A 144179-nucleotide genomic window follows, 5' to 3' on the forward strand; every position below is an offset into this window, starting at 1 on the left:
CCTGGAGATCTGGGGGTGGAGCTTGGGGAGGACAGGAACCTCTGTGGGGCCATAGAGTCCACTTTCCAAAGCATCCATTTTCTCCAGGGGGACTGATCTCTGTACTCTGGAGATGAGCTGCAATTAGGGTTGCCAACCTCCAGGAACTAGCTGGAGATCTCCAGTTATTACCACTGACCCAGCTGATAGAGAGCAGTTCACCTGGAGAAAAGGGCCGTGTTGGCCGTTGGACTCTATGGCATTGAAGTCCCTCCCCAGACCCAGCCCTCCTCAGGCTCCACCCAAAAAACCTCCTGCCGGTGGCAAAGAGAGACCTGGCAACCCTAGCTGTAATTCCAGGGCATCCCTATGTCCCACCTGGAGGCTGGCATCCCTATCTCCAGACAATAGAGATCCAGGTATTCTCCAGGTATTTCCCTGGAGAAAATGGCTGCTTTGGAGGGTAGACTCCATAGCACTGTACCCTGCTGAGGCCCCTCCCCTCCCCAAACCCCACCCTCTCCAGGCCCAACCCCCCAAATCTCCAGATATTTCCAAACCCAGAGCATACAACCCTAGCAGTTAGGGTTGCCAGGACTCCCATGGCTACTGACAGGGGATGGGAGTTCCGGTTGCCATATCCAGGTTGGGAAACTCCTGGAGATTTGGGGGTGGCATCTGGGGAGGACAGGGACCTCAATGGGGTACAATGCCATAGAGTCCACCCTCCAAAGCATCCATTTTCTCCAGGGGGAACTGATCTCTGTACTCTGGAGATGAACTGTAATACCAGGGGATCCCCAGATCCTGCCTGGAGGCTGGCATCCCTACTGAAGACATGTGTTCTGACTCATGAATGCTGGAATAAATGTTGTCAGTCTGTAAGGTGTCACGGGACTTCTGTTTCATTCTGCATCTCAGTTATGCCCGCGAGCCTGACCGGATGTGCCCTTCACTGCCGCCAAGCATATTTTTTGTCAGTATTAGCAGCTAACAATTTATGTATGGGGTCTTGCCCTCTCTGCTGGAGGTGTTTATGGAGCAGGCAGCTAGTGAAATTGTGCCGTATCTCTTCCTCCTTTTCAGTTTTCAGATGATAAACGAACTTGACCATTAAGGTAATTCACAGTGGGTAGCCATGTTAGTCTGTCTGCAGTAGTAGAAAAGGGCAAGAGTCCAGTAGCACCTTAAAGACTAACAAAAATATTTTCTGGCAGGGTAGGAGCTTTCGTGAGCCACAGCTCACTTCTTCAGAGCATTGAGTCTGTAATGATTAATCCTGAGCCACAGGGGGTGCCAGTGAGCCAGCTTTCAGATGCATTTCGCTTTTGCAGGCCGGTCTGAAGTTTAGGAAGGTCCCATCACGCTGGTTAACACAGTCCTGTTTTGACTAAAGCAAAAACATAACCGTGCTCGTTAATGTTCAATTTGCTTTTTATTTTTCCTTAATTTTTTTTTTCCTGGCACATCGCAAGCTGAGTCTCTGAGGGCCCTGGAAAGCTTCTTATGCAATCTGCGAACAAGCTCTGCTTTTTCATTTGCGCTTATTTATGACAATTGCATCCCATGAAAACACATTTATAATCGCAGAGGGGCTATGAAGATGCAAGCCATTTGGCTTTCCCACCGACAGAGGAATCGGCCACTTTCTAGACTGGCCGTTTTCCATCTCGTTTTGGTCTTTTTTTACGACTTGAATTTGGGTTTCTTTTCCTTTGTCGGACTCTGCGGCGCTATCCCAGAGTTGCAGGGGAGGGGAATTTGGCATTTATTTTCATCTGCAGAGAAAGGGTGACTGTCGAGGTATGGGCTGCTCTTTGTTGTGTTGAGTAACATGTTGCTCATAAATTCAGAACTGTAAAACACAACATAAGGCCTTTAAAACAAAGACGGCCCTGATTTTAATAATAGCATTTATAGATAGGGCTTCTCTTCCAAGCATCTCATGTATGTTATCTCAGCCATCTTTGCAACAAAAAGAAAAGAAAAGAAAAAAGCCATGTACCAGGATTACCGTCTCCTGATTGCAGATTACTTGCAGGGTGTGTGCTCATGTGTGTTTATATGTTACTGAGGGATCGCGGAGAGAATGGTTTGCTTTAGGCCACCCTGCAAGCTCAGAGCTAGGGATCAAACCAGATGCTGCAACAGACTGACTGGATCGTACCAGCAATCGCATTTAGATTGCTTCCTCGGGAGGTGGTGAGCTCTCCTTCCCTGGAGGTTTTTAAGCCGAGGCTAGATGGCCATCTGTCAGCAATGCTGATTCTATGACCTTAGACAGATCCTGAGAGGGAGGGCGTCTTGGCCATCTTCTGGGCATGGAGTAGGGGGTCGCTGGAGGTGTGTGGGGGTGGTAGTTGTGAAATTCCTGCATTGTGCAGGGGTTGGACTAGATGACCCTGGTGGTCAGTAGGGTATAATGCCATAGAGTCCACCCTCCAAAACTATGGAGGAAGCCAGCCTCCAGGTGGGACCTGGGGATTCCCCAGAATTACAGCTGATCTCTGTCGCCTGGAGATCAATTGTAATCCCAGGAATTCTCCAGGCACCTCCTGCCCATTTGTTGTTTTAGTTATATATACTAAAGCCAGTTTCCAGTCTGTCTCTTTGTCACACTCTAGAAGACCAAGAAATAAGTACACCAGAAGAGCCCTACTGGATCAGACCAGCAGTCCATCTAGTCCAGCATCCAGCCAGCATGGTGTAGTGGTTAAGAGCAGTGGTTTGGAGCACTGGACTCTAATCTGGAGAACCGGCTTTGATTCCCCACTCCTCCACATGAGCAGCAGACTCTAATCTGGTGAACTGGATTGGTTTCCCCACTCCTCCACATGAAGCCTGCTGGGTGACCTTGGGCTAGTCACAGTTCTCTTAAAGCTCTCTCAACCCCACCTACCTCACAGGGTGTTTGTGGTGGGAAGGTGATTGTAAACCAGCTTGATTCTTCCTTAAGTGGCAGAGAAAGTAGGCATATAAAAACCAACTCTTCTTCTACTACTACTACTGCTACAACTACTACTACTACTACTACACAGGGGCCAACCAGGTACTCTGGAGGACCAATAGGACAACGACGACGACAACGACGATGACGAAGAAGAAGAAGAAGAAGAAGAAGAAGAAGAGGAAGAGGAAGAAGAAGAAGAGTTGGTTTTTATATGCCGACTTTCTCTGCCACTTAAGGAAGAATCAAACTGGCTTACAATCACTTCCCCTTCCCCTCCCTACAACAGACACCCTGTGAGGTAGGGGGGGCTGAGAGAGCTCTAAGAGAACTGTGACTTGTCCAAGGTCACCCAGCTGGCTTCATGTGTAGGAGTGGGGAAACAAACCCAGTTCACCAGATTAGCCTCCGCTGCTCATGTGGAGGAGTGGGGAATCAAACCCGGTTGTCCAGATCAGACTCCACTGCTCCGAACCACCGTTCTTAACCACTACACCACACTGGCTCTCAGAGGCCAAGGCCTTCCCTTGATGTTGCCTTCCAGCACTGGTATTCAGAAGTTTGCGTTCTCTGAATTTGAAGGTTCCCTTTACTCACCATGGCCAGTAGCCATTGCTGGACCTCTCCTCCATGTATCTGTCTAATCCCCTTTTAAAGCTGTGTATGTTTGTGGCCATCACTAACTCCATTGGCAGCGAATTCCACATTCTAATCATTCAGTGCGTAAGGAAGTATTTCCTTTTGTTCGTCCTGAATCGACTGCCCATCGGTTTCATTGGCTTGCCCTCAAGTTCTAGTATTTCAGGAGAGGGGGAAGAAGTTATCTCTGTCCACTCTCTCCCCCCACTCCCCATGCATCATTTTATAAATCTCCATCTTGTCCCCCCTTAGTCAGGGCACTACGGACCAGTGTAGTGTTGATTTTCAACAGCTCCAACTACAGAACAAAGAAAACAGGCTACATTTGGCAAGTGAAAAGGCATGAAGCAATCAGACTTCATGGTGAGGTTGATCCGCAGAATTGGGGCAGGAACTTGGACGAGGGTCTAGTTTTTCAGGGCAGGCTGATATTTTTCCAGGCCTTCACTGACCAGTTCTTGGCAACCTTTGCATTGGTATGCTAATTTAATTTTTTTTCTGATTAGCAAATCACATGCTTACTCAAAAGCCAATACAAAATGCTACTCATTCACACAGTAAATATTATACCTGGATTTGTTCAAAAAACCCTGCTCTTTTGTTCAGTATTTTCAACCTTTATCTATTTTCTCTTTCAAACTAACAAAAAAAATATGGCAACCAAACACAGTAATATTTATTGGTTTTCTATGCAAGTTGTTCCAACTGTTTATTTGAGAAGATCTGGAGACAGATAAGGATCTAGGGCTGTGTGGGAGATGACTTCGCAATAATAGAGTTTGTATCTTGGCTAGTGATCTATTCTCTACTGTTGGTTTCTGTATTTGCTTTAAAACTGAATAAAACATTAATAGACAACGAATGACTAGATTCTAAGTAATAGGACTGTTTGCCTGCTCGACTGCAAATGTCTTGCCCGAGGAGCTGAACCATTAAAAATCTGGGTTCAATTCTTGTTCAGGTTCAGTAGCATTTTGTAACTCTCTGGTTCAATTGCAGTTCAGACGTTAATTTTACTTCCACCCTAGTTATAATGCTATAACAATATGTCAATTACTGGGTTTTTTTTTAAAGCCCCATGCTGGTGAGGACAACGGCCACTGGGTTGGGACCAGGTAAGGCAAATGTAGGAAAACTCAACATGTAGCTACTCCATTGCCTAGGGTTGCCAGCTCCACGTTACAAAATCACACAAGGTTGGAAGAGACCACAAGGGCCATCCAGTCCAACCCCCTGCCATGCAGGATCCCGCAATCAAAGCGCTCCCGACAGATGGCCATCCAACCTCTGCTTAAAGACCTCCAAAGATGGGGACCCCACCACCCTCCGAGGCAGCTCATTCCACCGTCGAACAGCCCTCACCGTCAGAAAGTTCTTCCTAATGTTTAGGTGGAATCACTTTTCTCTTAGTTTAAATCCATTACTCAGTGTCCTAGTCTCTGACACAACTGAGAACAAGCTTGTCCTCTCATTAACATGGTTGGGAAATACCTGGAGATTTTGGGGGTGGAGTCTGAGGAGGGAGGGGTTTGGAAAGGGGAGGGACTTCAATGCCATGGAGTCCAATGGCCAAAGCGGCCATTTTCTCCAGGGAACTGATTTCTATCCCCTGGAGATCAGTTGTAATAGCGGGAGATCGCCAGCCAAGACCTGGAGGTTGGCAACCCTACCGTTGCCACTGCAAATGCCTCTTACGGAAGCAGCAACCCAAGTTTTAAAAGTGGTTCAATAACTAATACAGACACACTGAACCATTTCTGACCAGTTCACATATGTTTCATGAAGAATAACATCACAGTTTGCTTGCAGTGCAACTCTGTAAAAAGGGCAGGGAATAGGATTTCCAGCTCTGGGCTGGGAAATACCTGGAGATTTTGGGGATGGAGCCTGGGGAGGGCAGGGTTTGAGGACGGGAGGGTCTTCAGCAGGGAACAATGTCATAGAGTTCAATAACTATCTTATGCTACAGGAAAAGGCAAGAAAAGTTTACCCAAAAAAATCTACCAAGAAACATGCAGTCATTCTAAAGCAGCCACTTTCTCCAGGGGAAGTGATCTTGGTCATCTGGAGATCAACTGTAATAGGAGATCTCCAGGTACTACCTGGATGCTGGCAACCCTAGCAGGGAAAGGAGCTAAGGTCGAATGCTCATGTTTGGCAGTTTTAACCAGATTACTTTATTAATAACTTTGGAACTTTGCTCAAGGCCTCTCTGGGAGGCTGGGTCTATATTTCCCCCCTGTGGCCATTGTAAGAGGAGACTTTTCCTCCCAGAATAGAATCACTGCTTATTGCTTGCTAGATTTTTTGGTAAACTTTGCTTGCAATTTCCTGTAGCATAAGCTAGTTATTGAACTGTATGTCATATCAACATAATGCCATAGCTCCTTTTAGGCTTTGGTTTTGATTAACATTACTTTGCTTCCTTTGCCAACTCCAGCTTGGGGATTCCTGAGGATTTGGGGGTAGGGGGTTCCTGGGGAGGGGTGAGTTTGGGGGTGGGAGACAACTCAGCAAAGGTTGTGATGCCATAGAACATTTCCTCCAGGGCAACCGTTCTGTGCAGTCTGAAGATCCGTCGTAATTGCAGGAGAACTCCAGGCCAAGGGTTGCCAGGTCCCTCTTCGCCACTGGTGGGAGGTTTTTGGGGCGGAGCCTGAGGAGGGGGTCTTTAGAGTGTCAAATCGAGGTCTTGCACATCACCGCCTACCTGATCCTTTAAACAGGAGATGCTGGGGAATGAATCTGGGTTCTTTTGCTTGGCAAAGCAGCCGCAGCCCCCACCCCCAATATTTGCAAATAAAGACTACCAAAAACTGCCTTGGGTGCTTTATCCTGTAAAAGGAGCCAGCCCAAAAAGCTGTTACCCCTGGAACTTCTCTCCCTTTGGAGAAGTGATGTATAAATTCAAGGATCAGAGTGACCTACCCTGACCTGCATGGCTTGGACTAGCCTGCTCTCATTGGATTGCAGAAGCTGTGCAAGGTTGGCCCCGGTTAGTATTTGGATGGGAGCCCACCAAGGAAGGGATGCAGAGGTAGGCAATGGCAAACCATGCTCCTTGCCTTGAAAACCCTTCTGCAGTTTGACAACACTTTCCATTTTAAAGGGGACAAAACCATCAATACACAGAGCTTTCCCCCCCCCCCCCATGGACTCTTTCTGCTCTCTTGTGAGCTAGGACAGGGTCCCAAGCCAACAATAGGGATGCCAACCTCCAGGTGGTAGCTGGAGAGCTCCCATGATTACAACTGATCTCCAGGTGACAGTGGTCAGCTCACCTGGAGAAAATGGCCGCTTTGGAAGGTGGACTCTATGGCACTATACCCCACTGACGTCCCTCCCCTCCCCAAACCCCACTTTCATAAGAACATAAGAAAGGCCATGCTGGATTAGACCAAGGCCCATCAAGTAAAGCATTCTGTTCACACAGTGGCCAACCAGGTGCCTCTAGGAAGCCCCCAAACAATGACTGCAGCAGCATTATCCTGCCTGTGTTCCACAGCACCTAATATAATAGGCATGCTCCTCTGACCCTGCAGAGAATAGGTGTGCATCACGACTAGTAGACATTTTGACTAGTAGCCATGAATACCCCTCTCCTCCATGAATGTGTCCACTCCCCTCTTCAAGCCTTCCAAGTTGGCAGCCATCACCCCATCCTGGGGCAGCGAGTTCCACAATTTAACTATGCGTGGTGTTAAGAACTACTGCCTTTTATCTGTTTTGAATCTGTCACCCTCCAGCTTCAGCAGATGACCCCACATTTTAGTATTATGAGAGAGGGAGAAAAGCTTCTCCAAGCTTCTCCCTGTCCACTCTCTCCATGCCATGCATAATTTTATACACCTCTAACATGTCTCCCCTTAACCGCCTTCTTTCCATGCTAAAAAGCCCTAACTGCTCTTCATAGGGAAGTTGCTCCAGCCCTAGTTGCCAGGTCCCTCTTCACCACTGGCAGGAGATTTTTGGGGTGGAGCCTGAAGAGGGTGAGGTTTGGGGAGGGACTTCAATGCCATTGAGTCCAATTGCCAAAGCTGCCATTTTCTCCAGGTGAACTGATCTCTGTTGCCTGGAGATCAATTGTAATAGCAAGAGATCTCCAGCTAGTACCTGGAGGCTGGCAACCATACCCAGCCCCCTGATCATTTTGGTGCTCTTTTCTGCACCTTGTCAAGCTCTGCAATATCCTTTTTTAGGTGTGGTGACCAGAACTGTACACAGTACAGTTCTTCAGCCTCCACCCCCAAAATCTCCAGGTATTTCCCAACCCTGAGCTGGCAACCCTAACCAACAACCACAAGGTGGGTCTCCAAGGTGAGGATTTGGGGAACGGGGCAAAATCAGGTTGAGCATTTCAAGGGGGCAAGCGCAGTATAAATACCAAGGCAACGGTCTGCATAATTAGTTAAAATGGATGCTGCTAGTCATGATGCATGCCTATTCTCTCCAGGATCAGAGGAGCATGCCGAATATATTAGGTGCTGTGAAACACAGGCAGGATGCTGCTGCTGTTGCGGTCGTCTTGTTTGTGGGCTTCCTAGAGGCACCTGGTTGGCCACTGTGAGAACAGACTGCTGGACTTGATGGGCCTTGGTCTGATCCAGCAGGGCCTTTCTTATGTTCTTATCTTAGTTGTGAGAAGCTCCATTGAACTCAGCCGGGGTTTCATAATAACGTTAAGGCCGGGCCGCCTGCCTCATTATTGCAAGCCCACCTATGTGTGTGCGCACTCTCCCAGATGCATTGGCCACCGAGACGCATTTTGCACACGCCGATCGAGGAGCCCGGCCAAGAGGGATTTATTTAATGGAAAAATTATTGTTGGATGCCAGTTGGGGGAGGGGGGAGGAAGGGCTGGGGGCCAAGTCCTGGCACGTGTGGCTGTGTTGGGAAGGCTCCTTCACCCTCAGGGTCTAATTGGGGGGGGACCCAATGACAAAGCCCTGCAAGGTTTTGGATCACGAAGCGGAGTCCAAGGGTTTCAGCGCTGGAATGTTTGCTCCGGGTTGCCCCCGCACTCCCCTTAATGGCTTTTTGAAAGGAAAAGAAAACAGTTTAAAGATGAACTTCGGGAGGGGAGGCCTCACCAAGCTCCCACTCCATTATCGCCTGCCGCAAAAACCCGCCAGAGGAAAACATTTGGGGTGGGAGGGAGGCGCTGGCGAGGCTTTTAAGCGGATCCAATTTCGAGGGTCTGTTTGTAAAAATAGAGGCGGCTTCTCAGTTTGCAGCTTGCGTTGCTTTTCTTTGGTCGCTGTTCTTTGATAACACTTCTTAGATGTGTCTTTCAAAAAACAACAATATGTCCCCATCCCTTCGCTTGTGTACCTCAGTTCTTTTTCTTCTTTGGGACAATGTACCAGGAACAGCGTCCACCACGTTCAGACTGATGCCAAAGCTCTGAACTTTGGAGCACTTGGTCAAAATAATGAGGACAGAACCTCTCAGCAGCTACTGAGTGATTCCCCCCCTTTCCCCCTGAAGTAATCAGAACCATAAAGGATTAGGGGGAAAGATAGGGTTGCCAACCTCCAGGTACTAGCTGGCGATCTCCTGCTATTACAACTGATCTCCAACCGATAGAGATCCGTTCACCTGGAGAAAATGACTGCTTTGGCCATTGGACTCTACAACATTGAAGTCCCTCCCCTCCCCAAACCCCACCATCCTCAGGCTCCACCCCTAAAATCTCCTGCCGGTGGTGAAGAGGGACCTGGCAACCCTAGGGAAAGACATTCAGGTCAGAAAATGAGACTACCAGACTGGCAATTCCTGCACACACATGTATCCCACCTTTTATTTTGAATGATAGCAGTCGCTGGATAAGCCAAGCTGAATTAGAAGAGCCCAGGAGGCATCATCTTCGAGTCCGCACTGCAGAGGGTTGTCAGTCTCCAAGTGGTAGCTGGAGATCTCCTCCTATTACAACCGATCTCCAGGTGACAGAGGTCAGTTCCCCTGGAGAAAATGGCCGCTTTGGCAGTTGGACTCTATGGCATTGAAGTCCCTCCCCTCCCCAAACCCCGCTCTCCTCAGGCTCCACCCAAAAAATCTCCAAGTATTTCCAAACCTGGAGCTGGCAACCCTACCTCCAAAGAAATGCCTGTTGTTTACCATCAACTACCAGCTATCCATGAACTCTGAAAGCAAACACTCCTTTTTTAAACTGGCACAACAGGATAATATGACTGATAACAGCTTAGAATCGCAATGCTAAAACCTGGTTCGACTGAGTTAATAATCAATGGTTCCACCATCCTGGACTTGCCAGCCTCCAGGTGGTGGCTGGAGATCTCCCGCTATTACAACTGATCTCCAGGCAACAGAGATCAGTTCCCCCGGGGGGAAATGGCCGCTTTGGCAATTGGACTCTATGACATTGAAGTCCCTCCCCTCTCCAAACCCCGCCCTCCTCATGCTTTGCCCCCAAAATCTCCAGGTAATTCCTAACCCAGAGCTAACAACACTAGCTCTGTAGGAGTGTCCATTTGGAAACAGTGGCGTCCCTCATAGACGGATAGGGGTGCCAGCACCGGGTTGGAAAATACCTGAAGATTTTCTCCAAAGTGGCCATTTTCTCCAGGGGAATTTATCTCTATCAGCTGGAGATCTGTTGCAATAGTGTGAGATCTCCAGCCACCACCTGGAGGTTGAGCAAACCGTAGCACTGTGGCTAAATAAGAGAATGGTACAATATTACAATAGATATAAATACACATCAAAGAATCAACACTAGTGAATTTTCAAAAGCAATATATTGTTGCAAAAAGTCCTTTAGGTTGCTAACTTATGCAACCACTGCAGAACCCTTAAGTTGCCAAAACATAACTTCCAATATATGCATGCCAGAAAAATCCAGTTTACATACAGTCGGAAATAAGAGTCCCAATACAAAAACTGCAACACAGCACTAGATCTTCAATGAAGATGAAATTGACAAGAGTGAGGTGTGTTACCACAGATACTGCAAACCCAGCACAAATCACAGATAAGTATTGCAACTGGTGAGACAGGCAAGCAGCTAATGGCCCATTTCACTCGAAGGTTTCTTCAGTCGCTGATCAACTTGCATATGACATAAATCTGTGTTCAGCACTGGAGCACGTATAATATTATAACCCGATGTGTAATGTCTTAAGATCTCCCACTATTACAAATCACAAAATCACACAAGGTTGGAAGAGACCACAAGGGCCATCGAGTCCAACCCCCCGCCATGCAGGATCCCACAATCAAAGCGCTCCCAACAGATGGCCATCCAACCTCTGCTTAAAGACCTTCAAAGACGGGGACTCCACCACCCTCCGAGGCAGCTCATTCCACCACCAAACAGCCCTCACCGTCAGAAAGTTCTTCCTAATGTTTAGGTGGAATCGCTTTTCTCCTCATTTAAATCCATTACTCTGTGTCCTAGTCTCTGAAGCAACAGAGAACAAGCTTGTTCCCTCATTAACATGGCATCCCTTCAAATATTTAAACATGGCTATCATGTCACCCCTCAACCTTCTCTTCTCCAGACTATACAAACCCAGCTCCTTAAGTCTCTCCTCATAGGGCATGGATTCCAGACCTTTGACCATTCTGGTCGCCCTCCTCTGGACACGCTCCAACTTGTCAACATCCTTCTTGAATTGTGGAGCCCAAAACTGAACACAGTATTCCAAGTGAGGTCTGACCAATGCAGAATACAGTGGTATTATTACTTCCCTTGATCTAGACACAATACTCCTATTGATGCAGCCCAGAATTGCATTGGCCTTCTTTGCCTCCAAATCTCACTGTTGACTCATGTTCAGTTTGTGGTCCGCTAAGACTCCCAGATCTCTTTCACATGTACTGTTGTCAAGTCAACTATCTCCCATCTTGTACCTGTTCCTTATGTTATTTCTGCCTAGGTGAATTACCTTACACTTCTCCCTATTGAAATCCATTTTATTGCTTATGGCCCAGCTCTCCAGTCTACCAAGGTCATTCTGAACTCTGACCCTGTCTTCTGGGGTATTAATTACCCCTCCTAACTTGGTGTCATCTGCAAATTTGATTAGCATGTCCTCTATCCATCATCCAAGTCATTTATAAAAATATTAAATAGTACCGGTCCCAGGACAGACCCCTGTGGCACCCCACTGGTCACTCCTCTCCAGGATGAAGTTGTGCCATTAATAAGCACCCTTTGGGTTCGGTTGGTCAACCAATTACCAATCCACCTAACAGTAGCAGTGTCTAACCCACATTTTACTAGCTTTGTCTCAAGAAGATCATGGAGGACTATCAAAGGCTTTATTGAAATCAAAGTACACTACATCTACAGCATTCCCTTCATCTACCATACCTGTCACTCTTTCAAAAAAAGATATGAGATTAGTTTGGCATGACCTTGTCTTGAGAAACCCATGTTGACTGTCAGTGATCTAGCCGATAGAGATCAGTTCACCTGGAAAAAATGGCTGCTTTGGCAGTTGGACTCTATGGCATTAAAGTCCCTCCCCTCCCCAAATCCCGCCCTCCTCAGGCTCCACCCCAAACACCTCCCGCCAGTGTCGAAGAGGGACCTGGCACCCTAGTGGCAATCCTAAACCCAACACATATTTCCCCTTTCCAACCCCTGCCAGAATTGTTCCAAACCCTGGTTTAGAAGGAAAGCCTCATTTTGCAGTCAAAAGTAATGTATGTAAATCTGTGCCCGTTATTCTGCTCACGGTGACCTTTATCCCCCCCCCACTGCACACACACGCAAGTCCTTGATATGGCGCTTTTGAAATATTACAAAAGGCTCTCTCTAAGCTTTGCTTTGGCTTTCTGCTTTCTTTAATATTCTGCTAACGCACAACTACCCAAAACTTTACTGCTGGCCAAAATGCTTTGCAAAAGGATTTGGTGGGGGGGGGGGGGGAGAAAGAGAGGCAGAGATATAATTCTATTCCGTCTAGCTTTGCTCAAATTGTTTACAGGATCTAGGGTCACGGCGTGTTCCCCTCCTGTCTCCAAAAAATGTATTTGGGAAGGAACAGGCTGTTAATACCGAACAGCAAAGGCTGAAGCTTCACACACGGTGTTGAGCGCCATGGGAGCTGAAGTTTGTTTTGGAAGAACGCAAGGCCCAGTGGGGAAAAGGAGCCATAATGCCTGGGGTAGTATTTTGGGTATTGTCCCTGACTCAGCTGCAGAAGCATGGAGTGCATACACAAGGAAATCTGGACCCCGGTTCTGTACAATTAACTAATGAGATTAAACTAAGCAAAGCCCACATAAACATGTGTTGTAAGAGCGGGAGGGAAGGAAAACTCTACCATTTAACCACTCTTTAACAACCCTGTGAAGGCAAAAGTGTTTGCTAAAAGATGCTGAGTAATTAATCCTCCTTTAACTTTGCATTCATGCCTTCCATTTAAAAACAGCAGTAGTTTTACCGATTAGCATCAGCCGTAAATTGGTCCTGAAATTTGTCTCCTTTTCTCCAAGGCCGGAGAAAAGGGAGTACTTCTTCACTCTGTGGGTAAATTTACCGAATTTGCTACCATGCAAGAGATGTGGGGGTGACCTGCAGTTTAAAAAATCTTTGACAAATTCATGATAGCAAAATGGAACCTCCTTGTCAAAGAGCATTATACCTCCGGCTACAAAGAGCCAGTAACAAACACCAGGGGGCAGTCAAGATCTTCAGGCTCTATTTGTGAAAGCCCAGATGTCTGGTTGGCCACTGGAGGAAACAGATGGCACTTGATGTGATCCAGCCATGCCACTGTTGTTTTTTGTGGTCCCTGTGTTTATAAGAGTTAGGATGTTTCTCTCAGATCTTCACTCATCACACAGTTTCTCTGTTTGTTTGTTTATTTGTTTGTTTAAGATATTTATCCCCTGCTTTTCTCCCCAGTGGGGACCCAAAGTGATTTACAACGCTCCTTTCCCCTCCTCCATTTTATCCTCACAATAACCTCAGTTTGACTGAGGCTGTTAATACCGAACAGCAAACGCTGAAGCTTCACGCCCGGTGTTGGGCGCCCTGGGAGCTGCAGTTTGTTTTGGAAGAACGCAAAGCCCAGTGGGGAAAAGGAGCCATAATGCCTGGGGTAGTATTTTGGGTATTGTCCCCGACTCAGCTGCAGAAGCATGGAGTGCAGACACAAGGAAATCTGGACCCCGGTTCTGTACAATTGACTAATGAGGCTGAGAGAGTGACTGGAGGAAGGTCACACAGTGAGTGCCCATGGCAGAATAGGGATTCGAACCCGGTTCTCAGAAATTCTAGTCTGACCATGCTGGCACCACACTAATCTGGCTGAACTGAGGCTAATCTGGTGAACTGGATTTGTTTCCCCACTCCTCCACATGAAGCTAGCTGGGTGACCTTGGGCTAGTCACAGCTCTCTCATCCCCACCTATCTCACAGGGTGTCTGTTGTGGGGAGGGGGGAAAGGGAAGGTAATTGTAAACTGGTTTGAGTCTTCCTTAAGTGGTAGAGAAAGTCAGCATATAAAAACCAACTCTTCTTCTCCTCCTCCTTCTCCTCCTCCTCCTCCTCTTTTGTATCCACACAATAACCCTATGAGGTAGGTTAGGTTGAAAGTATGTGACTGGCCCAAAATCACTCTGCAAGCTTCCACAGTAGGGTTGCCAACCTCCAGGTACTAGCTGGAGATTTCCTGCTATTACAACTGATCTCCAGACGATGGAGATCAGTTCCCCTGGAGAAAATGGCCGCTTTGGCAATTGGACTCTATGGCATTGACGTCCCTCCCCTCCCCAAACCCTGCCTTCCTCAGGCTCTGCCCCAAAAACCTCCCTCCGGTGGTGAAGAGTTACCTGGCAACCCTATTCCACAGCAAGATGGAGATTCAAATCCAGGTCTCCCAGATACTAGTCTGACACTCTTAACCACTCTATCACACTGGTATGGTGTACTGCATCTAGGGTTGCCAACTGCCAGGTAGTAGCAGGAGATGTCCTGCTAATTCAACTGATCTCCAGCCAATAGAGATCAGATCACCTGGAGAAAAATGGCCACTTTGGCAATTGAACTTTGGCAATTGAACACTTTGGCATTGAAGTCCCTCCCCTCCCAAACCCTACCCTCTTCAGGCTCCACCCCCAAAATCTCATGCAGGTTGAGAAGAGGGACCTGGCAACCCTAACTGCATCTCCTGTTGGATTTCTGGTTGTTATGTTCAAGGTTGCACAGCTTCTGGCAGTAGAAGTGATGACAACCCATGTTCAGAAGAAACATAAGGACAACTCTGTATTTTATTTAATCATTGCAAAAAAAAGCAAATTTACTCTTAACACAATTAAATATGAATGCCAAGTGTACACCAAATTATTCTTAAACCAGAAGAATAAGTGCCAAGTACCCACCAGGCTGTTGATTCACCAGGCACACAGGGAAAGGTAATGAGGCATGTTTGTGGTTTTCTAGGTAGAAAGCTCCAGGATTTTATTTGTCCGTAAGTTAAACATTGAGGGGAGGTGCCGGGGACATCTCTTGAACCCCCCCCCCAAGGTCCCCTGTAACTACAGCCCTGCAAACGGCCCCACGGAATGGCATCGTTGCTGTTTTTGAATTAAAGATGTGTGTGCCAAAGAGGAATGTGTTTCTCCTGGCTCCTGCTCACGGATTGAAGGACAACATGGAAGGAATTTAGGGCCAGATATAGACCCAAGTTGAAACGAGGAGGCTATCCTAGAACCAGAAACACTCAACATTCAAAACAAAAGAACTGAATCATTGCCTCACTGGATTAGACCGAGCCCTTGTCTAATCCGGCATAAAAAGCCTCTGGTATGCACAAACAGGACATGACTTACACCGGAGATCCCTAATGTGATGTTTGTGGCCATGGCCCTTGCCAGTATGTTTTCTGACGCTCACTTGCTTCTTCCTCAAGGCAAAGAGCCAACCCTAGTTTCCCTTCAACACAATGGACCCATTTGGAAAAAGCTGTTTCCATCATAGGAGGATGCTTGGCTTGGAACCTCCTAATCTTCTGATACTGACCCCAGCCCTCATGGCAGCCACTTTGTGGGGACGGCAACTACCTGCTCTCAATATTCCCAAAGTGCCCACAGGTCCAACAAGGTTGGGATCTCTGGCAGACACTATCTCACGTTTGTCGTTCCTGCCCTTATCCTGTTGGTTAAATCATTCGGTTCAACCAGGCTTCCCCAATCTCACGTTGTCCCTCAAGCTAACAGAGGAAAGGAAACTGATATCCTTTAATAATAGAGGGCATTTTGACCCGTCCAGTTTTCCTTGTCTTTGATAGTGCAAAGATAGAACAAGCTGCAATGCAGATCCGTTTTGGGGTCTACTTTCCCAAGAAACGGCACATTCTTGGACGGCTGATCCCTGCAGTTTCTGCTTGCTGTCATTCCTGACATTCGGCTCTATATTCTCAATTGGCAGGTGGGCATGCCAGGACAGTGACTTCGTCTCTCTGCTTGCACAAATCCCCTCACCCAGAATTCACCTGAAGATCATTCTAACAAAATAAAGGTCTGTGTAAACCATTTCAAATTCCTAACATCTGCCGGAAATATCCAGTTACTAATGCTTTGCTTATTGCTAATAGCTGTGCTGTTAATTCTCCTTTTTGGTTGGTCAGAGGTTTTTGTTCTGCAAGGATTCAAGATTATCTTGTTATTATTATTGACTCCCCTCTCTCCCTCCCCTTTTTCATATTTCCTTTCTGGATTTTATCCACTTGAAATTAAAATACCAGAGACATGAGTTGGCAAGAATTTGTCAGGCTGGCTTTTTGTATTCCTGGCACCCTTCTTCTCTGTTGGTTTTAACTGTTTCCTTTCTCCTTCCAAACCATAGCGACAACAAAATTTCTTCCAGCCAGGTTAAGTGGGTTCATCAAAATCTCCTCCCACCTACTTTTCCGTTTAACATCACATTGTTTTCAAAATCTGTTTTCCATGAGCGCATGAAGATTCCCCATTCAATGGCACATTTAGGTAGATACCTGAAGACAATACCTGAAGAATTCCTGAATTTCATGTATCTGTTAAAGCAGTGGTTCCCAACCTTTTTTTGACCAGGGACCACTAGGACTTTTTTGTTGGGTGCAGGGACCCCAAGGTTCAAAATAAAAATTCAGAGAATTTGAAACTAAACTTTAATCATAACTGTTAGTTAAACATTAAGCTTAGAATAATATTTGAATATATATTTTTATAATAGAGAACTTTTAATTGAAAATATTAATTTATTAAGGTTTATAACTTTGTTTCACGGACTTTAATTTAGTTCTCGCGGACCCCTGGGGGTCCACGGACCCCTGGTTGGGTACCAGTGTGTTAAAGGCATCACAACATGTATGTATTTGTTCGCTCTTAGGTCTCATTCTCCCTTCCTGTATTTTAGGTCAAGGCTTCATTTCTTGAATGCTGTTCTGTGTAAGAGAAATTCCCATCGAGACAAGCACTTTCCTTCCTGGCATCTAGTTTTCTAAATGAGGGTTTTTGAATGTGTGGGTGTATGCTTTTTACATATGAAGGAACATATAATGATAGGAGCTAGAGTTACCAGCTCTGCATTGGGAGGTGGAGTCTGGGGGAGGTTGGGGAGGTTGGTGCCACCTGGAGGTTGGCAACCCTAATAGGAACAACCCTAATAGGAGACAGGCAATGGTGAACCACCTCTGAACGTCTCTTGCCTTGAACACCCTATGGGGTCGCCATAAATTGTGACTTGACGGCAAAAATACACACCAATCCACCCAGTAGGGTTCCCAGGTCCCTCTTCGCCACCGGTGGGAGGTTTATGGGGTGGAGCCTGAGGAGGGCGGGGTATGGGGAGGTTAGTGACTTCAATGCCATAAAGTCCAATTGCCAAAGCAGCCATTTTCTCCAAGGGAACTGAACTCTATCGGCTGGAGATCAATTGTAATAGCAGGAGATCTCCAGATAGTATCTGGAGGTTGGCAACCCTACCACCCAGGGAGCACTTCTGTTGTGGCAGAAATTGTCATTTATTGCTACAAAAGACAGGTATAGCCAAGTGGCTGGTAAGGTGTGGTTCTCACTCTGGAGACAGCACCACAATGGTGGATATTTTAAAATAAGGGCAGTAGCTACATTAGGTAATGATTGGAAGGTGTTCACCACTGCCAAGGTAATAAAAAAACTCCCCCCTTTCCTACTGAACCCCTTTTAAATTGTGAGTTGTTTTCCCACTTTAAAAAAAAAACAGCAGAGTTTGAACAGCAACCTATCTTAGCATTTCTATCTCAGGGCAGCAAGACCTGCCTAATGCCTTTCCATTGAGTGGACACAGGGCTAATGCAATAAAATTAAAATTAAAACCCCCTCCCTTTTGTGTTGTCCTTCATTTGTCTAAACGAATGGCAGCTGCATTTTAGGACAATGGATTACTTGGCAGGACAGACCTTCCTATAGAGTCTCTACAATTTGAGGTCACGGCAGGCAGAGCCTAGTATCTCAGTCACAACAATAAATGTTAACATTTTAGCATTATCAGTTACACGGACCTTTGAATAAAGCAAATGTTTTAACTCCTCCAAGTACGCAAATTAGGCGATATTGTCCTCTTTGCCTGTACTACCATTTTGTGCCACTAGTTGGCTGGAATATATATTTTCCCAAAGCTTCATGGCAGGCTTTAAGGGGCCACAAGATTCCTCTGCAGCAACAAACTAAAATATTATTATTAATTATCATTATTTTATTCTTATTAATCCACCTTGCTCATTGGAACATCGTGTATCCTGTGCTGTAATTTCATATCTCATGGCCTTAAACTTTGCCTTAGTTGATTTTTAAAGATGGTTTTAAAGCAGAATAGATACAGGTAAAGTATGGGTCAGGAGGCAATTTATGGGATAGTGGAGTGAATGCTATGGGAAAGGAAGGGGGAGGGCCAAGGATTCTTAATTCTTTTTCCTAATTCTTTCTCCCCCATGCTGAATTCTTCAGCTACTGTCAGTAATTCAAAAAATTCAAAAAGTGAAGGAAAGGCAACACAGCCAATCAAAACAACCAGTCTAAGGCAATGGGGGCGTTAAATTGCCCCATCGCTCCAGCGCAACAGTGCAAATGCAATACAACAAGCCAACCTCCCCCAAAGTCTGCGAATGAAAGTGCGACACACACACGGGGATAGGGTTGCCAACCTCCAGGTACTAGCTGGAGATCTCCAGCTATTACAACTGATCTCCAGCCGATAGAGATCAGTTCCCCTGGAGAAAATGGCCGCTTCGGCAATTGGACTCTATGGCATTGAAGTCCCTCCCCTCTCCAAACCCCACCCTCTTCAGGCTCCACCCCCAAATGTCCACGTATTTTCCAACCCGGAGCTGGCAACCCTACACGGGGAAGTTCCACATAAAAGCAGGCAATGTGGAATGATCGTCCCAATCGCTCTATCTAAGGTTGCCAGCTCTGGGTTGGGAAATACCTGGAGATTTTGGGGACGGAGCCTGACGAGGGCAGGTTTTGGAGAGGGGGGGGACTTCAATGCCTGGTGGTGGCTGGAGATCTCCTGCTATTACAACTGATCTCCAGCCTATAGAGATCCGTTCACCTGGAGAAAATAGCCACTTTGGCAATTGGGCTTTAAGGCATTGGAGTCCCTATCCTCCGCAAACCCCGCCCACTCTTCAGGCTCCGCCCCATAAACCTCTTGCTGGTGGCGAAGAGGGACCTAGCAACCCTGCTGGTTGGATTGGTGTGTATTTTTGTCATCAAGTCACAATTGAGTTATGGCGACCCCGTAGGGTCTTCAAGGCAAGAGACGTTCAGAGGTGGTTTGCCATTGTCTGCCTCCACGTCACGCCCCTGGTATTCCTTGGAGGTCTCCCATCCAAATACTTGCCAGGGTCGGGGCTAAGAGCGTGTGACTGGCCCGAGGTCACCCAGCAAGTTTCCATGGCAGAGTGGGGATTCGAACCTGCGTTTCCCAGATCCTAGTCCGACACCTTAACAACTACACCATGCTGGCTCTCTAGATGGTGCTGTAGTGACATGCAAAGATGCCCCCTTGTGTGATGACCAACCACAGCACCGAGGATGGCCTGCTAATATTACTATGAATGCATAAAGCACTCGAGGAAGGCTTTTGGTCTGAGCCTCTTGAACTATGTAGGGGAAAGGGGACCTTTCTTGTTTGCCTTGGATCTGTTCCTTTTCTCATCAAGCTTTAATCCTCCTCTTTTGCTACTGTTGGCTTGGCCCCCCTCGCCCATTACCGGCCCGAGGCCCCACATTGCTCCCTGCGTTTCTCCTTGTGTTTTCTTTGTAATATCTGATGCAGGGGAAATTTCTGAGCATGTCTGACGCCAGCCATTGTGAAAACACCAGCCCTTGTTCCCTGCTGAAACTCTTATTTTGCTTAACGAGTCAGAAATGCTAAATGCGTTGCCCCCGATGAGCTTGGCACAGAGGTGGGAGTCTCGCTGCATGTTAAGCGCTGTTGGGAAAGGGGGGGAGAGACATCTTAGGCGGAAGCCCTGCGGTGTCTCCAACTGTGCCCATTTGTGTATAAATTTAGACTTTTCATAGAATCCCCAGCCTATACAAGGATGGTGGTGGAGTAGGGCTGCCAACCTCCAGGCAGTAGCTGGAGTAGTAGCTGGAGATCTCCTGTTATTACAATGGATCTCCAGCCGATAGAGATCAGTTCACCTGGAGAATATGGCCGCTTTGGCCATTAGACTCGATGGCATTGGAGTCCCTCCCCTCCCTAGACCCTGCCCTCCTCAGGCTCTGCCCCAAAAACCTACCAGCGGTGGGACCTGGCAACCCTATGCTGGGGCCAGGTGATACCTTGACTAGTTAACGGCTAGTCCACATTTTTTGGCACTGAGGTGGGAAATATATGGTACTTCCCGCCCCCACACCATCTAGCAATAAAAATAATTTAATTGTATTAGACATCTTCCAGCCTGTTAAAGGCAACCAACATCTGTCTCATGAGGCAGCTATTTCATTATAGCCTACGGTAAGGACCTTTGGTTCTGTGGGGGTTACCGCACTTTGTATTCCCAGCGATGTATTAAGAGTTTGAAAATGTTGTAAAAAACATCGCTTTAAAAGGGTTTTTGGATACCACGGCTTATAAATGGTTGGAAGACGTCTTCACAGCTAAAGGGGCCAAACAAAGTGCGAACAGTATTTTTTATAACGTTTTCAGACTCTTAATACATCGCTGGGAATACATAGAAAGTGTGGACTGTATTTTTTATAACGTTTTCAAACTCTTAATACATTGCTGGGAATACAAGTGCGGTAACGTCTTGTGTCTGCCTTATAGCTAGTTGATTCAATTTGCATCCCAAAAGCTCTGTAAAGTTACTTTTAAGCAAAAGAACAGTAAAGCAGTTAAGTAGGAGGGCTTTCAGTAATGAAGTCATAAATTATATGATTTGTGTATAATGTCAAGGGAAGCCCTCTTTGTTTGCAGTCAGATCTGACAAACAGGCACTAATCTGTATTTTGAATAGGTTTGCAAACTCCTGCTTGGGAAATACTTTTAAAGGTCTGAGAATTTTTGTTTCCCTCCAAATTTTTATTATTAGACTTTAAATACTTTAAATACTTACAGAAAACCAAGAAAAACAACAAATTAACTTCCTTTATAATTACAAACCCTTGTATGTCTAAACATCTTCGACAATTGTACCAGACCTCAGAATGTTAAGTCCTCAAAATCAGAATCAGGCTAACCGTTGTGCATTGGAAACAGCAAAACGGTAAGTCTGATTAAGAAATGTACATCCTTAGCCTTATTGAGCGAATCCTCTTTCTTCGGAGAGTCTTCCTGTTTCCATATCGTAGCAAAAATCAATCTAGCAGCAGGCAAAAGATTTAAAAGACTGGGAATCTGGATGCTGAAAAACTGTTTTCTTTTGAGATGTTAGGTAGCTCCTGCAATAGAGGTGCTTTTTTCCGGATTCCTTAAAAAGTTAAAAGCCTGTCCTTCTTTGGATATAATAAATGGGCAAGCTGACATAGACCAAGGGTATGATTTTAAAAAATGGGGTGGGGGGAGAGACAGAACTTGGGTCCCAAAACGTGCAAACCTGACCATGGTGTAAACAGCAACATATTTTTTTTTTCTTATGGACTCCTAAAAATCTAAAACTTCCAAAAGGTTTGCTAAAATTATTTTGACAAATTGCAGGTTTTTATGATTTTTAGATTCTTGAGTATTGAAGAATCAGTAAAACCTTGACACAGATTCTAAAGCTTGAAGGAATTCTATAGCCTGGAAGGAAAACTGATCTTTGACTTCATTTCAGTTGCAATGGCCTGCCTCTAAAGCAGTGGTTCCCAACGTGGGGCACACGCCCCACAGGGGGGCAATTTGATTTTTAAGGTGGGCAATTCGAGAATGAGTTCTTAACAGTGACTTTTTTTGCATTTCTTATGGTTCTAGGGGCCTCATATACAGTATATAAATATATATATTGTGACATACACATTTTTAAAATTAAAATCAGAATGTACACAGCGATCAGCTGGTGACAATGTCACAGGGAGGGCATCAGGATTTTGGAGATGCTTAGGTGGGGCATGGCCAGAAAAAGCTTGGGAACCACTGCTCTAAAGGGTAGGCTGTCTCAACTTAGAATAACCAGTTAAAGTAATCCTCCCCAACTTCATCCTTTTCTCTTTCAGTGACACCAATGTGATGTCGTTTTGGGGCTTCCTTTTCTTGCACTAATTCAGTAGTTGCCAACCTCCAGGTACTAGCTGGAGATCTCCTGCTATTACAACTGATCTCCAGCCGATAGAGATCAGTTCACCTGGAGAAAATGGCTGCATTGGCAATTGTTACTCTGTGGCATTGAAGTCCCCTCCCCTCCCCAAACCCCGCCCTCCTCAGGCTCCGCCCCAAAAACCTTCCTCCCAAAGCGAAGAAGGACCTGGCAATCTTACTACTTCAGGTATACTAGTCCAGTAAAATAGGGCACATTCTGCTTCTCTAGCTCTCAGATTGTTAAGCATGGGATCCTGAGGGGGGGGACATCCATAGGAGCCAGCATGACCCCTACGTGAGCATCCGTGCCATTTGCGCCGTGCAAACTGGCATGGACACCGGAGTAGGGCAACTTACATGGTTTTTCTGGACTGTGGCGGTAGAGTGGCTCTCAGATGCGGGCACGGCTGCCCACCAGCATATCCCTGGGGTATCTCCCTGTGCCGGCATCCTGGGAGGTGTTCATGGGGCTTTACTGGGGGATGGGGGGCAGCTGCCTTTAGGCAGCTTCCTAACTTCTTTCGCCCTGGGAACAACCCATCATGCTGCGCCATTGCTGCACCAGCTATTTTGCTGGCATAGCCTCACTAAAAGCAACGGGACTATTTTTCACTTTTTAATTTTTAACGAGCATTTTCCCCCTTTATTCTAGCAGGGAAGCCTCTGCAGAGGTGGTGTGGCTGCGCTTCTCTCAGCCACTGCATAACTGCCCCCCTTCAGGAATGGGCTGCATGGCGCATGCCCTGTGTTTGAGGTATTTGATGCACTTACATGCCCCTCCAACACAAAAAAATAAAAGCCCATTTTAAGATTGTTACCTTGCTATCTGAAGTTATTATAAAAAGATGTCTGCACTCTCCTGCTACTTATTATAGGCAGGACTGTATGGGAACTGTGGTTTTGTGGGAGCACTGAGATATTAGTTGAGGGTGCCCGAGGTCAGCATTATGAGAATCTCAAGTTTTCATATTTGTTTTCTTTAAAGAAGAGGAAGGGTTTTTTTGAGCTTATTGCGTTTAAAAGCATTTGATCAATGCCTAGTGAAATCTCATGAGTGAGAAAGGTGGTCATATGTGGCTCCATCTGGGTTTCTTGGGAACTTTGTAGCACACGTCTAATGGGAGTTGTGTATCTTCCAGACCAGCTTCCCAGATGAGCTTTCGTCTGTTTCTAACCACAGCATGCTCTTTTTGCATCTGCTATTGGATCCGTTGTAAAAACCATGTCACTAACATGTAGCCATGTTTACCTGTAGCTCTGGCTCACAACAGAGCCAATAATGGCTCCATAGGGCAATGGGACAGGGTGATAAATCTGCTTCTCCCTATTTGCTGTGGTCGCAAGTAGAAAAGAACTAGTGTGTGCATCTGGGAGGCACAAAACTGCGATTGTGTGATATGAAGTGCTTTGTAACAAGTAGTTGGAGCCAAAAACACAACTAGTCCCACCAGTATCATTCTTCCTCTGCAGTCAAAGTCCTCGTGTTGTTCCTCAACAAAGACAGGGATTTTGTAACGTGTAGATGGAGCTCTGAGTTGTCAAACAAGTATCATTCTTCCTCTGCGATCAAAGCCCCCAAGTTGTTCCTCAACAAACACTGGGACTTTGTAACGTAGATGGAGCTCTGAGACAGTTGTCCCACCAGTACACATAAACACATGAAGCTGCCTTATACTGAATCCATTGAAGTCAGTATTGTCTACTCAGTCCATTGAAATCAGTATTGTCTACTCAGACCAGCAGCGGCTCTCCAGGGTCTCAGGCAGGGGTCTTTCACATCACCTACCTGCCTAGTCCCTTTAACTGGAGATGCCAGGGGTTGAACCTGGGACCTTCTGCATGCCAAGCAGATGCTCTACCATTGAGCCACAGCCCCTCCCCATACCATTCTTCCTCTGCGATCAAAGCCCTCATGTTGTTCCTCAACAAACACGGGGACTTTGCAACATGTAGATGGAGCTCTGAGACTGCTGTCCCACAAGTACCATTCTTCCTCTGCACTGTATATCTACGGCAGAGTGTTGGGTGAATTTTAAGGCAAATGACCCCGTTTGGCCAGTGCCTTTGCTGAACTGAATATGTGCTGGCCTAAGTTACTCCCCAGGTCCTTGTATAAAGTTCGGGAGGTTATTGGCAGATGAATCACTATGGAAAGAGCTCCATGAGAGTAGAAAGTCTGAGAATCTTTGGCCTCGTCAGAGCAGCAGTGGCTGACAAAGGGTTCAAGCAGAGATCTTTTCTGGCCCTGGTGCTTCAAATGGGGCTTCCTAAATGTAAAACATCTGCTCTACTGTTCCTAATAACAACAGTATAAATCAGATTGTAATGGATGGGATCAAACTGAAGCGGGGAAGTTGTCAGATATTTTCCCATTCCACTCCACAGTGAGTCCCGTTCTCATGACATGGGGCGTGGGTGGCTGTTTAAGGCCCTTGTAGCCACATGGAATAACGGCCTGGCTGGGGCCACAGACAGGGTCACTCCTTGGCATCCTCTTCCATTCTTTGTGTGGTGTAGTGGTTAAGAGCGGTGGTTTGGAGCGGTGGACTCTGATCTGGGGAACCGGGTTCGATTCCCCACTCCTCCGCATGAGCGGCGGAGGCTAATCTGGTGAGCTGGATTTGTTTCCCCGCTCCTACACACAACGCCAGCTGGGTGACCTTGAGCAAGTCACATTCTCTCGGCCCCACCTACCTCGCAGGGTGTCTGTTGTGGGGAGGGGAAGGGTGTTGGAAAATCTGCCCTTCTTAACGGTGTAACTTGCCTCCACATTCAGAGGGGGGGAATTGACCAGAGAGTCCCATGGAGGGGGTAGTCTCCTGTTACACACCTCACCCTCATTTCCTGTCCCCTTTGATGTTTAGAGATATATTGTCAGGGAAATTTCCCCTCGCTCTCTCTTCCCTTTTGCCCTCATCCAAGCAAGCTGCTAGAGCCGAGCGCTCCTGCGCTCAGGCCTTCTCACCCCAAGATGGAGTGGAAGGCAGATTACCTCTTATATCTAGGGAACTAGCAAGGTAGATTCGGATAGGGGACCCTGTTTGTCCTTTCCTATCCAAAGTGTATTTCTACAATAAATGTACTTTAGTTTGATTAGAGCAAACGACTGATGCTCTCATTTATTTTTCACGCACGCATGCATGAGTAAGCTTCTGCTGTTTGCTAAGCTTAATGCACTCTGCTAAATACTCGGAATATCAGTACGATAGATATTCCAACAAAGGGAAGGTGCTTGTAAGCCAGTTTGAGTCTCCCTTAAGTGGTAGAGAAAGTCGGCATATAAAAACCAACTCTTCTTCTTCTTTGGAGTGCCACTGACTGCACGTTATAGAGGTAGAGTATCCCTTATCCGGTCATCCCATATCTGGACTGATCCGAGAACTGGACCCTTCGAGCCGACATGTGGGCAGATCCATGCTGCCTGCTTTCAATGTTTCCTCTCACCTACAAAAATAAAATGCAGTCCCCACTGCATCGTAGGTGGAAACTGAAAGCCTGCTGTTGTTAGGTTCTTTGTTGTTGCTCTTCTTTAACAGCTGATACAGGTATTCTGGTGAGGTAGTTACACCTTTGCTTTCTGATGGTTCAGGGTACACAAAATTATTAAAATATTGTTTAAAATTGCATTCAGGCTATGTGTATAAAGTGTATATTAAAACATAAATGAATTTGGGTTCCATCCCCAAGATATCTCATTATGTTGATTCTATGACTTTAGGCAGATCATAAGAGGGAGGGCTAGGCTTGCCAGGCCCCATAACTCCACCGGCAGGAGCTTTCTGGGGCCGTGGCTGCAGTGCTCGATGTGCGCACGGGCCTGGCGAGACACACCTATGTCATGTCCGGGTTTACCCAGAAGCGACACAGACACTCTAGCGATCTCGGCTCTAGCGATCTCAGCCAAAACTCTATGGTTTCCACGCACTCTATGTGTGCATGTGTGTGCACGTGCAAGCCCGCAGTGCCCGGTGGTCATCAGCTGGCCGGCAGGCAGCCCAGTGGATTGGCGGGCTTTTACCCACCACCACTTGGCAACCCTAGGGAGGGTACCTTGGCCATCTTCTGGGCATGGAGTAGGGGTCACTAGGGGTGTGGGGGGGGAGGTAGTTGTGAATTCCCTGCATTGTGCAGGGGGTTGGGATAGATGACCCTGATGGTCCCTTCCAGCTCTATGATTCTATGATTCTATGTATATGCAAACATTCCAAAATATTCCAACTTACGGAAAGATCTGAAATACGGACGACTTCGGATCCCAAGCAGTCTGGATAAGGGATACTCAGCCTGTATGAGGAAGCAAGGGGGACGGACGGACACATGAAGCAGATTGGGAGGTGACTGTTGGCAGAAGACTTGGGATGAATCTGACAGAGCGAGTTGTAGGACCCATTTGCAGGCCTATGAGGTGGCGGCGATGGCTGCAAAGGTTTATTTTCCTGCACCGCCATTGCGCCAGCTGAATCTCGTCTAGCTTGGTCGTTTGAAGTAGCTGCATAAATAACTGCTGCTTCTGAAGACTTTGGTGGATGGGAGAAAGAGTATAATATGGACTTTATCCTGTTGGAAGTACTTCAAAAACACCATACTGGTTTTACTTGCAAAGAAATGTGTTTGCTTTAAAGTGGTTTGCGGCTTGATAACACCTAAGTCTGAGTTGGCCCTGGGCTGTTTGAGCAAGGCCCTTTTGCTGATAATAGTCCTCTCATCTACTCTGACTTAGAGGCCCAGATGAGAGCAGATTTATTTATTTATTTACTTTGTTTCAAGAAGAAGAAGAAGAAGAAGAAGAAGAAGAAGAAGAAGAAGAAGAAGAAGAAGAAGAAGAAGAAGAAGAAGAAGAGTTGGTTTTTATATGCCAACTTTCTCTACCACTTAAGGAAGACTCAAACCAGTTTACAATCCCCTTCCCTTCACCTCCCCACAACAGACACCCTGTGGGGTAGGTGGGGCTGAGAGAACTGTGACTAGCCCAAGGTCACCCAGCTGGCTTCATGTGGAAGAGTGGGAAAACAAATCCAGTTCACCAGATTAGCCTCCGCCGCTCATGTGGAGGAGCTGGGAATCAAACCCGGTTCTCCAGAGCAGAGTCCACCACTCCAAACCACTGCTCTTAACCACTACACCACTCTGGCTCTCTACTTCGCCTTTCTCACTAAAGGGGACCAAAAGCAGTTGATATCAGTCTCCTCTCCTCCATTTTAGCCTCACAACAACCCTGTGAGGTAAGTGAGGCTGTGGGTGTCTGACTGGCCCAAGGGTTAAAGTTGCCAGCCCCAGGATGGGAAATACCTGGAGATTTTGGGGGTGGAGTCTGAGGAGGGCAGGGTTTGGAGAAGGGAGGGACTGCAATGCCATAGAGTCCAATTGCCAAGTTGCCATTTTCTCCAGGGGAACTGATCTCTATCGCCTGGAGATCAGTTGTAAGAGCAGGAGATCTCCAGCCACCACCTGGAGGTTGGCAACCCCACCAAAGGCGCCCAGCAAGCTTTCATGGCAGAGAGGGGGAATTCGAATTTGGGTCTCTTAGATCCTAGCCTGCCACTCTAACCATTATGAAAAGCAGCTGCTCGTTCAGGCTGGCCTAGTGGAGAGATGCTCACAGGATCATTTCCTCTACCCTACAGGGAACCTCTGAATTTCGATTGACTTGACTAGCCTGTTTAGGCAGAAGGACCAGATTCTACCCATGGGGGGGTTATATCTATAACTTATAGGCTAAAGGAAATATACAACAACTGAATAAATTAAGGTAGAGGAACTGATGAAGAACACAAACGGCCGTCTTCCTCGCCTGTCTGACATCTGATGAACCTTTATCCTGCTATGAAAGAAAGAAACATTATTAGACATATATATATATTAGAATTAGACATTTGTATACTTACTTGTATTCTCACTCTTGTGGGTTTTGATGTGTAACCATCTTGTTTGTATATTTCTATATGTTGCTCGACTATGTTTGTTGTACTTACTACTAGGTTGTAGATTCAAATATTGGAATATAATTGTGATTTCGTAGATAATATGGTTTCTGTGTGAATTTGGGTTGAACCTCCAGGTGGTGGCTGGAGATCTCCTGGGATTACAACTGATCTCCAGGTGACAGAGGTCAGTTCACCTGGAGAAAATGGCTGCTTTGGAAGGTGGACTTTATCACATTATACCCCATTTAAGACCCGACCCTCCCCAATCCCCACCCTCCTCAGGCTCCACCCCCAAAATCTCCAGGTATTTCCTGGAGCTGGCAACCATATGTGGAGGTACTCTTCTTAGCTGTGCTATTCAGTATTTCTTCCTCAGTATTTCTTCCATTACACAAAGTGGGAGCCCCTGCAGAGAAGGAACGAGCTCTAGTAGATGCCAAATGAGCCAGCTTAAGCAGGGAATCAATTAGAACGTGGCAACCAGAAGACTGGGGTCCATGTGGGGAGGCCCGGTCTTTAGATATGTGGGTCCTAGACCATGAAGAGCTTTAAAGTCATAACCAGCACCTTGAATTGAACTCAGAAACTAACTGGTGTCCAATGGAGCTTTTTTAACAGGCAATCTATGTTGCCTTTGGCTAGCCCTGAACAGCGCATGCATTCACCATTGGCATACATAAACGTGAACATTGGTTCACATAAACATGAACCCGCAAGATCCAGTAGTCAGTTCAGAGGTACTGAAATATGTGCACTGCCCCTGTTCACCGAAAATGTTGACCTTGCACATTGGGAGTGTTATGGTTAGTATGTGCCTCTGTTATTAGGGTTGCCAACTCTGGGTTGGGAAATTCCTGGAGATTTTAGGGGTGGAGCCTGAGGAGGGTGGGGTTTAGGAGAGGAGGGACCTCATGTGTAATGCCACAGAGTCTATCCTCCAAAGCAGCTATTTTCTCCAGAGGTTCTGATCTTGGTCGTCTGGAGATAAATGGTTATAGTCTCTCTCCTCCCTCCCCAGGCTCCACCACCAAAATCTCCATGCTCACGGTACATGTTATTGCGACATCTAAAAAGGACAGACACATTTGTACACCCACACACACACTATTCCACTACTTCTGAAAGAGATCTGTTTGCAAGGGGGACAGCTGCATGCTTTCACAACCTCTCTTTCTGCCCCTGCCTCTGTAGCTCTATGATCTCACCGTCTCCTCTCCTCTTGGTCCTTCTCTTTTCGGGAAAACTGATATGCCCAAGGAGGCAGGACAGCCTGCCAGAGGTGAAGGGAGAAAAGCTAGCCAGCTGCTGGCTTTGGTTCAGCATCCATGCTGATGGGGCCCTTGGCCAGATGCCTGCGCCGTCCACAGCTTTTGCTGTGCTTTTATCGGCCGAGTCCTACCAGAAAGGTGGGGCGGGATGGTGGTGGAACAAACCGCCCGAGAGCCCTTGGCTGACTTGCCAAGAAAACGAGGGAGCAGCTGGAGAGGACATTTATCTTATCAGCACGTCATTCCCAAATGGAGGAGTCGTTAAAATGAAGGATTCCAGTATGAAGGCCTCCATAATCTTCATTATTAATTGGGAGCAAATATAGGGGGGAGAGACATAAATTTTGTGTGTGTGCGTGCGTGTATGCACCTCCACTATTGCTGTAACTTTGATACAAGTTCAGCAAAAGTCTATTTTTTTTCTCAATCATACAAACAACAAAAACTAACTAAACCCATCCAGAATTCCCTTTGTCAGATTTGGGGTGTGGAATGGAGGCTGAGGGTTACCAACTCTGACATGGGAAATTCCTGGAGATTTGGGGGTGGATCCTGGGGAGGGCAGGGTTTGTGTAGGGGACAGACCTCAGCGGAGTATAATTATTTTTTTTATTATCTAATTCATTTGTACCCTGCCTTTCTCCTCAGAGTGGCTTAAGTTATTCTCCTCTCCTCCATCTCTATCCTCACAAACAGCCATGTGAGGTAGGTTAAGCGAAGTGTGGGTGACTGGCCCAAGGTCACCCAGCAAGCTTCTGTGGCATTTGTGGGGATTTGAACCTGGGTCTCCCAGTCACTAATCCAGCACTCTTAACTGCTACTGGCTCTCTATGCCATAGAGTCCACCCTCCAAAGCAGTCATTTTCTACAGGGGAACTGACCCCTGCAGTCTGGAGATCAGTTGTAGTCCTGGGGGATCTCCAGGCCTCACCTGGAGGTTGGCAACCCTAGGGCACTCCATTGAAAAGTAGCCTACCTTGTACTACTTAGATGATTTTTAAAAGAACACAGTTCTCTCTGTGGCTTTGATCTGTAATGGCTCAGTTAAACATGCCAGCCACCACTTATCAATGCAGCATGCATGTTCAAAGCATGTGACTGTATGTTGTATGAACTGGCCTTTAACTAAGCCTCTCAGGGCTGCAAGGAAGCGAAAACATTCAGAATGCAAAAGTAATCAGTTAATTTAGAATACGGGTTCTGCATTTCAAGAATAACTTCAAACACTTGAGGACTTAGTGTGAGCAAGCTATGTGCATAGTACTTGGATTTGGGAAATCCAAATCCCAGATTTGAATTCCATTTCAGTTCCAAGAAGGATGCGGAAACAGAGGCGATAGGGTTGCCAGCTTCAGGTTGGGAAATACCTGGAGATTTTGGGGGTGGAGCCTGACAAGGGTCTTCAGTGGGGTATAACGCCATACAGTCCACCTTCCATAGCGGTCATTTTCTCCAGGTGAACTGATCTCTGTCGCCTGGAGATCAGTTGTAATAGCGGGATAACTTCAGTAATTCATCTCCTTCTGGAGGATGGCTACCGTAGGAGGTAGCACTGTTCTAACCCAGCATGGAAAGGGTTACAAAGCACAGAACTATCTTAAAATTAGGGGATGTGTGATGCTAGGTGGCTGTCAGCACAGCCTCTTTAAACATACAGATCTTGTGAGTGTGACAGAATTTGCCGGGTGATAACAGAATTTACTGCAGTGATAGGGAATGTGTTGGCTATTGAATTTCTGCCTGTCATGTAGCTATTAAAGGCTCAGAGAAGCATGGTTAAAATCCCAGAGGGTATACATCTGCAACTTGCAATAGATTTGGCCTTAAATATTTGCTGTTGCTGCTTTCATCAACATGAAAGACTGACATGTCTTGGTTTTGCTTTTTGAGTGCATAGAAAACAGAGGTCCATTATTATATTTCCTGTCCTCCAAGGAGCTCAAGGCAACATATGTGGGATTCTCGCATTTTATTCTTGTGGCCACCCTGTGAGAACAATTAGGCAGACAGACGGTGGCTGACTCAGTGTCACTTAAGGATCTTTATGGCCCAGCCTAAGTCTCTCTAGTCCAGGGGTCCCCAACCTTTTTGAGCCTGTGAGCACATCTGGAATTCTGACACAGCATGGTGAGCACAGCAACAAAATGGTTGCTGCAGGAGGCAGAGCCACAAAATGTTTGCCACAGCTTCTCAGTAACACAGTGCAGATTCTTGTGCTATGGTGCTATGGTGGCAGCTGCTGCCAAAGCAACATTTTAAAGCACAGCCAATCAAATCTCCAGTAGTCAGAATCCCTGCTGGGCAAAATCCCTACCTGGCCCTACCCGCTTCCCAAAAACGCTTGGCAGGAGGCAAAAAAAAAAGGTTTTAATGGGTGCCATGGCTAAAATGACTAAATTGAGGCTGTCATACTTTGGTCACATTATGAGAAGACAAGAGTCACTGGAAAAGACAATCATGCTAGGAAAAGTTGGAGGCAGCAGGAAAAGAGGAAGACCCAACAAGAGATGGGTTGACTCTATAAAGGAAGAGATGGGTTGACTCTATAAAGGAAGAGATGGGTTGACTCTATAAACGGCCCTCAGTCTGCAAGACCTGAGCAAGGCTGTTACGGATAGGATGTTTTGGAGGACATTGATTCATAAGGTCGCCATGAGGGGACACATCGGGACCTCTGAAGCTAGGACTATAGCTTTGTTTTAATAGGGACACCTTTTATGCAGAAAGTCCCAGGTTCATTGTTTTGTTACATTTACAGAGTCATTGTAAGACCGAAGCACTCTCTTTGCCAGAGGAAATTCCTCCGGAAAGGAAGCTCTGAGCTTCCTGCTCTTTGGCGAAGAGTATATTGCAAGCTCCTCATTTCCACAAGTGGTGAGGAGTTCCAGGGGCAGAGCCACCAGGTTTTCGTTTCCCTTGGATGAAAGAAGACCGGAGACTTCGGGGTGTCTTTTTGTCATAATTGCTTTATTTACAAATATACAAGTGGAACATACGTGGAGGCAAATAAGCACTTGCTTTCGCAGGCAGAACAGCCTCCAGTTTGAGTTCAGTTCAGCTAGAAATTCTCTCTGCCAGTTCCAAAATCAAAAGCTGCTGTTTCTCTCTCTCACACACCCCACCCCTGTTATTCCTGTTCAGGAAACATCCATGGCTGTTTAAAGAAACATTGAGATACCTTCGTTAAATCCCCGACACACACCAGACTTCTTTTTATGCAAAAAAAACCAGTGATACATTCATTCACATTAACTGACAGGGCAAAATTCATGTAACCTGGTTACTTTACCACCCTGGGAAACCCTTTCTTTGTGATAATTCTCCTTATCTCACTATAAAATCTAATGCAGCTCACTATGCAGATCATCCCGAGGTGCGTGGAGCAGGACTTTCCTGAAGGCACAGGTGTGGAAAGTGGACATTTTTAAAAAGTCATTTATTTGTAGTCTTTATAAATAGCTTTCCCCAGAACTGCTCAATGTACAACAATAATAACTTTACAAATTTTAAAAAAATGATTAAGAGCTGTAAAATTCACAGCAATTTAAAAAAATTAACGTATTAAGCAGAAATTTGCTGCATTGATTGCGCACAAAAAGCCTCATAACCATTGCAAGACCAGGAGAGTCACCACACAGAAGCGGTTTGCCGCAGGTATGATATACTACGTGGATCTGCCCTCCTTTTGAATCTCATGAGAGGAGAGACCATCAAAGAATGACTGCACACACGTGTAAAAAGGAGACGTGTGGCTGTAGCTGACCCTTATCTCCCCAGTAATGTGTAGTGAAACAAAACAAAACACCAGTGCCTGGTATTGTGTCAGAATTTTGCTTGCTGAGTATGTGAGGAAGGAGCAGTTTGAAGGGAGAGGCTGTAGATCAGTGGTACAGTGTCTTTTTGGCATGCAGAAAGTCCCAGGATCAATCCCCAGCATCTCCAGTTAAAGAAGAAGAGTTGGTTTTTATATGCCGACTTTCTCTACCACTTAAGGAAGAATCAAACCGGCTTCCAATCACCTTCCCTTCCCCTCCCCACAACAGACACCCTGTGAGGTAGGTGAGGCTGAGAGAGCTGTGACAAGCCCAAGGCCACCCAGCTGGCTTCATGCGTGGGAGTTGGGAAACCACAACCCAGTTCACCAGATTAGCCTCCGCCGCTCATGTGGAGGAGTGGGGAATCGAACCCGGTCCTCCAGATTAGAGTCCACTGTTCCAAACCACCGCTCTTAACCAGCACACCACGCTGGCTCTTAAAAGGATCCGGTAGTAGGTGATGTGAAAGACCTTTACCTAGAAGCCTGGAGAACCACTGCCAGTTGGAGTAAACAACAGTGACTCTGACGGACCAATGGTCTGGTTCAGCATAAGGAAGCCTCATGTGAAGGTGGTACCATCACATGGCATGTCTTCATTTGCTAAGATGGAGGGGAAGGGCTGTGGCTCAGTGGTTGAGCCTCTGCTTGGCCTGCAGAAGGTCCCAGGTTCAATCCCCGGCATCTCCAGTTAAAGAGACCAGGCAAGTAGGTGATGTGAAAGACCCCTGCCTGAGACCCTGGAGAGCCGCTGCCGGTCTGAGTAGTCAACACTGACTTTGATGGACCAAGGGTCTGATTCAGTATAAGGCAGCTTCATGTGTTCAAGATGGTAGCAGAGGAATGTGGGTCAACGGCTACCATGCGTCATGCGTAGGCCTCAATCGCTTCATTTCTAAATACAGGCTGTCGAATGGAATGCTGGGAACTTGAGAACTTGCTGTTTTGTGATGTTGTAGCTGGTCCCAAGGAAATGCCAGCGTTGATAGACAGAAGGGAATATTGAGCCAATGACTGTTTTGGTGGAAACCATCTCATTATAACCAGGTTTAGGTGTGTGTTTCTTGGAGGGTGCAGCATGCCAATACTACCTTGATTATGGGAAAACAAAATTTCACATTTGTTCCAAATAGGTTTTCAAGTGTTATTCACAAAACTGTTTAATGCTCTTTGCATTTCCTCTTACGGCTAGGTTTCAGCACATCAAAAACACACGGCAACGTCTGCATTTTAGAACCTTGCTGCCTCATCAGAATGAATGTGCCCCCAAATGCATTTTATTCTTAGCCTGATAGTCCTGTAAGCTCCAATCCAGCACTAGTAGCATGATAATGAGCCTCCATGTAACGGGCAGAAGGACAGCAGGGAGCATTGGAAAAAGATTTAATAATGGCCGGGGGACAGGAATTTAGCTGATCTTCACGCTTAGAAACCAAGCCTGCATGTGCTGCGGTGCTGAAATTATACAGCAGGGAACACACAGCCATCGAGCACATAATCGAAACTCACAATGCAGCAAAGCATATGTTGTATTTCACAAACTTCATTGCAAGAAATAAGCAAGATCTGCTTGGTTGTAGTTGTAATACCATACACTGCATGGAAATCATATGCCATAGCAATGATTGTGCCTGGGGAAAATGTATTCCTCCCCCCCAATGTAGTGCCACAACTCCTGCTGGCACTGCCCCATCCCCCACTGATGTTTACTGTAGCAGAGGGGGAAGGGGAAATGGTGGGGATTGGCATTGCTCAATACAGTAATGTCACTTTCAGGTCAACAGCAATGTGTCCAGTGACGCTCTAGGATTCCCCTGAAACTCTGTGGTTTTCACCACAGAGTTTCAGGGGAATTCTAGAGTGCCATGCAACGAAGTGACATCACCACCCAGAAGTGACATCATCCCATTGAGCCACACCTATTTTGGCAATCTCTGCTCCCCACCCGTCTCTCGCCAATGGCCAGCTTGGGGCTGGCAGTGGCAACCCTAGATATCACTTTAAAATCTTGACTATATACTGTAAGTGCTGTGCATATATTGTCATGGTTACTGTGTGTTGTGGCCTGATGCTAAGTCTTGCTGCGCCGGTAACTAAGTGTTGAGGATGGGCTGAGCCAGCCGCTGCATTAGTGCAAAATGTCACCAGCCCCTTAATGTTGCTGGCAATATAGTCAAGAGATTGTACATGTGTGGAGACAGTCACGATTGCATGCTGTGATCTGCCAGTCAGCAATTTTGGAACACTTGGATTTCAGATGATCGAGAACTTTATTAAGAACTGTGCACACCCTTGTTGGACTGTATCACTCTAGAATGGAGGGTGAGGGGATTGCATATTTGAATGTTCTCCCATGTAAAAACTAAGAAAACTCTCTGAGTTAGGAAGCAGAGCGTTTGGTCAGCGTTCTGCCTAACGTGCTATTTTTTCCCTACATACGGAGAGTTTATAGATATGACAGAATTCAAACATGCAATTGCTTACCCTGCCGTCTGAAGTGGTTTAATCCAGCAAGGGCAGCACCACATTACTTTTCTGATCGGGCAATGAAGACTCTGCTCCCAGGGAATGCCTTGGTTAAGAGAACGATATGCGGTTGCCAGAGCTCTCACTTTGATATCTTTTTCTGGACAGTTTTTAAGAAGGAATTCTGGACAAGCCATAACTGACCCAGTCACCCAGTGAGCTGAATAGTGATTTGAATCCATGGTCTTCCCAGTCATGCTTTGAGCTTCTACCCAATACAACAAGCTCGCAAATGTATTTAATTCCAGCTGTGCTGGAGGCTGGAAGCTGGAAGCCAAACCAGCCTAGGGTGCTCTGAGCATTTCAGTTAGGGTTGCCAGTTATGGGTTGGGAAATACCTGGAGATTTTGGGGGCAGAGCCTGAGGAGGGCGGGGTTTTGGGAGGGGAGCGACTTTAATGCCATGGAGTCCAATTGACAAAGAGGCCATTTTCTCCAGGTGAACTGATCTCTATCGGCTGGAGATCAGTTGTAATAGCAGGAGAGTGCCCTGGATGGGGTGGGAGGAAGGGGAAGGAGGTGGATCATCAGCTGTTTGGCCTTCTTAGATTTGGGGAGGGGTCAGTAGAGAAGGTTCCCGCCATCGTTCCTCTTTTCCATTTCTCAGCAGAAATCCTTGAAGGAGAAATTAGTCTCTAGTGGTTTGTGCTAAAAGCGAAAAACTGGTCTACCTGGGGGTAGGCTTGCCAGGTCCCTCTTGGCCACTTGTGGGAAGTTTTTGGGGTGGAGACTGAGAAGGGCAGGATTTGGGGAAGGGTGACTTCAATACCATAGAGTCCAATTGCCAAAGCAGCCATTTTCTCCAGATCTCTATCGGCTGGAGATCAGTTGTAATAGCAGGAGATTTCCAGGTTGTACCTGGAGGTTGGCAACCCTACCTGGGGGGACTTGATCAAAAGACCCCCCCCCCCAAGAATTTAAGATTAAAACTTTTAGGGCTTTTGTCAGCAGCGGTGGCTGAAACGAAAAGTAATTTCCAAAATTCATGAAGAAAAACCTCTGGCTTTAGGTTGCTACCCAATTAAATGCCCAAGGATGTGGGTTGGCCGGCATGAGTGGATTAATGCAGTTACCGAGAGGGTAGGCGTTGTTGTCATTTACTGTTTCCTCCTCCCACAGAAAATACCCCCCAGTGTGGTAATAATGTCCCAGCTGGCATTTCATCTGTTCTTCCAACAGCACCATTTTGCTTTCCTTGGCAGCTCACCAAGGAACAGCCAATGTCTACTTCTGATCAGTCAAGTCACGCCTGGGCTCCCTCTGTAGGCTGGTGGCAGTCCAGGTCTCCCTTGAGCTCCAGGCTTCCTGGCAGCTTGGTCCCGGTTTTCCGATCCACACACCAACATTTGCCTCGTTGCCCATCCAACGCCGGGCGACACTGGAGAAGAAAGGGAGGGAGACTTTCATTGCTGGCGCATAGCACACGCGATTATTCATCTGTTCACTCATACTTGCACGTGTTGGATAGCCTGAAGTATATTCTGCTCGTTTGTTATTTGTTTGCAAAAAATATAATCTGTGTATTTCCCCCTTCTTCAGCATTCTAAGATACACATAGCACATGGCACATAGCACACATAGCACATGGCACACAGCATACACATTTATTCATCTGTTCACTCAGACCTGCACGTGTTGGATAGCTTCAAGCATATTCGGCTCGTTTGTTATTTGTTTGCAAAAAAATATAATCTGTGTATTTTCCCCTTCTTCAGCATTCGAAAATACACATAGCACATGGCACACAGCACACGGCACATAGCATACACATTTATTCATCTGTTCACTCAGACCTGCACGTGTTGGATAGCCTCAAGCATATTCGGCTCGTTTGTTATTTGTTTGCAAAAAAATATAATCTGTGTATTTTCCCCTTCTCCAGCATTCTAAGATACACACAGCACATAGCATAGATACACGTAGCACATGGCACATAGCATACGCGCTTATTCATCTGTTCACTCAGACTTGCATGTGTTGGATAGCCTCAAACATATTCTGCTCATTTTGTTATTTGTTTGCAAAAAATATATTCTGTGCATTTCCCCCTTCTCCGACATTCTAAGATACACATAGCACATGGCACATAGCACAGATACACATATCACATGCCACACAGCATACGCGCTTATTCATCTGTTCACTCAGACTTGCACGTGTTGGATAGCCTCAAACATATTCTGCTCGTTTGCTATTTGTTTGCAAAAAAATATAATCTGTGTATTTCCCCCTTCTCCGACATTCTAAGATACACATAGCTCATGGCACGTAGCATAGATACACGTAGCACATGGCACATAGCATACGCGCTTATTCATCTGTTCACTCAGACTTGCACTTGTTGGATAGCCTCAAACATATTCTGCTCGTTCGTTATTTATTTGCAAAAAAATATAATCTGTGTATTTTTCCCCTCTCCGACATTCTAAGATAGCAGTGCTGCTGGGTGGCAGGGGGTGCGAGGGATTTCTACAGTTGTCAGCTTGATGTTTAACATTCTTGCCTCAGAATCCACCTGCAGAACTTGGGATTTAAGATTTGTTTGTTTTTAAATATTCCTTCAAGTTGAATTTCATCCACAGAATTTGGAAATGCCAAAAATTTAAACTTCCACAAATCCAAATTTAGATTCTAAATTTCTAACCAATTCCACATTGTATGTGTGCGTGCTCTTTTCTTTAAACTCAAACTGCGGATTTGGATTATCTTTCCTTTATCCCTTAGAAGTTCCTTGATCCATTGATCATGAGCAGCGTAAATCTAATGTTTGAGGGATGTAAGGACTGAAATAAATCTTGCCACTGACAATGTAGCCTTGAGATCCCTGTCGCTTAATAAAAAAGGCATTATGTCAAACACAGAGGCATTAGATTTTTATGTTAAAAAGGGAGAGAGATAACATGATTGAAGTTCCTCATAAAAGCGGCATTCCAAGAGGACATGAGCTAATGAATCAATAGAGCAAGGACAGGTCCTGTCTGGGTATGGGGATTTGGATTACAGTGTACCAAGAAACTCCCTTTTTAAACCTCCCATGAAGAGTTTCAGGTGGTGGTCTATAGTAGTAGAGCAGGATTCGAGTCCAGCAGCACCTTAAAGACCAAGAAGATGTCCAGGGTATAAACTTTTTAGAGTCAAAGCCTGCTTTCTCAGAGACAAGTCCTGTATTTGAAGAAGGGAGCTTTGACACTTGAAGGCTTACACCCTGAAAATGTTGTTTGTTTCAAAGGTGCTACTGGACTCCAATCTTGCCATTTTAAACCTGTTAACTAACAAATATAAGAGCCCCGTGGTGCAGAGTGGTAAGGTGTAGTACTGCAGTCCAAGCTCTGCTCACGACCTGAGTTCGATCCCGATGGGAGTCGGTTTCAGGTAGCCGGCTCAAGGTTGACTCAGCCTTCCATCCTTCCGGGGTCAGTACCTGGAGGTTGGCAACCCTATATATAAATGACTGTTGATTCTCCTGGGTCTCTAGGGTTGCCTACCTCCAGCTACTAGCTGGAGATCTCATAAGAACATAAGAAAGGCCCTAATGGATCAGACCAAGGCCCATCAAGTCCAGCAGTCTGTTTAAACAGTGGCAAACCAGGTGCCTCTAGGAAGCCCACAAACAAGACGACTGCAGCAGCACCATCCTGCCTGTGTTCCACAGCACCCAATATAATAGGCATGCTCCTCTGCTACTAGAGAGAATAGGGATGCAGCATGACTAGTATCCATTTTAACTAATAGCCATGAATACCCCTTTCCTCCATGAATATGTCTACTCCCCTCTTAAAGCCTTCCAAGTTGGCAGCCATCACCACATCCTGGGGCAGGGGGTTCCACAATTTAACTATGCATTGTGTGAAAAAATACTTCCTTTTATGTGTTTTGAATCTGTCACCCTCCAGCTTCAACAGATGACCTCGCGTTCTAGTATTATGGGAGAGGGAGAAAAACTTCTCCCTGTCCATTCTCTCCAAACCATGCATAATTTTATAGACCTCTATCATGTCACCCCTTAGCTGCCTTCTTTCCAAGCTAAACAGCCCTAAGTGTCTTAACCGCTCCCCATAGGACAGTTGCTCTAGTCCCTTAATCATTTTGGTTGCTCTTTTCTGCACCTTCTCAAGCTCTGTAATATCCTTTTTTAGGTGTGGTGACCAGAACTGTACACAGAATTCCAAGTGCGGTCTCATCATAGATTTGTACAAGGGCAGTATGATATCAGCAGTTTTATTCTCTATTCCTCGTCTAATTATGGCCAGCATGGACTCTGCCTTTTTTACAGCAGCCGCACACTGGGCTGACATCTTCATTGAGCTATACTCTACCACCCCAAGATCCCTTTCTCGATCTGTCGCTGCCAGCACAGATCCCATCAGTGTATATGTGAAGTTGGGATTTTTTGCCCCAATATGCATCACTTTACACTTGCTCACACTGAATCTCATTTGCCATTTTAATGCCCATTCTTCCAGTATGTAGAGGTCCTTCTGGAGCTCTTCACAGTCCGGTTTTGTTTTAACCGCCCTAAATAATTTGGTGTCATCTGCAAACTTGGCTACTTCACTGTTTAGCCCCAACTCCAGGTCAAGCTTAATCTCAACAAAATGGAAGTGCTACTGGTGGGTGGGAAGTATCACCCGGGATTTAAAGTGTCGCGAGTTCTGGATGGATTTGCACTCCCCTTGGAGGAACAGGTCCGTATTCTGGGGGTGCTCTTGGATCCAGGAGTACTGCTGGATAAACAGGTGGCAGCTGTGACCAGGAGTGCCTTCTGCCAGCTTTGACTGTAAACCAGCTGCAGCCTTTCCTGGGCAGAAAAGATCTGGGCACTGTAGTGCATGCCCTGGTTACATCTAGATTAGATTACATTCTACATGGGGCTGCCCTTGAAAAGTGTTTAGAAACTTCAGTTGGTACCGAACTCTGCAGCCAGCATGTTAATTGGCCATTGAGTGAACAGACTGCTGGACTTGATGGGCCTTGGTCTGATCCAGCATGGATTATGTTCTAATTGGAGTGGGTCATAGAGACCATATCACTCCAGTCTTGGCCCATGTACACTGGCTTCCAATTTGTTTTTGGTCTCCAAGGTGCTGGTCTTGACCTTCAAAACCCTATATGGTTTAGGACCAACATACTTGAAGGACTGCCTAATCTCTTAGGGACCTGCCTGACCAATATGGTAATCTTTGGAGGCCCTGCTTTGGGTGGCCTGCCCCAGGTGGGTGGCAATCTGGGAGAGGGCTTTCTTGGTTGTGGCACCAAAGCTCTGGACCTCTTTCCCCAGGGAGATGTCTGTCCCCTTCTGTTGCCATCTTCCGCCAGCGGGGTGAAGAGTTCTTTGTTTCGTTTGGAATCCCCTCAATAATCCCTCCTTCCTAACCAATGTTTTTAAGTTTTGTATGTATTTTAAGTCTGATTTTTAAACTCTTTTAAAAATTGTTTTAATGATGTATGTTTCAGAAAGGGGGTTGATATGAATAGCTTTATAATGTAATTTTATCATATATGTTTTAAATTGTTAGCCGCCTTGGTGGCCCTTGTAAAGGCAAAAAGGTGGGGTACAGGAGCCCCGTGGTGCAGAGTGGTAAGATGCAGTACTGCAGTCCAAACACTGCTCATGACCTGAGTTCGATCCCAACGGAAGTTGGTTTCAGGTAGCCGGCTCAAGGTTGACTCAGCCTTCCATCCTTCCGAGGTCGGTAAAATGAGTACCCAGCTTGCTGGGGGTAAAGGGAAGATGACAGGGAAAGGCATTGGCAAACTACCCCCTAAACAAAAGTCTGCTTAGTAAATGTCAGGATGTGATGTCACCCCATGGGTCAGGAATGACCCGGTGCTTGCACAGGGGACCTTTACCTTTTTAAAATTTTTGTCAATACATAATAAATGAAACAAATAATATTTTGCTTCATAAAGCCTTTGTTTGCTTGCTGCTGCTGAAATGCTTCCTCAGCTCTTGCATGTACCTAGCAAAGAGCGACTTGGGACCTGTCCTATAATTTTCATAAATCAAGCAATCCAATGACGTTTCAACTCTTCAGTGGTAAGGGTTGCCAGGTCCCCCCTGATTGGTGGGAGGTTTTAGTGGGCGGGGTTGGGGCGGCTGCGCGCACACAATGATGTCACTTCCAGGCTTACTTCCAGAAGCGCCGCATCGCTGCGGCCGCTTTAGCACTCAAACCCCCAAATTTTGAGTACTAAACCCCCACATTTGGGGGGTTTGATGCTAAAGCAGGCTTGGCGATGCAGTGCTTCTGGGGGTAAACCTGGAAGTGATGTCATTGCATGCACATGGCTGCACGCACACATGATTGCCACTCAGGAGCAGCTGGATGGATTGGCGGACAATTGCCCGCCGAAACCACCCACCTGGCAATCCTATCAGTGGTGGAACCAAACCTCAAATGTATGAATAACTCCCACAGAAAGGAAAATTTAAAACCAATTTCATATGTGCCACTTAAAGTGCTTTTCAGCCTCAGTGTATATGAGTGGAAATCAGAAAAGCAGTTCTAAATGCACGAGTATCAGATTTCTGATGTGTGGAAAAACAGGCTATTTGAAATGTGCCGATGTTGGCTTTCTTGATTTATAGAAGGCCAAGCAAGAGAGGCTGATTTACAGTCACATTTCAACCTTCCTGGACTTTAAAGAACACAAATGATTTCAGTCTTATATTTGGAATAATGATGATCAAATTCTAGCCTTGCCTTTTGACAGGGGAATACATTGTACTTTGGCAAAAAAGAAAGAAAGAAAGAAATGTGGAAAAGATGCCAGGAGGGGAGCCCAGGTCAGGGTTAGGGCCAAATCAAACCTTTCCAGAGTTAATAACAACAGGGGCAAGGGTTCGATCCATGAAAACCACATGGGAAGGGGAAAAGGTTAAACAGTTGGTCCTCTTGCACTACGGCCCCAATCCGAACTGGACCCACTTACAACTCGGTTTCCCTTTTAAAATGCTGAAAATGTCACAACCCCCGCCCCCACCCCCAGATCTTCCATTGTCTTTATTTGGTTTGGCTTTTGTATTTAGAAGATCCCAGGTTTGATACCACTAGAAATAACTTCAGATAGTTATGGCTGGGGAAAGCCTGATTCCATGCAAAGCCATGGTCGGTGGCGGATGGTGGGGAAATGGGTCGACTCAACGTCAATGGGAACCCAAAGCAGTTTACAACATCATTTTCCCCGGCGCTGTTTTCATATATTCCAAAATATCATATATTCACCCAGTTCCGCAAACAAGTGATATGCAATTTCCAGTGGACTATCTACTGCCTGTTTCTTCGACTTGCATGAAACATGCGGAACTAGGTGGGCATTAGCCTGGTCTACGAGGCAAGAGTTGCATACTCATAGATATGTTGTCTTTAAGCAAGAGTTGCATACTCATAGATATGAATATATGAACTCACGAAGCTGCCTGATACTGAATCAGACCCTTGGTCAATCAAGGTCAGTATTGTCTACTCTGACTGGCTCTCCAGGGACATAGTTGAGGTCTTTCACATCACCTTCTCCTTTAACTGGAGATGCCAGGGATTGAACCTGGGACCTTCTTCATGCCAAGCAGATGCTCTACCTGTCTGCTTGGGTCCTAGTAAGAGATCCTAATAATGTGCTCTGCCTTTGAACATTTATAACATGTTGATGGTTGATGGTTTATGGATGTTTTAATTTTTAAAGTTGATTATGTATGACTGAAGCAGCCCTTTTGGGCTGCCAACTCTATGTTGGGAAATTACTGGAGATTTGGAGGTAGAGCCTGGGGAGGGCAGAGTTTGGGAAGGGGGGGACCTCAGCAGGTATAATGCCATAGAGCTCTCCCTCCAAAGCAGCCATTTTCTCCAGAAGAACTGATCTCTGTAATTCTGGGAGATGTACAGACCCCACCTGGAGGTTGGCAACCCTACCACCCTTTCTGTGGGGGAGCCAAATGCTCCACTGTTACCTGTTTGGGGTGGAAGTTCCCATTGCGGTCACAGTTTGGGATGATGTTGAGATCCTCATGGGTCCTGGGTGGGGAAGCTGCTAGCCTCTCCAGTGCTCTCTGAAGTTCACTCTGACATGCGCCTGGGACCTAAGACCGAAAGAAGAAGGAAGCATCATGTCACACATTCGCTGTTCCCTGTTGGTCTGCTTGAGCAGCCAGGATGTTTATTTCAGTGCTTTTTGACATGTTGTAGTATGGTTAAGATATCTATGGATCTCTGCCTCTCCGGTCATTTATGCATGGGTACTTTAACTTATGTTCGCCCCCAATCTGTCTCGGTTGTTCCTTGGAGTTATGCATGAGTTTTCCCTTCATTAGAGGTGACCTTGCTGCCAGCCCTCACAAATCCCGGGGCTTACCATTCCTCTGTTAACCCGATTCTTCTCTCTTCCCTGAGCTCACCCCACTTGAAATCCTCATGCATAAGGCAAAGAATGGGACACGCAAGCTGGGTTTCTCTCACAGCCAGTTACAAAGCAGCGTGTAAAGAGGCGGGGATTCAAATGCTTCCTACTTCCTGGGAGCTCTTTCTGAGCAGAAGAAAGGCTTTTTAAAACCAAGGCTTGGATTTCTCCCCCCCTCCCTTTCAGGTAGCTCCATTTTTTGTTTTTTTTCTTAAAATGCTGTCTTAAAATGCTGTTTTATGCAGCAATTGGGTTTGGGGGGGGAGAGGAATTTTCTCTCACAGTAAGCTCTACAAAGTAAGCCAATTACAAAGCAGCATTTAAAGAGGCAGGGACTTGATTTGAGCTTGGAGACTGCTGGTGCATAGATTCCCAACAGGAAAGGGTATTCCTGGCTACTAGTCAAAATGGATACTAGTCATGATGCATACCTATTCTTTCCAGGGTCAGAGGAGCATGCCTATTATATTAGTTGCTTGGGAGCACAGGCAGGATGGTGCTTCTGCAGTCGTCTTGTTTGTGGGCTTCCTAGAGGCCCCTGGTTGGCCACTGTGTGAACAGACTGATGGACTTGATGGCCCTTGGTCTGATCCAGCAGGGCTTTTCTTATGTTCTTATGACTTCTGGCAGAATCCACTAGACAATGCTCCCCACACACGCACCTCACCTGCTGCCAACCTACATGACCCTGCAGACTTGCAACCACTCTACTGCCTCTGCTTCTGGCTAACCCTAGCCATTATACCACATGGCCCCCTCTTAATTAAGCTAATCACATTAAAATAAACTTCACAATTGTCTTGTCATTTGTTTAAGGACACAGAATTCCATGATGACGAATGGGTGGAGAATCCAGTCAGGATGAAACATATGAGGCATCCCCTGGTACTTTTAATTTTTTTTAGTAAAAATGCAAGTTTGCGATAGAAACCGTACATTTGATTACAGAATAGTTGGGCAAGGGGTGGTAAACTCTTTTTCCAAAGACTGCCTACCAGGCATGGATTGTAACCAACCCAGGGCTAAATAAATCTCATCTTGCTCTGCCATCTTAGAACAGGGGAAGGGCAAAGGGGAACTCTGAAGAACATGGTAGGCCATGATATTGCTTGTGGGGAGGGTTGTCAGGTCATGCCTGGCAACCAGAGGGAGGTTCAGGGGCAGGATCATGTAACCATGATATTGCATCTGGTGAAAACCTGGAAGTGACAAAGGGAATCTCTAGGATTCGCTGGAAACTCTTTGGTTTTACCATAAACTATCTAGTGATTCTTTAAATTTCCCTGCATCACTTCTAGTTTTTCACCGGAAGTGAAGCAGTGGAGCACACAACAATGCTGTTTTCTAAATTTGAGGGTGGGGGATCCATGACCCCACCAGCAGAATGGTAACCCTACTTGTAGGCTCTGTTGTGTTTGGCAGATCACCAGCTGGGTTGGCCAGATCTGCGGCTAAAAGTTGAAGAGCTAAGGTCTACCACAGGGGTGGGGAACCTTTTTTCTGCCAAGGGCCTTTTGGATATTTATAACATCATTCGTGGGCCATACAAAATTATCAACTTAAAAATTAGCCTGCTATATTTGGTCAAACATTTAACCAAGAGGCACGACCGGAGAGGGCTCCCAGTGTCTGCCATGTAGTTTCTCCGCGGCCCGGGTGGGAAAGGATTAACACAGTTTCTTGGGCGGTCCTAGCAGCTCCATAGCTAACGACTCTTCTGCAAGGGTGAAAAAGGTTCCTTTTCTCAGCAAAACAAACTCACATCCACCTTGAATAGAGGCTATTCCTGTCTGTGGGAGGGGGCGGATCACCAGTCTTAGATCCTTCTGAGCTAGAGATCTGCCAGGATCCACGAAGGGCCAGACCAAATGATTTTGCGGGCCTTATATGGCCCCCGGGTCTGACGTTCCCCACCCCTGGTCTACAATAAGGAACATAAAACAGCTACTGTAGACCTCTTCGACTCCTGGTTGTTTGTCTGAAGGGTTGTGCAGATACAAATAGCAGGTGGGTTGTTCTGGTTAAAGAACGGTTTTATTTAGCAGCTTCTTGCACATTTTTTCAGAACCTCCAAGCCAGCATTTAAATGCTGAACTGGAGCCCGCTGTTGCCTCACTCAAAGTACCTTGGAGTTAAATAGCTAGTAACTGAAGTGGGTCAGATGATTCCATTTCCGGCCAGGTGGAAACACTGCGTTTACTTAGCTCTGCAGTAGGAAATAGGTTCAGGGATCAGCAAACAGGGTCATCTGCCCAGATGTGACTTATGGCTCCACCTCCCCTGAAGGAGAAAAAAAAAGCAGAACGCCTCACCACTGGCCGGGTATCCTCCCGGGCAGGTAGGACCCCAGTGTTCCTCATCTTAACCCCCATGTTCATCCTTTCGCGCAGTTTGGCTTGCTGCTTCTGGAGGCATTTTTTGTCGTGGCTGCTGCAGGGGTTCAAGATGTTGGTGGGGAGTTCAACCTCCTCCTGTTCTAAAGGGGAACAAAGCCACAGGAGGATGAAAAAGGTCAACAGAAGGGTTTTATTTTATGGGGGGGTGAGGGGACAAGGAGCAGTCCCCAACATGTTTTTAAGAACACATGTGTATCTCAATGTGTTTCGTGATAGTGGCTTTTTACGATAAAGCTATTCAACAGCTTCCTTCCAGGATTGCTAGCTACCCACCTGTAACTGGTAAACTCCTGCCCTCAGCCCCAATCCCCTGCCCTTGAGAAATTAAGAAGCAGGAGAAAAAAGTGGCCTCCATACTGACGCTCTAGGAATTCCCAGCCATGTCTCTATGTTCTGTACCATAGAGTTTAGGAGAAAGTCCTAGAGCATCACAGGAAATGACGTCATATCCTCCACAAGCTCCACCCTCCCCAGGAACCACCCACAAATTCTCCCTGCGTTGGCATTAGGAAAATCTCCTGATGGATTGTATTCCCTGTAGGGCTGCCACCCTTAATTTGCCAGTTTGCAGCCCAGTTCTTTTGAAACCACTGATGAAGCAACTAAGGTTTTTCCATCCTCTGCTTTTCCTTATCCTCTTCTCCATCCCATTCCTGCACCTCGCATTTGCTGGCGCAAACCGAGGTTCAAGTGTCCTAGACTGCGCATTGAGAAAATGGCAGAGGAGAAAAGGACCGAGGGTGCCTGAAGAGCAACGGGTGTGAGATGTTATGTGGTTTCCTGCTAATCATTAGTTAGAAAGGGAGAGGACAGGTTTCCAGGTTACAGCCCAACAACACCATTAATAACAAACACCCCCTGTCTGTGGCACCCGCTGAATAAGAGCCTGGTGTTTGCTTGGTGCTTTGCAAACCAGTCACTTGAAAAGCCCCCAAGGGAACAGATCCATGACAAGTCTTGGCCCTCATTTCAAAACGAAATGGCCCGTTTATTTTCAGTGCATGGCTAAGCCTTCAACTACAATGTTCCTGTTTGTGTGTAATTCACAGTGGGTAGCCGTGTTAGTCTCTCTGCAGCAGTAGAAAAGGGCAAGAGTCCAGTAGCACCTTAAAGACTAACAAAAATATTTTCTGGTAGGGTATGAGCTTTCGTGAGCCACAGCTCACTTCTGCAGATACCTGAGGAAGGTGGGGTTTGGGGAGGGGAGGGACTTCAATGCCATAGAGCGGCCATTTTCTCCAGGTGAACTGATCTCTATCGGCTGGAGATCAGTTGTAACAGCCGGAGATCTCCAGCTACTACCTGGAGGTTGGCAACTTTACACCATAGGGAGAAATGGGGCTAGTCCTTACCTCTCACAGAGAGATGTGTGGTGCTCAAACCCACATGGAATTTGTACCCTGTGTTAACTTTGACCTGTTAAAATCTCATCATTGCATGGGAGTGTTGTTATGCAGCTGTGAAGGAGAGGGTCCCTGTCTTTCTTAGGGTTACCAGCTCTGGCTTTGGAAATTCCTGGAGATTTGGGGGCGGAGCCTGGGGAAGGCAAAATTTTGGGGTAGGAAGGAACTCATTGGTGGTATGGCTCCATACAATGTGCTCTCCAAACGGACGTTTCCTCCTGGGGAGCCGATCACTGTTGCCTGGAGATCAGTTGTAATTCTCCAGCTGCCTCCTGGAGGTTGGCACCCCTCCCCCTTCTTCATTACCACACATTTTCAGACACAACAAAAATAGGCTGCAGAGCCTGTGGATACGCTGCTCCTGTTTAAGCCCTGCTTTGGCAGAAGACCGAAGGCATTCTACACACGCTCAGAGAGGCTTTTCCATCTCATGTCCCAGCACCTAGGGTTGCCAGGTCCCTCTTCACCACCAGCAGGAGGTTTCTGGGGCGGAGCCTGAGGAGGGCAGGCCATTTTCTCCAGGTGAACTGATCTCTGATGGCTGGAGATCAGTTGTAATAGCAGGCGATCTCCAGACGCCACCTGGAGGTTGACAACCCTACCAGAACCAGCAACCAAAACAGGAGCAATGATTGCATCCTGGGGTGAATTAAGCTTTGGCGAGGGTGCGTGGCCAGGAAACTGGGCCACGGAAGTTCTCTTTTGGCAACCTCTCTGAGCTAGCCCACACACAGCCCTTTTGTGGTTAGCGTCAAGTGCCCCCCCCCCATTTCTAAAGCTTGCCCAGTTGGCTCCCTCTGGGGCTCTAAAGCATGGCTGTTCTCTCCTCTGTTCCCCATTTCCAAATGAGCAGGATCCAAGTTTCCATGAGTGTGCACACAACTTTGGATCAACTTCCCGAAAGCTCACTTAGAAACGTTAAATTGCTTGACTGCCGAGGCAGAGATGAGTTTTTTATTTTTAAGGGATGAGCCAAAATGGCCATCTCCTTAAAAAAAAAATTTTTTTTTTAAATTTCGGCATGAGGAAACAGAAACCGGCGTAAAAATACTCATGTGCTCCTTTCTTGCAAGATAGAAAAACAAAATAAAAATGAGATATCCGTGATGACCCTGACTGTTTTCAAAATCTGGTCTTGTCCCTTATGGGGAAGACCTTCCGCTCAAGCTAGGGTTGCCAATCTCCAGGTGGAGCCTGGGGAGCTCCCAGAATTACAATTGATCTTCTGATAGGGTTGCCAGGTCCCTCTTTGCCACCGGCGGGAGGTTTTGGGGGCGGAGCCTGAGGAGGGTGGCGTTTGGGGAGGGGAGGGACTAGAATTAGAGCTGGCAATCCTATGTACAGCGTACCTTTGCATCCTTTACAAACATTCTTTACGTCCCACTAGGATAAAAGAACTTGGATCTACATTTCTACTCAACTATGCCTGACGAAGGGAGCTTGGACTCAAAGGTTTATACCCTGAAACTCTTGTTGGTCTCTAAAGTACTAAAAAGCACCGGGTCATTACTGACCCATGGGGTGACGTCACATCTTGACATTTACTAGGCAGACTATGGCCATTTATGCATGGGAGGTTTTGCCTTGGATTTGCCGCTCTCTAGATGCACATTTTTCCAATCCAAATTCGCGGAACTCTGCACAGGGGCTTATTTTTGAATTCTGAGAATTCGGATGGGGAAAATGGGCTTCTAGAAAGCGGCAAATGCAAGGCAAAACCTCCCATGCGTAAATGGCCTGTGTTTACAGGGTGGTTTGCCATTGCCTTCCCCGGTCATCTACACTTTACCCCCAGCAAGCTGGGTACTAATTTCACCGACCTCGGAAGGATGGAAGGCTGAGTCGACCTTGAGCCGGCTACCTGAAACCGACTCCTGTCGGGATCGAACTCAGGTCGTGAGCAGAGCTTTTGACTACAGTACTGCAGCTTACCACTTTGCGCCACGGAGCTCTCTCTAAGGTACTACTGGACTCAGATTTAACTGCCAGGACAGGTTCTGTCTTCCTCAGACTGCAAGAAAAAGAGCTTCCACTCAGCTCAAGGCTGTTCCCCAATAATGTACTGATGACTCTGTTGTGTATCTATTTACTCAGATCCTCTTGTGGTTTTCTATTAGTTTGAGATGTTTTCCCTTCATTACCAATAAACCTGTGGCTGAAAAGAAGGATCAGCTTTTTTTAATACCCTGCTGAGGTCCCTTCCCTCCATCCTCCCAGTCTCCACCCCCAAAACCTCCAGATTTCCCAACCCAGAGCTAACTACCCTCTTTGCAAGTCAGCAGGTTCCATCTTCTGAGCCCCGATAAATCATTTGCCAGTGAAAGCCTATTTTTGAGTCCTTCTTTTATTTATTTACAATGTTTCTAATACTTTCCATATAAATATCCATGAGGCAGCTTACCCACCCATGATAAAAATGCTAAGCATTGCAGTAGACTAACACAGTGACAAAAACAGCATCAGGGTAAAAACTGGGGTAAAGCTCTAAAACACGTCATATAAACAATAAGCTCTTAAAACAGAGATGAGATTTAAAAAATGGGGCAACTAATAAAATCTCAAAAGGGAAAAGAAGGTCTCTGAATCAATATAATGCAAGCAAAGAGTTAATAAAGCCACATCAGTAAGCGGAACATTTCTAGAGCGTCTGGGAGAATAAAATCATCTTTGCCTTGAGCTTAAAAGATTGCAAAGTTGTTGGCAGGTAAGCTTATGTGAGGATGGAGTCCCACTGTTTAGGAGCCACTACGTAAAAGGCCTCATCCCTAGGGTTTTCCCTCCTAGCCTCTGGTAGTGGTGACACACAGCCAGGGCCTCGGAAGAACCCAACTGGTGAGCAGGTTCACAGAGGAGAAAGCAGTCCTTTAGGCACCCTGATGAAAGACCCTGCAGCTACCACCCGCTAGTATCCTGGCTTCTGCATCTTGAACCAGTTGAAGCTTCTGAACAACCTTCACAGGCAGCCCCACGTAGAGTTCACTGCAGTAGTCCAGCCTGACTGTGATCAGAGCATAGATCACTGTAGCCAAATCATTAATCTCAAAAAGGAGCTGCGATTTGAAAACCATGTGAATAAGTTTGGTTGGGTATGTTCTGCAAAACAGTTACGTTTGCCTCAGATGCCAAACCTTGGATGGGTTCAACCATCCCCAGAGTCCTGTTCTAGAGTAGGAAAGGAAATGACCCTGCACTCCTTTGTTAACAAATGTTATGTCAATGAACCTGCATTGTTCTTCTTCTTCCATCCCAGTGGGAAATGTTTTGTAGAATATCCCATGGAGATGAGAACATGATTTGTTTTCTAGATGAGCAGATGCCACTCACTGAGTTGCAGAAGCAGGTAGCTAGGTAGTACTTAGGCAGTTAGTATGAAAAGCAAAACCCCATAAGTTCAGTATTGCAGGATATGAAACTGGCACCCAACAGATCCCCCAAGCTTTAAAACTCTCCTTGTGGGAGCATACACTGCAAGCCGAAAATTATTTCCCCGAGGTTGCAAGTGTACAGGACCCAGGGTGGATCCCAGACAAAGAGCAGTTTAATCTCCTATTATTGTCCAGTGGAATCAGACAATAGAAAGGGAGGGGAGGGGTATGGCTCAGTGGCAGAGTATCTGCTTGGCATGCAGAAGGTCCCAGGTTCAATCCCCCGGCATCTCCAGTTAAAGGGATTAGGCAAGTAGATGATGTGAAAGACCTCAGCCTGAGACCCTGGAAAGCTGCTGCTGGTCTGAGTAGACAATACTGACTTTGGTGGACCAAGGGTTCATTTCAGTATAAGGCAGCTTCATGTGTTCATGTGTTCAAAGCCTGAAAAGGATAGGCACTTTGCATAATAGGACTGTAGGGTTCACAGCACCATTCTTACAGTATTCCACATTCATTTGGAAGGTTTCTGTATCTGAAATTTCCCTTTTAAGGCACGTGAAGGGAAGGGGTTCTCTGAGGGAGGCAGGAAAAGCAATACATTGGGGATCTTTTACTGTTGGGTAAAATAAAACCAAGCAGCATGTTTGTATAAAAAACTGTTTAGTTTACTTTTTTTTGGGGGGGGGCTTTTTTATTTTCAACATTCTTTAAAATCATTACAGGCCAATGAAAAAAGGAGTAAATAAATAAGTAAAAAGTATGCCTTGACAGATAACTGGTTATGCAAACCAGAACAAAGTGCAAGTAAGTGAACCATAATAAATAAAAGTCCAAACTGTGGATAACAAGCAATATAATACTTACCAAATTAACTAAAACAGGTTATCTAACAGAAAAAACAACAACAGGAGTAAGCCAATGAACACCTCAGCAAAGACATATGTTAGGTTGGGTTGCCAGCTCCAGGCTGGGAAATACCTGGAGATTTTGTGGGTGGAGCCTGAAGAAGGTGGAATTTGGGGAGGGGAGGGACTTCGGTGGGGTTTAATGCCATAGAGTTCACGTTCCAAAGCGGCCATTTTCTCAAGAGGAACTGATCTCTGTCGGCTGGAGATCAGTTGTAATCCCAGGGGATCTCCAGTTACTACCTGGAGGTTGGCAACCGTAATGTTGGGCAATAACAGTGGTGCTTAAGGGAGCGGGGAAAATACATGTGTGTTTCTCCGGAGTTGTATATTACTTTCCTGGGCTTCCAGTTATGTCAGAAATGGAAATGACAATTCAAAAATGGAATCTGAGTTTCCTTGTCCCCTATTTGCTCAAATCTGACAATTTAACGATCTTGAGACTCACCTGGCACACAGAAGAAGAGTTGTTTTTTATACCCTGATTTTCTCCACCTTTAAGGAGACTCAAACCGGCTTACAATTGCCTTCCTTCCCTCTCCCCACAACAGACACCTTGGTGTTTTATGCACGGTCGCTTAACCCTCCTTTATTCCCTGTTTCAGCCAGGATCAAATTTTTGGGAATGCACCCAATTTTTGGGAATGCACCTCATTCCTTGGAAGCTCAATGCTGCTTCAACGCAAAATGAACACGGCTTTTCCCCATTCCTCTTCTGGACCGAGTCAAACCGTTCTTCCTGGCTCATTCCAGAGCCACAGAGCGAGCGTACACCTTTCTTGGGTAGAGCATCGCCCCACCCTTTTCCAAATATTTTTTTCAAGGCAGCCAAACAGGGGAAGCACAGAAGATTGGCTTCTCTCACAGCCAATCACGAAGCAGTGTGTAAAGAGGTGGGGATTCAAGTGCTTCCTGCTACCTCGGAGCTCTTTCTGAGCAAAAGAAAGGCTTTTTCAAAATGAGGCTTGGATTTCTCCCTCCCTTCTTTCAGCTTGCTCCGTTTTTGTTCTTAAAATGCTTTTTTATGCTGCAGTTGGGTCTGGGGGGGAAGGAAATCTTCTCTCAGGGTGAGTAATGCAAAGTCAGCCAATTACAGAGCAGCATTTAAAGGGGTGGGACTTGATTTGAACTTGGGAGACTGCTTTTCTGTATTCATGCCTCCATGAGCACACAGTTTCGTCCCTGATCATTCCAGCCAATGCATAGTTTCCCCCAACCCGGGTTACGTTGATCCTGGCTGAAACGGGAGAATAAAGGAGGTTAAAGCGACCATGCATAAATGCTGAGAGTTCGGAGAGAGCTGTGACTGGCCCAAGGTCCCCCAGCTGGCTTCATGTGTAGGAGTGGGGAAACCTACCTGGTTCACCAGATTAGAGTCTGCCGCTCATGTGGAGGAGTGGGGAATCCAACCCGGTTCTACAAATTAGAGTCCACCACTCTTAACCACTATACCATGCTGGCTCTCACACTTTACTGGCTCTCACACTTTCCTTTTGTTTATGTGCCAAGCCAAAACCTTTTATACCAAGTAAGGGGTTCCACATTAACTGTTTTATGTTCCACTCCTAACCTCCGGAGTGTTTTATCAATATCATTTTAGACTGCTCCCTTTTATGTGATTTGGTACCTTGGCTTGTTTTTACTTTTTTTTATTAGCATTTTTATTGGTGAATTATTGTATAGATGTTTTTATTGGTATGATTTGTTTTATAGTCCTCATGGTGTGGTTTTATTGTGAGCTGCATTGAGCAGGCTTGGAGAAGGAGCATATTTATTATTATCAAAACAAATAAATAAACCATGGGTAATTTAAGCGTTTGCATGAAAAGTCAAGCTTATGGGTCTCCTGAAAGAAGAGTTTTCCAAGTTTTGGTTCTGCTTAGGCTTAACTGGAGAAAAGAGCCACTTAACAGTAAATGTCATGTTAGGCAATCCCATCACGAGGGTTCACTATAAAAGATTTATAATCCCCTTCAGTATGAGCAGTATATTGTATTTTTTAGTCTGTAATAATAAAAGGATATCTGTCTGTCCATCTGTTTGTGGTAGGTGTAACTCCTCCAAAAAGGAAGCTAGGAGCTTCAAAATTGGCCACCAAATGCAGGATGGCAGAAGGAGTTGCAGTACCTAAAATTACAAGGATTGGAACATCCTGGCCCAGGTTATCTCCAGGACCACTTCCCCGTTCTCTTTGTAGTGAAAGCTAAGGCTGTCTGTCTGTGGCAGGCATAACTCATCAGAAAATAAAGTTAGGAGTCTCAAGTTCGGCCACCAGCTTCAGAATGATGATGGCACTTGCAGTGCCAAAAAGGAAGATAATGGGAACATCCTGGCACAGATTAGAACCAGAACGCACCCACCCACCCATGCTGTTTACAATGGAAGCTAAGATTGCCTGATGGTAGCTGGCATCATAATATAAAGCTAGGGGCCTCAAAAATAGCCACCAGTTTTGGGGTGACAGTGGCAGTTACAGTGCCAACAATAGAGTTGCCAGGTCCCTCTTCGCCACCAGCGGGAGGTTTTGGGGGCGGGGTTTGGCGAGGGGAAGGACTCTAATGCCATAGAGTCCAATTGCCAAAGCGGCCACTTTCTCCATGTGAACGCCCCATACCTATCAGCTGGAGATCAGTTGTACTAGCAGGAGATCTCCAGCTAGTACCTGGAGGTTGGCAACCCTATCCAACAATGAAGGGAATCAGAACATCTTGGCCCAGATTACCTCTAGGACCCCAACGTGGGCACCATGGCGCCTGCTGACACCTTTTTCTGGCACCCACCAAGTGCTTTTAGAAAGTGGGTGGGGCCAGATGGGGCTTTTGCCCAGCAAGGCTTCTAACTGGCCATTGTAGCTTTCATTGGCTGTACAGTTTTTAAAAAATGTTACTTTGGCAGCAGCTGCGACCACTGCACAAGGATCTTCACCGTGTGAATGAAGATAAACCATTTTATGGCTGGCTCCATTTTGTGGCTGCGCCCACCATGCAGTGACAGGATTCGAAAGGTGACCACAGGATCAAAAAGGTTGGGGACCTCTGAATCGTAACTCTGCGAAAAACTTACATATGCATGCATTTTGAAAATGAACAACTAAGTTCCAGGAAACAGCAAGTTAATCTAATACGTTACAAGAGGAAATCAGCTATTCATAGGTGCTGTAATAGAAACATTCTTTGTGTGCATGTGTAAAGTGCCGTCAAGTCGCAGCCGACTTATGGCAACCCCTTTTTGGGGTTTTCATGGCAAGAGACTAACAGAGGTGGTTTGCCAGTGCCTTCCTCTGCACAGCAACCCTGGTCTTCCTTGGTGGTCTCCCATCCAAATACTAACCAGGGCTGACCCTGCTTAGCTTCGGAGATCTGATGAGATCAGGCTAGCCTGGGCCATCCAGGTCAGGGCAGAAACATTCTTTAGCCAGAGGTAACCCATTGTTCACTCACGAAAACAATGTGGCAAAGGAAGGCTGTAATTATATCAGGTCTTTGGCCACAGCATCCGGGCAGTTCTCTAATGGAAATCCACAGGGTATAGTTTGAAGCATTGCCTTCTCTCATCTGTTCCAGTCCCAGAAAGAAGCTGCCACGCTTCTTTCACATTACATCATCTAATGGTTCCTTAGAACCAGACAGCAGCCCCTCTCAAAAAATGTTTCTTGCATCCGTCACAGGATATAGTTAGGCCATATTTAGATTTAGATCCTGGAGGGGAGGGGAGGGACTTCAATGCCATAGAGTCCGATTGCCAAAGGTGGCCATTTTCTCCAGGTGAGCTGATCTCTATCGGCGGGAGATCAGTTGTAATAGCAGGAGATCTCCAGCTAGTACCTGGAGGTTGGCAGCCCTAAATACTGAGCTAGATGGACCGATGCTCGGACTCACTTTGTAGTATATGGCAGCTTCATGAGTTCATACTTGCTCGGCCTCCGCAGGTGGTTTCAGGAAATGAAACCAGTACACCCAGCTTGGCCGAATCTTCAGCGCTTTCCTCCTTTGCTTTCACCACGAGGAAATGTGGCCAAAGTACATTTTAGCAGCAAGCCTCTTTGGAGCATTGGCCTTTTACACTGGCGCCAGGCCAAGGATCTCAGCGGCTACCAGGAAAGCTTAGTAACCATTACAAAGGCCGTTCCCTATACCCCTTCCCCCACACTGCCCCACTTCTATTTATATGCTTTAAACTGAGCAAGCAAAAGGCACCATGCCAGGGAATCAGCTGCTCTGGAGTTTAAAGGAGACTGCGGTCTTCCTGACCCTGAGGTTGTGGTATGATACGTGGTGTGAGGGCACAGTGGCTAGTCATCAGTATAAAAGGTTTGGTCTAAGGTTGCTAACCTCCAGGCAGTGGCTGGAGATCTCCCGCTATTACAACTGATCTCCAGCCGATAGAGATCAGTTCACCTGGAGAAAATGGCTGCTTTGGCAATTGGACTCTATGGCATTGAAGTCCCTCCCCTTTCCAAACCCTGCCCTCCTCAGGCTCCACCCCCAAAATCTCTAGGTATTTCCCAGCCCATAGCTGGCAACCCTAGTTTGGTCCCTGCTGTGCTTCAGACTCCCAATGTGAATGCGACCTAATCGTTTAGCCTCCTAGTAGCTTGCTTTCCTCTTTTTATGAAACGAAAATAAGTTTAGTTCACTGGTCTTCAAATTGTGTTCCAGGGAACCCTGGAGCTCCTTGGAAACATATCATGAGTAAATCACTAATGATGGAAAAGTTTCCTTCCCAAAAAAGACAAGCTTGGACTACAACAAATGATCTACTGAGGGATGCTGCTATAAGAGACTGTTGAGCATATTCTTCTTCAGCTGTCTTCAACCTTTCCAGACCTGGGACCATTGAGCATGGGACCAAATGACATCAGAGTTGCATAACAGGAAGAGGACAGGCCAGTTTAGGGTTGCCATGTCCCTCTTCACCACCAGCAGGAGGTTTTGGGGTGGAGCCTGAGGAGGGCGGGGTTTGGGGAGGGGAGGGACTTCAATGTCACAGAGTCCAATTGCCAAAGCTGCCATTTTCTGCAGGTGAACTGATCTCTATCGCCTGGAGATCAGTTGTCACAGCAGGATATCTCCAGTTAGTACCTAGAAAATGGAAGCTTTGGTCATTGGACTCTATGGCATTAAAGTTCCTCCCCTCGCCAGACCCCGCCCTCCTCAGGCTCCGCCCCCAAAACCTCCCGCCAGTGGCGAAGAGGGACCTGGCAACCCTATTCCCCAGTCCTCCACATGAAGTCAGCTGGCTGACCTTGGACTAGTCATGGTTCTCTCAGCCCCACCTACCTACCAGGGTGTCTGTTGTGGGGAGGGGGAAGGGATGGTGATTTTAAGCCAGTTTGATTCTTCCTTAAGTGGTAGAGAAAGTCGGCATATAAAAACCAACTCTTCTTCTCCTCTCTTAAGACAGTGGAGCTGCCTGGCATGGGGCAGAAGGAGACACTCAACTTGCTTTGTCATCTGGTCAGACAAGGGCGAAGGAGTCCTGCCCTCAGGTCTGGAGAGCTGCACATTGTGGCTTTGTCAAACAACATGAAAGGAGGGAGCAAAAAAGAATAAACATCATGGCAAAAAGTGAATTTCGACTAGAGAGAGTCTTGGCAACGGCTTTCTGGGTTAAATGCGATTCCAGCGGTGGGATAACCAGATGTTGGCAGCTGGGACGGCGAGTGTCAAGAGAGCACATCTGGTTAGCTTGACGTTTCTTGCAAATGCAGGATGCCGAGAACCCGGGGCACTGAAAGCTTCATATTTTTGGTAGAATAAACATGATTTCTCCCCAACGCGAGAGAGGGTGTGTTGTGAGCGTGTTCTCCCTTTTTCTTCTCGCTGAACTCAGTCGCAGCTGCAAGGTCGAGATGTCACACCGTTAAGCACACACTCCCACGCCCGCCATGGTCTGTATCGAATTATCGATCTCTGCAAACGGAAAAGAGCTCTGTGGCGCTTTCGCTTTGAGGATGAGCAGAGCTGGCGGACTGAAACAAAACCGTCTGCCAGAACCTCGGGCCTCTTGCCAGCTCCTTTGAATGAAACTGAACAGGGTCCCCTCTGTGCAAGCCTATGGATGCTGTGAGAAGTCTTTTAGGAGGGTCCAGTTGGGCTAGGTCGGGCTTATACAAGGAACAAGGGCCCGGCGAAGTGGTTCTGCCAGTCCCGAGAAGGAAAATACAGCTGACAACCCTTGATGATCCCGAGACGAGTATCCCATTTAATCTTTTTTTAATATATAATTTTTATTTTTTATATAAAGGGATACAGAAAAAAGAAAGGGGGGGAGGTATAAGGGGGAAAACAAGAATGTCCACATGTCTGAGCCCAAGCCACCATATCATAATACATTCTTATCCCCATCACCAACTTTAGACATAGATTAATAATCTCTGACCTTTATCAATAACGTGTTCTATTTCTAACATAGACGTTTGATATAATATAATATAGAAGGATGGAAAACCATTACTTAATTACAAGTTACGGGGTACTCACTATTATAATAAAGTTTATATCATAAACTATGCAAATATCTTCTGTACTAATGATACTAGTACTGCCAGCTTCAGGTATTAGATAGTGATTCTGCACTTTATCTCACTACATAATATGAAACCTGGCATTTTAGGCACGTATGTATTTCTCATAGAGTGGTTGCCACTTCAGCTTAAATTTGTCTATTGAGTTCCTTTTCACCAGGTACGTTAGTTTTGACATTAAAGCAAAATCAAATAGTTTACTAATCCATTCAGTTGTTTCTGGAATTGTAGTTGCTTTCCAGAGCATTGCATATAGAGTTCTGGCTGCTGTTGTCACATACTGAAAAAGTTCTCTGAGGACTGATTTTATTTGAGACGGTATTATGCCCAGCAGCATGAATTTAATCTTGAATATTTCAAAATGGGCAAATGAGTGCCGGGAGAAAACAAAAGCTGTACTAGGAACTGAGTTATTGGCATCATCCTGGGATACTGAGAGACCCTCAGGCGATTGAGTGGTGATTGCATATTGCATTGATAATAATTAATAGCAAACGTATCACATTATAGCTCTAACGTAGCTAACGTATCCCATTATAGAGTCCAGCGTGGTGTAGTGGTTAAGAACGGTGGTTTGGAGCGGTGGAGTCTGATCTGGAGAACCGGGTTTGATTCCCCACTCCCCCCCATGAGCGGCAGAGGCTAATCTGGTGAACTGGATTTGTTTCCCCACTCCTCCACATGAAGCCAGCTGGGTGACCTTGGGCTAGTCACATTCTCTCAGCCTCACCTACCTCACAGGGTGTCATCTGTTGTGGGGAGGGGAAGGGAAGGGGATTGGAAGCAGGTTTGATTCTCCCTTAAGTGGCAGAGAAAGTCGGCATATAAAAACTAACTCTCCTTCTTGTTGTTATTACAAAGTAATGCGCACGACAGTGTTTGCTCTTGGGAAAGTCAGGCTGAGCCTTACCCATGAAGTTTAATTACTTCGTGAGTTTTCAATCCCACCCTTCCCCCAGGCAGCTCAGCAACTCCCCTCTATTTTATCCTTACAGCAACCCAGCGAGGTGTGGTAGGCTGAGAAAGAACGACTGGCCCAGATACCCTGTACGTTCTATGGCAAGTGAGGATTTGAACCTGGGCCTCCCAGATCCTAAACCAGTGCTCTAACCACAGTATCACACTCCCCGAAAAGCTGAAAAAATAAAATAAAAGGCCTGTGGCACTGTAGAGACTAGCAACATTTCTTTCAGTATGAGCTTCCATGAGCCACAGAACACTTCTTCAGGTATGTACGGAAATCAACCTTCGAAGAAGAGTTGGTTTTTATACCCCGCTTTTCTCTACCTTTAAGGAGTCTCAAAGCGGCTTACAATCACCTTTTCCTTCCCCTCCCCACCACAGACACGTTGTGAGGTAGGTGGGGCTGAGAGAGTTCTGAGAGAACTGTGACTGGCCCAAGGTCACCCAGCAGGCTTCATGCGGAGGAGTGGAGAAACGAACCCGGTTCACCAGATTAGAGGGCACCACTCTTAACCACCACACCACGCTGGCTAACAGATTAAAAACGAGGCAGCTAACAGATCAAAGACACACCTAATAAAAACACAACTCAAAAACCATTAAAACCAAACAAAAACACATCATTCAAACAATTAAAATCAAATTACACGTACAATACAATACACATACAACACATTTATAAAAACAACGATGAGAAACAGTGAGATCCAAACACTTGCTCATAGAAGAAGAAGAGTTGGCTTTTATATGCCGACTTTCTCTACCTTTTAAAAGGAGAACCAAACCAGTTTACAATCTCCTTCCTGTCTTCTCCCCACAACAGATACCTGTGAGGCAGGTAGGGCTGAGAGAGTTCTGAGAGAACTGTGACTGGCCCAAGGTCACCCAGCAGGCTGCACCTGGAGGAGTGGGGAATCGAACCCGGATCTCCAGATTAGAGTCTGCCACTCTTAACCACTACACCACACTGGCTCTTGCATCCTTCTTATGGAGCAGGTTACAAGGGGAGAGGAGGTAAGGCAGAGGGTTAATTCTGTCTTAAGAGTTTCAAGTGTAGATTCAGTATGTGGGGGGAAAGGAGGTAGAGAAGTGTGAATCTAGGATTGCCAACTCTGGGTTGGGAAATGCTTGGGAGATTTTGGGGGTGGAGCCTGGGGAGGGCAGGGTTTGGGAAGGGGGAACTCAGCAGGGGATTATGCCACAACATCCACCCTCCAAAGCAGCCATTTTCTCCAGGTGAACTGATCTTGGTCGTCTGGAGATCAATGGTAATAGCGGGCGATTACCAGGTGCCACCAGGAGGTTGGCAACCCTATGTGAATCCCATCATAAAGCTTCGAAGTGTGACTTCTCTGTATGTCTGTGAAAGTTAATTGGCAATTGCAAATACTTGACCGCTATGATCATCTTCGGAGGGTCTATTCTGAGATTAGGCGAGTGGCAACATAAGTAAGGGCCTTCTCAGCTGTGGCACCAAAACTCTGGACTCCTCTGCCCGTTAGATACATCGGTTCCCTTCTGTCGCTATCTTCTGCCAGTGGATGAACACTGTTTTGTTTCATTTGGCATTCCCTCAGTGGTCCCTCTTTCCTGCCCAATGTTTGTTAATGGTTTTGTATATATTTTTGCTCTGGTTTGAATTGCTCTGATGTTTTTTTTGTTGTTGTTGCATTTGATGTTTTTTTTAAAATGTTACTTTACTGTGTATGTTTTAATTTGTTCGCTTTGTATGCAAAACAGAATGGCCCACGCGTTGAATAATGCTTCAAGTGAAATATACACTTTAGAAACAAGCACCAGCGATTAACAATATACAATGACCGTCATTAAAACACAGCTCATAGTCTTAAAGCTGACCGCACCCAATTATAATTTTTCTTCCTGCACATTCATCTGTAAAAAATAATTATTTTGCATCAACAATTTCTAATTTCTACTAAATTGGTGAACAGGGTCAACTTGTTGAATGAGCCAGAGAGTTGCTATTTCGTTGTTAATTTGTTATCTGCCTTGAGGCCCTTAGGAAGCCACAAAGGGGGTTATCAGTTTCGTTAAATAAATAAATGATCCACATTGGTTCTTGTAGGTTATCCGGACTATGTGACCGTGGTCTTGGTATTTTCTTTCCTGGCGTTTTGCCAGCAGCTGTGGCAGGCATCTTCAGCACTGTCCTTCAGTGTTACTACTCTGAAGATGCCTGCCACAGCTGCTGGCGAAACGTCAGGAAAGAAAATACCAAGACCACGGTCACCCAGCCCGGATAACCTACAAGAACCAATGAACTCTGACCGTGAAAGCCTTCAACAAATGATCCACAATTTAAATAGAATAATACTGGACTGAGAAACCTAGATGGACGGGGAAGCAGATCACTAAATTCATGAAATCAAGTTCATGAAATGAAGTTTATGCAGTCATGCATGAACACATGCAGCGCATGCAGTGAAACACCTGGCATGCATCCCTGTACTGGACAGGTGTGTTAGTATATCCCGTTCGTCTCAAAAGTCTGATTCAAACATACACCTGTGATGTCTATACCACTAGACGAGGGTTTTTCCTTCAGTGTATAGAAAATTCGCATAGTGCAATCCAAAGGACACTTTCCTGGGAGCAAGCCCCATTAAACAGACCTGAGTCAGATTCTGAGTAGACCTGCCTAAGAGTGCTCTCACAATGTCTTCTGATGTGCGAGCATCTCTTAATGGAGGGCCATGTTCTACTTCATGCCTAAAGAGCTAGGTCCAGACTATTTTCCCATACACGCCTGGTTTCTCTTTCAAGCTGTGGCTTTCCTTAATATTTTGCACAGGACAGCAGCTGTAACAGGACAGCTGTGCAAAAGAAAACCAGCCCAACTGTGAAATGTAGGGCATGTCTCTCCCTCGTATTGTCTCCCTCTTCTGAGGAATGTTGGCAGAGATCATTCTCCCCCCCTTTACCTACAAGGTTAAAGTCTGAAGCCACTAGTTGGCAAATTGTTCCTTTCTGTTTTCTTTCTTCCCCCTCCTCTAATTCACTGCATTGTTTGTTTTCAGTTTAATCTGTAATTTGCTTCTAAGAAAATTCCCCAAAGCAAAGGTTGCCATCCACAACTTCAGCCAAAGGGGTTTGTCAAAGTGCGTCTACACGGCTGACGTCAAGTGGTTTAACAGTTACTTCCTCTCTTCGAGGAACCCTGGGGACTGTAGTACTAGTCTATGAAGCAGGTTAGGGACCACTAACAGAGAATTCCCAGCACCCGCACCAACCCGCAACTGCCAGGATTAACTGCGGGAATCCATGGCATTTAAACTGGCACAGAAGCTTGTTTGGTGAGAGGTATAATGCCAGCGCTCCAGCTGTCGTGTAAGGTGAAGATGTTCCCAGGTTTCAACTGAGCCCTCAGAAGCCATTAGGGTTGCCAGCCTCCAGGTACTAGCTGGAGATCTCCTGCTATTACAACTGATCTCCAGCCAATAATCAGTTCCCTGGAGAAAATGGCCGCTTTGGCAATTGGACTCTATGGCATTGAAGTCCCCCCCCTCCCCAAACCCCGCCCTCCTCATGCTCTGCCCCAAAAACCTCCCGCGGGTGGCAAAGAGGGACCTGGCAACTCTAGAAACCAAACAGGATGCCAGGTATAGCAAAAGAAGTGGGATATAGTAAAAAAAAAAAGTGTATCTTTGAGCATGTGCAGAATGCAAAGTGCCCATTTAACCACACCCAGTCTCATCAATTCTGGGATTAAGCAGAAGGACATTCATGGCAGAGCATGTGATTTGCTGGAAAACTCCAATTCAGAGCCTTTCTTAATATTTACTTTTATTGGCCATGACCCTGTTCTTGGACTAACATCCTTGTGAAGCTTTTTCTGGCACAGAGAGACGGTAATTGGAAAAGTTTCACCTGCTTCGTTTTTGTGCATCAGTCCACTGGATTTCCAACCTCCAAGGAGGGCCTGGAATCCTCGGTCTTCTACACAGGGCTGTTTCACTTGCCGTCACCCCTCTGGCGACTTTGGGTCTTTGTGTTGATTATGCATATGCCGTCTCCAACCGTCACAGGTCACCTTGCTCTCCCCCCCTGCGTTTCCCGGCATTTTCAAATTCGAGATAAAACAGGTCTCTGAAAACGTGGGGAAAGGCAGGGGGAGATCGAGGCAACCTCTGACGGAAACGGCATGCATAATCCAAACAAAGACCCAAAGTTGTTGGAGGTAGGGTTGTCAACCTCCAGGTAATAGCTGGAGATCTCCTGCTATTACGACTGATCTCCAGCCGATAGAGATCAGTTCCTCTGGAGGAAATGGCTGCTTTGGCAATTGGACTCTATGGCATTGAAGTCCCTCCCCTCCCCAAACTCCGCCCTCCTCAGGCTCCGCCCCAAAAACCTCCCACCAGTGGCGAAGAGGGTCCTGGCAACCCTAGTTGGAGGGGCGAAAGCAAGTGAAACAGACAGGCATAAAAGACCGTCCTGGAATTACAGCAGTGCTGGAGGGAAAAGAAAGCAAGCCCCCGTGAGTCCTTTAATTTTAAGGGAGGTGTAATGTCTTACAAATATTTTCAACCCAAAGAATTCCAGTTGGGGCCTCAGCCCAGGGAAGGGTTGCCAGCCTCCAGGTGGTGGCTAGAGATCTCCTGCTATTACAATTTATCTGCAGGCAATAGATATCAGTTCACCTGGAGAAAATTGCCACTTTGGAAGGTGGACTTTATGACATTATACCCCATTGAAGTCCATCCCCTCCTCAAGCTCCACCCCCAGGAATTTCCCAACCCGAAGCTGGCAACCCTAACCTGGGGACAGAGGGTAAGTCTTCCTCCCCGCCCATACACATAGGGTTGCCAACCTCCAGGTACTAGCTGGAGATCTCCTATTACAACTGATCTCCAGCCGATAAGAGATCAGTTCACCTGGAGATTGTCCCTCCCCTCCCCAAACCCCACCCTCCTCAGCTCCACCCCAAAAATCTCCCACCGGTGGGGAAGAGGGACCTGGCAACCCTACATACACACCATCTCCCTGGTCTTAAATGGCCTCCCAGTATGTAGAATGGTATGGTATAGCCCGGTCTTGTCAGATCTTGGAAGCTAAGCAGGGTTGGTTCTTGGATGGGGACCACCAAGGAAGACTGCAGAGGAAGGCAAGAGCAAACCACCTCTGCTTCTCACTTGCCTTGAAGGCCCCTTGCTGGGGTCACCATACATTGCTTGTAAGTTGATGGGCACATTCATATAAATGGCCTCACCAAGCTTCTACTGGTGACTTTTATACAACAAGTGGGTTTGGGGGGGGGGGGAGGAATTTTCTCTCACAGTAAGCCCTACAAAGTAAGCCAATTACAAAGCAGCATTTAAAGAGGCAGGGACTTGATTTGAACTTGGAGACTGCTGGTGCATAGCTTCCCAACAGGAAAGTGTGGGTCCAGCGAGCAACAAACCTCAGGTAAAACTCCCATGCATGAACAACCTTTGTCAGCTATGCAAATATTCAAATGAAAGAAGGGAGAGGAATATGGTGTACAATTCTGCCCCTAGAAGTAACTAAACGCCATCTCAGAATTCACAGTTTGTTTGAAAGCACTGCCATATTCAGTTCCACGTACATGTCGAAAGGAAATGTCTTATTTACTTTGAACATGCCATTACATATGTAGTTCAACAAATCCAGATATTAGACCTGAACTAGTCTGATTTTATGATTTGAGCTATTAAAATATATCAGCAGGTAGGAGCCCCGTGGCGCAGAGTGGTAAGCTGCAGTACTGCAGTCAAAAGCTCTGCTCACGGCCTGAGTTCGATCCCGATGGAAGTCGGTTTCAGGTAGCTGGCTCAAGGTTGACTCAGCCTTCCATCCTTGCGAGGTCGGTAAAATGAGGACCCAGCTTGCTGGGGGTAAAGGGAAGATGACTGGGGAAGGCACTGGCAAACCACCCCGTAAACAAAGTCTGCCTAGTAAATGTCGGGATGTGACGTCACCCCATGGGTCAGGAATGACCCGGTGCTTGCACGGGGGACCTTTACCTTTAGGATATTTTAGGGTCCGAGTGAGCACTTCATTTATTAAATATTTTATCATTCATATGATTCTCTGAGCAGCTAACAAAATATGAAATTGTGTGAAATGTTCAAATGCTGTCAAATGGATACAGAAAAAGAAGGCAACAGAATATATAAAATCAACAACTTCCAAGCCTGGCAAACATTTGGCAAAATAAAAACTTTTTCTTGTTTAAAAAAAATCTAATAACAACCTCAATTTCTGGGAATGAACATATATATTCTTATGATAACCTTAGCCTAAGCCATTTACACTATACACATTGGCATCTACACTATAACTGTTAAACCAATTTCAAACCATTTGACGAGAGCTCCCAACTTAAGACTCAAACAGCGAAGAAGATAATGCTTTTCTGTCTGTCCATAAAATACAAATTGTAGACAAAGTGGCTTTTCTTTTCGCTGACCGGTACTCTTGTACCACAGAGAAGGTAGCAAAGTTTCTTTTACTGCAGCTGCCACGAGAATTCGAGAAACTAAGCAGAACCTACCTGATAGCTACCATGAATGAATTTTATTAGTTGTATTTTTATATACTAGATATGCTAGATATTGAAATTGTTGAAGACTTTCTATTCCTTGGCTCCACCATCAACCAAAAGGGAGACAGCAGCCAAGAAATCAGAAGGAGATTGAGACTGGGAAGGGCAGCTATGAAGGAACTAGAAAAGATTTTGAAGTGTAAGGATGTGTCACTGGCCACCAAGACTAGATTAATTCATGCCATCGTATTCCCTATTACTATGTATGGGTGTGAGAGCTGGCCAATGAAGAAAGCTGATAGGAAGAAAGTAGATTCCTTTGAAATGTGGTGTTGGAGGAGACTGTTACAGATACTGTGGACTGCCCAAAAAAAAAACCCAAATCAGTGGGTTATAGATCAAATCAAGCCTGAACTGACCCTAGCAGCTAAAATTACTAAACTGAGGCTATCGTGTTTTGGTCACATTATGAGAACATAAGAGTCACTGGAAAAGATAGTCATGCTAGGAAAAGTTGAGGGCAGCAGGAAAAGAGGAAGACATAACAAAAGATGGATGGGACTCAATAAAGGAAGCCACCGCCTTCAATTTGCAAGATCTGAGCAAGGCTGTCAAAGATAGGACATTTTGGAGGACATTGATTCATAGGGTCGCCATGAGTCGGAAGCGACTTGACAGCACTTAACACACACACATGCTAGATATCCATTTTATATGATTGTCATTGTAACCAATATGCCAATAAAGGAATTGATTGATACAAATTGAGGACCCAGCTTGCTGGGGGTAAAGGGAAGACGACTGGGGAAGGCACTGGAAAACCACCCCGAAAACAAAGTCTGCCGAGAAAATGTCGGGATGTGACGTCACCCCATGGGTCAAGAATGACCCGGTGCTTGCACAGGGGACCTTTACCTTTACTGCCTCACGAAGGAATTAAGAAGGGTTTTGTTTTTTTACTTTACTTGGTTTCGCTGTTCAAAACTACAGCAAGCCACCCTAGTTCTTGGAGGTTTTTTCTCCTTGAAAGTGCTAATAGCAGAACGAGGGAACTAGCTCTGAACCAAGGGAAACGAGGCTGAAGAATTAAATCTGTCCTCCTTTCCCCTGCACGGCCCTGAGGCAAATTGAGGATACAGGAGCCCTGGTCTTGGTCTCATCTGTTTGGTCCCTCAGATACCCTGGAAAGAAGGGCTGACCCCTGACATCCCAGATGCAGGTACGGTGATGGCAGAAGGCCGGTGTCTTAGCACAAGGTTTTATTTTTCGGTCCTTCTTATAGCCCCTGCTCTACATTCTGCTGCATCTTTTTTTCCTCCTGCTGCTCTGTCCTTTCAGTGTTGGGGGGGGTGTCTAGTCTGCCCAGCAACAGGCTACTGTCTCTCTCTAATGCACTGGTTCCCAACCAGGGGTCCGTGGACCCCCAGGGGTCCGTGAGAACTAAATTAAGGTCCGCAAAACAAAGTTATAAACCCATAATAAATTAATATTTTCAATTAAAAATTCTCTATTATAAAAATATATATTCAAATATTATTCTAAGTTTAATGTTTAACTAACAGTTATGATTAAAGTTTATTTTCAAATTCTCCGAATTTTTATTTTGAACCTTGGGGTCCCTGCACCGAACAAAAAAGTCCTAGTGGTCCCTGGTCAAAAAAAGGTTGGGAACCACTGCTCTAATGGGTAGGGTTGCCAACCTCCCGGTGGTGGCTGGAGATCTCCTGCTATTACAACTGATCTCCAGCCGATAGAGATCGGTTGACCTGGAGAAAACGGCTGCTGTGGCAATTGGACTCTATGGCATTGAAGTCCCTCCCCTCCCCAAACCCCGCCCTCCTCAGCCTCCGCCCCAAAAACCTCCCGCTGGTGGCAAAGAGGAACCTGGCAACCCTACTAATGGGACAACTTCTAAACAGCAACAAGGAAACAAACTACAGTTAATGAAAACATGCCGGGCAGGCAAAGTTGTTTCAATCACCTGCTACCACGGGAATCGCAACAGCCATGACTTCTCTTCCTGTTTCTTCCCCAGTCCTACTGTCTCGGAGCATCTGATCGGCCTTGCGGATCACTGGATGCTGCACCCACCCCCCTGGCTACTGCTGGTTGGCTACTGGTGGGAGATGGGCAGGGTAGTGTTGCCAGATCCAGGTTGGGAAACTCCTGGAGATTTGGGGATGGAGCCTGGGGAGGACAGGAACCTCAGTGGGGTACAATTCCATAGAGTCCACCCTCCAAAGCATCCCTTTTCTCTAGGGGAAACTGGTCTCTGTAGTCTGGAGATGAGCTGTAATTTTGAGGGTTCCCCAGACCCCACCTGGAGGCTGGCATCCCTAGCACCGGATGGGCCTTGCATCTGATCCAGTGGGGTTTTTCTGATACCTATCTCCTCCCTCACCTGCTTGGCAAGCAGGTCTCCAGGTGTGCCATCCAATGCGTGAAGGAGAGAGGTGGAATCACGGGGTTGAGAACCGCAGTGCAGCAGTGACCATAATGGGAATTGTATCTGAAGGTGCTAAGCTCTGGTAAAAACCTTGCTCTCTTAGGCTTGGTCTACACATGTAGCAGAATGAGGCAGTTTAATTCTGATGCAGTAGAGAGGGCTGTACCATTTCATGTAGGGGGTGCAATTTTTTTACTACTACTCTCTCGAGGGAGAGAACTCCCTACAGTTAGAAAACTAGCACATCAGGGGAAAGGTTTTAGCCCAGTCTGCTCTGTGGTGCTGGGTTCTCTGTTTACAGGGAATTGCTTATGCAAGGAATATTAAAAAAAAAAAAAATGGGGCCCCACACTTCCAGGCAATTGCAGTGTTTCAGTTCATTGGACCATCTCATTTCTGCTGCAGGTATAAATGAAGCCTTACAAAATGATAGTTTCCAAGATTCTTCAGTTAAAGCCAAGGCCGTTGAAACTATTTCAAGCCAGGTTAAGTTCATGTATAAGCTCCAATGTGTTTTGTTGGCTTTTGGCATGTATCTTAAGGGTTGCTTCATTTCCTGCAAGGTTATTTGCCATAAGTTGGGTCGGTTTGTTAAATTGCAACATTTAGGTAGTAAAGAGGCCACTTGGTTTGTGGGATGAGTTTGCAAAGGCTTCCTTCATTGTTCAGAAATGTTTGCATTTCTGGTGCCTATTATGGAAAGTGCTTGGGGCAAAGGAAGTGGTCCTGGCCTGTTCTACAAAAATTGAAATCTCTCTCATTCTCTCAGTATTGAATTTAAATGGGAGCAAATAAAATTGTTTTGAATGAAGCCAGATGCAAACAGAACCTTTTTTTTAAAAGGTTAGTGGAACATAGAAGTGCCATGAAAAATGAGGAGGGGGGGAATTGGCTGCTAGGAAAGGAAATTTGGGAAGAAAGGGCTGGCATTAATTTCCTACCCTCTACTAGGATGTCTGTCTGATTCCCAATTTGTCGTTATTCCTCACATGGCATAAGTCAGTAGTTGCATGCACCAATTCTTTAAGTGGCTAATTTGGATTCAAGTCAAGAGGGGGCCATTTCCAAGAGGTATCCTAGGCCCAGCGGGGGCATTAGCATCCTTAATTCAAGAGCAGTTGCTTGGTTTCACAGTGCCAATCTAACCAGGCCTGAGCTTCAAAGGACCCAGAGCCTCTATGCCCAGGGTTGTCAACTTCCAGATGATCTCCAGGTATTACAACTGATCTCCAGAGGACCATGGTTGGTTCCCCTGGAGAAAATTGAGGAGGAGGAGGAGGAAGAAGAGTTGGTTTTTATATGCCGACTTTCTCTACCACTTAAGGAAGAATCAAACTGGCTTACAATCACCTTCCCTTCCCACAACAGACACCCTGTGAGATAGGTGGGGCTGAGAGAGCTCTTAACAGAACTGTGACTAGCCCAAGGTCACCCAGCTGGCTTCATGTGTAGGAGTGGGGAAACCAACCTGGTTCACCAGATTAGCGTCGACCGCTCATGTGCAGGAGTGGGGGATCAAACCTGGTTCTCCAGATCAGAGTTCACCACCCCAAACCACCACTCTTACCACTACACTATGCTGGTTGCTTTGGACCGTGGACTCTATGGCATCATGCCCTGCTGAGGTCCTTCCCCTTCCCAAACCCTGTCTTCCCAAGGCTCCCAAGGTATTTCCCAACCCAGAGCAGGCAACACTAATCGTTATCGTGTATATTTAACTGTTGTTGCGATGAGTGGATTGTAGCAGGCGCCCGCTTCTAATATAATGCCGTAGAATCTACCCTCCAAAGCAGGGTATAATGCCATACAGTTTACCCTCAGAAGCAGCCATTTTCTCCAGGGGTACTGATCTCTATCATCTGGTGATCCGTTGTAATTCTGGGGGATCCCCAGGCCCCATCTGGAAATTGGCAACCTTAACCTGGAGACTGGCAACCCTAGGCCAGGAGCAATCTGAGCCAAGTGGCCTGGTGGTACTTGGACTGCCACAATAGGGTTGCCAGATCCGCCCTCTCCATTGGCAGGAGGTTTTGGGGAGCAGGGCTGGGAGGATTGCACGTGTGCATCTGCGCGGGACGCGATCACATCACTTCCAGGGTTACCCCTGGATCGGGTTGCCAACTTCCAGGTACTAGCTGGAGATCTCCTGCTGTTACAACTGATCTCACCTGGAGAAAATGGTTGCTTTGGCAATTGGACTCTATGGCATTGAAGTCCCCTCCCCAACCCTGCCCTCCTCAGGCTCTGCCCCAGAAACCTCCCGCCGGTGCTGAAAGGGACCTGGCAACACTACCCCCGGAAGCGCTGCATTGCTGCGTCCGCTTTAGCACTCAAACCGCCAAAACGCTGGTGTTTTGGGGGGGTTAAGTGCTAAAGTGGCTGTGGTGAAGTGGCGCTTCCGGGGGTAAACCCAGAAGTGATGTGATCGCATCACACGTGGCTGCGCACATGTGCGATCGATGCTCCGGGGCAGCCCGGTGGATGGGCAAGCAATTGCCACCCAAAACCACCCACCTGGCAACCCTATGCCAAAACTATTGGCGAGCCTACACCCTTTGTCTCGGTTGTCGCTTCCTGAGCCAACCATACCCTGCGGCCTGGCCAGAGCCACAGGCTCACAGGTCTGTCCTCGTTCCAGGGCTGTTTTAGCATCCCAGCCCAACCTTCGCTCTGTAACCAAATGCTGTGTGGCTCGCTTGTGCAGGCAGGCCCAGCCCACTTCGGAGCCTGCATGCCTCGCTAACACCAACCACTAGCACGCCCCTTTATCTATTTATCAAATCCTTTTTCAAAGAGCCTTTTACGGTAGCGGAGACTCCACACTCTGTGGCATTGCATTCTCTAGATGAATTGAGTGCCGTGTGGGAAATGTCCTTCCTTTCATTTGTCTTAACTAGTTTAAAGCCGGCGTAGTGTAAGGGGCGAGGAAGTGCCTGGTTTAGATTTAGGGTTGCCAGCTCTGGGTTGGGAAATACCTGGAGATTTGGGGTGTGGAGCCTTTGGAGGGCAGGGTTTGGGGAGGGGAGGGAGCTCAGCAGGGCGCAATGCCATAGAGTCCACCTTCCAACACAGGCATTTTCTCCAGGGGAACTAATTGACATTGTCTCGAGATCAGCTGTAATAGCAGGAAATCTCCAAGTGTCACCTAGGGTTGCCAGCCTCCAGGTGGTGGCTGGAGATCTCCTGCTATTACAGTTGATCTCCAGCCTACAGATAACAGTTCAACTGAAGAAAATGGAATTAATATGGGTGCGCCCTTTGAAAATGTAAACTTCCCATCCGGATGGTGGGCTAAGCTACTTGGATCATGGTCTTTCCGAAAAGATCATAGTAAAGCAGGTTTGAGAAAGACAGTACCTCTTTTTACTTTCCTTCTTTGCTCCTATGACCCAAAGGTCCTGAGCAGTCATTTCTTAGAGGAAAATATGATGGAGAGATATGTAATATTTGGATCTCTATCCATCAGCAAAAAGGGGACTATCTTGTCTCTTGTTATGGGGGCAGGGATTCTCACCAATATGGGGATGAAAAAATAGGTAGTGGCGCAGAGCGCACATGATTGGAAGAAGGGGTACATGGGCAAGCTGGAGTGGCAGGCCGTGGAGCTGGAGACCCAGAACCAGAAGCTGCTGGCCGAGAATCAGGCGCTGCAGGAGCGGATGCTCAGCCTGGCCCTGGAGAACCGGCAGCTTCGCCTGCGCCTTGGCCTCCCCGCCGCAGAGGCGGCGTCCCCTGAGGCGGAGGTGACAGCAGAGCCACCGGGAGATGTGGCTCAGGAGGAGGAGGAGGAGGCGTGCAACGTGGAGGTGGAGCTCGGCCTGGGGCCGGCGACCGGGTCTACTGAGTCTGCAGCACTTAGACTACGAAAGAGCATACCTAAGACAGGGGAAAGCCTGGGAAATGGACGATTAGAGGATGCCGTCATGTGGGCACACCTCAAAACAGTGTAGGGTTGCCAACCTCCAGTGGTGGCTGGAAATCTCCTGCTATGACAACTGATCTCCAGCCTACAGAGATCAGTTCCCCTGGAGAAAACGGCTGCTTTGGCAATTGGACTCTATGGCATTGAAGTCCCTCCCCTCTCCAAACTCTGCCCTCCTCAGACTCCACCCCCGAAATCTCTAGGTATTTCCCAACCTGGAGCTGGCAACCCTAGTGCCATTGGAGGTTGCCAACCTTATTTAGACTTCATCTCTGCCATGACTTTGCTGGTAGCCTTTAAGACAACTTTGTAGCCTCTTGCCACAGCACACACATATTTGCAACATGATGCTAATCCTAGCCTAATTTCTAGGGTGACCAACTCTGGACTGAGAAATCCCTGGAGATTTTGGGGGTGGAGCCTGTGGAGTGAGGAAGCTCAACGGGGTCTAATGCCCTACAGTCAACCTTCCAAAGATGCCATTTCCTCCAGAGGAAATGATCTCTGTTGTCTGGAGATCAGCTGTGATTCTAGGAAATCTCCAGGCCGCACCTGGAGAGTGGCAACCTTACTACATTATATTAGCTTTTTTAAAAAAAACCTAAAAACTATTGCATATGAAATGCTCCAAACCCATTAAGATAACAGCAGAATGAAAATTAAGACTGTACCACTACACATATGTTCTGGGGAATAAGGACGGAACGACACATTCCATCTTCAAAAGTTGTCTGCTCCGGGTTGGGAAATACCTGGAGATTTTTGGGGTGGAGCCTGGGGAGGGTGGGGTTTGGGGAGGGGAGGGACTTCAATGCCATAGAGTCCAATTGCCAAAGCGGCTATTTTTCCCAGGTGAACTGATCTCTATTGGCTGGAGATCAGTTGTAATAGCAGGAGATCTCCAGCTAGTACCTGGAGGTTGGCAACCCTGCTTGTCTGTCACTCCTTCCACTAAGCCCTTCTGCCCCCAGTTTGCAAGACCAAGAATGGGTATTAAAAACACGACTTGGATGCAGAGCATGTAGCTCGACTCCAGTGTTTGCAGGGAGACTTGTACTAAGGAATTAGGAAGAGTTTTTCCATAGGTCTTCCTATGCCAGCCCCCAGGTGGGACCTGGGGATCCCCAGGAAATACAGCTCATCGCCACACTACAGAGATCACTTTCCCTGAGGAAAAAGGCTGCTTTTGAGGGTGGACCCTATGGCAGAGTACCCCACTGAGGTCCCTGTCCTCCCCAGGCTCCATCCCCAAATCTCCAGGTGTTTCTCAACCCGAATCTGGCAACCCTACCCCCCCCATCCCCCGCCAGTGGCTGGGGAGGACCTGGCAATCCTAGTCTCCCATATATAATTACTTTCCCTCCAGATGTAGTATACAAAGACTGCAATGCTAAGCACACTTCCTATGAGTAAGCCCCACTGAGCTCAGTTGGACTTCTGAGTTGTTGTCAACATGCCCAGAGTTTCACCGCAAATCTTCTCTAACCTCCCCGTTAGACTGCCTGAGAGACTTCCTCCTCGCCTCCCACTTTCTGTTTGCTTTTTAACATCCACCCTGTTGAAGAACTCTTAAGAGCTTGAAAGCTTGCATCCTGTGCTGGTAGGGTTGCCAACCTCCAGGTACTAGCTGGAGATCTCCTGCTATTACAACTGATTTCCTGCCGATAGAGATCAGTTCACCTGGAGAAAGTGGCAATTGGACTCTATGGCATTGAAGTCCCTCCCCTCCCCAAACCCCGCCCTCCTTAGACTCCGCCCCAAAAACCTCCCACCAGTGGCAAAGAGAGACTTGGCAACCCTATGTGCTGGGTTGTTTGGGCTGGTGTTAATAAACGGCTTTGACTTTTGATTTAGCACTTTACTTTTCTCTCATGCACACACTGAAATCTGAACTCTTCCCCATGCACTCCCTTTTGTTTTTAGTGGCAGGTACAGCGGTAGTATTAGTTTGTCATCTGTTTATGAGATGGTAAGTCTTCTTAAACAAATATAAAAGTGGGCAAAGAGTACACAAACATACACACTTTGCAAATATTTTTTAAGGAAGCTTATTTCTTTGGTAGGACTGCTGCTGGAAGAAGGTATAGGATCTTTACAGTGTATTCCTATACAGATTTGCTCCAGTTTACGTCCACTGGAGTTAATGGGCTTAGACTAGAATAATTCTGAATAAGATTGCGCCGTCAGAAAGCGTTTCCTGTGCCCTGGACTCTTTTTGACTTGTCAAGCCCTTCATATTTTTATTTATCTGGAAATAAAATGAGTCCAGTAGGTTTTGTTCTCAAGGAAGCATGCCCAGAATTGCAATCTGCCGCTTTTTATTAACAAAGGTTATCACTATCACGTGTGTAAAAGAAATTAAGTGCAAAATTGAGAGAGAAGCCTAACTGGGGTGGCATTAGGGTTGCCAGGTCCCTCTTCGCCACCGGTGGGAGATTTTTGGGGTAGAGCCTGAGGAGGGCGGGGTTTGGGGAAGGGAGGAACTTCAATGCCATAGAGTTCAATAGCCAAAGCGGCCATTTTTCTCCAGGTGATCTGATCTCTATCGGCTGGAGATCAGTTGTAATAGCAGGAGATCTCCAGCTAGTACCTGGAGGTTGAGCAACCAAAATTAACACCACTGTACTGCTACCACAGGTTAGGAAATTAGCACAGGACTGGCTGAAATAACTACTGGATAACAATCTAGTAAACAAGTGTATTAAAGTGCATAAAGTGAAATAAATAAATATACAACAATATCTTAGACAGTCCAAATGGTACTATTTTCAAATATTCAATGTAGATCAAGCTGGAACACCAGCTTGATCTACATTGAATATTTGAAAATAGTACCATTTGGACTGTCTAAGATATTGTTGTATATATTTATTTATTTATTTCACTTTATGCACTTTAATACACTTGTTTACTAGATTGTTATCCAGTAGTTATTTCAGCCAGTCCTGTGCTAATTACCTGGAGGTTGGCAAACCTGGGTGGTATTACCTAGTGGTTGGAGGGCTCGTTGTGGATAGATGGGGGGAAGGGGTGTCAGAGACCGCTCTAGTAAGACAATCAAGTATGACGGGGCACAAGCCTACTGAACCAAGGAAAGAGATGCTTCTTATGTCCATTTACATGTCATCTGTTAAGAAGCTGATGACTGTGCTTGAGTCTCCTTCGTAGGTATGGGACCTAATCAGAGTTAATTTACTGTGGCTCTGCCCCATGTTTGCTCTGGCTCTGCCCACCATTTGCTGCCCAGTATGCCCGAGATGTTTCGCCAGGCCTACAGTTGAGGGCAACAATGGTGTCTAGTATAGCTGTCCTCCCTTCCCCTTTTCCTTCTTCTTGCTTCTGTCACACATAGGGTTGCCAGATCCCTCTTCACGACCGGCGGGAGGTTTTTGGGGCGGAGCCTGAGGAGGGCAGGGTTTGGGGAGGGGAGGGGCTTCAATCCCATAGAGTCCAATTGGCAAAGCGGCCATTTTCTCCGGGTTAACTGATCTCTATCGGCTGGAGATCAGTCGTAATAGCAGGAGGTTGGCAACCCTGCAAAAAAAAAAAAAAGAGCAAGGAGGAAGAGAATGAAATCCCTCCTCCTGTGTGTCTCCTGTCAGAAGGAGAGAGGAGAGGGAGCAGTCTACCACCTTCCTGTTCCCTATTAAGGAATTGAAAGGTATACAGGAAAACTTCTCATGCTCAGATGATAGTCGTTCCGTGTATCTGCTTCTGCCATAACGCCGTTTACTTCTATCTCTGCCCAGCTGCCTGTTCCATCTCAGCTTGAAAGCACCTTCTGTCTAACCCTAACCCTTAAAGGTAAAAGGTAAAGGTCCCCTGTGCAAGCACCGGGTCATTCCTGACCCATGGGGTGACGTCACATCCCATTGTTTACTAGGCAGACTGTGTTTACGGGGTGGTTTGCCAGTGCCTTCCCCATTCGTCTTCACTTTACCCCTCAGCAAGCTGGGTCCTCATTTGACCGACCTCAGAAGGATGGAAGGCTGGGTCAACCTTGAGCCGGCTACCTGAAACCAACTTCCGTCGGGATCGAACTCAGGTTGTGAGCAGAGCTTGGACTGCACTACTGCAGCTTCCCACTCTGTGCCACGGGGCTCCTAACCCTTACCACCTACTTATTATCCCTTTATTTCCTGAGATCCTCGTGATAATGATGCACACCAAGCTGCCTGTCAGTTACATGTATGCCAGCCTTGATGTCATACCTTTGGACTTGAGCACCCTTGGAGAGGTGGAATCAGAAAGTCAGAGGTCTCCTGCTGTCTCAGGCTGGGGGGGTCCACCCGGTCCAACATCCTGTTTCACACAGTGGCCAACCACTTGCCCGGAAGTACCAACAAACAAGGTATGGAGGCCAAGGCTTTTTCCCTGATGATGCCTCCTGGCACTAGTATCGGGGGATTTACTGCCTCTGAATGCTGAGGTTCCCTTTAGTTTAGTCACCACGGCTAGTACCCATTCATGGGCCTCTTCTCCACATATCTGTCTAATTCCCTTTTAACCATCCATGGCTGTGGCTATCACTACCTCCACTGGCAGCGAATTCCACAATTTAACGACTTATTGAGTGGCAAAGTAAACTTTTGGCTGAATCTAGCAGTGGTCACATGCTGAGAACTACTTATCTTTATTATTATTTTTCTATTCTACGTCTGAATGCTGAAACTTCTTTTTTTGGGGGGGAGGAATAAGCCCTGCTTAAATTAAGGGCTGTTATTAAGAAATTGTAAAGGTAATCTCCTGTGCAAGCAGCGGGTCATTACTGACCCATGGGGTGACGTCACTTTCCGACATTTACTAGGCAGACTATGTTTACGGGGTGGTTTGCCAGTGCCTTCCCCAGTCGTCTTCCCTTTACCCCCAGCAAGATGGGTCCTCATTTGACCAACCTCGGAAGGATGGAAGGCTGAGTCAACCTTGAGCTGGCTACTTGAAACCAACTTCCGTCGGGATCGAGCTCAGGTCGTGAGCAGAGCTTTTGACTGCAGTACAGCCGTTTACCACTCTGCACCACGGGGCTCCTCTATTAAGAAATTAGGAGCCTGAAAAGCCCTGACTAGACCAAGCTCATTGGAGCTTGGAAGCTAAACAGGGTTGGCCTTGGGAGACCACTGAGGAAGACCAGGGTTACCATATAGAGGAAGGCAACGGCAAAACCATCTTTGCTCATCTCTTGCCTTGAAAAACTCTTGAGGGGTTGCCTAAATTGGTTGCAACTTAGTAATTACCATAATTATTAAGAAATTATTCTGTACCTCTCCAGAAACATAACTGGGAACTATGCCTGAGACTGCAATTTTATGAAGCCGAGCAGATTTCATTCCATAAAACAACAATAAAGCCTTTTTTGTGTGTGTGTCCTGCTTGCAAATGGGGTGGGGAGAGGGGAACCGGCAGAGGGCATGTTCTCAACTACGTTGGTTGCTTTACTCAGGACAGTTGACATTGCTGTCTGTTTAAAATAAAAATCTCCCTTGTCACATTCTGGCCTGGGCAGATTTGGCTAATGTTCACTGGGAAATAACAGAACGTCCTCCGCTTTTAACTATACAAGTGGAGAAAGAGGGGAAGGGGGGGAGAGAGAAAGAGTGAAAGTCAATCTGGAACAAGCCAGAGGCTGTTTCATCAAAGCTCAAAGAGGGACCATGCCTGGCTGAAGGGGGCGGGAGGGGGGGAGAGGAAAGGGAAATGAAAACAGATCAGATTGATAGGAACTCTCCTTGGTAAAAAGTCCATAAAAACAAGCTGTCGTTAGGGAAATTAAATAGGAAAATTATTGATTGTGTCCGGCTAAAGTAGTAATTATATGAAGACATTATGTAGTTCTATTGGTAATCAGTCACCACTAGAGGGGGACATTGTGCTTCACCCTCTGGTACCCAGCGACCACCATGTAGGAGAAATGGACAGCACAGTCTCTGGTTCTTGTAGGTTATCCGGGCTGTGTGACCGGATAACCTACAAGAACCAATGAACTCTGACCGTGAAAGCCTTCGACAGCACAGTCTCTCTTTACCGGCAGTCACCATTTGGAAAGGACTGGCTGTACTGCCTCACACGCCACAATTTTCAAATGTTGTCCATCAGCGCCGATGGTGGAGCAGAGTTTGTAAGATTAATACATTAACTTTGCTTAGTGCCAGAGAGAGAGAACACACACACACACACACACACAGAGAACCTTTCAAAATACCTTCCCCTTACACCAGACCTTTGCTCAATGATGGACAGAGGAAGGGGAGGACCCAGTTCCCAAAACATGGAACTGTTCCTGTTCCTAGAAAAGGATCCCTCTTGCCAGCTTGTGGCTTCCAACCACCTTTGCCCTCCCTTTCCTATCTCTGCCTCGGACCTCCCACCGCCACTGCCAAGGGCATTGGTTTGCCTTTGTCCCTCTGAAAAGGGCAGAGCCAAAAATAACAATTTGAGAAGATTTTGTTCCCAGTACTGAGGCAACATGAGACAAAAATGTTTGCTCTCCGGGCTGTCCATTAACCCCCTCGCCCGTCGGCGCCTGCCAGGTAGCGCACATAAGCAAGGAGTCAGCAATTCCATCTTAAGAGAATCCCGCTCACCCATGTCGGGTTCAGAACTGCCCCTCTGGATCATCACAAAGGGGACAGAGTCATAACATCTGGTTCTCCCCTCCGCCTGCTGATGCAAATCAGCTCCTTCCAAATCAGGAGGTCTCTTATCTGCCTGTGATTGTGAAGTTAATGCTCTGGCTGCCATAGCTAGAAGTCACTAGGAGAGCCAGGCTATCCCCAGGTATTTATCTAACTGGGGGGGGGGGATTATGTTGGTGGTCAATACAGCGTTCTGTTGCAAGGGTTTGTGCTTGGGACCAGCAATCATCCAACTAATGCTTCCAGTGGTGGACATAGCACACACACACACCCATCAAAAGCCATGCTTATTGGGGGCCGCTAGAAACATTACATGATTACTGGAACATCAAGTGACAACTTTCATCACAGATCTACCTATGGCGTTATCTTTCCTATTGTCTCCCATTTTGAATCACAATCGGAAGGGGTCTCCAGGGTCAGCTAGACCAACCCCCTGCACAATGCAGGAAATTCACAACTACCTCCCCCCACACCCTCAGTGACCCCTACTCAACGCCCAGAAGATGGTAAAAAAAATATATTCCAGGATCCCTGGCCAACCTGGCCTGGAGGGAAATTGCTTCCTGACCCCAAAGTGGCGATCTGCATTTCCCTTGACATGTAAGAGAGGGCCACAAGAGCCAAACACTAACGTCACCCTTCCTGCTCTCCCTCTCATGATCTGCCTGAGTTCACAGAATCGGATTGCTGACAGACAGTTATCTATATGCTGCTTAAAAACCTCCAAAGAAGCCCACCACCTCCCGAGGAAGCCTGTTCCACTGAGGAACCGCTTTAACTGTCAGGAAGTTCTTCCTAATGTTTAGCCAGACACACTTTTGATTTAATTTCAACCCGTTGGTTCTGTGCCAACCTTCGGGGGCAACAGAAAACAACTCTGCTCCATCCTCTATATGACAGCCCTTCAAGTACTTGAAGATGGTTATCATGTCCCCTCTCAGTCCTCAACACAATGCTTTCTCCCCCCAGTCAAGTCAGTTTACAAAGGTCCAGTGTGTACCTCTGTAGCAGAAAGAGGTGATAAGAATCCTCAGGTAGTAGAATAGCCTGCATCATCATTTTGGAATGCCAATGAGGACCCTTAAAAAAAACCTCCTTGTAAGTAGAAAGCAGAGTGTGACCTGGACGATCACCTTTCTTCCTGATGTGTTTAATGTTTCACTGGTTTTTTACATGGGGGGGTATCCAAAAAGGCACCCCATTGCTACTTTATTCCACTGCATCCAGTGCCGGATTTACGTGTAAGCTAAACAAGCTATAGCTTAGGGCCCCATTCTCTTGGGGGGCCCCAAAAAAATTAAAGGAAAAAAAAACCTGGATGTACATCGTGTTTCTAAAGGAACTTTTGTTTTTGCCAAATGCCAATGTGTTTGCATTATTAAGTTTGTTATGAATAAAAAATCATTTTAAGTTAGAGCTTAATAATTATTTCACTATTAATATACTGCTTCTTAATTGTATTTCAGTTCAACAATTACTTTGATAAAATACATATTTTGTTATGTGCAAATGGTTTTAGATACCTATTAGGGCCATAAATTACCATATAGCATATATTCAACACAAAAAAACAGCGACAATTTGTTGCTGACAAAGGACAGCTGGACATATAAAGGGCCCCATTACCTTCAATAGCTTAGGGCCTCATCAAACCTAAATCCGGCCCTGACTGCATCCATACATTGGGCCTTGGCTGCCAGTTCTTCAAATAAAAACTCAAGTGGTATACATGCATGTGTATGAGTGGTATATGCGTATGTATGTGACTTTAAATGCAGGTCTAGCATGACGGAAGCAGAGAACTTTGGATACTAGAATGCCATATTAGTGTAATGCTCTTATTTATTCATTCCTCGTGGAGTACAATTTTTAAAAAAGCTTTAACTGATGTCACCACAGGGTCTGCGAAGACGAGTCCATCCGGATGGCCCCTTTGCATGTCAAACATCCTACCTGTGCTAGAAATGGAGCATGAGCGGTGCCCCCCTCCCAAAAATTTGTGACAGGAGATGTAGGCGGGGGCAGGACAACTCTGAATCTCAGACTTGGTAACCAAATACAGATGCATTTAACAGGTGAGTAGATGCTGAGTAGATGCAGGTGAGTAGATGCAGAGCAGATGCAGAGACAACTTATCGTGGGGGGGGGTGGGCTGCGCTGCTTGAAATTTGTTTTTCTGCATCCCTAATGATGGCAGAGGAACCCTGTCCTCCTTTGAACGTATTAAGACAGGCAGCTGCCTGATACCACGTCAGAACCTTGAACGATCTAGCTCAACACCATCTACTCTGACTGGCAACACCCCTCTGCAGTCTCATGCACAGCAAGCATCTGCAGATCCTAAGGGGGCAAACCTGAGACTTTTCGTGCATGCAGAGCGTGTGTTCTGCCACTGAGCCGCAGCCCCATCCACTTCTGAGCTAGTTAGTGGGAGAAGGGAAACTGACAAGGACTCCACATTAGGTGAACATAAGGACATAAGAAAGGCCATGCTGGATCAGACCAAGGTCCATCAAGTCCTCCCTACACTACCAGGAAATATTGGGGGGAAAGGGAAAAAAAGATTGGTAATTGCTACATTGCTAGAACGCTACAGCAGTTACGAAAACTTTTTAAAGCCCTCAAAAAGCTCTATATGGGCCTGGCGGGGGGGTGGGAAATGCCAGAGAAATGTTGTCTGGTAGAGGGAAGCACACAGAGAACAAGAAGTCTCAACACTGAGCAACTTACTATCTACTGATAAATAAAGTCAACCATCAAGTGATAGCTGCCACAATCATACAAGCTATGTAATCTGGAAACGACTGACCCTAAGAGCCCATGGAAAGTGTGTGGAAGATGATGCAACCCCCCCTTCGACCGTCCTGGAGAGGGAATACAGGCACGGTTCTTACGCAGCCCAGAAACTAAAGGCTAGGCTAGAACACCTTTCTGCTGACTTAGTAGCATTCCATAGATAGGCTGTTTTTGCAAAGAGGGAGCAACTTCTATCAGGCAGTCCTTCACCTGCATTCTAAAGTGAGGCAGCATGCAGGACTATACCACATGCTTTTTTGTGAACATGGCATGTTAGGGAGCCGTGTGTGAAGAACAGAAAGGCCCATTTTGGGAACCCAGCAAACCAGAATCCTACAGCCATAGAACTGGCTGCTTCATCCAAATCAATATGTGAACTCCCGTACCACTCTTAGATCTCATTGCCCCTTGAGGATTGCCAAGTCACAGAATTCTACCTTCTGTTGTATTCTTGGAGGCACTGAAGCCCTCTCGAGGTCTAGGCCTGGTGGCCCTATGCTTTCTTGCTTATTGCTCTACAAGTCCCAGTTTTCCACCCTCAAGTGTCCGTCTCTTCTACCAGCCTTTCCCTCAGTTGCTGGTATCTTACTCCACTATCTACACTGTCCCTTTTCATCAGTGACCCAGAGTCTGGGCTTTCTCCCCATAGATACCATTTCATGTATACCTAGGGTTGCCAACCTCCAGGTAGTCCTGGAGAAAGAAAGGCTCAGTGCTGTATGGATAATGGAAAGAATCCAGACAGCACTCACACAATATATTAAAGTGCTAATTTATAAAAAGTGAAAGTAGGTGCAAAAGTGAACAATGTCCCAGGCGAGATCCAAATCACGTTTCGCTCATGGCTTCATCAGCTATATGTATCAGTAAAGTGCAAGGAAAAAACACAGTCTCAAATAGGACCAGAAGAAATTAATGTCCATTTGAGACCTACATGAATTTCTTCTGGTCCTATTTGAGACTGTGTTTTTTCCTTGCACTTTACTGATACATATAGCTGATGAAGCCATGAGCGAAACGTGATTTGGATCTAGACAACACGTCTGACATCTTCCCTCCATGGCTCTCGCCTGGGACATCGCTTTCCGGCAGTCTATAAACATAGAGAAGTCTATATTTGATTATTAAGACTGACTTACCTGCTACACAGGATATTCAGGAATAGACACTCACTTACCTGATTTTCAGGATGTTTATATATTGAATCTGTTCTTCTGCTGGACTGTCATTTACATACTTATATGTGTATCTTATTGTTATCTTGTTGTCTATATTGTTCACTTTTGCACCTACTTTCACTTTTTATAAATTAGAACTTTAATATATTGTGTGAGTGCTATCTGGATTCTTTCCAACCTCCAGGTAGTAGCTGGAGATCTCCCGCTATTACAACTGATCTCCAGGCAACAGAGCTCAATTCACCTGGAGAAAATGGCCACTTTGGCAATTAGACTCTATGGCATTGAAGCCTGTACCCTCCCCAAACCCTGCCCTCCTCAGGCTCCGCCCCAAAAACCTCCAGGTATTTCCCAACCCGGAGCTGGCAACCATATGTATACCCTGCCTTTCTCCCCAGTGGGCACCCAAAGTTGTGTTCTCCTTTCCTTTGTATCCTCACAACAACTTTGTGAGATAGGTTAGGCTGAGTGTGTGTGACTGGCCCAAGGTCACCAAGTAGGGTTGCCAACCTCCAGGTAATAGCTGGAGATCTCCTGCTGTTACAATTGATCTGCAGCCGATAGAGATCAGATCACCTGGAGAAAATGGCCGCTTTGGCAATTGGACTCTATGGCATTGAAGTCCCTCCCCTCCCCAAACCCCACCTTCCTCAGGTTCCACCCCAAAAACCTCCTGCCGGTGGCGAAGAGGGACCTGGCAACCCTACCACCAAGTGAGCTTCCATGGCAGAGTGTGGATTCGAACCTGGGTCTCCTAGTCTGACACTCTAACCTCTATACTGCACTGGCTGTCATGGCTTTTAGACAGCTTTCCAGCCTTTCACCTGCTTCACAAAGCTTTCTTTTGTGTAAGAGTGTGTGACTGGTCCAAGATCACCAAGCGAGCAGAATGGAGAATTCGAACCTGGGTCTCCTAGTCTGACACTCTAACCTCTACAACACACTGGCTGTCATGGCTTTTAGACAGCTTTCCAGCCCTTCACCTGCTTTACAAAGCTTTCTCTTGTGTAAGGCCTGTGTGAGGTTATAGTCCCAGCCAAACAGACAATTGGAAGATTTTGTTGCCAACAACTTTGTCCCATAAGCAGTCGGAGGCCCATAGACCTTCCATTAACATCAGATAAGCTCTGCCAATCAATGTCAGAGGCTACCCTATTTATAAGCACAATACAACTGATCTCAGTAGCCAGTGTTGGGGAAACTGTTTCTACCCACTGATTGAGGAAACCCCTGCTCAGTCTTGGCTCCCAAAGCGGATGTTCTTTGATGCCCCAGCTGTTTCCTGGATGTCTCACCTCCCCGATTTCCACTGGAGGAAGGAAAGGTGGCTTCCTGTTGCAACTTCCAGGGTAGCATCCTTTGGGATGTCAAGCAAAATTGAGATGGAAACAGAGTTCCGACAATCTTCAAGCCAAACGGTGGGAGGATGGGCACATGATGGGGAGTTAAGCAGGCAGATTTTCAGGAGTCTCCTTTTCCGAGCGACATTGTGATTGAGGATCAGGGAGTTGGGACACAGTTTGGCATTTTTCTGTAGATTGTAAAAAGCATGATCTCGCCAGAGACAAATGAAGCACAATGTAAATTCAGAGGTGGGGATCTGCCCTAAGGCAAGATATAGTTGCAAAGTTATTGGCTGATACTGACCCAAATGTAACCCTTGCTGCGGCAAAAAATTTATCTATGGTTTTTAATTATACCTCTTTTTAACTCTGTGTGTGTGTGTGTGAGTGAGTGCCATCGATTCGTTTCCGACTCATGGCGACCCTATGAATCAATGTCCTCCAAAGTGTCCTATCCTTAACAGCCTTGCTCAGATCTTCCAAATTGAGGGCCGTGGCTTCCTTTATAGAGTCAATCCATCTCTTGTTGGGTCTTCCTCTCTTCCTGCTGCCTTCACCTTTTCTTAGAATGATTGTCTTTTCCAGTGACTCTTGTCTTCTCATAATATGTCCAAAGCATGACAGCTTCAGTTTTGTCATTTTAGCTTCTAGGGTCAGTTCAGGCTTGATTTGATCTAAAACCCACTTATTTGTTTTTTTGGCGGTCCAGGGTATCTGTAACACTTTCCTCCAACACCACATTTCAAAGGAATCTACTTTCTTCCTATCAGCTTTCTTCATTGTCCAGCTCTCACACCCATACACAGTAATAGGGAATACGATCACATGAATTAACCTGATCTTGGTTGCCAGTGATACATCCTTAAACTTCAGAATATTTTCTAGCTCCTTCATGGCTGCCCTTCTCAGTCTCAATCTCCTTCTGATTTCTTGGCTGCAGTCTCCCTTTTAGTTGATGATGGAACCAAGGAATTAGAAAGTCTTAAACAATTTCAATTTCCTCATTGTCAACCTTAAAGTTGTGTAATTCTCCTGTAGTCATGATATTATATTTTGTATGTTTGGTTATTTATGTATTATGGTACTGTATGTATTGAAGTTGTTTTGCTTATGACCTGTTGGGCCAAAAGCATAAAGAATGGAATAAAGGAAAAGGAATTTAAAAAGGCACACGACGCATTGAGGGAAAGAAGGTGAATTCAGGGGGGGGGGGGAAACAAAAAGAGGGAACATCCACTCAGAGTTCTTACACAGTACTTTTGAGGTATGGGTTTAGGCTGAATTCGCCTGAGCCAAGATTAAAAAACAATTCAAGGACAAGCAGAAATCCACACTGCTGGCAGTTAAAGGCAGGCTTTGGTTTATGGACAATTTATCAGGATTCTGATTTTCAGAAGGCTTCTGCCAATTTGTCTGCAGCATTATCTGCTAGATCCTATCCCTATAGAGTAATCCAACAAGCGAAGGAGCAAGTACAGATGGTCAATAGACAGGATTTATTATATAGAACAACATCTAAAAAGGACAGAAGTCAAACACTCACCTTTGCATTCCAGTTCAATCATCTATCCAGCCAGATCACTCAGATTATAAAGAAACACTGGCATTTGGTATCTGATATACCTGCACGCAGAAATTTACCACAAATAGGGTATAGAAGAACAACCTCAATCTATTCGAACGACAATCTATTCGAGATAGATTAGTGCATTCTGATATCTATATGCACCACAGGAGTAGCAGTGTTGTAGGACATTTTAAATGTCATAAATGTATAGCCTGTAATCTATGCTTACAGGTGAAGGAATTTAAAAGGACTGATGCCCGGTTTACTTTTCGGTTGCAACAATTTTCTAACTGTGACACAGAATTTTGCGTTTATTGTCTCTTATGCCCGTGCGGAAAAATTTATGTCGGCTCCAGTATCCGACCGATTAAAAATAGAATTCTGGAACATAGGTCCAGAACTCGGGCATGTATAACCATTGCCCCGGTTGCAGAGCATTTTCTGAAATTCCGCCACAATGAGAACGATCTGAGGTTTTTTGTAAGTTGGAGATTGAAGGGAAGGAAATTTGACAGATGTGATATGGAAAGGCTATTAAGGCAAAAGGAATCTTACTTTATTCATCTTCTGAACACCATTACACCTCATGGCTTAAATTTGGAGAATGATCTGTCTTGTTTCTTGTACATCTTGACTGAATGTGAGGTAGATGTCCCTTTAAATGAAACAGACCTGTGTGCCGCGTCACGGCTGTAATTACTATACGAGCTTGTATCGCACACACCGGGTAGCTATTTGGCTTGTAGCAAGGTAGGAGGTGATACTGCTACATTTGTTTGTATCCCTATGTGGAATTTGGTGACTATCGGGAATGTTATAATACAGTCATGAATTTCTGAAGCTGGAATAATTAGGATTGCTTATATGTAAGTATATGTGTACTATTGTATGTATATAGGTGTATATGTTTTTGTATGTATGTGTAGCATAATATTGTATGTGATTTATTACACATGTGTTTAGAGGGGACTGAGGAAGAACTGAACAGAAGAATTTTGAAACGGCCGTATCCCCTTTCTACTGCAATTACACATTTTTGAAGATACCAGCTGGATATTGCTTTATGCATACTTTGGAAGGAATGCACCAGGATAGGCCATGAACTATGGATTTTGATTGTTTGATGACAGATTGTCACTATGTATGATGTTATGTGGTAGCTTATAATTATTTTTCCACTTTGTTATATATAGTTTTGCTCCTGTACTAATTTCCTAACCTCCAGGTAGTAGCTGGAGAGCTCCTGCTATTACAACTGATCTCCAGCCAATAGAGATCAGTTCCCCTGGAGAAAATGGCCACTTTGGCAATTGGATTCTATGGCATTGAAGTCCTTCCCCTCCCCAAACCCCACCCTCCTCAGGTTCCGCCCCAAAAATCTCCCACCGGTGGCGAAGAGAGACCTGGCAACCCTAGTAATAGATCCTGGAGGCTGGCAACCCTCTCTAGATACCAGAATCATATCCCTTCACTATGTAGTCAATTAAATACTTTGTTAACACATTTGACTCTGTGGCTAATCTTGAGATGACAGAATGAAATGTTTCACTTCAGATTACTAGGTAGGGGGTTACTGTTTTCCTCTGGTCTCCCACATAAAGGAAAAAACCCTCCCTGCAAGTAGAAAATTAAGACATCAGAAGGAAAAGTTCGAACCAGGGAGGTTCCCTGCTGTGCTGGTTTTCTACTTGCAATTAGCCTTTTTACCACCTTAGAGAGCATTCAAAAATGTGATTCTCCCAGCCTGAAGCATTACCATACATTCTTCTACATGTGTAAACCAAGCCTCAGTTCTTCCATATTCCATAATTTGGATGCTTTGAATTATGCCGGACAGTGTGACCAAAGAACCATGGCCTCAAAGGCAGACTACTAGGACAGTAAGCTGAAGAATAAGTAAAGAGTCAGTTGCAACAGAGAAGACTCTTGCTGGAATGTTGGTTTGGGATATTATTAGCTTGGCAGCAGCCCAATAACCCTCTTCCCTGCTGGTTCAAACTTATCCAAGCACCCGTTTTATATTTTTAACTTCTTTACGTGTTGCATATCCTAGGTCTTTCTTAACGTATGTATTGTTGAGTTTCTGGAAGAGGTCCACAGGAGTCTGACCTCATCGTAGGAACTAGGCACTGTCCCTCACCAGAAAAGCGCAAAGACTTTCTTTCTATTGATTCTGCTTTGATTCTTTTAACGGGTGTAGGAAAAAGGCACCTCTATGCTAGTACTTAGGTTTAGAAATCAGCATAGATGCGAAAAGATTTAAACAAAGTGCAAAATTTATAATGCTACACAATAACACCCAACAAATATATACAAATGTAACACAAGCGACATAAACATGTGCATCATCAACAAGCAGTGCAAGACCAACATATATAGTCCAAATGTTATACAGTCCTTCAAAAGGTAAGTGTTTAGCAATCCCTTGAGAGGTAAGTGTATACAGTCAATAATGGTCCCTCGAAGTTTCCACAAAGTGAAGATGTAGACCGATGGGGATATGGCCGTTTCGAATTCTTATATTAATCTCTTCTTCAGTCCCCAAAAACAGCTTATTCTCACTTCAAATACGACTACCAGCAATATTTTTAGATCACCGTCAACCAGTTCCACGCAGGGATACAAAAAGTGTAGCAGCAGACATTTAGCAGGTGAACATTTTTTCCAACCATGATGAAGAAGGAGAGTTGGTTTTTATATGCCAACTTTCTCTACCACTTAAAGAAGATCAAACTGGCTTACAATCACCTTCCCTCCCCTCCCCACAACAGACACCTTGTGAAGTAGATGGGGCTGAGAGAGTTCAGAGAGAACTGTGACTAGCCCAAGGTCACTCAGCTGGCTTCACGTGTAGGAGTGGGGAAACCAACCCGGTTCACCAGATTAGTGTCCGCGGCTCATGTGGAGGAGTGGGGAATCAAACCTGGTTCTCCAGATCAGAGCCTACCGCTCCAAACCACTGCTGTTAACCACTACATCACGCTGGCGATAGGAAAACTCCTTGATTTCCACCCAAGGCCTAGGACAGAGCCAGGAGATGCTAGGGTTGCCACCCTCCAGGTGGGGCCTGAGGATCTCCCAGAATTACAACCAATCTCCAGACTACAGAGATCTGTTCCCCTGGAGAAAATGGCAGCTTTGGGAAGCAGACTCTGTACTTTTCTTCACACTCAACTTACTCCTGATTTTCCTGGAATCCAATCCTCAAGCACTGAAATCGGTTTGGGCATGGTTCTTGCGCACATCTGTTCTCCCTCTATGTTTTCACAACTATGGAGTCGGTTTATTTGTTTCCGCACATGCCTTCAATAATCAGGAATTTTAAGGGAGGATGCTGTCGTCATTGGTGGCATCATAACCCTGCACTTTTATTTTATTGCACATGTTTATATCAGTGTATCGATATCATGGCTGCATTTTTTTAAAGCCCTAAAATATGGATATATCGATATAGCCTTGTAATGTTTAGGGTTGCCAGGTCCCTCTTCGCCACCGGAGTAGCCTGAGGAGGGCGGGGTTTGGGGAGGGGTGGGACTTCAATGCCATAGAGTCCAATTGCCAAAGTGGCCATTTTCTCCAGGGGAACTGATCTCTATCAGCTGGAGATCAGTTGTAAATTGTTATAGCAGGAGATCTCCAGCTACCACCTGGAGGTTGGCAACCCTAGTAATGTTAGGTTTAGCAGGTTCTCTGACTTCCCAGCTTTCATTTTTTTAAAATGAAAGCATTACCATACATTCACAAGGGAAGATATTTGCTTTTTCCTTGCTTAACTTATAAAATATTTTCCTTCTTTTACATGGTTCGTTAAGTCCGTTAACATTTAAGGAGATAAACTTAAGCTTTCCTTGGCAGCCTTTGCATAAAAGATAGGTCACAAGCATTGATTTAGGGGGGTCAATTCTATGATGTTGTTGCAATCAAAACTAACACATGGATTAGAGGCGTTATGTTGTACACTAATTTTTGGAGATATTGGAATATTTGAGATTTTATCTGTTAAGTCAATTTGTTTATCTTCCAATTGGTCTTGCCACTCCTTTTTCCCCCCTTCTTTTCTCTCATATTTGTTGTATTCAATATTGCATTTAGTTTGTTTTGTATCATGTTTAATCTTATTATTACATCCTCTTGTTCTGTTTTTTGTAGCCTTGCAAAGGAATCCGTGAAATTTTCCTCAAATTAAAGTACTGTAGTTGAATTAAGGTGATTTTCATTTACTTGCATCTGAGACACAGTTGAGCTGGTAATTGTAGTTTGACTGCTTTGATTTGTTTTCTTTGTATCTTATCCATCTTGCCTAAGTCATATTGTAGTTGGCTGCCTTGTTGATCTTTGAAAACACATTGAACCCAGATTCCATAGTTATTCATAATAAATTTATTTCTGACAATTAGCGTAGGAATCTTCTGAGATTTAAAGCTTAATACCAGTCGTATCTTATCTTGGTCAGAGAGCCAGCATTGTGTAGTGGTTAAGAGCGGCGGGACTCTAATCTGAAGAACCGGGTTCAATTCGCTGTGCCTCCACATGAGCAGCAGGCTCTAATCTGGAGAACCGGGTTCGATTCCCTACTCCTCCATATGAAGCCTGCTGGGTGACGTTGGGCCAGTCACAGTTCTCTCAGAACTCAGCCCACACGGAGGCAGGCAATGGCAAACCATCTCCAAACCACTCTTGTCTTGAAACCCTACAGGGTCGCCATAAGTCAGCTGTGACTTGACAGCATACACACAGAGGACAAATAAAACATTACCCATGAAGAAAAGGGCGACTGAAAATTGGTTTCCAGAAAAAGATCAGGATAAATGTTTTCACAAAAGAACCAGAAAAAAAAAAAAACACAAAAACTCAACTCAAAAAAGTTTGTGTGGACATTAGGTGATAAACTGAAGCAGTATGAAGCCAGAACCGATCACACACACACACACACACACAACATGGCATCCCATCCTTGCTGAGGTCTCTCCCCTCCCCAAATCCTGCTTTGTCCAGACTCCACCCCCAAATCTGCAGGAATTTCCCAGCCTGGAGTTGGTAACCCTAGGGGATGCACTAAGCACTAGCATCTGCAGTTTGTTTTAAATTTAAAGCAGAACTTTTAATTTAAAGTGTGGGGCCTTCTTTTTAAAAAGCAACATTTCTAGTTGAAAGACAAACTGATACCCCACAAAAATGACAGTGGTTCTAGCTCCCTTTACCTGCTCCCCCCAAGATCCACCCCAAACACAACCCCACCTTCTCATGCTTAAATGATACCGAGAATCCTAAGGTTCTTTAAAGGGAGATGGAGAAAGTAATAGAAGGAAGTTGCTGTTTATTTCCAAAAAAGTGTTCATTATATTTATTTATCAGATTTATACCCTGCCACTCCCTTGACAAGCAAGGCTCGGGGTGTCTTATAATGAAGTAAAACACAATTCACTAGACAATCTTAAATGCAATAATAATAATAAATATATAGCACAATTTAAAACCAGCTATATAAATCTCCTATTGAAACACAGATGCATCCAACAACCCAACAGTAAAATGCTTCAATGGAAACAAAACAATTGCAAGACATACACAATGACTTATTAAAAGCCTGCTAGAAGAGGTCTGTCCTGCAAGCCTTGCGGAAGCTAACAAGGGCATGTGCGTCCTCTGATAACTGTTCTACCAGGATGGGGACACCACAAAGAGGGCCCTGCTAGGTCAGACTAGTGGTTCATCTGGTCCAAACTCCTGTTTTACACAGTGGCTACCACTTGCCCTGGAGAGCAACCAAACAGGGCATAGAGGCCCAGGCCTTCCCCTGATGTGGCCACCTAGCATTGGTACTGCAGGATGATTGCCTTTAGACACAGAGGTGCCCTTTAGTCATCTGGCTAGTAGCCACTGATGGACCTGCATATAACCCCCTGCTAAACCCACCTATGGTGAAAAACAGACTAAACCGTCTGAACTTAAAAATTACAGCCCTTTTTCATCTTATACATTTCTGATATATACAGCTCAAAGAGAGTGAAAAAACACATCGATATCTGTAGCGGTAGAGATGTTTTAGTCAATATTCAGTGTGGCGTATGGGTTAGAGAGTTGGGCTAATCTGGACGACTAGGGTTGCCAACCTCCAGGTACTTAGCAAAATCAGAAAAAAGAGCACCTCCATACTAATACCGTGAGGTTTGGAAACTGGCACAGGAAAAATACAGTACAATGATACAAAATTTGTATTGTGTTTCAAGACAATTCAACAGGTACAATGGACTACAAAAAGTGACAATAAACAATAAATATATATACACATACACACACTATATATATATTGTTTATTGTCACTTTTTGTAGTCCATTGTACCTGTTGAATTGTCTTGAAACACCATACAAATTTTGTATCATTGTACTGTATTTTTCCCGTGCCAGTTTCCAAACCTCCAGGTACTAGCTGGAGATCTCCTGCTATTACAACTGATCTCCAGCTGATAGAGATCAATTCACCTGGAGAAAATGGCCGCTTCGGCAATTGGACTCTATGGCATTGAAGTCCCTCCCCTCCCCAAACCCCGCCCTCCTCAGGCTCCGCCCCAAAAACCTACCACCAGTGTCGAAGAGGGACCTGGCAACCCTATGGATGACCCAGGTTGAACTCCCCAATCTGCCAAGAAACTTTCTGGGTCTGTCACACAGACTCAACTTACCCTACCTCATAGAAGAAGAAGAGTTGGTTTTATATCCCACTTTTTTTCTACCTTTAAGGAGTCTCGGAGTTGTTGTTAAATGGAGAAGGGAAAAGCATCTGTGCTGCTCTTTGGAGGGAGGAATAGTATCAAAATGTACTAGACAAATAATGAGGAGCCAACATGGTGCGGTGTTCTCAGTGTGAAAGTGGGATCAGGGAGAGCCAGGTGTGAATCCTTCCTTGGCCATGGAAGCTCACTGGGTGCCCTTAGGCCAGTCACTCTCAGCCTAGCCTCCCTCACAGGGTTGTTGTGAGGATAACACGGTGAGGGAGAACAATGTTGTAGACTGCTTTGGCTCCCTGCTGGAGAGAAAAGCAGGATTTAAAGATCCAAATAAATAAATAAATAAAACCCGCTGACTGTCTACACACTTCCACCTGGCCAGCGGGTTGTAGTGGTTAAGAGGTGGTTTGGAGCGGTGGACTCTGATCTGGAGATCCGGGTTTGATTCCCCCACTCCTCCACCTGAGCGGTGGAGGCTAATCTTGTGAACTGGATTTGTTTCCCCACTTCTGCGCATGAAGCCAGCTGGGTGACCTTGGGCTAGTCACAGCTCTCTCAGCCCCACCTACCTCACAGGGTGTCTGTTGTGGAGAGGGGAAGGGAAGGTGATTGTAAGCCGGTTTGATTCTTCCTTAGGTGGTTGAGGCATATAAAAACCAATTCTTCTTCTACTTCTTCTTTTGGTAGTTTGGCAGCTACACCTTGCGACAGCTGGTAACCCATCCCCTCATGGAAGAATATTTCATGGAAGGAAATAGAGATTACACCCCTGTTCTTACACCAAGAATCCAGCTTTCAACTATCACTCCGCTTTGCTGAACACTCTTTTCTGCCCCTTATATGCTTTTATTCTTTAATTTATATATATATATATATATATATATATAATTTTATAACATAAAATAAAAATAAACAAACAATAATAATATACAAAACATTAAAAAAATACAAAAGAGTATCTATATAAACTTATCAATACATTTACGATTACAGAGTATATAGAATTGGAAAAACTAAGATACCCCTTTGACCCTCCACCCACCTTAAAAAAGTGACCCATCACCCGACTTCCATAGAAGTGTCTTAACAGTTGTAAAGATATTATTAACTATAAAATGTAAAATTATTAAATCTAGTTTCTATAACTCTCTAAGTAAAATAGTAAAATCCATTTTTGCCGCGTTTATTCTTTTATAGCCTCTCTTTCCTGCCATTGGCTTCGGAAGCAGTTGGCATTCTTGACCGTGGCCGTAAGACAGCGCAATGTTTCATCTCACAGTGAATCTGGTGGTCATAGAACAGCTGCGACGCAAACCCCACCAAGTGTTTGCCGTATCTGGGCCAGCAGTTCTGAGAAGCCGTGTTAGGGAAACTCGAGAACATAAGCTCACCCGGACATGTTTGTTTCAGAGACTCTCCCCGCCCCGCCCCACCTCGGAGAAAATAGGGACTGTGATTAATCAGGGACCGATGAGTTCCAGGAAAGAAGGACAGTCCCTGGAAAACAGAGATGGTTGTGAGCATAAGGAACACGCTGTCACCGATCCCACCTCGACAGGCAGGCATCCGTCCTAACTGATTATACATGACGCCGGCTAAAACAGGTCTTTCATGCAAAAGGAACAGAGCCAAACGACACAACACGCTGGAGATCGGTGTTTCCACCTCCCATCTCTTGTGATCTCCTTTTTCAAGAAGCGGGAGGGCCATGTTGCTGCGGAGGGGAAGGTTAACTTTCCCCCCCACCCCGCGCTGTTTTCTCATTTTCAGTTCTCCACCTCTGCCAGGCTGCTATTTGTCCCACTGGAGAAAACTTATAGTACAGCCTCAGTTACTGAATTCCTAGATTGCACACGAGGATAAACTGAATTTCTTCAACTCTTACACTATTGTGCGTAGGGATACCAGCCTCCAGGTGGGACCTGGGGATCCCCCAGAATTACAGCTCATCTCTGGACTATAGAGATCAGTTCCCCTGGAGAAAATGGATGCGGAAAGGGTGGACTGTATTGGCAGGGTACCCCACTGAGGTCCCTGTCCTCCCTAGGCTCCATCCCCAAATCTCCAGGAGTTTCCCTACCTGGATCTGGCAACCCTACCCCCACCCACCTCTGCCAGTGGCCAGGGGAGACCTGGCAACCCTAACTATGCATCTACCATGCCTAGGGTGGCAACTACCATGGCTAGGGTGGCAACTGGGTTGGGAAATACCTGGGTTGGGAAATACCTGGAGATTTGGGGGTTGGATCCTGAGGAGGGTGGGGTTTGGGGAAGGGAGGGACTTCAACGGGGTATAATGCCATAGAGTCTACCTTCCAAAGTGGCCATTTTCTCCAGGGGAACTGATCTCTGTCACCTGGAAATCAGTTATAATCCCAGGAGATCTTCAGCCACCAGCAGTGAAACCTGCTCATAATGTCTGTCACTGATCTCCTCTGCACCCCCATTACCACTATAATGGTTTAGAAACAGTCAGTGACGCTGTTTTGTATTTTGAAGTCAGGGGTGACCAATGCATGGACCATGAGTCTGATCCACATGAAGCTGCCTTGTACAGACTCAGATCTGTGGTCCATCAAGATCCCTATTATCTACTCAGACTGGCAGCAGCTCTCCAGGGTCTCATGCAGAGGTCTTAACACAGCCCCTGTTCCCTCATCTGTTCAACTGGAGATGCTGGGGATTGAACCGGGGACCTTCTGCCCTGAGCCCTAGGTCTGCCCCTAAACTTCAGCAGCGATTTTATCCAGCTCCTACCAGTAGTCCTATGATGTTTTAATCAAGGCTTAATAATTGCATTTTCATTTTTCCCCCACTCATGCATGCTTGGCAGTATTTCAGTTTAAATGCTGCCAGGGCCATGGCTATACTGGACTGGCAAATAATTGTTTCCAATCTGCCGCCCAAGTTCCTTGATTCCCCCCCCCCCCCGATGATCTGGTACCAGGGGTGTAAAAAAAATAGCCCAGGGGCTGGATTCGGCCCCTTGAGAGCCAGCTCTTCTCCGGCCCACAAGCCAGCTGAGGTAGCCACCCACCCACCCCAGTCCCAATCTGGGCTGACAAGGCATGGCCCGGCCAAGTGACATTTATGTTATATTCAGCCCTCATAACAAATGTGTTTCACACCCCTGCCTTATACCATTTAAAGCTCGAACCATTAAGAAAGGTTGGTGTTACAATCCTGACTATCTTTGGATGGGATTGGTCTGTTCTGTTCTTTCGCTTGAGGCCAGAGAACAGTGAAATAAAACAAGAGTCCAGTGGCACCTGGGAGTCCTGACATTTATTGCAAGTCTGTGCTCAGTTCGTCAGGTGCCCTCACGCATCCATCATATGCATCTGATGAAGTGAGTTGTGACTCACAAAAGCTGTCTCATGAAATGGTGGGGGACTTGCAGCTCCATTTTGTAGGGTTGCCACACACACACACACACACACGGCCAGTGGCAGGGGGGTAGAGTTGCCAGATCCAGGTTGGAAAGCTCCTGGAGATTTGGGGATGGAGCCTGGGGAGGTCAGGGACCTCAGGGGGGTACAATGCCATAGAGTCCACCCTCCAGAGCATCCATTTACTCCAGGGGAACGGACCTTTATAGTCTGGAGATGAGCCTGTAATTCTGTGGGATCTCCAGGTTCCCCCTGGAGGCTGGCTTCCCTACCATTTTGTCATTGATCCAGTTCCTTTCACAGCCCAGGAGACGTCTTTAACCACGTCTTGTCTGCCACAGCACAGTCCTCTCTACAGTCTTCTCTCTCTATGCATGAGGTTCTATGTGGCACAGGCTGAAGAGGGCAGGAGTGGTTCTGACTGGTATGGGGACTCTTGGCATTGACCAGTCAGGGCTAAATGCTATTAAAATGTCCTAGAGGGATGTAGGGTTGCCAACAGACCCCATCTTTTTAATAGAGGCGTAACAGGAGGAAATGGGCCCCTGAACCTTATTAAAGCACAGAGGTGAATAACATTACCTGATAATTGCAACAGATCAAACTGATATTGTCGAAGGCTTTCACGGTCAGAGTTCATTGGTTCTTGTAGGTTATCCGGGCTGTTACCCGGAGATTGGAGGAAAGAAAATACCAAGACCACGGTTACACAGCCCGGATAACCTACAAGAACCAAAGATCAAACTGATATTAAAGAGACAGGACAATTTTTTCCCTTTCCAGGCAACCCTAGAAACATACCATCTGCCAGAACATCTCCCAAGTAAAGATTCCCTTTGGCGGCCCCTCACAAGAACACACAGAAGATAACAGGTATGTTGACACTATATTTCAGCAACATCAGCTGGCTCCTGCTACCTCCGCCTGCAGGGGTGAAATGAGGACGCACTGGCTAAGAACTCCCTCCCCCCTCGCGCGCGCATTCTGGCCCTGCCCGCTTTAACCCCTCCATTGTCTCCACTTCCACCCCCAGCCCCCTTGTAGTACAGAGGGAATACGTCTCTCCACGGCCCGGGTGGGAAAGGGTTAACGCAGTTTCTTGGGCAGTCCTAGCAGCTCCATAGCTAACTACTCTTCTGCAAGGGAGAAAGAAGGTTCCTTTTCTCGGCAACACAAACTCACATCTATTAAGAGGCCTTGAATAGAGGCTATTCCTGTCCGCGGGAGGGGGCGGATCACCAGTCCTAGATCCTTCTGAGCTAGAGGTCTGCCAGAACCCACGAAAGGCCAGACCAAATGATTCCACGGGCCTTATATGGCCCCCGGGTCTGACGTTCCTCACCCCTGCCCTAGAATGTTGTACCCCAAAACACACACATATACCAAAGCGCTCCCAGTACCGTCTCGGGACACAGACCACCCACTAAAGATTTTCCAGGAGACAGTGAGCTGCAATTGGAAGACATGCGCCAGATGAGTAGGGGGAATTACAGTCTAGATGACAAGGTGATCAGATGTAAAGGAAAGCAGAGATCCTGTTCTCCTGTACTAAATTATTTCAACACTGTTGGCTTTTCTCGCCGCAGCAAAAAAATCTCCACCTGAATCCTCTGCTATCAAAATTACAGGACCCTGTTCTATACGGCATCTGGTCCCCCTAGCAAGCAGTAGTAGCTTTTAGTGGTACGTTCTAGCCTGCATCCTTCTCACACACTCTCAGTTGCCTGGGAGCTCATTCTTTCTGAAGCAGCCCCACACAGCAGGGGGCATCAGTGTGAATAATGCAGCAACATGGGTGGAACAGATGATCATGTGGACCTTTCCCCGTCCAGTTAGCATGCTTCTTTCCAATAGGGTGCCAGGTGCATGAGAATGAGCCCTGTTAAGGTGCCAACTGGTCGGGGGGGGGATGCCCTCCCCGTTTAGTAGAGGTTCAATGAGAGGAAACAAGCATTGGAAGTATTTCATTTAATTAAGTTAAATAACAATGCCTGATGATTCTAATACCAACTCAAATTGGTATTAAAGAGACAGGTAGAGGGACCAGCTTCAAAACCCCTTGCAGTCTCCCCTGCCAATGTGATCATGCTCACACATGCACCATGGGCTCACAGGACCTAGAAGTGGGCTCACACAATATTGGGAGGTAGGCTGAAACCGCCTTATGTTCCTACTGGAAGTGGCTCCAAGTATAATAGCCTCATCACTTTGTTGTTGTTGTTAATTTCCTGGCAGCATTCTTGCGCTCTTAAACCACTGCATAGTTGGCACACCTTTCATTTGGAGCTACTTTTTCCAGCACAGCCATACAATAGCCAGAGAGGAGTCTGCATAGGCAAGCTCACCTGCAGGGCTTCCTGCTATCATGAAGCTGGAGGCCTGCTGGAAAGAGGTAAGCAGATGTCTTTCTATGCACCTAAGTGTAGATACTAAGGACCGTGTATACTACTAAACAAGTACTAGTTACTCTGGATTTTTTTTAGCCCCCTTGTAGAAAAAGGTGCAGAGATGTACATGCATTTGGAAAGCATGCTTGCAGTCACTTAATGTGAACCAGAGATGCTTTAGCACCCTTGCTCCACCCTGTTGCATTTTACCGGTACATTCTTGGGTGAAAAGATGGAGTTCCCCCACCTTTGCAAGAAGGGAAGGCAACAGATTCTGATCTGCGTTTGTAACTACCAGTACGGAGCCAGAGGGTGGTCATGATTTCAAATTAACATGGCAGGCAAGGACATGATTTTGTGCGTTTCGCGCACACATGTGTGTTCTATTCCCACATGAAAGAAACCTCAGATGTAGCAATTACAAAAAGGACTGTGAAGTATAAAAAGCAGAAATGACCCACAGCAGGAGTTCTTGGTGAAGCTATTGGATGAACCATCACAAAACGCCTTATGTACAGGAGAAAGCCTACCTGTTAACTCTTTCTCCTCATGTCAACATCTGTCCGAGCCTTGGATCCATGAATACAAAACATCTGGGAATCCCAAATGATTTCCAGACGCATGCTATCTCCTGAGTGCTTACAAAGCTTTAAACTGCTACATGGAAGCAAAAGGGTGACACTCAACAGGTGGAAATAAATCCACGTGGCTTTCCATTATGTCTCCGTGAAGCCACAAGCAGTGCAGGGGAGCAGAGCGGATCCCCCCACCCCATCTCTACCTGTATCTGCAAACTGAGGGCATTCTTCCCTATTGCAACAGAAAACAATATCCGCGATACATGGTCCTTGCGAATATAGTTGGCAAAAAGGTAAAGGGGATTGTTATGATTGTTCGGCGCTGGCAGTTCTGAATGCACAGACGGGCCATTTCTGCATCACGTCAGTCGCCGAGACATATGTGGTCCGGCACTGACGCAGCACGTAACAGGGCTGGCAAAACAGAGGGCAGGGAGAGGCCGAAGGTGCCTCAACTAAGGGCAACTCTTTGTTGATATGGTGCCAGTAGAAGAGCATGGCAACGCCTGGCAGGTTTTAAGAGCTGTAATGAACAACTCGTACCTCTATGTACTGTGTACTGCAATCCTGAATAGAAATCACATAGATAAGCCAACCACAGGGAACGATATTCACAAGATCATGATTTAGTGTGCAAAAAATATACATACGGACAGACCCAGCATGGGTCATTAACCTTACAAACCAATCATATTCTAATGTCATACCATAATAATCCTAAATAACTACCTAATGCACAATGAAAGTCCAAAAAGTATACCACACTTCCACATTCATATGGAATTAATTAATGCATTGCCCTGACCTGGATGGGCCAGGCTAGCCTGATCTCGTCACATCTCAGAAGCTAAGCAGGGTCAGCCCGGTTAGTATTTGGATGGGAGACCACCAAGGAATACCAGGGTTGCTGTGCAGAGGAAGGCTCTGGCAAACCACCTCTGTTAGTCTCTTGCCTTGAAAACCCCATAAGGGGTCGCCATAAGTCGGCTGCGACTTGATGGCACTTTACACACACCATTAACGCACTAGGTAGTTATTTAGGATTATGATTGTATGCCATTCGAGTATGACAGTATTGTAAGGTTAATGTATGTGTAGGTCTGTTCATACTTATGTTTTTTGCACACTAAATCACGATCTTGTGAATATCGTTCCACGTGGCTGGCTTATCTGTGTGGCTTGTATTTAGGTTTTCAGAGCTGGCACTCTGAAGTCGGTCCCCCGCCACCCAGCTTTCACCCCTCGCCAAAAGGCCTTCGGAGCAAAACCCGTCCTTTTGCATTGCTTTTTTTTTTTAATAATTTTTTATTTCCCTCATTTACTATATCAACATAAAAACAGCATCCAATACTAAATAGTAATAACAAAAATAAAAAAACTAACAATATCACTAATTTAACAGTAACATGACTTCCCCCTCTCCCTCTTCCATCTCGAAATAAATTGTACAAACTTTTGCTAACGGGGCTCATCCCGGTATTGTTTTAAGCTGTTCCTATCCTAGCCAACATTACTAAATCAATACCTAATATAAAATTAATACAAAGTGTAGAGAAGGGATCCGATCAAGGAATATCCTTTAAATGATCCCATTGAAAATGGATTCTTAAATCAATACCTAATATAACATTAATACAAAGTGTAGAGAAGGGATTCGCTCAAGGAATATCCTTTAAATGATCCCATTGAAAATGGATTCTTAAATCAATACCTAATATAACATTAATACAAAGTGTAGAGAAGGGATTCGCTCAAGGAATATCCTTTAAATGATCCCATTGAAAATGGATTATTAAATCAGTACCTAATATAAAATTAAAACAAATGTAGATAAGAGATTCGATCAAGGAATATCCTTTAAATGATCCCACTGAAAATGGATTATTAAATCAATACCTAATATAAAATTAATACAAAGTGTAGATTAGGGATTTGCTCAAGGAATATCCTTTAAATGATCCCACTGAAAATGGATTCTTAGATCAATACCGAATATAAAATTAATACAGAGTGTAGATTAGGGATTCGCTCAAGGAATATCCTTTAAATGATCCCATTGAAAATGGATTATTAAATCAGTACCTAATATAAAATTAAAACAAAGTGTAGATAAGAGATTCGATCAAGGAATATCCTTTAAATGATCCCACTGAAAATGGATTCTTAAATCAATACCTAATATAACATTAATACAAAGTGTAGATAAGGGATTTGCTCAAGGAATATCCTTTAAATGATCCCACTGAAAATGGATTCTTAGATCAATACCGAATATAAAATTAATACAGAGTGTAGAGAAGGGATTCGATCAAGGAATATCCTTTAAATGATCCCACTGAAAATGGATCATTAAACCAACACCGAATATAAAATTAATACAAAGATTAGGGATTGGATCGAGGAATATCCTTTAAATGATCCCACTGAAAGTGGATCATGAAACCAAGACCGAATATAAAAGTAATACAGAGTGTAGAGAAGGGACTCGGTCCAGGGACAGGACCCCATTGAGAACGGACTTCCACGGCGTTGCTGCAGCGGGGCGTCCTCGGAGCAGCCCCCCCCCCCCCCGCCGCCGCCGCCCGCGTTGCTCACCTGTGGACTGGAGGCTCTCCTGGACGGCCTCCACCTCGTCGGCGTCCATGCAGGCGCCCTGGCCGTGCATGAGGGTGTGCAGGGGCTTGTCGACGCCCCGCGGCGGGTAGCAGCGCAGCCCGGCGCCGCAGCGCGCGGTGTAGACGCCGCAGGGCAGCCCGCGGGCCAGGGCGCAGGTGGCGCAGCAGCCGCAGCCGGGCTCCTGCACCAGCTCCTCGCAGCCCACCGGCGGCCGGCAGCGGGCCAGCTTCTCCTCGGAGCAGGGCGGGCACTGGATGGCCTCCGGGCGGCCCCAGCCCAGCCGCGCCAGCAGCAGCAGCAGCGCCACGGGCAGCGCTGCCCCCGAGGGCATGGCCGCGGCGGGCAGAGCGGGCGAGGCGGGCAAGGCGGGCGAGGGGGGAAGCGCCGCACTGGAAGGGGCGCCGCGCGTCCCGCGGACTTTATACCGCGCCCTGGCCACTCCTCCCCGCCGGAGGGAGAGGCGGCGGCCGGAGGCTGGCCCGGGAGAGACCCCCGGGGCCCCGAGCTGGCGGGGGGGACCGGGGTTGCCAATCTCCCGGTCGTGTTTGCAATACCCCCCCCAAAAAAATTTTTTTTTAAAAAAGCACGTCTCGTGCTGGGATCGATTCGGGGCGAAAACGCGCGGTCGCTTTAGCCTCCTTTAATCGCTGTTTTCCTTTCCTTTTCCTTTTCTCCCTTAGAAGCTCCTCGATCCATTGATCTTGAGCAGCATAGATCTAGTGTTGGAGGGATATAAGGACTGAAACCAATCTGGCCACTGACAAGGTAGCCTTGGGGTCCCTGTCGCTTAGTAAAAAAGGCATTAGGTCAGTCACAGAGGCGTTGGATTTGTATATTAAAAGGGGGGAAATGTAGTGCGATCGAAGTTCCTCGTCAAAGCGGCATTCCCAAAGGGCATGGGCTAATGAGTCAACAGAGCCAGAAGAGCAACGGCAGATCCTGTCTGAGTAGGGTATATTCAGAATTCTGCCCTGCATTACCATAGAAGGGTTAGGTTAATCGCTGTTTTAGCCAGGATCGAACGCACGTTAGGCGAAACGCACGCGTTGGATCCTGGCTGAATCCTGGCTGAAACAGGGATTAAAGGAGGATAAAGCGACCAGAGAGAGCTAGGCTGGGGACAGAGACTGAGGGCGAAAACGCACGGTCACTTTATCCTCCTTTAATCCCTGTTTCAGCCAGGATCGAACGCACGTTAGGCGAAACGCATGCGTTCGATCCTGGCTGAATCCTGGCTGAAACAGGGATTGATGTTGTTGTGAAGTGCCGTCAAGTCGCAGCCGACTTATGGTGACCCCTTTTGGGGGGTTTTCATGGCAAGAGACTAACAGAGGTGGTTTTAGCCAGCGCCTTCCTCTGCGCAGCAACCCTGGTGTTCCTTGGTGGTCTCCCATCCAAATACTAACTAGGGCTGACCCTGCTTTGCTTCTGAGATCTGACGAGATCAGGCTAGCCTGGCCCATCCAGGATTATGACTATTGTGTGTGTGTAAAGTGCCTTCAAGTCGCAGCCACCTTATGGTGACCCCTTTTGGGGGGGTTTCATGGCAAGAGACTAACAGAGGTGGTTATAGCCAGCGCCTTCCTCTGCGCAGCAACCCTGGTGTTCCTTGGTGGTCTCCCATCCAAATACTAACTAGGGCTGACCCTGCTAAGCTTCTGAGATCTGACGAGATCAGGCTAGCCTGGCCCATCCAGGATTATGACTATTGTGTGTGTGTAAAGTGCCTTCAAGTCGCAGCCAACTTATGGCGACCCCTTTTTTGGGGGGTTTTCATGGCAAGAGACTATCAGAGGTGGTTTTGCCAGCGCCTTCCTCTGCACAGCAACCCTGGACTTCCTTGGTGGTCTCCCATCCAAACACTAACCAGGGCTGACCCTGCTTAGCTTCTGAGATCTGACGAGATCAGGCTCGCCTGGGCCAGCCAGGTCAGGGATTAAAGGAGGATAAAACGACCACGCGTTTTCGCCCTTTGTCACTGGGAGTTTTATGGGAGAATGGGAGGCATGGACAATATATTGCGTTCATGAATTTAACTTGGGAAACATTAAAGGTTACGTTTGGATCTCATTCAAATGATCGAAGTCGAAAAAATATTACTGTTCTCATTCAGATTGTCAGAAAGTGTGATATATCGTTCAACTTATAGGTGAAAAATGATAACGCATTAGAATCTAATTACAAAGGGAAGCACAGATATATAAAATCGATCGAGGAGGGGAGAGGGGAAGTCAAGAAGATAGAATTATTTGTAGCGATTAGACAAAGATTGTTTATGTTATGCAAATATGTTAATTGAATGATGAAACTAAATGTGATGTAAATGGAAAATAATAAAAAAGATTTATTAAAAAAAGATTTTGCAACTGCGAATAACAGCACTTTTGGCTCTAAATTGTTGTTATGACTGTTGTGTGTGTAAAGCGCCGTCAAGTCGCAGCCGACTGATGGCGACCCCTTTGGGGGGGTTTCATGGCAAGAGACGAACAGAGGTGGTTTCCCAGTGCCTTCCTCTGCACAGCAACCCTGAACTTCCTTGGTGGTCTCCCATCCAAATAGTAACCAGGGCTGACCCTGCTTTGCTTCTGAGTCGTGACGAGATCAGGCCATCCAGGATTATGACTATTGTGTGTGTGTAAAGTGCCTTCAAGTCACAGCCAACTTATGGCGACCCCTTTTGGGGGGGGTTTCATGGCAAGAGACTAACAGAGATGGTTTGCCAGTGCCTTCCTCTGCACAGCAACCCTGGTATGCCTTGGTCTCCCATCCAATACTAACCAGGGCTGACCCTGCTTTGCTTCTGAGATGTGACGAGATCAGGCTACCCTGGGCCATCCTGGATTATGACTATTACAAATCATAAATATAAAGCCTTTTTTATAGAAAGAAAATGCACTACGCCATATATATAGGTCATCTTGTCAGATCTCAGAAGCAAAGCAGGGCCAGCCCTGGTTAGTATTTGGATGGGAGACCACCAAGGAAGTCCAGGGTTGCTGTGCAGAGGAAGGCACTGGCAAACCAGCTCTGTTAGTCTCTTGCCTTGAAAAGCCCATGTGGGGTCACCATAAGTCAGCTGCGACTTGATGGCACTTTACACACACACACACACACACACTACATGCCCTGACCTGGATGGTCTAGGCTAGCCTGATCTCGTCAGATCTCAGAGCTAAGCAAGGTCAGCCCTGGTTGGTATTTGGATGGGAGACCACCAAGAAATACCAGGGTTGCTGTGCAGAGGAAGACACTGGCAAACCACCTCTGTTAGTCTCTTGCTATGAAACCACCCAAAAAAGGGGTCGCCATAAGTCGACTTGACGGCACTTTACACACACACACGTATTACATAGATAAACCTAACATTCAATACTCTCTCTTATTCATCTATAACTTCCAAAAAGATTTTTTTTATATATATAGAATGGTTAGGTGTGGAATTCACTCTAATAGATAGGGTTGCCAACCTCCAGGTAGTAGCTGGAGATCTCCTGTTATTACAGCTGAACTCCAGCCGACTGAGATCAGTTCACCTGGAGAAAAGGGCCGCTTTGGCCATTGGACTCTATGGCGTCGAAGTCCCTCCCCAAACCTTGCCCTCCACAGGCTCCACCTTAAAAATCTTCCGCCGGTGGCAAAGAGGGACCTGGCAACCCTAAGAGGAACAGGCTAGGAGCTGGGCGTCTCCGGGGACATGGTCGGCTTGGGAGCGCGCTTGGCCAGCAGGGGCACAGGGAGAATTATGGGCCATTTATGCACGGTCAATTTTGATGTTCGTTCAAAGCTCTTTTTTTTTTTAATGCGACTTTAAAAAGGCCTATCCAAGGTCCCGACACAAAAGGAGAAACTCCACCCCCCCCACTCGCCTGCTTCTTCGTTCATTTGCATAGCCATTAGCATGTATGTAGCTAACAAAGCCAAAAGGTTGCGTTAAGTGTGCTCTTTTGTAATGCGAAGCAGGTCAGCGTGCAAAATTTAGGGGCAATTCACCCTGGAACACACTGCTAATTACCATGCCAAAGTGTCCATAGAATCATTGATATGGAAGGGCGCCACCAGGATCCTCTAGTCCAAGTTCCAATCCCCTGCACAATGCAGGAAGTTCACAACTACCTCCCCCACGCACACCCAGTGACCACCACTCCATGCCCAGAAGATGGCCAAGATGCCCTCCCTCTCATGAACTGCCTGAGATCATAGAATCAGCATTGCTGACAGATGGCCATCTAGCCTCTGCTTAAAAACCTCCAGGGAAGGAGCGCTTACCACCTCCCGAGAAAGAGAATGCCACAGTTACAATCTGCACGCTTGTCACATGAACACAGGGAGCTGCCTTATCCTGAATCAGACCGTCAGTATTGTCTACTCTGACTGGCAGTGGCTCTCCAGGGAGGGGCCTTCCACATCACCTACTTGCCTAGTCCCTTTAACTGGAGATGCCAGGGATTGACCCTGGGGCCTTCTGCATGCCAAGCAAATGCTCTACCACTGATGCCAGCCTGCAGGTGGGACCCGGGGATCCCCCAGAATTACGGCTCCTCTCCAGACTGCAGAGATCAGTTCCCCTGGAGAGAACTACATGCTTGGGAGGGGGGGCCTCTGGGAGGGGGTGTGGAATTTCCAAGAGTCCCCATGCCAGTCAAAATCACTCCTGCCCCCCCCCACCCCAAACATTGCCACACAGAACCTCATGGAGCGGTGGACTCTGATCTGGAGAATGGGGTTTGATGCCCCCCACTCCTCCACATGAGTGGCGGAGGCTAATCTGGTGAACTGGATTTGTTTCCCCACTCCTCCACATGAAGCCAGCTGGGTGACCTTGGGCTAGTCACGGCTCTCTCAGCCCCACCTACTTCACAGGGTGTCTGGATCCGGCAACCCTACCCCCCACCCCCCACCAGTGGCCAGGGGGGACCAGGCAACCCTACAGCTTCTCCCAGGCAATGGCCACAGAGACATTTTGATGGATTAGGTCCAGAATGTAACAACTGCCTAGCTGGATCATACAGAATGGGCCACTTGGCCCAGCTATATGTCTCCAACCGAGAGCAGGGCAGCTGATAAACATAGCGCCATGGAAATAGCCGTCCCTGAGGTTCCTTCCCAAGATCCGATAATCAAAGGTATACTGCCTTGGACTGTGGAAGTTCTGTACTTAATGATTGTAGCTACTAGTGATTAATAGGTGCATCTTTTATGTCTTTTGTGTCTAAAATCATTTTTTTAAGTCTATGCCATCATCATTTCTTGCAGCAATTAATTCCAGTTCCTCAGGTCTTCTATGGAAGAAGTGGAAATTAGGCATACGTGGCTTGTGTGTTGCCTTTCTTTGCCTTCAAGTAAAGCAAAGGGGGGGTCTTACACATCTCTCCAGATGAAGAGGCACGTGGGTCCCAAAATGCCCATGGGGTGTGCACATCTTCTTCGTGATAAGGCGCACAAATCCCCCCTTGAGACGTCACAGTGGAAGAGAGGAGAGTCCGCAAGTGAGTCTGCTACGGATGTGCATTCCAAGCTATGCCATAATCTATCTATACATTTTTATCCAGCCCTCCCTCCAAAGAGCTCACTGCAATGTACATGATCCTCCCTTCCTCCATTTTGCCATCAAAACAACCCCATGAGGTAGGGTAGACTGAGAGTATGGTCGCTTATGCATGGGAGTTTTACCTGAGGTTCGTTGATCGCTGGACCCACACTTTCTTCTTGTGCAGCTATGTACCAGCAGTCTCCAAGCTTAAATCAAGAAGCTTTTCAGTCCTCGCCCCTCAAATGCCACTTTGTAACTGGCTGTAGTTCTTTCTTTAAGAGACAACCACCACCACGCCCCGCGGAAATCCAAGTGCCAAGCCAAAAATGCATTTTAAAAAACAAAAACAAAACGGAACCCCCTAAAAGAAATGGGAGAGGAGGGGGAGAAACCCCAGCCTCATTTCTAAATGCCTTTCTTCTGCCCAAAAAGAACTCCGAGGCAGCAGGAAGCATTTGAATCCCCCACCTCTGGTCATGCTTCTTTGTAATTGGCTGTAGTTCTTTCTGTGAGAGAAACCAAGCTGTGTCCTGTGCTTTGCCTTACGCGTGGGGATTTCACCTGGACTGAGCTCAGGGGAGATGGAAGAATCGGATTAATAAAGGAACGGGAAGCCCCAGGACTTGTGAGAGCTGGCAGCGAGGTCATCTCTAATGGACGGAAAACTCCAAGGAACAATCGATACAGACTGGGGGTGAACGTGAGTGAAATTACCCATGCATAACCGACCTATGTGACTGACCCAAGGTCACCCAACTGTATTACACAGGTGAGTCAGGATTCAAACAGGATTTTTGCAGTCCAGTCCTCTAACCACAGTGCCTAATATGTCTGAAACCATCCTAAGTCTTAAAGCTGGAGTGAAGCCACCGAAGGCATTAAGACAAGAAGCTTTTGCTGCAGCTGGTTTTGCAAAAAGAAGCTCCACAGACCAGAATGCTCATTTGCATGCCAAAGGGCTCTCCTTTGCTTTATAGGCCAAGACAGACAGTTGAAGCCTTATTCGTGAATAGAGGCCCTGGCTTCCTCTCTGTCTACCCCCACTGCTTGTTCAAATGCAGATCAGAGAAGCAAGCCCAAGACGTTCCACTGAAAGGAGACACTAGTGGCCTCATTATGTTGTAAGCATCACCTTTAGCATCACCTGTGTTGAAGCATCCCATACAACCTGCACAGCACTGCAGCTTATTTCTATGTTTGGATAAACATCAATGTACCACTCATGATACGAATTGCTGCTTTTTCATGTATATCCCGGTATATCACACATGGCCACACATGAAGCTGCCTTATACTGAATCAGACTTTGGGTCCATCAAAGTCCATATTGTCTGGCAGTGGCTCTCTTTCCCATCATCTCCTACCTGGTCCTTTTAACGGGAGATGCCGGGGATTGAACCTGGGACCTTCTGCATGCAGCCACTGAGCCACAGTCCCTCCCCTATTGTAAGAGCTCAAGGTAGATTGCAAGGATACTTCCAACATACTTCCATACAGCATGTGATGTGAATATTAATGAGGAAAGCACCTGGGCAGGGTTTTCAATGAAGGCAGTTTTTGAAATATGTAAGGCAGGGCAGCTGAGGCTCCAGGATCTACTCAGGATTTAATCTGAGATGGGGTTCATCAGGGCAGAGCCTTGAATTTTCATTTTTCAAGGCAAAGGACCTAATTATACATTGCTCACAAACACAAGTTAACAAAACCTCAATAGCCTTTTTAAAGAAAGGGAAATCAAATTCAGGAGGGAGTGGTTTGGAAGAATGAAGGCGGGGTGGGGGATAAGGGTGCTTGCCTTCCAGAATCTTCTCCACTCCTTGCAAGCCTTCATGGGAAAAGTGTTTCTGTTGGAGGTACTTGTGACATGTCTGTATGTGACAGTGAATCTTCACAGACACCGTCATGTAAGAGACATCAAGTCGTGAGCATCCCCACCTGCGAATTTGCCATTCTTATAATTCAGATTCCCCTCCCCCCCCGAATTAAAACGAAAGATATGCTTCAGTCTTAACATTTGAAAAAAGGTTTACTTTTAGAGTGTGGAAGATTAAGAATTATCCAAGAGAAGAGGAAGCCCGTCTTCCCTGCATGAGTTACTGTTCTGAGCATGCTTCCTGATTGGAAAGAAGCCGGTGATTCATATAGAGATACACATAGGCCCACCGCTTTGGAGGGTGGACTTATGCAATATACCCTCCCGTCCTCAAACATTCCCTCAAACATGCCCTCTCCAGTCTCTACCTCCAAATACGGTATCCAGGAATTTCCCAACCTGGAGTTGGCAACCCTGATTTGTATTCTAACCGCAAGTCACGAGCCCCCTTTGTTAGAATGTTCTCCTGGGCATGAAAAAGACATAAAGATCTGTTTACACACACACACACACACACAATCCAGACTCCCTTTCAGTAACTGAACAGACCCTTCCCCTAGCAAAAAAACAAAATCCCAACTTGGAGTATTTTTATCCCATTGTAGTCTACCCCATTGTGTTTCTTGTTTTGTTTCTTGGGGGTGGTGGGGGGGAGAAGGAAAGAACCCTTCTGTGGTATTTTCCCATCTTCCTTTCCTTGCTTGGGCTAGACTAGATAGGGTATCTTGAGCCAACACGCTGCTCAACAGCTGGATGCAGGGGGAAAATAAGTAAGCCCTGGTATTTGCACAGTAATCTCCTTTTCATGCATTCTCCATACAGGGAAATAGTGTCGATCTTCAAAATCTTTAGGCATGGCGCCCTCGTGTGGGTTTATAGGATATTTCTTGGGTAGGTAAGTCGAATTACCTTGAATCCCACAAAATGTATTTATTTTATCGCCTTTTTTTCCTGCCATCCATTCTTCAAGGAACTCAGGGCAGCTTAGAGAGCTTGCCCCCCGCTTTTGCCCTCGAAACAACAACCCTGTGAGGTAGGTGAAGCTGAAAAAGAGTGTCTGGCTCAAAGTTCTGAGACCTAATGTGTAGCTATGTAAGTAGCAGGAGGGAAGGCAACATGGTACAGCCCGATCTCGTCAGATCTCGGAAGCTAAGCAGGGTCAGCCCTGGTTATTATTTGGATGGGAGACCACCAAAGAATACCAGGGTTGCTATGCAAAGGAAGGCACTGGCAAACCACCTCTGTTAGTCTCTTGCCATGAAAACCCCATAAGGGGTCGCATAAGTCAGCTGCGACTTGACGGCACTTTACACACACACACACACATGTAAGTAACATGAATTTTACAAGGGAGCCAATAGCAGCTCCATGGGGTGATTTGCAGGTGCGAAAACAGTGTGGTAGTAGTAGTGGGGGTAAAGCCAATTCTCCTTTCCTGCTGTGGTCAAAAACTGAAGCGAGGCAGTAGCATGTGCATCTGGTATGGGGGGGGGGACTCCAGTTGCAGCTGTGATACAAAGATCTTGAACACACATGAATCAGCCCCTTGGTCCATCCAAGTCAGTATTGGCTACTCAGACCAGCAGCTGCTCTCCATGGTCTCAGGTAGAGGTCTTTCATATCACCTACTTGCCTAGTCCCTTTAATGGGAGATGCAAGGGATATAATAATTTTTGGGGGGAAATTTTTGAGGTCTTTGACCAGTGTAACAAAAGTTATAACAAGGTTTAACAAAAGTTCCAGATTCAAAACAGTAATTCAAAACAATAGAAGAATAAAAGTCTACAGCTTTAAATCCGCTTTACTATCGTTTCCTGGGTCTTACATATCTCGAGGCAAAACATAGAAACTTGTCTGGATACCCAGTGATTTTTATCAGACAATAAGTTTTCCAATTTAATTTCATTAGATTCGCCCAGAAAGCCATCAAGCACAGGCTGAAGATATTTTAATCTGGCCTCCTTGTGATGTGGGCATCACAGAATAATATGCTCGGTTGTTTCTACCTCCCCCAACAAGATGCCAAGCAGAGGTCTTTCACATCACCTACTTGCCTAGTCCCTTTAACTGGAGATGCCGGGGGATTGAACCTGGGACCTTCTGCATGACAAGCAGATGCTCTACCACTGAGCCATGGCACCCACAGGCTTATGTTCTACGTGTAGATGGAACCTCAGTGAGCTTAATGCTAGAGTAGGGATTTGAACCTGGATTCTCCCCATTCCTTGACTAACCGCTGTACATACACTAACACCTCTGGATTCTGGGGCCTGGGCTCTGAGGTTTTTAAATTCAAGTTTTTCCTTGCCTGGGGTGGTCAGCCGAGAGGCCATGGCCCCATGCCTTGCCCTGAGGGAAGGTAAATTGCCCACAGCCCCACCCTCCCAATGAAGTGGGGGAGAAGGCGACGTCTGCTGCTGCTGCTCCTCATGCCCACCCCCATCTAGGGATTGGGCAGCCTGCAGCTCTTTGCACCTAGGGTTCCCAACCTCCAGGTAGGATCTGGAGATCTCCCAGAATTACCACTGGTCTTCGGGTTGCCAGCTCCGAGTTGGGAAATACCTGGAGATTTGGGGGGTTGGAGCCTGGGGAGGGCAGGGTTTGGGGTGGGGAGGGACCTCAGCAGGGTACAATGCTATAGAATCCGCCCTCCAAAGCAGCCATTTTATCCGGGGGGGGGGGCTGATCTTGTTTGTCAGGAGATCGATTGTAATAGGAGATCTCCAGATGCCTCCTGAAGGCTGGCAATCATAACTGGTCTCCAGGATACAGAGATCTGTTCACCCAAAGAAAATGGCTTTGGAAGGTGGACTCTATGGCCTTGTACCCCATTAGGGTTGCCAACCTCCAGGTAGTAGCTGGAGATCTCCTGCTATTATAACTGATCTCCAGCCGACAGAGATCAGTTCACCTGGAGAAAAGGCCGCTTTGGGAATTGGACTCTGTGGCATTGAAGTCCCTCCCCTCCTCAAACCCCGCCCACCTCAGGCTCTGCCCCCAAAACCTCCCACCAGTAGCGAAGAGGGACCTGGCAACTCTATACCCCATTGAAATCCCTCCCTTCCCCAAACCCCTCCCTCCGCCCCCCAAATCTCCAGGTATTTCCCAACCCAGAGCTGGCAACCCTCTCTGCGCCGTCCCCATCTGGGGGTTGGGCAACTGCCTCCATATCAGTGGCCAACTGTGCCATTTGCAGCAGCTCCCACCTATGCTGCTTGTTTCGAAGGCCGCCCCTTGTTTTTGCCCTGGTGGGGGAGGGATGGCCCTGGCAGAGAGGGGGGGTATAATCCTTCGGGATTTTTGCCCCAGGCCCCAGAGTCATGAAGACTGGCCTTCTTCCTTGCAGACGACTCAGAACAAACCCTCCTAAATCTGTGGAGCAAAGCTCACATTCTGAAATTCTGTTGTGACATTTTGGCTTTATTCTTGCAAGCTGTAACTTGCCTGTCTACACATATGTGGCAGCTGTAATCTACTTCTATTATTGTTATCCAGAAGGGCAAGGACCTGCATTGCAAGTAGGGTTGCCAATCTCCAGGTAGGAGCTGGAGATCTCCTGCTATTACAACTGATCGCCAGCAGACAGAGATCAGTTCACCTGGAGAAAATGGCCACTTTGGCCATTGGACTCAATGGCATTGAAGTCCCTCCCCTCCCCAAACCCCGCCCTCCTCAGGCTCCACCCCAAAAACCTCCCACAGGTGGCAAAGAGGGACCTGGCAACCCTAACTGCAAGGCATGTACCACATATAGACACCGGGGAATGAAAATCTGAATTAGAAACCTGAGCAACAGCATAATATGGGGGGGGGGGGGCAGAGCAACTACCATCATTTGGCTTCCATTGGTCATTTATGCATGGGTACTTTCACTCATGTTCACCCCCTGTCGGTCTCAGTTGTTCCTTGGAGTTATGCATGAGTTTTCCCTCCATTAGAGATAGGGTCGCCAAGTGCCCGGTGATGGCGGGTAAAATCCCGCTGATCCACCGGGCTGCCCGCTGGCCAGCTGATGGCCGGTTGGGCACTCTGTGCACAAGCGCGCACAAGCGCGCATGTGTCATTTTCGGGGAAACCATAGAGTTTTAGCCAAGATCGCTAGAGCGTCTGAGTAAACCCGGAAGTGACGTAGGTGTGTTGCGCGGAGTGCACGCACGGGGTGCGTGCCGCAGCCACAGCCCCAGAAAGCTCCCGCCGGTGGAGCTACAGAGTAGGTATAAAGCGAGCTTTTGCAGCGTTTGCATCCTACTGTGACAAAAAAATCCTAAACATCAATTATAACAAAACTAAAATTTTAGTTTTTTCAGGATCCTGGAAACAAGCAGCCTGGAGAATTGGCGACAGGGAAATTGAACAAGTTAAATCAATTAGGTATTTGGGGATGCTGTTTTCGTATAACCGGGATTGGGCTATTCATAGGGAACGCTCTCTTATATCATCCAAAAGCAAGATGTCAGCTATTATCCAGTTCTTCTATCAAAAGGGAAACCATTTTGTACCAGCAGCTATAAAAATATTTCAGGCCATAATAATCCCACAACTACTGTATGGTATCCCTGTGTGGATCCAAGCTTTTAACAATGACGTGGAACGGATAAACTTGACTTTTTTTGCGACGCATACTTGGTATTCCCAACTCAGTTGGATACCTTACACTATGCGCGGAGTTGGGCCTTCATCTTATTGAATCCAGAGCCTGGATTGCCACCATTATGTTCTGGTTGCACCTACTCTTCCGTGCTCCTCCAAACAGCCTTATAACCAGCCTGGTTGCTGACCCTTATGTATCCAAATGGTCCCAATTCATAGAAAGGAAAATCAGCTCTTTTGGTATTGATATAGGGGCGTTGCTAACTTCCAGGGAAGCCTATATCCTTCGGACAATTACAGGGAGAATCTGGGACATGGAATTGCAGGGAATAATTGCCGGAGCGAATAGGATCTGTTCACCTACTTTTTTTGGCCTTTCCTTTCCAAAAAGAACAATGGCTGAATATTTTTCCAATTTAGTCCATCCCTCCCAGTGCAGAGCCTTTATGCTGGCCAGACTAAATACATTCCCATCAGCTCTGGTTTCTGGTAGATATAGAGGTATTCCCCGGAATAAAAGACTACGCAGCTGTCATTTGAAAGAACCAGAATCAGTAGAGCATATTCTCTTATACTGTCCCTTGTATCACAAACAACGATTAGAACTAACTAACCCTCACCTTATGTCTTTAAAAGACTCATAATGTGATGGCATCAACTTTTTACTAGCGGATAGGATACCTTCTGTGTCCGAACATGTGGCAGAATTCCTGGCGATTGTTATCAAAAACAAAATAAAGAGTAAAGAAACAAATAAATAATAAAATCAACTGAGGCACTCTATAGATACTGGGAAAGAATACATAAATGGGTGCTGGTGACAGCTGTGCTGGACATTAAGTCTTGTTTTTTTTCCACTTGTCGCTCGGGAGAACATATTATTACAGCATCTAACGCCAATGAGTTTTAAATTGATGGTTAAGTAAGTTTTAGTTAGGAGCCCCGTGGCGCAGAGTGTTAAGCTGCAGTACTGCAGTCAAAAGCTCTGCTCACAACCTGAGTTCGATGCCGACGGAAGTCGGTTTCAGGTAGCCGGCTCAAGGTTGACTCAGCCTTCCATCCTTCCGAGGTCGGTCAAATGAGTACCCAGCTCGCTGGGGGTAAAGGGAAGATGACTGGGGAAGGCACTGGCAAACCACCCCGCAAACAAACGTTGGAAACGTCGGGATGTGACGTCACCCCATGGGTCAGGAATGACCCGGTGCTTGCACAGGGGACCTTTACCTTTTAAGTTTTAGTTATACTGTTGAATTGTGAGTATGGAGTATGGAGATTCATGTATTTTTGTGACTACTATTTTATTATCATGCCATTAAAGGGGACTGAAACTGATTTTGGCCAACAACCAAGGCTGAATAATGCACCTGGTTGGCCACTGTGTGAACTAAGGTTGCCAACCTTTAGTAGGGTTGCCAACTGCCAGGTAGTAGCAGGAGAACTCCTGCTAATTCAACTGATCTCCAGCCGACAGAGATCAGATCACCTGGAGAAAAATGGCCGCTTTGGCCATTGGACTCTATGGCATTTAAGTCCCTCCCCCCCAAACCCCACCCTCCTCAGGCTCCGCCCCAAAAATCTCCCACCGGTTGCAAAGAGGGACCTGGCAACCCTAACCTCCAGGTAATAGCAGAAGATCTCCTGCTATTACAACCGATCTCCAGCCGATAGAGATCAGTTCCCCTGGAGGAAATGGCCGCTTTGGCCATTGGACTCTATGGCATTTAAGTCCCTCCCCTCCCAAACCCCACCCTCCTCAGGCTCCGCCCCCAAAATCTCCCGCCGATAGCAAAGAGGGACCTGGCAACCCTAGTGTGAACAGACTGCCGGACTTGATGGGCATGGTCTGATCCAGCAGGGTCTTTCTTATATTCTTAACACTTTTCGGGGGGGGGTTTCTAAAAGGTGCACTTCTTGGGAATCTCACAAGAGGGCAGCACTGAGAGTGGCACTCATGGGCACAGTAGGTGACTCGGGCCAAATCCTGCCCATGGATGGTTCTCTCAGGAATACTGTAGTCTAGGGTTGCCAGAGCTGGGATGGGAAATTGCGGGAGATTTTGGGGGGGCGTTGAGCCTCAGGATTTTAGTGGGTTTGGGGAGGGTCCCCACTACCTTCCCCTCATCTACCAACTCTCGTCTGTTGATTAATATTGAGTATGGCTGAGCCCTTCGTAGTTTTCTCCACCAAAAAAGGAAGTTGTCAGCCAGGCAGTTCAGGAAGTTGTGTGACTGTGGATGCTTGACAGAGTTTGTCTCCCAGCACGCATCTTATGTATTTAGACTATCTAGGACTGAATTTCCCAGAAAGAGGGAATTTGCTGTAACAGCATATAGTATGCATATGAGTATATTTGCCCGTTGATCTAACCATATGTATTTTTCTGGCAAGGCCGCAATAAAGTTGTTTGTTTGTTCCCAGCACACATCAGGGAAGTTGAAGTCACCCATAACTACCAGATAATGTTGTTTGGGTACCCTGGCAAGCTGTGCAAGCAGGGCAGCATCTACCTCCTCACCCTGGTCAGGAGGTCTGTAGCAGACTCCAACCACAATACTGTTTGTCCTTCCTTCCCTTATCCTCACCCAGATAACTTTCCACTGGGCTGTCACTAGCGTCCCCCAGTATTTCTGGACAACAAACCCTCTCTTCACATACAGCACCACTTCGCCTCCTCTTCGACCCTTTCAGTTTTTCTTGAACAACTCGCATCCATCTACTACTACAGTCTACTCATGGGAATCATCTAGGGTTGCCAACCTCCAGGTACTGGAAATCACAGGCACTTATGGCAAAAAATGCAGACTCAATATGCTGTTACAAGAAATGTAATGTGAACATAACATGAACAAAGCTTTCTGGATTCTAAGCTGAAAGGACTGTTTCTGCAATTCCAGATGGATTTTATACATGTATTATCATGTTTATAGTTTCAACCGGATTGTATTAACCGGATGTTTTTGTTTGTATGTGTTCATGTTATGTTCACATTACATTTCTTGTAACAGCATATTGAGTCTGAATTTTTTGCCATAAGTGCCTATGATTTCCATTGCCTGCATTTGGGGCACTAGTCTCAGTTTGATTGCAGAAACCTCCAGGTACTAGCTGGAGATCTCCTGCTATTACAACTGATCTCCAGCTGATAGAGAACAGTTCACCTGGAGAAAATGGCCGCTATGGCAATTGGATTCTATGGCATTGAAGTCCCTGCCCTCCCCAAACCCCACCGTCCTCAGGCTCCAACCCCAAAAATGTCCAGGTATTTCCCAACCCAGAGCTGGCAACCCTAGAATCATCCCACCAAGTCTCTGTAATGCCTTCCGTTTTCAGGTCCAGAATGGCAATATGCAGGCATCGTGTGGGGCAAGCCCAGACCAACAAGTAGTTTTCCAAAAGCCACAGAGAAGGCAGGCCCAGATGGCAGGCCCAAGCCTGCTCTCAACGACTGCCCTGCAGGACTTGGCCCACTACCACTAGCTGCTGATCTGGACAAAAAGGTACTATGTAGGCCCTAGTCCTGCCCCTGTGTCTGTAGTAGCTACTTGACGGGCATACATTAGGCAAAGGAATAGGGATTTTTGGGGGGCGGAGTCTGAGGAGGGCAGGGTTTGGGGAGGGGAGGGACTTCAATGCCATAGAGTCCAATGGCCAAATCGGCCATTTTCTCCAGGTGAACTGATCTCTATCGGCTGGAGATCAGTTGTAATAGCAGGAGATTTCCAGCTAGTACCTGGAGGTTGGCAACCCTACTCAACAGGTAGGTCTTCCCAACTCCAGATGTCTGCACGTGTGTCTTAAATTTGATATCAATCTGTTTTTTAAAAGTGAATTTATTTAAACAAAACATGTATATCAAGAGGGAGATAAATAACAGCTGGAGTGGCATAGTGGTTAAGAGAATGAGCAATCTAAGAGGTTGCGTTTTCAAATCCCAGCTTAGAACTACATTCACTAGGTGACATTAGAAACTGTCTGCAAAATGGGGACAATGGTAACTAGTCTTCCTTGTGGGGTGTGTGGTAAGGTTGATCACTACACAATATAAGTGCTTTGAACACTGAAAACACCCTATAAATCATTGGTTCCCAACCGGAGGTCCTCCCTCCCTCCCTCCCAACAACTCTGCGAGGTGGGACAGCGCGTGGCCTGCTTGCAGCAGCCCCTTTCGGGGCTGGGGAGCAGACTTCTGGTCCGGCCTCAGCACCCCCACCCACAGCACAGGCCTGCCAGGCAGGGGTGCCCGCCTGCGGGTGGGGCCTGGGGGTCCTGCGGGGGGAAGCGGCCTCCCCTTGGGGCACGCGGGGCGGGAGGGGGGTTTCCAAGAGCTTCAGGAGAAGAGGCAGATTAGATCAGGAAAATGACCCAGGAGGGAAAGAGTTAAACATCTCATCGCTTCCCCCAACAAAACTGGAAGCCCCTCCCAGTTGCCTGGGAGGGGAGAGGGTGGGGGTGGGCTTCTTGTCTAAATTCTTGTTCTTTTGGAGTTGCATGGGGGGGTTATTGGCCATTTGTGAATGGGACGTTTTGCCTTGGATTTGCCTTTCAATAAAAAGTTGTTTGTATCATTCAAAGCTCTGCTATTGTGTTTTTCTTTTAAGGCGAAAGATGTTAACGTATGAGTTGTTTTTTCTAAACTAAAACCTCAGTATTCAGGTTAAATTGCCGCATTGGCACTCGGTGATAAATAAGTGGGTTTGGGGTTCTGTAAAAAGGATGCAAGCTCAAAAATCACATTGATTTTCAATTAAAAGTTCTCTATTATAAAAATATATATTCAAATATTATTCTAGGTTTAATGCATGACAAGTGATTAAAGTTTATTTTCAAATTCTTGGAATTTTTATTTTGAACCTCGGGGTCCCTGCACCGAACAAAAAAGTTCTAGTGGTCCCTGGTCAAAAAAAGGTTGGGAACCACTGCTATAAATGCAGAGTATTCCCCTTCCTACTATGACAAATGTGCACTTGTCATGCATTTGTCATGTGCGTTTGTCATGCACGTAATGACTCATGCTTTTTGTTTGGCAGTGAGAAATTCATCTTCCTTAGCCGGCTCTTGGACCCCCTCCCCCACACTTTCAAAACCACCCCCCTCGCCAGAGACAGGGGAATGCGTCCCTCCAGCCACGTCTCAATGCAGCCTTGAGCTGTTTTCCAAACCCAAACAGGTACCCCTCACTCCACAAAGACCTTATCGCCCACTGACGCTCGCACGCGCTGTTTAGACTGTATCTTGTTTAATGGGTAGCAAACTTGTAGACCCAGGGCTGAACAAAGAGGAGTCACTCTTAAATGCTGATGCCATCACGGCAGCCTTGAAGAAAGATTCATCTCCCCCTTCCCTGTCCTAAATTTCATCTGTTTTGCTGTCAGTTAATCCCAATCCCCCCTTTTTCTTTTCCCTTCACCCCAAACATAGCAGTGCTCCTTGAGCTTTTGGGAGATAGAAATGCTCTTGAGAACATCCTCCCCAAATGGAAGCCTCGTTGTCTCTGAACAGTGGGTTCTTCCTTTTCTTTTTCGCTGTGATGGCTGGGGGAAAGTATAGCAACAAAGCAATGTTTTTTGTTCCACAAAACATATAACAGGTGAACACCATACACTAGATCATGACGGGTAGCTGTGTTAGTCTGTCTGCAGCAGTAGAAAAGAGGAAGAGTCCAGTAGCACCTTAAAGACTAACAACATTTCTGGCAGGGTATGAGCTTTCGTGAGCCACAGCTTACATGAATGCATAGGTCAATACGTGGAACTGCCTTCTACTGAATCAGACCTTTGGTCCATCAAAGTCAGTATTGTCTGCTCAGACAGCAGCCGCTCTCCAGGGTCTCAGGCAGAGGCCTTTCACATCACCTACTTGCCTAGTCCCTTTAACTGGAGATGCTGGGGATTGAACCTGGGACCTTCTGTATGCCAAGCAGAGGCTCTACCACTGAGCCACAGCCCCTCCCGCTTACTTCTTCACAAAAGCTCATCCCCAGCCAGAAATTTTGTTAGTCTTTAAGGTGCTACTGGATTCTTGCTCTTTTCTACCACATACTAGGGATGCCACCCTCCAGGCGAGACCTAGGAATCCCCCAGAATTACCGCTTATCTCCAGACTACAGAGACCAGTTCCCCTGGAGAAAATGGATCCTTTGGAGGGTGGACTTTGTGGCATTGTACCCCACTGAGGTCCCTGTCTTCCCCAGGCTTCATCCCCAAATCTCCAGGAATTTCCCAACCTGGGTCTGGCAACCTTACCCTCCTGTCCCCCACTGGTGGTTGTGGTGGGGGGACCTGGCAACCCTACCATACACAACAAATGTATTCACATCTGGGACATCAGTCTGACAGTGCATTCCCAGATTGATGCTGGGATTTAAAGATGTGTGTGACATTCATGTGTTGTTCTCAAACTGAGGGAGGAGCGTTGAGAAAGTGGGTCAGCCTTTGCAGTTCGGATACACACAAAAATTACTTTCCCACCAAATACTTTGCTTTTATGACCAAATATGAAGCTTGCTTGGAAATACATAATTCAACGAATGAGAAGAAGTTGGTTTTTATATGCCGACTTTCTCTTAAGGCAGAATCAAACCGGTTTACAATCACCTTCCCTTCTCCCCACAACAGACACCCTGTGAGGTAGATGGGGCTGAGAGAGCTCTAAGAGAGCTGTGACTAGCCCAAGGTCACCCAGCTGGCCTCATGTGGAGGAGTGGGGAATCAAACCCGGTTCTCCAGATCAGAGTCCACCGCTCCAAACCACCGCTCTTAACCACTACACCACGCTGCCTCTTGCTTCTGAGTAAATGCGTGTGCTGACTAACAGTATTTGTCTTGTGCATGCATTTGATCCCTTTTGCTGAAATTCTGCTCTCGTTTCTGAGCAAGCAATCCCTTTTGCTTTAATTCTTTCCTGTGGTCCTTTGGGAAATTAATGCATTCCTTTGCATGATGGTATTGACCTTTAGAGCCCTGTGTAGCTCTGGACCAGCATATAGGGTTGCCAACCTCCAGGTAGTAGCTGGAGATCTCCTGGGATTACAAGTGATCTCCAGCCGATAGAGATCAGTTCACCTGGAGAAAATGGCTGCTTTGGACAGTGTATTCTATGGGATTATACCCCATTGAAGTCCCTCCTCTCCCCAAACCCCTCCCTCCTCAGGCTATGCCCCAAAAATCTCCAGGTATTTCCCAGCACAGAGCTGGCAACCCTACCAGCATACCTCAAGGACTGCCTTCTCCCATTTGAACCTACCCATCTACTCTGGTCATCTTCAGGGGCCCTGCTTCAGGTGCTCCCACCATCTGAGGCTAGACTAGGGTTGCCAACCTCCAGGTGCTAGCTGGGGATCTCCCGCTATTACAACTGATCTCCAGCCAATAGAGATCAGTTCACCTGGAGAAAATGGCTGCTTTGGTAATTGGACTCTATGGCATTGAAGTCCCTAACCCTCACTAAAACCCACCCTCCTCAGGCTCTGCCCCAAAAATCTCCAGGTATTTCCCAACCTGGAGCTGGCAACCCTAGACTAGACGGACTGCAACCCAAGAAAGGGCCTTGCGTGAAACTTGGGAACTCCTTCCCCAGGGAGATTCATCTGTCTCGCTCTGTCATCACTGTCTTTCACCAGTAGTTGAAGGCTTTTTTGTTTTGTTTGGCATACCCCCAGTAACGCTTCTTGACCCACCTCTAGGGTTGCCAACCTCCAGGTGGTGGCTGGAGATCTCCCGCTATAACAACTGATCTACAGGCAACAGAGATCAGTTCACCTGGAGAAAATGACCATTTTGGAAAGAGGACTCTATGACATTACACCCCTTTGAAGTCTCTCCCCAAACCCCACTCTCCTCAGGCTCCATCCCAAAAATTTCCAGGAATATGCCAGACCAGAGCTGGCTACCCTACCTGCTTCCTTGGTCATGTTGTGTTTGTATGTTTATGTTTTTATTGAATTGTTTAAATATTTTAAATGCTGCTTTAACATTTTAGGTATATTAAAGTTTTGCTGGGTACTGCTTGGGGCCCCCTATTTGAGTGGAAAGGCAGCATAGAAATGTTTTAAATAAATAAGCTTGTTCGATGTTGACTGATATGAGATTCCCATGCTTAATGTTTGGGGACAGGGGACAGGTTATACAGGATCTGGAGTTCAAAGTATGTGGCTATAGGGCACCAATTAAGTACAATATCTAAATATTTCTAACTAACTACAATATCCAACTACTTATAATATCTACATGATTATTTATTCAAATGAGATTTATTACTTTGAATAAATAACACTTATTTTGAGGAAGGGTACTTCGAATCGGGGCAATAGCCGGCAACCCGTCAGAAGACGTCTATTTTTTCATTCTGAGAAGACAGTTTATAGATTCATTCGCCGAGGGGGGTTACCGCATTATGTATTATCAGCGATGTATAAAGAGTTTGAAAATGTTATAAAAAATACTGTTCGCACTTTCTATGTATTCCCACCGACGTATTAAGAGTATGAAACTGTTATAAAAAATACTGTTCACACTTTGTTTGGCCCCTTTAGCTGTGAAGACGTTTTCCAACCATTTTTTAGCTGTGGCATCCAAAAACCCTTTTAAAGCAATGGGGGTTACCACGCTTTGTATTCCCAGCGGCGTATTAAGAGTTTGAAAATGTTGTAAAAAACATTAAAAGGGTTTTTGGATACCACGGCTTATAAATGGTTGGAAGACGTCTTCACAGCTAAAGGGGCCAAACAAAGTGCGAACAGTATTTTTTATAATGTTTTCAAACTCTTAATACATCGGTGGGAATACATAGAAAGTGCAAACAGTATTTTTTATAACATTTTCAAACTCTTAATACATCGCTGGGAATACATAATGCGGTAACCCCCAGTGATCATGGAACGGACAAGAGTAAAGGTTATAGAGTGGAGATGAATTTTTGACTCCTTGCCAGGAGGTTTCCAGCGAACTTTTTTATCTCAAAAAAGGATTATAATATGAAACAGGGTTGTTAATTCCATGTAACCAGCATTATATATACATCTTTAATATTTACTTCTTGTAATAAATTATTTAGATCTTGTATTTAGTTGGTGCCCTATAGCCAAGTACTTTTGTACTCTATATCCCATATACACTGTTGGTGTGGCTCAGCTACTGGGTTTTTTTAAAAAATAATTATTTATTAAACCAAAAAAGGGAATACAAATGGTTAATTGGGAAGCTGTTTGGGGCAAATAAATGCATAATCTAAGTAAAGGGGACTATATGCTAATAAATACAGCAAGGAATAAACTATCTAATTATACCCAACTGTCTAAAAAAGAACTAATGGCAATATCTAACTACAAAGCAAAACAAGAACTAATGCAACAATAAGCTGCAAAAATCTAGTCACAACAACCTAAGAAATAAATGATGGTACACAAATTAAAACAGTCAATACAAAATGCAAAAATCAACAGCTAAAATAACTGGGGGAGATCCAATGATTTCAACATATATACAAAACGTAGAAAATAAGAGAATCTCAACAACTGAGGTTCAGCTACTGCGTTTTTGTCAGGACAGGGAACAGCCGCCTGCATGGAGTTACTTTGCAAGACGGTCCCGAAAAGTCCAGTAAGTTTTAAAAAGCGGGTTGTGCTTCCAAAAAAAAAAAAAAAAATTGAGACCTGCTCCCTTATGTGGCTTGGGCAGGAAAACCCAGTGACGCCCCACAGTTTCCCTACTAGCGATCCTACAGTTAGAAGCCTGCCCTTCACTTGCATGGTGAAGACCTGGTACAGGTAAAAAGCAGCACATATTACAGTTCTGCCTCCTGTTTCAGTTATTGAGAGGAGAGTCTTGCCAGGCTAGAGGGAGGGGAATCTGCACCCGTCTTGCTCTGTGCGGCTCTTCTAGCAATTGGCATGCAACAAAAGTGAGACCAGGCTCACGAAAGCCGGTGCTGAATGTCCTTAGGGGGCCGCTGGACTCCTGGGTTCATTTTGACGGGAGGCAGGAGATGCCCTCTGATTGGCAAGGGATGTGCCTGGTAGGCGGGATTCCCCAGCTGAAAAGAGCTTGGCTCTGTGGTGCCAAAGGTTGACAGGGAGAGGAGAGCGTACCCAGGACTTGGAGGGCTGGAAGGGAGATGGGGGCCCGGAGGGAAGGCCAGCCCTTGGCTTGCTGCTGCCTGCTCTTGATGTTGGGGGGACTGGCTCCCCCCACCGCCGCTCAGTGGCTTCCTGACTTCTTTGGGGAAGCCACGGAGGAGGCCACGACGGTTGTGACACCCACGTCCCCCAAAGGTAGGTGCAAAAGGCGGCAGCCAACCTTTTCTTTCTCTTCCTTCCCCCCAATAACTCTGCAATGGGAGATGGGACTGGAGAATCCGCAAGACTCCATGCAAAAGCACATGGTGTTTGCAGCTGAAAATGGCTTTGGGTTAGAAGGAGCTCCAGGGCTGTAGAGGTAGCATGGAGGTGTGTGTGTGTGTGATGGTTTGGAGCATAAGGCTGACATTCTGGAATTGGTTCAACTGCCCTCCTCACCCCTGCAGCACTCCAATATATGTCATAGCTGTCTGACAGGCAGGAATTCAACAGGTGAAGTTATGTGTAAAAAGGTAAAGGTAGTCCCCTGTGCAAGCACCGGGTCATTCCTGACCCATGGGGTGATGTCACATCCCGACGTTTACAAGGCAGGCTATGTTTACGGGGTGGTTTGCCAGTGCCTTCCCCAGTCATCTGCACTTTACACCCAGCAAGCTGGGTACTCATTTTACCGACCTCAGAAGCATGGAAGGCTGAGTCAACCTTGAGCCGGCTGCCTGAAACCGACTCCCATCGGGATCGAACTCAGGTTGTGAGCAGAGCTTTTCACTGCAGTACTGCAGCTTACCACTCTGTGCCATATGTAGCACTTTTAAATTTCCACATAGCGGCAACTTCATGCAAGGGGAGAGCTGGGCCTGTTGGATTTCTGCCTGTACTGTACACTATTAAAGGAACAAGATTCTTCTCAAGAGAAATGAGGTGAGCCAGCATGGTGCAGAGTGGATAGTCCACTGGATTTTCACTGGTGCCCTGATGTTCTGCAAGTGGCCTCGGGTGAGCGAAATGTATCTCACAGGGTTGCTGTGAGGCTATTCTTGTGAATCTGAAGCTGGAGGGAGAGAGATTCAAAACTGATAAAAGAAAGTATTTTTTCATGCAACGCATAGTTAAACTGTGGAACTCCCTGCCCCAGGATGTGGTGATGGCTACCAACTTGGAAGGGCTTAAGAGGGGAGTGGACAAGTTCATGGAGGAGAGGGCTATTCATGGCTGCTAGTCAAAATGGATACTAGTCATGATGCATACCTAATTCTCTCCAGGATCAGAGGAGCATGCCTATTAGATTAGGTGCTGTGGAACACAGGCAGGATGGTGCTGCTGCTGTCGTCTTGTTTGTGGGCTTCCTAGAGGCCCCTGGTTGGCCACTGTGTGAACAGACTGCTGGACTTGATGGGCCTGGGTCTGATCCAGCAAGGCTTTTCTTAAGTTCTTATGTTCTAATCCATTTCTGAGCACCAAGGAAGAAAGGTGAGGTAACAAAGAAAGGAAAGAAAGAAAGGTCAGATCCCAGTTTTGGTTCTTCTTTGGTCTGGCAAGGCTCTGAGGGACGTGAGGATTTGGTTGGGATGGTTTCTCTTTGAATTTTTGAAGGCTCTCACCTGGTGTGAGCTCTTAGCCTGGTTTCTTCACCTTCCTTTCCTAGGTTGGCAATCTGCAGTGCAGCCGACAGAGAAGATGCTCCTGAGCGCACCACCTCTTTGGAGTACCCCAGACCCTCTCACGGAGGAGACACCCACATCTCCCACAAACCCAGAGGTAGTAGCTATGTGGTGACTGTATGGGGGGGGCAGAGGGGATGCTGCCGGATATCTTTGTACATAGTGATAACTAAATAAACTTGCAACGTGGAAAAAGCAAAACAAACAAACAATCTGGAAGGGCGTTTTTAAGGCCAGAGGGGCAGCTGTGAAAAATCTAATTGGGAGTCTATAGGTCTTTTTCAAGGACTGGGGAGATTTTATCCCAACATGACCTCCTCTGGACTAGAAGCCACTTTGTCAGATGCCCAAAATCTTACCAAGAGGATGCTCCACTCCTGTCCTGTATCTAGAGGCAAGCATCGCCTGCTCAGTTTATCACAGCTGCTTTAACCAAGGGAAAGGGGGGGAGGAAGTGGTAAATCGACTTCTTTTTTGTTTGTTTTTAAAGATTCACTTTTATAGAAGGTGTTTTACATAGATAGCAAATGCCTACATCCTTGCATAAAAAGAAAAGAAGACAGAAGCAGCCAAAAGTTATTATTAGGGTTGCCAGATTTGAGTTGGGAAATGATTTTGGGGGTGGGGCCAGGGGAGTGCGGAGTTGGGGTGGGGAGGGACCTCAGCAGGGCACAATGCCATAGAGTCCATTTTCTCCAAAGCAGCCATTTTCTCCAGGGGAACTGATCTCTATAGTCTGGAGATCGACTGTAATAGCGGGAGATCTCCAGGTGCCACCTGGAGGTTGGAAACCCTACTGATTATCATTGTTGGAGGGTCTGAGCCAAGTGGTCTCGGAATAGGGTTGCCAGCTCTGGGTTGGGAAATACCTGGAGATTTGGGGGTGGAGCCTGAGAAGGGCGGGGTTTGGAGAGGGGAGGGACTGCAAAGCCATAGAGTCCAATTGCCAAAGCGGCTATTTTATCCAGGTGAACTGATCTCTATCAGCGGGAGATCAGTTGTAATAGTGGGAAATTTCCAGACACCACCTAGAGGTTGGCAACCCTAGCATCCAGCACAGTGCTACTGCCTGGGCATGCTGGCTCTTTCTCCCTCTCTCCATCCTTGGGGAGGGTGGAACCGCCCTACCCCAATACTCAGTCTCAGGTAGGGTTGACAGGTCCCTCTTCACAACCAATGGGAAGTTTTGGGGGTGGAGTCTGAGGAGGGCAGGGTTTAGGGAGGGGAGGGACGTCAATGCCATAGAGTCCAATTGCCAAAGCGGCCATTTTCTCCAGGGCAACTGATCTCTTTTGGCTGGAGATCAGTTGTAATAGCAGGAGATCTCCCGCTTAGGCTTGCCAGGCTCCGCAGTTCCACCGGCAGGAACTTCGCGGTGCTGTGGCGTTAGCGCGCGATGCACCTACGTCACTTCCGGTTTAACCCAGAAGTGATAGGGACACTCTAGCGATTCCGAGGGTGCTAGAGCGTCCGCGTCACTTTCGGGTTTACCCAAAAGTAATGCGTGCACCGCATCTGCGCACGCGTACCCGCAGTGCCCGCTGGCCCTCAGCTGCGGATTCTCAAGCGGTGGCCGGCGGGCAGCTCGGTGGATGGGTAGTAGTTTACCCGCTACCACCGGGCAATTGGTAACCCTACTCCAGCTAGTACCTGGAGGTTGGCAACCCTATTCTCAGGCATTGTAGCCGCTCTGGAGTCATGGCAACACCCAGGGGGCAATCAGCTGCATAGCGGGGGGTAGGAGTGGGTCTGCCCTCCCCCAATGATTCCAGGGCCCATCCTTGAGTTTTGCCTGGGCCCCCCAAAAACACTATGGCTCCTCTGATCATGCCTGTATCTTGCACTTGGGTGTTCTGATGCCATGCATCCACGCATGGCATAATGCCAACAAGTTATCTTTTAACAACCCTGTTGCATTTACAGCCAAAGAGGTTAGGGGGCATCTGTCTGGGCAAAACTGGAAACCTAATACTGGATGAGATTGACCTTTGGTCTGATCCAGTAAAGCAGTTCTAGTGTTCTAAAAGCAAACAAGCGGATTCTCCCCCCTGCCCCAACACTTGCAGACTAAGCAGTGGTTTTAATCCGCACGGGAGATCGTGAACACAGAAGCAAAAGGGTGGGGATTTTTTTCCCATGCATTAATGTGCTGGAATCTCCAGTGTGTATTAAAGTTCAGAAGCATGGTTGTTCTTCTGTGCATGTTAACGGGTGTGACGTAAATGTGTGCTTCAGGATTGAGTGTTTGTGCTTTAGGAAGTGGTAATCTTTTATCTGTGCCAGCACTGTGTGTATACATTCTAAAGTATTGTAGTACTGGGTAGGGTGGGCGGGGGGAACCATGAAAATGTAGTTTCCTTCTTTACTACATAAAAACCCTGGGCTATATCCAACCAATTTTTCTGCAAGTGAAAAAGGGAGGAGGGCAGCCCCTTTGACCACCCAAAAGGCAACATTGGGGATCCTAGGATCTACACAGACAAGAGCTATATGGGATGGGTAGGGTTGCCAGCTCTGGGATGAGAAATACAGGCATACCTCGAAGATATTGCGGGTTGGGTCCCAGACCACCGCAATAAAGTGAGTCACACAGATTGTTTTGGTTTCCCAGGGCATATAAAAGGTATGTTTACACTATACTGTAGTGTTTAAAGTGTGCAGTAACATTATGTCTAAAAAACCAATGTACATACCTTAATTTAAAAATACTTTATTGATAAAAATGTGACACAGAGACACGGTAAACACATGGTGTTGGGGAAATGGCGCCAATAGACTTGCTCTACGCGGGGTTGCCATAAACCTTCAATTTGTAAAGGGCAATAAAGCGGAGCGCAATAAAATGAGGTATGCCTGTACCTGGAGATTTGGGAGGTGGAGCCTGAGGAGGGCAAGGGTTGGGGAGGGGAGGGACTTCCGCAGGGTACAATGCCGTAGAACAGGGTTGGGGAACCTTTCTTCTGCCAAGGGCCAGTTGGATATTTATAACATCATTCGCGGGCCATACAAAATTATCAACTTAAAAATTAGCCTGCTATATTAGGTCAAACATTTACCCAAGAGGCACGACCGGAGACGGCTCCGAGTGTCTGCCACGTAGAGCGACTCTCTTTTGAGCTCTGCCGTCCCCATCTGGGCTCGAGAGATTCAGGCAGGGCAGCAAACACAAGACAGAGTGAGCGACAAGCCGCTCGGGGCTTGTAGGCGAAGGAGCTCGGTCCAGTAACGCCCCGTGGGAGGGGGCAGATCGCCAGTCTTAAATCCTTCTGAGCTAGAGATTTGCCAGGACCCACAAAAGGCCAGACCAAATGATTTCACGGGCCTCATACGGCCCCCGGGCCTGACGTTCCCCATCCCTGCCGTAGAATTTATCCTCCAAATCAGCCTTTTTTTGTCCAGGGGGACTGATCTTGGTCATCTGGAGATCAATTGTAATAGCGGGAGATCTCCAGGTACCACCTGGAGGTTGGCAACCGTAGGGATGAGGGCTGTAGAAAGGAGTAGAAATGAGCAAGATTGAGTGAGAAAGCTGGCTGGATCCAGCTCCGGATCTGTGCAGGAACAACATCACATATGAAGTTGCCTTTGGGGCAGCACTTTCATGTTACATGTTTAAGTTTTCAATTTAAAAAAGAAAACTTTGGTGCTCACCTGAACACATGCAGTGTGAATGCAGCAAACGTGTACACCTGTATGACCCACATACCTGGCTGTGACTCCCTGTTAAGTCTGCACAGAAGCAAATCCAGATTGGCTTGGTGTCTGAAACTACCTTTTGGGTTGCTTTACAAGCCTGGGGCAGTCGTGTGTGAATTTGGGGTTGGGAGTGGGTGGGACAGCTCTGGGTGCATGCAGGATCCCTGGGGAGACATCCCCTTCTCTTCTCCCTCCCTGCAGACACCCCACCCCAGACTTGTTTGGCAGCCCCAGGCTCCACAGGGGAGGGGACTCCTAATCTCTGTGTGTGTTCTTGAAATGGGAGATGCAGACCAAAGTCCCAACGCTGGCTCCCCTGCCCAGAGACAGAAGCGTGCTCCACCCCACCCCCCACTCCCCTGCCATGCCATGCCAAATTCCTGTTGCCTTATCAAAAATCATACCCCATCAGTCACAACAAGGCCTTGGTCTCCATGGCAGAGTGACCCGGCCTTTTCAAAGTCCAGGGTTCCTCTCTCCCCACCCCAGCCCGAATTTCAATAGGATACTTCTGAGATTTGGCCTAAGCCCAGGATCCCTTTTTTCATAGAATCATTGAGTTGGAAGGGGCCAAAAAGGCCATCTAGTCCAACCCCCTGTTTAATACAGGATCAGCCTGCCCTAGATCATCCCTGACAAGTGCTTGTCCTGCCTCTGCTTGAATACTGCCATTGAGGGTGAGCTCAGCACCTCCCTAGGTAGCAGACTCCACTATAGGACAACTCTTACTGTAAAAAAAACCATTCTGCCCACAGTTTCAAACCATTATTGGGAGTCCTGTCCTCTGCTGCCAACAGGAACAGCTCCCTGCCCTCCTCTTACTGACAGCCCTTCAAATACTTAGAAAGAGCCATCATGTCCCCCCTCAACCACCCCATTTGCTGACCCCGTTTGCTCACCGCGTTTGCATTTCCAAGCCCCTCAGCCTTTCCTCATAGGGCTTGGATCTCGCTTTTTCAGAGACCAACATGACCGTCTATTTAAGAACAAAACAAAATTGCACTGTTGTTATTTTTTGCATTGTTGCTTTCAGTGCAACACCAGTGGATTTCCCCACCTCGGGATACGGCAATCCCTCCGACATTTCATAAACGGGGACGCTCACGTATACTTGGAACACTCTTGTTCAAACACTACAGATCTCTGGCTTCTGCCGCTCTTTATCCCCACCTGCTGAAGGCTCTTCTTTGCCTACTATAAACTGTATTTTGCGATAGCTGACCCTGCACCAGCTTCTGAAGCAATCAAGGGCTAGGATCTGGGAGACCCAGGTTCAAATCCCCGCTCTCCCTGGGTGACCTTAGTCTAGTCACTTTCTCCCAGCCAATCCTACCTTACTGGGTTGTTGTGAGGACAAAATGGGGAAAGGAGAACTGTACACAGTGTCCTGGGCTCCTGGCGGGGGTGGGGGGAGAGATACAGGAATAGAAACAAGCTAGGCAGACAATTAAATGCAGAAGAAGAGAATAAACACTTCTCACATATGGACAAAAATCGGCTTAGAAGGCACCAGAAGACATACAAGCTTTTCGAAAGGAATATCTGTTCTGATTATAGCAGCAAAAACAGAATGTGAGGACTCTCAAATATCTGTTTCCATCCAGGAGTGAGAAATCCTCATTCTGCTGTTTGGGATGCGTTCATTTAGTTTAGAGACGGTGTTTGCATAATAGTAGGACCTGGGAGACCCAGGTGCAAATCCCCACTCAGCCATGGGTGATCTTTGGTCAATCAAACACTCTCTGTCTAACCTACTTTTCAGGGCTGAGCTGTCCTGAGATCCTTAGAAGAAGGGGAGAATAAAAATGAACGTGCAGACAGAGAGATAAGCCCTCAGAGCTGTTCTCTTACTGAAAGACCCGGGAAAGCATCCTTTTGTTTGTGGACTAGTTGTACAAATGTGGATAATTGAGTCTTTACAGCTATGCTGCCTGTCTGATTTCCATAACCTTCAACTGTTTAACTTGAAACACTCCTATTTTCACACCAAGGACCACTGTCTGTGGCACTGTTTGCCCTTTTGAGTAAAGATATACCAGGAAAAAAAACCAGACTTGTACTATAATGAGTTAGCAAGAGTCCAAACTGTAAGTTCACCAAGTCTGAAATGGAAGGCTGCATCCTCAACAGTGCCTTAGAGTTCTTACGTGAGATTGCCTGCACATACTTACTGCAGAGTTGCATCCCTCCCATCTGTAAACCCAAAGATTTATTTTCAGGTCAGGGGTCTGCAACGTATGACTCACGAGTATATGCAGCTCTTAATGGGACCAAATGTGGCTCTTAAAAAAGAAAAGAAAATGGAATATTTACATTCAGGTCTCTTGGAGGCGTAGGTTGAATGTCAGAACAACCAGAAGGTAAAGGACATGGCAGGCAAAGGTTTATTTAGGGGACTGACGAGCTTCTTAGAGATGCTTTTGAGAAAAGGTAATGATAAAGGTGAACAGTTGCCAGTAATCCAAATGCAAACCATGGACAGATTTATGCCAGTGCACTAAAATAATAACACAGAATGTTCCTGTGTATATTTATTATAAGTAAAGGTAAAAGTCCCCTGTGCAAGCACTGGGTTATTCCTGACCCATGGGGTGACGTCACATCCCGACGTTTCCAAGGCAGACTTTGTTTACGGGGTGGTTTGCCAGTGCCTTCCCCAGTCATGTTCCCTTTACCCCCAATGAGCTGGGTCCTCATTTGACCAACCTTGGAAGGTTGAAGGAGCTGGGCATGTTTAGCCTGAAGAGGAGAAGATTGAGAGGGGATATGATAACCATCTTCAAGTACTTGAAGTGCTGTCATATAGAGGATGGTGCCAAGTTGTTTTCTGTTGCCCCAGAAGGTTAGAGCAGTTCCCCAGTGGAACAGACTTCCTCAAGGGTGGTAAGCGCTCCTTCCCTGGAGGTTTTTAAGCGGAGGTTAGATGTTTCCGTCTAGACATTAGGAAGAATTTTCCAACAGTTAGAGTGGTTCCTCAGTAGAACAGGCTTCCTCGGGAGGTGGTGAGCTCTCCTTCCCTGGAGGTTTTTAAGCAGAGGCTAGATAGCCATCTGTCAGCAATGCTGATTGTATGACCTTAGGAAGATGATGAGAGGGAGGGCATCTTGGCCATCTTCTGGGCATGGAGTAGGGGTCACTGGGGTGTGTGTGGGGGAGGTAGTTGTGAATTTCCTGCATTGTGCAGGGGGTTGGACTAGATGACCCTGGTGGTCCCTTCCAACTCTATGATTCTATGATTCTACATGCTGCTTTAACAGATCCTTACTCTCCCAATTCTGAGATTCTGGGAGCCCTCCAGGGAAGGCTTTTCAAGCAACCCTTGACCCCGCAAGAGGAAGGCCAGGCAGCTGTCCTGCCTCAGACTGTCTCTTGTGTGTCCTGTGTGCAGTCAAAACAGCATCCCTGTTGGGAGAGTGTTTGGAGCTGTGTTGTGGAGCCCTGGCAAATGCCTTCACCTTGCTGCCTTCTGGAGCCAGTGATAACAGCGGGTTGACTAGTTATTGATGTTTAGAGCTTCCTTTCAGCCTCTGTTTTCAGTGCCGAACCCAAGGCTTTAGAAGATAAGAAGCTCTTGGGTTATTTTGCCCCACTGTTTTGAGTGATGTAGGCTGCTCTGTAGAACTGGAGAGGATAGAAGTGTCATAATGGTAAAGGCTAGGAGTGCATTTTCTTTCTCCGATAACTTGCCACAGCTGACTCTCACACCTGTGGGATTAGGTGCCAGGCCTTCAAAGTGTCAGTGGGCCTTCAAGATCCAAAAGGATGCAAATTCCAGAGGGCTTGAACTAGGGTTGCCAGCTACAGGTTGGGAGATTTTGGGGGCAGAGCCTGAAAGGGGTGGGGTTTGGGGAGGGGAGGGATTTCAGTGCCATAGAGTCCAATTGCCAAAGTGGCCATTTTCTCCAGGTAGGGTTGCCAACTGCCAGGCAGTAGCAGGAGATCTCCTGCTAATTCAACTGATCTCCAGCCGATAGAGATCAGATCACCTGGAGAAAAATGGCCGCTTTGGTAATTGAACTCTACGGCATTGAAGTCCCTCCCCTCCCCAAACCCCACCCTCCTCAGGCTCCACCCCAAAAACCTCCCGCCTGTGGTGAAGAGGGACCTGGCAACCCTAAGGCAGACATATCTATAGGGCTCTCCTGTAGAAACAATATATCATACTTGCACTCATGTGATGCCAGAAAAGCTGGCCACTTGTTTAGGGAAATGTATTCTTTCTGTCAACTGCAACAAGAATGTAAACAGAATCTACTTGAATAAATGTAAGTTTTACTTTTTTGCAATTTATTCCTTGAGAGGATTGATTTTACTGCACTCAGTGTCACGCTTCCATGACTGGGCAAACTCTGCTATATTAACCAAATATACTCAATATATAGGATTGCCAACCTCCAGGTAACACAACACGTGTTTTATTTGGTCCCAAACCTGAAGAAAAAGTTTTTTCCTCCTTTCTCTGCAATTTGTGCAAGAGCACAACAACGGAATAGCGCACAACTACGGAATAGCGCAACGGCATTCAATATTTCCATCTACTTATGGATGTCTACTATGGACTTTTGGTATCAATCTACTATCTATAGAAAAGTTATATTGTTCATCAGTCTTGGAACAAAGAGAACTTTTCCCTAGCTTTTTGTGCATGTGTAGGTGTTGGTTCGTTTATTTTTGTTTTGTCTTTGTGCTTTGCATTTGTATATTGTCCAATTGATTTATTACAATTTATATGTTTATTTAACATTCATTGTGCAATTAGTGCTGTTTTCTCCTGTTATCCCAACTCTACAGCACTTAGCCTTTTTTCATTTCAGTGAACCTCCAGGTAATAGCTGGAGATCTCCCACTATTACAACTGATCTCCAGCCGATAGAGATCAGTTCCCCTGGAGCAAACGGCCGCTTTGGCATTGAAGCCCCTCCCCTCCCCAAACCCTACCTTTTCAGGCTCCGTCCAAAAACCTCAAGGTATTTACCAACCCGGAGCTGGCAACCCTACTAATATATTGGACTAGCACCTGTATTATGTGTGTCCGCATCTTCCTTTTCTCTCTGCCCTTCCAGGCCACATCAGCAGACTCAAAGAAAGTGTCTCCTGACATCACATTCCCCATCCCTACTGTCTTTGAAGGCAGCTCTGAAGAAGAAGAAGAAAAAAAAGAGGATGAATTCCTACAGATCCAGGTAACAACTTTGGTGCCGCACCAGAATTCTCAGTAGTAAATTGGTTGCAATCTGGCTTTCCCATCAGGGCCTGAAGGTTGTTTCACTCAACATACTGTCAAAAGATCTAACTCCAAATTACATTTTCCTCATTTTCTCACTGGGATGACACAGAAATGGGTTGTGAGTTCCCTGTTCCCAAGACAGTGGGGTAGTGATCCCAGCCTCCAAGTGGGACTTGGGGATCCCTTGGAATTACAGCTCATCTCCAGACTAGAGAGATCCATTTCCCTGGAGAAAATGAATGCTTTGGAGGGTGGACTCTATGGCATTGCACCCCACTGAGGCCTCTGTCCTCCCCAGGATCCATCCCCAAATCTTCAGGAGTTTCCCAGCCTGGATCTGGCAACCTTGCCCCCTCATCCCTCGCTGGTGGCATGGGGGGGGGACCTGGTAACCCTACTCTGGGGACCTGTTACGAATCGGGGCCCTTGCAAATGGAAAGGAGAAGTTGATGCCTTCCTCTTGTGCCATTTTCCTAGCCAGGGGGTCCAGGGGGTCATGTTTAACCCAGTGGGGTCTCCCATTGTACTGATAGGGTACAGATAGGTTTTTCCAATAGAGCAAATACACACACATGGGGGTGGGGTGGATTTTAGGTTAGGAAAATGGTGCAAGGGGACAGGCATAAACACTCTTTCCCTGCAGGCTTGAATTGGTCCTCTGCATGCCTAGAAACTAAGTTCCCAGCAAGGAACTAGTGTGTATATTTAGCAGGCACATTAACACATGACACTGCCTTATATCATGACTACTGGTCTGTCAGGGTCAGTCTTGTTTGCTCTGGCTGGCAGCAGCTCTCCAGGGTCTCAGGTGGAATCTTTCGCATCAATTTCCACTTGATCTTTTTGACTGGAAATTCCAGGGATTGAACCGGGGACCTTCTGCATGCCAAGCAACTGCTCTACCACTGAGCCACAGCTATGTTGCCATCCCAATAACTACTAGGGTTGCCAGGTGGGTGGGTACCCCCAGAAGCGCCGCACCGCCGTGGCTGCTTCAGCACCCGTAAACCCGAAAGTGATCTAATCACATCAAGCTCAGCTGCACGTGCGCGATCACCCCAGCCCCACCCCAAAAAAACCTCCCGCCGATGGAGAGGGCCTGGCAGCCCTAATAACGACATTAAACATGTATATTGGTTATGCAAGAGTGTCATGTCATGTCCTCACCTGAAGCATCTTCGGAAACGTAGTTTGGGGAAGCGCTGAGAACTACAGGTCCCGCGGTTCTCTGGAGAGGAAAGGGCTGTTGAACTTGTTTGAATCTGAAGGGTGGATTCATCAAAAGGGGTTAGTCCTGAAGAACAAAGGATACCTTCCCAGATCAAAGGAATTGTTTTTAATTCAGATGGGAACCTCTTCTTGTTCTTTTTCCACCCGGTTGGAAAGCACCTTCCCATAAAGTCTAATGACTCCTTTCTTCATTTTTCAGACAAAAGGAGAGCCTGCTCAATCGTTGCTCCCTGCAGTGACCACAGAGGGACCCCAACGGAGGGGTGAAGTGAGTCAGCAAAGAGTTTTGGACCACCGCTTGAGAATCCGCAGCATGCAGTCTGACTAGGAGGCAGCACCATGGGGTGCCTGAAAAATCTAGCAGCAAATGTTCAAAGGAGGAGTTCCTGCTAGTATTTATATTGTTGTAGCAATTTTTTTTGCCAGTCCTTCTTTGAAATATTTCTGAGCCGTCACAGAGACTTTAAGTAGTTGTACAAAATACCTTCCAAGTGAATGAATTATTTATTACGGTCAAAGGCCAGCACAAAAATAAAGACATTACCAGACACATTACATTAAAAAGTTACATAAATTATATTGAAACAAGCAAACATAATCCATTAAAGTAATACAAGATACCTTCCATGTGGGCAGTGTGGTTATGATAGCCAGTTGTTGGAGGGGCACTCGCAGTGGGAGGCTGTAACCTGGGGTTGCCAACATCCAGGTGGGGCCTTGAGATCTCCTGGAATTACAGCTGATCTCCAGATGACCAAGATCAGTTTCCCTGGAGAAAACAGCTGCTTTGGAGGGTGGACTCTGTGGCATTACACTCTGCTGAGGTCCCTCTCCAAACCCCACCCTCCCCAGGCTCCAGTCCCAAAATCTCCGGATATTTCCCGATGTGGAGCTGGCAACCCTAGCAGGTCCCTTGAAACAGATCATTATTTAACTATGTTCTTGTTGTACCCTAGGAGATCTCCAATCTCTTGACGCCTTCAGCTGCCCAACACACAGTCAAGGGGGAGTCAGTAGCTGCACAGGTAGGTCTGGGTTTTGCTATCACCTATTTAGGTGAGCTACCAAGTATGCACAGACTGAGTGTTTGCTTTATTGGCTTAGATACTTATACCCCATTTTCCTACCTATTGTGGACCCACAATAGCTTACAGCATCAGTCTCCTGTCCTCCATTCTGTCTTCGCAGCAAGGACCCTGAGAGGCAGGGTTGGGCTGAGTGTGTGTGTGTTACTAGACCAAGGTCACCCAGCAAGCTTCCCTGGCAGAGTGGGGGCTCAAACCTAAGTCTCAGACTGACACTATACCCACTACACTGTGCTTACAACTCAGGGGCTGTGGATGTCGTGTCCAGACATTGAGAGATGAACACTGAACTTGATCCATTGTAGTTTTTCCTATTTCAGTGATGTGAAAAACCATAGTAGGGCCATTTATGCATGGGTAGTTAGCTTCACAATCACTGCCGGACCTCTTCAGGGCTTCGTTGGAATTATGTATGATTTTTCCCACCTTCAGAAGTCACTTTGCTCCCACCTTGCACTTTCCCTGTGTTTTCAGGATGCTGTTTTGCTGCAAGTTTTTTGTCAGCTTCGAACCCAAATCGATGCAAATCAATGCCACTTCTGTGCATAGGTTTAATTTTGGGGTTCTCTCCCCACACCCATTCTCGCTTCTCCCTCCCTCATCCAACCCCTCCCCTAGAAGCCATTTTGCTTTTGCAAGTGCAGGAAGCTGGAATACTGCAGTTTCAGACCTTGGGGATCAAACAGAGCCGGGCTTAAATATTCACAAGCAACCTATGCAGCTACTTATTTCTCCAGTCTCCATTGAAAAGGTGGTGGAGGAGGAGAGTTTATGCCCTTCACTGGAAAGACGCCTCTTCCAAGCTATTCTTCCTTCTTCACAGCCATTTCCCCACCCCCTCCCCTTTTATTCAGGTCCCCTGGCAACTCCTTGGAAGATGAACTGTTTAAAGCCCATCCTCGATGCAACAAGTGTGGAAAGTGAAGGGCAGAAGCTCTCCTCCTCCCTTTCAATGGAGACTTGAGAAATAAGCAGCCATGAGGCTGCTTATTTCTCCAACAGCATGACGATCACAATTCTCCAGCCACCCCACACCTGTGTTTTTTTTTTTTTTTGCAAGTGCAATTTTACCAATAAAATGCTAAATATATAAATATAAATGAAGAGAAGAGCAGCCAAGGGAAAGACCCAGCGGTCCCTTTTTTTATCCAAACACATTTGGATAACTTGGTGGTAAATTGCCCGAATGCAGGGGAGTGAGCGCCGGGTCTTTCCCCCAGCTGCTCTTCTCTTCATTTATCTTTATATATTTAGCATTTTATTGGTAAACTTGCACTCACAAACAAAAAACGACGGGGAAGCAGCTGACCAGGACAATTCAGGGTTTTCTCCCCATGATTCTCCCTCCAACATGTGTTGGTCAGTTTCAGAACTCAGGGATCAAACAGAGCTGGGTTGATTTGCCACCTTCCCCTTATATGGGTCCTCTTTGGTCAGTTTCACAGCAAGTGTGTCCGTTTCAGAACTCAGGGATCCACAAGAGACTGAAGGAAAGAGGCAGACGAAAACAAGGGGAGAACACTGATCTGCACCCTCAGTAGTCAGAAAAAGATGAGGGCGCTCAAGGCAAAGGAAGAAATGGCAAGGGAGGTTGAAACCAACCAACCTGCGATCATTAGGGAGCAAATCTACTTGGAAGTAAGCCCCATGTATTGTTTGTAGAACTTGCAGCATGCTGCTTTTTGTTTTTGCAAAAGAAAGCCACCTGGGAGAAAGGAGAAAATGAAGGAGGAGTGACCCTAAATCTTATTTAAAGCCCCCGATCGACCTCTGCCCCTCCACCCCCTTCCTCCGCTCACAGACACTGAGCTCCCCCCCTGGGACATTCATCTCTGGCTGCGGCCATCTCTCCTGTTTCCCCTCAACAGGGCTTCCCTCCTTGTTTGCTTTAACGGTGGGGCGATGTTTGCCAGGTGCACAACTACTTTCATGCATAGCAGCAGCGAGTGTTTTCATGTTCTCATGACCCCTGCATTGGCTGGTTGGGGGGGCAGGTTGCCCAGCCCCTTCGCTGCTTTGGCTGTAAACTGGCCACTCAGTTCAGATCAAATGAAAGAATTCTGCTGTGGGGCTGACGTGGGCTGGTGATGTATTTTTAAAAAAATACACTACAGCTAATTACAAAGCAGCGTTGTTTCTCCCTCCCACATGTCTGTTCTCCTCATCCAACCCTTCCCCTCAAAGCCATTATTGAGTGCGCTGGCAAGAGAATAATGCTGGAATACTATGAGGCTGCTTATTTGGTCAGTTTCACAGTAAGTGTGAGTCAGTTTCTGTTGAGATAGATTGCGACAAATCGTGATCTTATGGATCATAAATTAGACCCAGACACAAAGTTCAAGACACATTGCCTTCTTTCAGTAAATAAAGAGGCTTACTATATCAAGAAGAGGATAAACTTGGAATAACTCATGTCTTAATAACTCATGTCTACAATTCCTTTCCTAAACTCTTGCTAGCACGTGGCTAGCAGGCTCTAAAGCTTAAAACACAGTAAAGATTATAGTTAACATTATCTACTCGAGGAAGAAGGGAAAAGAAGTAAGTCTCTTCTTAACCAAAATGGCAGTTCAAGTGAAGCTTCTAGGATCACACCAGAACATCACATGACCAATACTTCTTGATCTGACCACTCAACACTTGCCAAGTGGCTAGCACCATCCCCCTGAGTCAATGTAAACAAAACACAAACATTAAACTCTTTTTGTAATCCTGGCAGAGACAAAACTCGTAGACTAATTCCCAGCAGTTTCAGATTGAACAGTTGAGAGAACTCTGAAATAATCACAAAGGACCTATACGGCTGCTTTCGGTCAGTTTCACAGCGAGCGTGGGTCAGTTTCAGTTCTCAGCAGGGTGGAACTGAGCTGGGCTGATTTGCCACCCTCCCCTTATATGTGTCCTCTTATAGGCATGAAAGCCTTTTTTTTTCTGCTTGCAAGTGCAATACTACCGATGGAATGATGAACATTACAAATGACCATGCAAGTGTTTTAAGTATTTATGACCCCTGCATTGAATTACGTAGAAACAAATTGGTTGGGGGAGTGGGTTGTCTGAACCTTTCTCTGCTTTGGTTGTAAAATGGCCACTCAATTCAGATCAAATGAAAGAATCCCACTGCAATGCTTGCGGGGGCCTGGTATCATATTTCACAAAAACACACCACAGCCAATTACAAAGCCGCGTTTCCAAAGGGGGGGTCGGGGGCAGAAATCTCTCATGGTTCAGAAGCTCCGCGTTTTCGCTGGGGATGCATAATTGATCACAAGGCACTCCTGGAATTTCGTCAGGGCAAAAAGCCCCTGTGTACAGTGTTTTGAGAATTCAACTGCGTATACTGTGCAGTTAGAGCAAAGCCGATCCAGTGAAAACAGACTGTGCATGAAAGGCCTCAGTTAGCGTTTGATTAACATTGCAGAAATCAAAAGTTAGTAAGAGATTTTTGTACTAGGGGGGAAATGCAGCAAGCCTTCTTTTGAAGTTTTATATTTATAGGCGCCCTCTGTGATGCTGCTTCTGTGACTTAAAGAGCAGTCTGACAACCAAAAAGTAGCTGATGATGAAGCTTCTCCTGGCCTGGAGAGAAACTGATGGGGAGAATGTCTGCTGTTTAATTTTTGTACATCAAGGTGATGTTAAAGGCATGGGCTGGGAGAAGCTGGTAATTTTAAACATTGCGATAGAAATGATGAATGATTCATCACGAGTACGCAATGAACTGGGGAGGGGGGAATTTTAATTGCTGTAGCTATTTTTGCATGCACCGTAGACAGTTTGGCCTGTTCCTCACCTAACTGCAAAGACTCGAAGTAAGAAAAGTGCTCAAGCAATTAATCTCTTTGGCCATTTATGCATGGCTGTTTCCTCGCGGTCATCCCATTGACTTCTTTGGGGCTTTGCTTTGATTATGTTTGCATTTTCCAACTGTCAGAGGTTGCCTTGCTCTCCCCGCACGTTTCCACGTGTTTTGCCCGCATTTTCTGGATTCGTGTTTAGCCAGCAGCCAGAAGAGGTGGAGAAAATGTGTGAAGACATGCTGGGAGAGCGAGGTGACTTCTGATGGTCAGAAGATATAAGCATAATCAAAGCAAAGCCCTGAAGAAGCTGGCGGGGTGACTGCGAGGAAATAGCCATGCATAAATGGCCTTTGGGATCAGCGAAATGCCTCCTGCCGCTCTGATAGTTGGTCACCAGAAGTTAACTGAGATTAGGAAGTCTGACCCTTCTTCCCGAAGAGGCTTTAGGGCTAATTTGCTCCTGCCTAAAGGAGGTATGAAAGCCACATTCCGCTGCTGGGATGCCGCTCCAGAAACGTCCGCCTTAAACGTATATATGTCTTCAACACATATGGGCCAGGATGAAGAAGATGCTGCTCTTTCCCATGCAAATGTTGCCTGTGTGCTGTTTCTGTTCAGGTTGGATGTTGAGGTTCTTATAGATATGTGATATTTATTTGAACTGAAAAAGTTGGAGATAAAAATGCCCTTTAAGTAACTGTTCTTGGATTTATGCCCTTCCCCTTAGCTCCACCACTGACTCTGCCGTTGCTGTCTGTTTTAGATGAAAAACCTTTCACAGTGCATCTGTCCTGCAGTGCAAGGCCCTCCAGGTCCAAAGGTACCCTTCCAACTTTTTATTTTCACCCTCCTAGGTTGATATGTTCCTGGGGGCTTCTAACTTTGGCCACTTATGCAGAGCTGTTTCCCTCGCCCTGCCGACTGCTTGGGAACTTCCTTTTGATTATGCATGCCTTTCTCGACCGTCAGAGGTCACCTCGCTCTCCCTGCATGTTTCCGTCGTTTTGCCCGTTGTTTTCCAGACGTTGTTTTAGCCAGGATCCAGAAAACACGGGCAAAACTCGCGGAAACATGCGGAGAGCCAAGGTTGACCTCCGATGGTTGAGAAAGGCACGCATAATCAAATGGAAGCCCCAAAGCAGTCAACAATGATGATCTTAGGGAAACAGCCCTCCATGAATGGCCATTGTTTTGGGGAACCTTCCTAAGGCAACCAAACATTTTTTATTTCCTCAGGCATAAATGTGGCCCATCTACACTACAAACTAGGGTTGCTGTCTTTATTTCCCAGCCTTCAATAGTTGCATGACAGCCAATCATTCAACAAGTGCAGCTTTCCCTGACAGTGTCTTTCTTGGTGAAGAGCTGCCTTTTTTGAACTTCTGACTGTCCTAGAGATGTTGCCTGGACAAGTACTCTTTCAGAGCAGAAATCCATAGGCACTAGAAAGCAACCATGATAAAGCCCTATGCTAGTGTTTGAAGCAGGACCCAGTTTCAAAGGCTGAACTTAGAAGGTACAAAGTGTGAATCCCATATCTCCTTGTACTTTTAAATTTCCCAAAAATATAGGTTCACAAGATTTTTCAGAAAAGGTGGATAAAATGTAGCCCAGTAATCCCTGACATAGCACCCATGGGTGCCGTGGCACCTGCCTGTGTGTTTCCTGAGGCCCACTTCCTTCTTCCCCAAAGCAAAGAGCTGGTCCTGATCTTCCACCTTCTTGGGGCAGGAGATCCTTCAGAAGAACCCAGGAGGCATCACCTTTGTGTCCACAGGGAGTGTATATTCAGAAACAGGTGCCTCCGTTGTAGGAGGATGCTTGATTAGCAACCTCTCAGCAATTTTTATTGGCCATTGGGCCCCTCAGCAGCCACTTTGTGATTACCCCCATGGCAGCCATTTTGTGATTACCCCTATGGCAGCCATTTTGTATTGGTGTCCACTCCTCGTTCTCAAAATTTCACAGGTAGGCTTGCCATTTGCTTTCCACCGATGGGGGAATGCCCGTTGGCACTCCCCTGTCCCCTGCCAGCACTCAGTGGGGCAATGAGGCAAAAATGGGAGGACGAAATGGGGATGTGGTGATACTGCAATGTGACTTCCAGCTGCATGACCAGAACTGATGTCTTGCGTCACTCTAGGATTCACCCCAACTCTAGAGTTTGGGGAGAACCTTAGGGTATAACTTCTAGTTATGCAGCCAGAAGGGATGTTGCAGCATCGCGAAGTCTCCATTAACATTAGTCTTGCTCCTGACAGTCTTCCAGGGGTTGCAATTCAATCCTACCCACAGGCTCAGTAAGGTTGGGGATGTAGAATGGCCAGCCTCCAGGGGGCACCTGGAGATCTCCCACTATTACAATTGATCTCCAGATGAACAAGATCATTCCCCCTGGAGAAAATGGCTGCTTTAGAGGGTGTACTCTATGGCATTATATCCTACTTAGGTCCCTCCTCTCCTCAAACCCAGCCCTCCCCAGACTCCACCCCCCCCCAAATCTCCAGGTATTTCCAAACCCAGAGCTGGCAACTCTATGGGGACGCCAAATGTAGCCAGTTGGCTATTGTCTAGGCACTTGATCAAACTCTAATATGTAGAACTCCGCCCCCCCACTGTGTTTCTTGAAGAAATAATGCTCATCACAGGAGACTCCTCCTAAGTCCCCGAGTCCATATCACTCATCACAGCTCGTTTTCTGTGACAGGGAGACAAGGGTGACCAAGGCCCTCCAGGGCAGAGAGGACTGCCTGGGGAAAGAGGGCAAGTGGGCAATGCAGGCCATCCTGGACCTCCAGGGCCTCCAGGGCCTCAAGGACAACCAGGGCCTCTGGAGCAACCAGGTCTGCCCCTTCCAGGAAGCCCAGACTGTTCCGATGCCATGGATGGAAACGGTGGATCTGAAAAGGTGAGATTTTTCTGGAAGGGAACCACGCATGGGGGTAGATGTGCAGTCTGTTTCCAGGAGGAGCAAGCATTATCAAATTCTTAATGCTTGGCTGGCCCACTTAAACGATGACAAACCTTCAAATTTTGCTCCAACCTAGCACTTCTGGGTAGGGAGCCCAAAGCAAGTGGTTCCACTGAACGCCTAGTTGGCGCCTCTTCCCTATGTGAGGAGGTTTCTGTCTGATGGTTTCCACTGTCAAGGGCACAATATCCCTCGTGGCCTTACTGCAGAACTTGGCAAACAGTCTCCCAGCTTCCCAGGTGTGCTGTGCTTGTTTCCCCTCAACTTGTTAAAGCATCATTAAAACACTAACTTCTGGGGAGGGGCTGCGGCTCAATGGTAGAGCCTCTGCTTGGCATGCAGAAGGTCCCAGGTTCAATCCCTGGCATCGCCAGTTAAAGGGACTAGGCAAGTAGGTGATATGAAAGACCTCAGCCTGAGACCCTGGAGAGCTGCTACCAGTCTGAGTAGACAGTACTGACCTTGATGGACCTTGATGGTCTGATTCAGTAGAAGGCAGCTTCATGTGTTCATGTTTTGTCCTTTCATTATTTTTCCCAGGGAGATGCCATCCTCCGAG

At 46.5% G+C, this 144179-nt stretch overlaps 1 protein-coding gene across 1 annotated transcript; it reads right to left on the reverse strand.

Annotated features, from left to right (window-relative positions):
• Positions 1-37053: 37053 nt before the first annotated feature.
• IGFBP4 (insulin like growth factor binding protein 4) lies at positions 37054-102226 on the reverse strand. The gene is made up of 4 exons (XM_056863779.1): positions 101866-102226; positions 46527-46690; positions 43769-43897; positions 37054-37198 (listed from the first exon to the last, which is right to left on the reverse strand). The coding sequence occupies exons 1-4, from the start codon at positions 102215-102217 to the stop codon at positions 37064-37066; spliced, it is 780 nt and encodes a 259-aa protein (XP_056719757.1). The 5' UTR covers positions 102218-102226; the 3' UTR covers positions 37054-37063.
• Between the last annotated feature and the right edge of the window lie 41953 nt (positions 102227-144179).

The sequence above is a fragment of the Euleptes europaea genome, chromosome 18, assembly GCF_029931775.1.
Source record: "Euleptes europaea isolate rEulEur1 chromosome 18, rEulEur1.hap1, whole genome shotgun sequence".
In the NCBI taxonomy this organism is placed as follows: Eukaryota; Metazoa; Chordata; class Lepidosauria; order Squamata; family Sphaerodactylidae; genus Euleptes; species Euleptes europaea.

Excerpts from the sequence above, each read along its gene's own strand:
- IGFBP4 (XM_056863779.1), bottom strand. The coding sequence starts at position 102,217 with ATGCCCTCGGGGGCAGCGCTGCCCGTGGCGCTGCTGCTGCTGCTGGCG. Across the intron at positions 46,691-101,865 it reads GGAGAGCCTCCAGTCCACAG|AACAGGAGGAGGTTGAACTC; the intron begins GTGAGCAACGCG and ends GTTCCCCTTTAG. Across the intron at positions 37,199-43,768 it reads GGAACTTCCACCCCAAACAG|TGTCGCCCGGCGTTGGATGG; the intron begins GTAACAGTGGAG and ends TTTCTTCTCCAG.